Genomic DNA, 144,179 nt, shown 5'->3' with positions numbered 1-144,179 from the left:
ATCAGAGTGTGTTCAAATAGGTCAATTAGAAAACTGATGAAAGATCATTTGATTGGAGTATGATTTTTTTTTTTTTTTCATTAAGGTTGAAATGTGAAAGTGACCCTCAGCTGTCAGGTTTGACCACCTCAATTTCAACTTGGTTGCACACCTTAAAGTAGTAAGATTATGTTGTATTGGGATGGGACTATATCATATAGGAATCTACTGAATGATTGCTACATCGCACCTAAGATAATTATATTGATTGATGCCAGGTGTGAGCTGTAGTGAACATTTCTGTCTAAAAATATGGCAACTTTCTTCAGTGTTTCTTCATGTCTACTGCCAAAGGTTTTCACAACTGCTATTGTCATATTGTACAAACCTCACTCACAAAGGGACCAGAGAGCACTTAATGAGGGAAATACTGTATATATTTATTTGGATCAATAAGAAGTTTTCACATAAAACATAATCAGTACAATGGTACAGTCAAAGCAGGCTGTTGAAAGTGGTGCTCTCAGAAAACATTATAATCTTGTATAAAAAGAGTATTTTGACTTACTGAATGAACCTATTTTTACACAACAAAATCTAGGTAAAATAGTATTTAAAAAAAAATAAATAAATAAAAAGAATTTAGATCCTAGATATTTTGAAGTGCTTGATTATCATCGCCTGACATACCCACTAAGTGAAACCCTTAGTCAGACCGTGGATGGATCACAGAAAAGTTATGAAGTAAATTTAATGCCAAAAATCTTTCAGCAATTTATGATTTTTTTTCTTTTAATAAATGACTCATAGATTAAGATAAACTGAACCAAATCCTGGCCCATGGCACTATATCTTGTATATTTACAATAAAAAACAAAAAGCTTGCATGGATCTAAAGAGGCTTAATAAGTAAAAGTATTTGAAATTAATTTAGAATATATTTACAAAATATACCAGACAGGTTGAATGGTAAAATAATCTATGAACTTCAGAGCTTTAAATCATTGTCTCCAGTGCAGTGACATACAGACAATTAGAGATAATGGAGACAGGCAAGTATTTTATAGTATAAAGAGGGGGCAAAATAGGGATACTCCTATGGTGGAAACACCCCCACATATTAACATGAATTATAAGTTACATATGTTAAGTTAACATGCTTTTATTTCTTGGCTAAGTCATCATGCCTGTCCATCATGTTCTTTGCTGGAAAATAAAGAATGTATTTTACTAGGTGTAAACTATCCTTATAATATATGTATCAAATTATATATAATGATCATGCATAAACTAGAATACATACTTCTGCCAAGGTGAAACAAACCTACACATCATTAAACAATTCATACAACTGTATGAATTGTGTCACTGATATGGCACAACTGCTATTGTTACTGTGTAATTTTATTAGTTATATGTCGAATGAAATACTGATGTAAGCATTCCTAAATGCTGCTGGTGCCATATACACTGTTAAGATTAAAAATAAGCAGTGTGTAATATGGATACAGCATTTCCTTCCACAAGATCCAAATTATTAACTCCATCTGTGCCTAATTGTATAAATTCGTAGATCTCAATACCATAAATATGTCTGACTCTACATCAAGATCCGTACATGATATCCTGAGAAATTTATGAGAATGTCAAAAAATGACGCAATGTTAAGGAAAGTGATATGGATCTGGATCTTATCAGACCTGCACCAATATTTAATGCCCCATCCTTCCACCAAATGAGTGCAGTACTTTTTGCATAAACCCTACTGACAAATTCACAAATTAACAGACACGGGTGAAAACATAACTTTCTCGGTGGAGTTAAAAAATAATCATATCAGCATGCTAACTTTAGTATTTAAAAAAGCACCCTCACAGAGCTGCAAGTATGGTTCTAGATTTGAATTGCAGACAGACTTTGGAAGAAGAATATTTGGAAATGTAATTGGCATTTAATAGAAACTAGAGATCAGCTGTCAACATGTTGACGTTCCAAAACATGAGTGCTCAGTAGTTGTGACTCAGTACTCATGGGTTGGACCACAACTGTCTTCAAACTCAGTTTGATTTCAAGTAAACACCTGTAAAGTCATGACTTTCTCTTGCACAGTTGTGACGCTGTCGCAATGACAAAATCTCCACAGACATATTAACATGTGCCAAAGTACTCAAAACCGTACTACCACTATGGTAGGTGTCTCCAGGATCACATATTGCAATGATGATACACACACAGATTCACAAGGTGAAAATATTACCAACCCGATACCAGTATGCAGATGTAACATAAAAATACCAACAACAAAAAAAAGCTCCCTACGTCCAACTACTTTGGTGCAATTTTTTGCAATTTACAGGTGTAGTACTTTTAGTTTTTATCCCTTTATTTGACAGGGCAGTGTAAAGAGACTGGAAATTGAGGGACCGAGAAAAGGGGAATGACATGACATGCAGCAAAGACGGCTGACTGGGATTTGGACCGGGGAGTTGCTGCTCAGAGCATTACTCTTCATTTATACTCACAGCACCACCTTTCGGCAACAGGAAATATCATTTTTAATAATTTAGTGTACTTAAATACTTAAGACCTTGATGATTGTGATAATTGTGAGTTTTCATTTAAGCGTGTTGCTGTGGCGGCACACTTGTAACAAATATACATTGTCCAATCTGCTCCTAATTTCATGTTTGATAACAGTTCTACACATAAGTCATCTGCATACGAAAATTACATTATAGTCAGTATAGTAGCTCCACCTACTAAAAAAAAACAATGTTTTGAGTTACAGTCATCGTTTGATTTACATAAAATTTTCATGGTCTGCTCTACAGTTGACATACGGGAAGATGATGTCTGTTTGGTGCATGTTCTCTAGTGCCACATGGTGGACACAAATAGTAATACAAAACATGCATTACATTATGTCTGCTGCCATTCAAGCCCATGCAGGAAACAACATCTTACTTGTAAAGGTCAGTGTCCAGTGGTCGTGACGATGCATGGCTACGTTAACTACACCTCTGCCTCTGAGGTGTGTGACAGTGTTAGGGCCTGCTCATTGGTGCTTGCAGCTTTAATACATTGGATTATTATTTGACTTCATGATTAGACTGTATATAGTATGTATGTATTTGTAATATTTATTTAATTCTGAGCTCATTGGGTCTCCAAAGAAGCAAGGTACCTTTCTTTTCTCTTTATTTGAAAGGAAGATTTCTGTACCCCCCCCCTCTCGTCTCTTTTGTGGGAAACAGGTCTGACAGAAACCCTACTTTCCTCCGCCACTCTTCCTTCATTAACACTGGATACAGAGTTTGTACATATTTGATGCTGGGCAAGGAACAAACAGTTTGTGTTACCACTGTGTGAATTATATTCTGAGAAGTGTTTGTTGTCACACTGCAGTTTGGTTATCTAATGACACTGTAAATGTACAGTTATACAGTATAATATGTGGTACATCATGAATTGCTTACAAACAAGGTATTTGTTATGCAAGTTTCTATTGCCCCTCCCAAATCATCAATGAAATGCCACAGTTTGCCACATGCCATAGTTCTCTGTCACACTGAATTTCAAATAAACCTTACTAAATAGTACAGAGTGCATTTTCAGTTAACTACAGAACATGCTTACCTATTTTATTCCTAAATTTACCATGTCTCTTGAATATTACAGGACAATGTTGGTTAAAAAAAAAAAGGTAAAAAAATTTAAGTACACAAGACACATAAGGACTGCACAAGCTAATACCTATCTTTTGATCCTTCACTGTCAATGTTCAAGGACAGCAACATTTCCTAAACATTTATATTATTTATGTCGTTGGTTAAAGCATAGTAACTTTTTAATTAATTACGGATCAGCAAAACATCCAACAGTGTGCTCTTGTGTTGTAATACTGCACATGTTGCAATTGTTAAAGTTCAAACCAGATATGCACCATAAAAACCAACAAATCAACAAATTTAGGGCGTCAGCTTCATGAACACCTTTATTGCAGATTAAAAACTGTTAATTTCAACAATTGTATTAACTGTCAACAGTGGAAATATGTGTAAAAGAATGTATTGAATGAATTACATAATTACTTACAAAATAAAAAAAAATATGCTGTGGACCAAGGTAAGGGTGTGAAGTGTCACATTATAAGTTTGCAAAGTAAAAGGTAGTTGAATGTCCAGCAGACTAAACATAATGTTTAGTAACAAGTATAAGTATAAAACAAATTATTTTTTAAACATGTAAATAGCTACCTGTGACAGGACCTACATGTCATTTAAATGTGCTATGATTTTTTATGACAGTAGGTGTCACTGTAATACCAGGTGCGGTGGGGAGCACCTAGCTCAAGGTGCATTGGTCATGTCACTGCAGAGTAAACATGGTGCTTGAGCTGGACACACACTAAAAAAACTGTCTATGTCTTACTACTCACACGATTTAACATGGTAAGCTGTCAAAGAGTGAGTTTGTAGTTTTGTGCTGAGTGTATTTTTTAAGCAACCATTTATTGTTTACATTGCCTAGCTCTAAATGACTAGGATGCAACCAAGTGAAAAGATTTCTTACAGTGTGTTTTGCCCATATTCAGCAGATAACAAGATACAGTGTATTATTTCGTTGTATTAGGGAAGAGTATTGTTTTTGAGTTTACAAGTTCTGTGTTAAATTGTGGTGAATGTCTTGTAATTTTATGGTGCGATAGTTTGTGTGGAGATGGTCATCGGGTGATGTTTGTTTATGTGAACGGACTGAAGTGGTTCTAGAGAAAGAAAAATGCCTGTAGAGATGCTTTATTTTCATTTAATTGTTTTTTTAGTCATTTCCATGCCTTTGAAATTGCAGCTATACAATAGTACTCCACTTGAGTTTTATTATGCCAAGATGTGGGTAGTTGAAACAACTTCAGTCAAAAGAACAGTAACCCATACTGAGAAGTAAAAGACATAACTTGGAGAGGCACACACCAGTTTATATAAGGTCTCACAGCTGACAATGCATATTAAAGCAAAACCCAAGCCCTGAGGTGGACAGAATTGTGTCCATAGCAGGCACGTGCTCAGATACAGTAGACCTCAGTCACCTACTCATCAAATGGGTTGAATGCCTCCCTGCACCCAACGACACTGCCGTCATGAATGCAGTCTTGCTGCTGAACCATGTATTCAGCCACTGGGGATTACCCCTGTCTGCCGACTCAGATCGATTCCACATTTCACGTCACCTCCCCTAGTCGTCTGGTCAGGTTGAACTTGCCAACCGCATCTTTGTCCACATGCTCAAGAAGTACGTTAGAAGCAATGGAAAGGATTGGGATGTAAAACTCCCTCTGGTGTTGATGGCCATCAGGTCAACCCCACACCACTCCACGGGAGTCACACCCTTAGAAATGATGACGGAGAGGGAGATTACTCTTCCACTCCATCTTCTGTACCATCCTGAAGATGTCAGTGTCGCCACTGCGTATGCGGCTCACCAATATGTGACAGACTTGTGTGACCATCTTCGAGCCACATTTGCATGGGCCCAGAAAAACCTAGAATACAGTGTAAAAGGGTCTAAAGCCTACTATGACAGGAAAGCAGCTCACTGTGAGTATGTAGGCAACAAGATCTGGTAATTCAGGTTTACTCAACCAGCAGGAACGTCCAAAAAGTTCCTTCCTAGCTGGTCAGGCCCGTTTGAGATTGTGGGAAAATTCTCACCGGTAACCTACCGAATAAGAAACTCAAAACCAAGGCAAGAACCAGCCAGCAAGTGGATTCACACAAACTAAATCAAGCTTCACAAGCCGTTCTCACTCCTCAGAGGTGAAACTGTCTCCTCATCTGGATGGGAAGAGCAGCATCCTTCGCAACAAGAAGGGGACACACCATGGTTAATAGCTGCATGCTCCAACTCACCCACCAGCATGCACTAACTCCGACTGTGCATCCCTCTTCCCCAAAATAATAAAATTCTGGTCTGTTACAGTATGAAACTCCTACGATCAGAGACAAGCCTGATCTACTGTTATCTGCCATCTGAAATAGTAAAGGAAGGGTTACCATAGATAAACATAAACCCAAACTATTTTAAATGTGTGACTGCAACAAGCATACAAAACAAACAATTAATTAACCGCAGTACCACATAGGTAGTGTACCCATTCTGCCGAGGACACAGAGTGAGTGAACATAAATGCACCAATATAACTGCCAACAGAAATACAGATTTAGTTTATCCTATAACACCACTTTGCTGCACATCGGGGGGAATATAATGTATTGAGAAGTCCATCTAAAAGACTGCTGCAAATGGAAACCTATTGGATTTTCAAATTTGATGCTTTCGTATATCAGGATTTAAATAAAGAAATACATTATAAACTCTTTTTTTAAACAACCCAATGAATTGTACCTGTTGATGGGACTGCATCATACTGAGAGATATACATATGTATTTGTATCGTTTTAGGTTTTTTTTTATCCTGAGGATATTCAAATTTTAATATCACAGTGATAGTTGTTTTCACTGTAATGTTTATTTTTGTATGTTTATGTGTAGTGTCTTTTTTGAATGAACAGTCTCTTTTTACTCCCTTCACATTCACAGGATGGAAGTAATGTTGCATCCAACCTGACTAAATAAAAGTTTTGATTAGAACTTTTCTCTTTGCTCTGCATAAATTGGTCTGTGACCACTCAGTATATATTATATTAAATCGTACTGTCAACAAACCAGCTGCAGCAAAGGGATTAAAACAGATTCCCACACTCTCTAAAGTGATCAGGATATATATAATATTACCAAATTGATGAGTTTAAGCAGTAAGAGTGAACACTGAATCAAACAGAGATAGTTTAATCCAGCAACTCAACTATTTAACCTGTGTCATATAATTTCCTGCTAAACCTAATAGGGCAAAATATTGCACTTTCTTAAATATTAGGTTACATGCAGTATGATGGTAGAGGCCCATTTTTTGCATTCAGTAGCTTTTATGAGAATTTTTTTTTTCTTTTTCATTACTTTCAATGGTGACTCTGGTTTCCCAACATTAAAACACACAAAACGTGGTGTAGTGAAGTCACTACTAAGTAGAACAGTTTACTGTCCACTGTTTTTGTTACAATAGAGTAAATTCATTCATTTAGCTCATTCATTCATTCATTTCAACAAATCAATAAAAGAAGAGTGCAGAATTGTGGAGCCCTAGCTGTCTGGATGTGAGCTCGCAACCACCCACCCCCCACCCCGAACCACACTGTTTCCCTGTTGCACAATGGGCTACATTCACCATCATAGCCTGACTTCTTCTCTGTGCTTTCTATAATTGGCTCGGTTAGCCTAGTCTAGCTAATGAATTAAAAACTCCCCTGACCTGCTTTATCCTCCTATAGTACTTTGAGATTCACACCTTGTCACTGCAACATGTTCTGTACATGCTGAGAGCCTTAGAAAATGTGCAAGTGATACCCAGACTGCTGGCATCCTGAGTACAAAGAAAGAAGAGAAATAGGGAGCTCGAACAGAAACACAGAGATAGGAACGTGCTGTCACAGGACAAGCTATCATCAGGAAGAATAACAGAGACATGACAGGTGCGTCTGTGTTCTCATTTCAGTGTTCCTAAACAGGGTCGCAACTAAATTTTAGAGTTTACATTAAATTATTACATGTACATTTTGGCTGACTTGGTTCTCCTGTAGTTAGACCCACTATCTATAACATAAAATGCTTTATTTTTCAGGTCTGTGATCTGTGAAGTTTTTTTTGTTGAAGTTATAAGAGAAATATATTGCTCCATTTAACAAAAGTTGCAGAAGATATAATTGAAGAACAATTTATTATGTTGCTGTCTGTCGGATGGAGGTGGCGGGATGGTTGTTGGGGACACTCAGTATTTCTAAAAGCCTGTATAAAGCCTTGTTCTATCTGTACTTGTGTTGTGTGAAGCCAAACATTAGTCAAGAGGATCCCAAGGTTTCAAAAGATATGGAAACCCTTGGACGTTCACCTGTTGTATTATGTCTCACCATTAAAAAATCTATATTGAAAGACCAAATACATTGACTTCTTAGGGGAACCCTATTAATATTTATCTCACCATATCAAACTTGAAATTTATTTGAAACGATAGTCTATATTTTAAATTTTGACACTCTGTATGCCTGTCCTATTTTTGGTAATAAGGGTTGAAAATATGAATGTAATACATATTGAACATGAAAAGTTCAAGTTGTTTGGCACTAGAGTTTGTTTTTATTCTTACTCTACTACATATATCAATTACTTTGTACTTGGTTCAGTCACATCATGGAAAAACATGCGATCTGTACATCTATCATTCTAAAGAGCTAGTGCTTCTTTCTAAATATATCATTTGCATCTGCAACTAAACTGTTGTGTCTAAGAGAATTTTGTGTGCAATATTTCTATGATGAAAAAACATCTGATGGCTGTTTCATTGGAGCCAGGGGAACATGTCTACCTTTAGCAGCGTTTTGCATACATGTACAACCTTAAACATCTTAGCGCCCCCCTATGGTGATAACAGAGCACATTGGTTATTGGTTGCAGCAATACCTTGTTCTCTGGTTCAGAAGCACACACAATTTTCTTTTATACACCACAGCTTCTCCCCTGTAGTTTAAAACCATTGTCTGTTTCTTTTGAACATTTCTTTCCTCAAAAAAATAACTCACACGAGTGCTGAACACCTCTCTACACAAGATTTTCAACTTAACTACCTTGGGTGTAAATACTATTGCAGCCCATAACATTGAGACCTGGGTCTGCAGTCTCTTTCTGTCAGTACGCTATAAGTCCAAATGTTGAGGAGGGCGCACATTTCTCTTTGGCCGCTCTGTGCATCCTGAGCTTGGAAGGCTCTCCAGAGCTCCTTTAACCCCGTCTGAGCTCTGAGAGTCTGCTCACAGACAACTGTGACAGTTGTCCTTCACATCACCTCCAGGATCAATATGGTAATCCCAGACTCCTCCAGTGTTTGTTTCAGTGTGTTCTGGAACCACATTCTTTCTCAGCATCTGATTTACATATCTATTTACACATGTTCCATTCACATTCACCAAGTATGACCCAAAACATCAGTAATCACTATATCCAACCACTTCTCTCCTTTGGCGACCCTGACAGAACATTGTGTGTCATCTGATATTTGGAGTCTGGATAACGCATCAGATGGTTTGTACTGTATCTCATATGTATAGGCGGCCAAAATCAAGGACCAGTAGTATCTCAGCTTTAGAAGCAAAAGCTATAGGTTTTTCACTTCCATCTGGCATCTTGTGTGAAATCACTGCACCTACCCCTACTGGTGAAGCATCACATGCCAGTATGAGTGGCAGATCTGGTTTGTAATGCACACGAACTCTGCTAGATAGAAGATGTTTTTTAGCTCCCTCAAATGCTTCCTGGCATGCTGCTGACCACTCCCACTTAGCTTCTTTCTGCAGTAACCCTGTCATAGGTGCTATCAGGGTTGATAGGATGGGTATGAACTTTTCGTAGTAACTCAGAAGTGAGAGGAAAGACTTGAGTTCAGTGGTAGTGGTGGGAACAATTAGCAATAGCCTCACATTTCTCCTGCATTGGGTGAATTCCCACTGCGTCAATGGCATGTCCCAAATATGACACACTATGCTGAAAGAAAGCACATTTTTCTTTGTTAACCCTTAGATTGTGGCTTTTTAGTTTTTTCAGCACTTCTCCCAGATTTTTCATGTGTTTTTACTGTGTCCTGTCCTGTGATCAAAATGTCATCCAAATAGCAGATTACACCATCTATGCCTTGTAGAACTTGATCCATTAACTTTTGAAATATGGCAGGTGCTTTTTCCATGCCATAAGTCTGTTTACTTGAAACAGCCCCTTATGTGTGTTTATGGTCAAGTACTTTTTAGAGCTCTTCTAACTCTACATGTTGTGACAAATCAAGCTTAGAGAATTTCTCACTACCTGCTAGTTTTGTGAACAGGTCCTGTGGTATTGGTATGGGATACTCCAGCCATGGGTTAATAGACACTTTATAGTCCCCACATATTCTCACTGTCTGATCCACCTTTGGGATGTTTACAGTTGGTGCGGCCCATTCACTGTAATTTACAGATGTGATAACCCCATCAGCCTCCATTTTGCTTAACTGGGCTTCTACTGTCTCCTTAAGTGCATAAAGAACAGAACGTGGTTTGCAAAACTTAGGGGCAGCCCCTGGCACTACATGGAGTTTGGCTTTAATCCCTCTCACTTTCCCTGGGCTGAAACACCACTTGGTATATATCGCATAACTCCTCTACATTCTCAGTTGTTACACAATTTACAGCAGACCAATCCAGCTTTAACTTCTTGATCCAGTCTCTTCCCAGTAATGCTGGACCATCACCTTTGACCACAAGCAAGTTAAGTTGCCTTGAATCTTCCCTTTAACAGAAATGCTTCCTCTCAGTCTAAGTGACTGTTTGCTCTAGGTTCTCAACACACAATTGGTAGGCATCAGCTTTACATTTTTAAACCCTCCTTTTTCGGCGCTGCCACCTTTGAAATGGCGTTAGCCATGAAAGACTTGTGTGACAACTGTTGTGCATTCTGCTTTGTGACTTCGTATGCAAGTCCCATATCATAAGCTCCTGCCAGCGTCAAGTCTTTAGTTTGAGCTGCACTTAGCATTCGGTCAAGGAGTTCAGAATCACAATCAAATCTACTGTATCTCTGAGAGCATCGTCTAGAAATGTCCCAAACTTGCAAGTAGCTGCTAGTGTCCTCAAACTGGCCATGTACTCACTTATGGACTCATCCTCTCTTTGATGTCTGGAGCTGAACTTGTATCTCTCTGCAATGAAGTTTGTCTTTGGCACAAAATGTTTTAATGGTGCACACAGGTCCATGAGCAGGTTGTGGTTCTTTCTGCCCATGATAGTCAGGAACACCGCTTTTGACTTGTCATCTCCAAAAGTCAGCCCGTTTGCCACAAATAACTGTTCTAACCTTTCCTAATAGGCTTCAAATCCTTCTTCCTTTTTGTCGAAGTGAAAATCTTCACTTTTCCTGAATGCTATCGCCATCTTCGTTGTGCTTCTTCCCCATCTCAACGGAGTTCTACTTACAAAAAACTCTTTTCAACCTGAAGAAATCCCATCCTCGTCGTCAAAATCTGTTGTGTCTAACAGAATATTGTGTGGAATATGTCTCCTGACAGAGAGAGAAGCTAACTAACTCTGATGGCTGTTTTATTGGAGCCAGGGGACATGTCTGCCTTTAGCAGCACTTTGCGTACATGTCTGACCCTAAACTTCTTAGTGCCCCCTTATGGTGATAACAGAGCACACACAAAACAACCCCAAAACAGCATCAGTTGCAACAATACCTTGTTCTCTGGCTCAGCAGCACACACAATTTTTACACCACTTAAACAAGCAAAATAATCCATGGTTCACAATTTTTCATTCATATGGAGATATTGATTTTTTTTCATCAATTAACTGCTGATTTCCTGAAAGACATTCACACACCCACTAAATATGGTTTAAAATCTGTAACATCTGTAATTAATAAATGTATAGAACAAAATACATTTATGTATACATGGATACATGGATTCAATTAAAATTAATTAAACAGTATTGAATACTTTAGGTGGTAACTAAGGGGAGGAAAAACTCCCTTTTAACAGGAAGAAACCTCCAACAGAACCGGGCTCGGGGTGGGCGGCTGTCTGCCTCGACCGGTTGGGTTTAGGAGGAGATAAAAAAAAAAGGGGGGGGGGGGGGGGGGGGACCAGGAACAGCTGTGTAGGTAATGGTGTTATCAATAATAATGACAGATAACAGTGGTTAATAGTAATGATGAGTAGTGGTGGATCTGGATCCTGCTGTTCCAGAGGCAGAGATACCTGCAGAATGAGGACAGAGAGAGGGAGAGAGAGAGAACACAAACTATGGGGGAGAAAAAAAATACAAAGTTAATGGCATAAAGTAATCAAGAGAGAGAGAGAGAGAGCGTCCAGTGAATCATGGGAATCCCCCAGCAGTCTAGCTCTATAGCAGCATAACTAAGGGATGGGTCAGGACATACCCGAGCCAGCCCTAACTATAAGCTTTACTAAACAGGACAGTTTTAAGCCTGATCTTAAAGGTAGAGAGGGTGTCTGCCTCCCGAACCAACACTGGGAGCTGGTTCCACAGGAGAGGAGCCTGATAGCTGAAGGCTCTGCCCCCCATTCTACTCTTACAAACTCAAGTAGACCTACATTTAGAGAGCGAAGTGTCCTATTGGGAAAATAGGGAACTATAAGCTCTCCGAGGTACGATGGTGACTCACCATTAACCCTTACATGCAAAAATGACCCCACGGGTTGTTATTCTTCAATATCTTTAAAATGAAAAGTTGTAATATATTCATATTCCAGGTATTCCTCATAAAACATATTTGTGACATGAGGCCATTTGCATTTTTTATTTATTTTTCATTAATTTTAAGAAATTGCAGTTTTTGTATCACTACCCCACTCTTCCACAAGTGGGGTCAAAAATGACCCCAAGCAGTTCCTATGGAATCTTCTATGAACCTTTAATTCTTAGCAACTCTGACTGTCCCACTTACACATCTGATGTCATCTCTCATATCTGATGCAACTTTGACTGTCAATACTGTCCCACTTACATGTCAGCAGTCTCACCGCCCAGGAGGTCATTTTTACACAGCAACGTACATGTAAGTATTATCTCCGTTTATGAACTGAATTTGGGTTCAATGGCAGCATGACCATGATCAGCCATGTGAGAAAAAAGGGAAAGGCTGTTCTGCTGCTTAGCACAATGCACCACAGCAAGATGGTGGATGAAAACAGCCCAAAGAAAAAACCAGAAGTGATCCTCTTCTACAACCAGACCAAAGGAGGAGTAGATACTATGGACCAGATGGTTGGCAACTACACCTGCAAACGCCAGACGCAGAGGTGGCCCATGGTGCTTTGGTACAACATGATTGATGTCGCCGCTCTGAATGCCATTCATTTTTCAGGGCTCAGCACCCGGAATTTTACACAGGCATCACCGATGGACGACGACACTTCCTCACAGAGCTCTCAAAGGAGCTTGTGACACCTCACATGAAAAGTCGACTGGAAGGTACCCTGACCCTACCAACCGACATCACTGAAGCAATGGGAAGGTGTGGAGTGACAAAAACTGCTGTGATCCGGCCACAGGAAAGAAGCACACAGGGCCAGCAGAAGAAAAAGAGGTGCCAGTTGTGTCCAAGAAACAAGGATCGCAAAGCCACTGATTGCTGTTGGAAATGCAGTACCCCTGTGTGCAATGGTCACAGCCAGAAGCAAGTAGTTTGTGACAGCTGCACACGGTGAGAGGAGATAAGATGTTTGTGTGTGTACATATGCGTGGACAGTGTTATGGTCTCCGGACCTGTTGAATGCTCTCTGTTCGTCCTCCAGACATAGGGACACACAAACATGTTTTGACACCTGATTGACCTGATTGATTGATTGTTAAGTGCTAAAATGTGAATGAAAAGTAAAAAATGTACATGTCAAAAATGAAATTACTCTTTTGTATACTCAAAATATATCATCTTTAACCAAAATTAGAGAAATGTCTTTAGTTTATTGCAAAAATGCATTGATTTTAATAGGGGTCATTTTTGACCCCACTCGTGGAAGAGTGTAGGTATTGGTAGGTTGTGCATCCAATGGCTTTGTAGGTGAGGAGGAGGATTTTAAATTCTATCCTGGATTTTACAGGGAGCCAATGCAGAGAAGCTAACACAGGAGAGATGTGATCTTGTTTCCTAGTTCCTGTCAGTACTCGTGCTGCTGCATTTTGGATCAATTGGAGGACTTTTTACTTAAAAACAGACAATAAACAAAAACAAAACAGACAATAAGCTAGGGTATGCATTAGGGCATGGCTACCTTGTAATTGACAGACAGATTGCACTACACATGGTGACCTGCCTCACAATGAGGATAGAGTCAGATCCATCCCTCAGATTCACCCTTCCTCAGTTCCACCTTTTTGTCCAAATATGGTTTCTTCTGGTTTCAAAAACCTGAGATGGCAATAGCGAAATTGCTAATTCAAGGCTTCAAAAAGACAGTTCACAAACCAATGGGTGACGTCACGGTGGGTTGCCGCTTGGTCCTGATTCAAAGTTTTAAAGATACACTCCCTGCTATGTGCAATCCTTTGAAGCAACAAAGCATGGAAGATTTAAAAAGCCTAAACATAAAGAAATAAAATATAATTTGATGCATAGGGGTCTTCAGCCACAAGGGGGCCCCTGAAGTAAAAATGTGAACTCTTTCTGGGTTTAGGTCCCAATATAAATATTCAGATACACCACCTGATTCAGACACAATATTAATAATAAATAAAGGAAAATACACTACACACTGTAATGTGTATTTCCTTTTAACATATGCATTAACTGTGTCATAATGAAATGAAAAAAAACATGTTAAAAGGAAAATGAAGACTTTAATGAAGAATGGTGTTTTATTGTGACATGCATCTCCCTTGCCACAACACATATCACAGTATATGCTGTATTTCACTTTACTTCTTTGTTTGATTTATTTGATTTTTGGCACTTTAAATTTTCACTAAACAAGTAGGCTGTTGGGTTACACTGCAGATGAGATGAACAAAACAATGAAGCACCTGCTCTGTAAATGTATACTGTACAGAGTGCATTCAGAAGTATTCAGACCCCTTAACCCTTTTCACATTTTATTATGTTGCAGTGTAATGTTAAATCATTTAAATTCATATATTCAGTAATCAATCTACTATACTCAATACCCCATGATGGGTGCCACCCATATCATACACCTTGATTGGACTTGTAAATTCAATTAATTGGAAATGATTAGGACAGGCACACACCTGTCTGTATAAGGTCTCACAGCTGACAATGCTTATCAGAGCAAAAGCCAAGCCATGAGGTTGAAGAAACTGCCTGTAGAGTGCAGAGAAGAGATTCTATCACAGATCTGGAGAAGGCTACAAACATTTTTTGAAAGTTCCCAAGAGAATAATTATGCCAATGTGATATTTCATTTTTCATTTTTAATAAATTAGCAAACATTTCAAATAATTCTGTTTTTGCTTTGTCAATATGGGGTATTAGGTGTAGACTGATGGGGAAAAAAATAACTTAAGGATTTTAGGATAAGGGGTCGGAATCAGTTAAATTCTATATTTTTAAAGATATTTTGTTTAACTTTAAATAAAACATTTGTGAGAAAAAAATGAAATAACTTGTGCTTCAACAATTAACTCGTGTGTAAACATCCTCTATGTCTCTAAACGCTGTCGTCTTTCCTTATCTTTTAAGGCCACACTTAATGTTGAAACACCTACTTTTGGTTTCTTTTTCCCTGAAATTTTGTGACTATGTGGAAAGTGTCTCCAGCTGGGCCTTGGCAGGAATCACACAAGTTGTGTCCAGCATTTGGTGAGGGAGAGGGAGGAAGCAGAGTGGCCTCCCTGGAGAAATTTCCACAGAGCCAGTTGGCAGTCTTATTCTAACTTACTCTAAATTGCTCACACACATTGTGCAATGCTGTATATGTCAAGCAGACAGATTAAACATGTGATGTACTGTAGGCCTATTCTTCAGAAAAAATTACTGTCTTGAAAACACATGATTCTCCAAAAGGATAACCTGACTTGGGTATCATTAGTAAGTTATTAGTATGTAGATAAATGACTTATGAGAGAGTCCTTTATATCTATACTCATTATTGCACAACATTTACAGTAAAGCGTTGTATCTGTTGACAACATTGGATTTATATTTAAATGAGTCCACAGTGATGTTGCGGCACATTTTATCTATTCTCAAAAACTCATTGAATTAGAAAAGGAGCGAGATCACACCGAGATCTGTGAGCTGCACTCTGCAATAAGATATACTGCAGTGTGTCAGGGGAGTGACCTAAAACAGATTTGTTCTAGTTGATTTAGTTTGGTTGTAATATCCCGAAGACCTGTGTGATGTGTAAACACATTTAAGTGTGGCTTTAAATATGAAATATAGCTGAAGAAAGCAATAAGATAATAAGAACTTTGTGTCAGAAGATACAGTGAGCTCTCAGTATAGAAGTAATAATATCAAAAGAATCCATCTCACAGACTAGAAATCATCATCCTGAAATAAAATAATTGAACATAAAGATAATAAAGATGAATAGAACATAAAAACATAATAGAAATTAGCAAGCTTCCAGGCTCCAGTCTAGATATACACTATATTCATAGAGGACAAAGAGGAAATATTCATGTTTTATATCTTGGATGAGTTATACTGTATATAGAATTATTTTTCACACAGAGCGCTACATTATTCAGGTAAATGTAGCATGACTGCCATAATTCTAAGGTGACATGCATTAATGAGTCTTCTGTGTTCAAACTGGTTGTAAAACAGTATCTGCAGCTGTTTTTAAAGCTGCATTTGTTCATTTTTTGGCCACATGGAGGCAGCACAGCAAACCGTGACTAGATATGTTATAACCAATGTGTTAGCAAACAGTTGCTTATTTGTACATCCAGAGGACACAAAAGTAAAATCAGCATTAATTTTTAGTTGTGTTGCTAGTCCAAAGTCCAATATTACTCCAACATATCCAATATTATAACCCTCTTTTTAGCTCTGGTTTGCTGTCTGCTAACCTTTGATAAAGAGCGTTTAACTGCCATAAAATAGAATAATTAATTGTATTGGCCCTATGCAGGACCTTGGAACTAAGTTTGCAACAGCATTGCAAGGGGACACTTTAAGTTGTAACAGATTGCTTTATAGAAACACATGAAGTTGAAATAAAGTTTTTTGTACTCCACTGAAGTTTAAAATTGAAAGTGACAGACTGCTCATCTTTATGATTTATTTTTGGTCCATTCATTCCCTCTTGGTCATGTGCAGCCAGCGAGGTATGTTTATTTACATGTTTATGTGTTAGTCAGATTCAAACTATTACTGTTTTGTTGAAATTTCTGGAAACTATTAGCACAGTGTGCAGACCTTTTCCCTTACTTTCCCCTTTAATGTAATATTGGACCATTTCTTTTGTATTTCCTAAAATGTCAAACTATTCCTTTAAACACATTCAAAGGAATATAAATTTTCATTTAAATAGAGCATACAGTCATGACATATCTAAAAACCTACAATGCTTCAGTATAATCTGTTTGTCAACAGTTTTACTACTGTTTTGAAGTCCCACAGTTAGTTGTAAGATCTGTTAACCATTTGAAGGGGTAATATTTTCATTGACCTTGATTTGATTTAATTAAAAACTTACAGATGCTTACCACTCACAGGTCAGTAGATGATTGGGTATAAAAAGAGGCTCCCAGAGAGACTCTCTGTGCAATGAAGATTAGGAGAGGTTCACCTCTCTGTGAAAGACTACGTGGGCAAATAGAACAACAATTTAAGAATAATGTTCCTCAATGTCAATTTGCAAAGACTTTGGGAATTTCACCATCTACAGTACATAATATCATTAAAAGATTCAAAGAAACCAGGAGGGGGACCATCCAGCTTGTTATCATAGCACACTTCAAAACCCAGCATTTGTGATGGTATGGGGGTGCATTAGTGCTCATGGCTGCACATCTGGGAAGGCACCATTAATGCTGAACGATATATACAGATTTTAGAGCAACATAAGGTATTTTTCAGAGATGGCCCTGCATATTTCAGCAAGACAATGCAAAACCACATTCTGTGCTTATTACAACAGCATGGCTCCATAGTAGAAGAGTCCAAATGCTAAACTGACCCTCCTGCCTGTCACCCATTGAAAACCTTTGGCGCATCATGAAACAAAACAATACGACAAAGGACACCCTAAACTGTTGAGCAGTTGAAAAAATGGGACATTCTTGGGACAACATTTCACTTTCAAAACTCCAGCAACTGATCTCCTAGGTTCCCAAATGTTTACAGAGTGTTAAAAGAAGAGGCAATGCAACACAGTGGTAGGTAAACATGCTGCTGTACCAACTTTTTGAAATTTGTTGCTGGCACCAAATTCAAATTGAGCATAAAACAATAAAATTTCTCAATTTCAACATTTAATATGTTGTCTTTGTTCTATTTTCAACTGGGATTTGCATATCATTGGATTCTGTTTTTATTTACGTTTCACACAGTGTCCCAACTTTTTTGGAAATGGGGTTGTATGTTAAAATATGAATAAGCCATGATTTTCATGTCATTGGTGTTATTTTCTTGTTAGATTTTTCTTATCAGAGAGTCAAGTTATTTGTAAGCATCAAATCACTCAATGGCCTTTGTGGCCTTTGTGCCCTAAAAATATCTGTGACACTGAAAGCCAAATGGCCTTTCCCCTAAAATGACAAAATTCCTTGCTTGTTTACAGCATTAAATAATGGCCAGAGATGTTTTTGCAGAACATTATGATGTCTCGGTGTAGCTGACCTTTGACCTTTTGGATGTAAAATGACATGTAGACATTGGACTTAAAAGGTTTCATAATAAATTTATTGATTAATTATTGTATGAATATGAGGTATGGCATGTTTTGTGAGTGAGCATAAACTTTGACCACCAAAATGTATTCACTTAGATTTGCTGCTGTTTCACCTCTGTCATCAGGATTACAAGCTCAGAATCCAATAAACTTTAAAGACATGGACCAGGTTTTCACTTTCAGTTCTTTCCACAGGGAATCATGTTGGCTTCAATATAAAGTTAATAAAGAAGAGGCCTCAAGTAAATTAAGGTGTGACTTGAATTATATTCTGCCCTGTAGCTAGAACTTTTGTTTCATTCACTTTTATTTAATTCATTTGTATAGTGCCAAATCATAATATACATTATCTCAAGACACTTTACAGGGTATGGTCCAGACCTTACTTTATTATAGAAAAAACCAAACAGTTCCCACAAAGATACACTTGGCTACAGGGGGGAGGAAAAATTCCCTTTGAACAGAAAGAAACCTCCAACAGAACTGGGCTCAGGGTGTGCAGCCGTCTGTCTCGACCAGTTGGGTTAGGTTGGAACTGATAAAGTGGGCCATGTCATAGCCAATCATAATTACTGAATTCATCCAGTTAGCAGAAAATAAGATATGCTACTTGTCTGTCTGTGGACAGATGATCCCATGTGGGGAGTGAGTGAGAGGATGATGTTGCAGGAGTGATGGAATGGTATACCTAAAGCACCAGTAATAAAGGAAATCCAAAGTTTCCTTCAGGGATTTGTCTTACATAGTGAGTTTTGGGCAAGCGATACATACCCAACCAGTGGTTGGCTCACTCTCCCAGGGGTGGTGTCATTCTATGGGCTTACACCCTCTATGGGCACAATGTGCAGTAGAGGCCAGATGTCACATGTTAAATGATGTTACTTTTAAGACAAGTTCCTTAGTAATTGCAATTTGTGATTGAATAATTAAAATGAATTAAAATGTGGCATCTTGATGTTCAATTGATTTTAGAGAGAGTTGAATGAGAGGGAGGTGGACTTTAAGATATCTGGGGAAAGTATGCTAAGGTGGCTGTGAGTAAACATGTGCTAAGGCACACACACCAGTTCCTTCCTTGATCATGTCTATCAAACAGTGATACAGGACTGGTTTGCTGAGCTAATTGACTTGTATTAGCTAATTTTAGTGGTCCCATAAAAACAAACAAACAAAAAAAAATAGTGGCAGAAAGAAGGAGACTTACCTGCGGTTTGGGATTTCCGGGTGAAGTTGTGGAACCTATTGCCTATGCTGTCTGGTCAGCCTTCCGAATGTAAATAAATCATGCCCCCTCAAGGCCCCCCCTCAAAACTGTGACTCAAAAAAGTCAGACGTGAAGAAAAAATCTGAAGATTGACATCATAATGCAAAAAGTCAAATTCAAATGACATGAGAGTATATTTTTTGTTTTTTATTCTTTCATATTTTTGATTTTCGGTAGAATCTTTCTTCAGTGCCAATACTTTCAAACTTTCCAGTACAAGTTTTTCAATGCCAAAATTTAATGTCACCATTCTAGCCCCATAGACAACAATCAAGGTGTGGCAGCAGCCGCCTGTTCTTCTAAACATGCACCTAGTGCAGTGCTGCCATTTTAGTTGGTGGCATACAGACAACTTGCAACTCTACACTAGTGGGAGCAGCCAGCCAGCTCAGCAATGCACCATGGCTAGTGTTGCATCGCAAGATAACAAAGGACTTGCTTCAGGACAACTCTGTGAATGTCCTTGAGTGGCCCAGCCAGAGCCTAGACTTGAACCCGATTGAACATCTCTGGAGAGATCTGAAAATGGCTGTGCACCGACGCTCCCCATCCAACCTGATGGAGCTTGAGAGGTTCTGCAAAGAAGAATGGGATAATCTGCCCAAAAATAGGTGTGCCAAGCTTGTAGCATCATACTCAAAAAGACTTGAGGCTATAATTGCTGCCAAAGGTGCTTCAACAAAGTATTGAGCAAAGGCTGTGGATACTTATGTACATGTTATATTTTTGTTTTTTATTTTGAATAAATTTGCAAAAGTTTCAAGCAAACTTTTTGCACTTTGTCATTATGGGGTATTATGTGTAGAATTGTGAGGTAAGAATGAATTTAATCCATTTTGGAATATGGCTGTAACATAACAAAATGTGGAAAAAGTGAAGCGCTGTGAATACTTTCCGGATGCACTGTATGTACCTAGCTGTTCTGCGCTTCCTACCTGAGGGACCACCATGTGCTGGTAAGAATGGACAATACAGTGGCGGCAGCATATATAAACACGCAGGAGTGTTTAGGCTTCCCTTGCTGGTTCAAGTCCCTGAAATCAATGAATGGAGACTGCTTCTAGAGGTTGCATGAGAGATCTGGGACCCCTTTGGTACAGCCATAGCTGTCTACCCCAGACAAGACCAGAAGTGCATCACTTCTTTAAGGGTTCTCAGAAGTGAGATGTGTCACTTCCTTTTTTGCCACAAAAACAATGACAGTGTCTCCTGTGTAAAAATGCTGTAAATTAAATGGAAATTCAAGAAAGCCACACAAAGAGTGAAATGTTCAGGTGATAGATATATCTTTATAGTCTTTTATTTTAACTTTATGCTAACATTAAATGTTTTTTATCTAATGTTCTGCCAAAGATTTTCTTGTTGTATTTGGTGGTTCTGTGTGTGTCAATGAAATTACCATATCATTACCTTTTTATTATGAGCAGGAGGGCATTCAAGTACAATTCAAAACACACAATTCACTAAAAATCAAACTCTTTGTTACGGCACAAGAGAGACTTGTGTTTTCACTTTGATTCCAGAGAAGATGGTATCCACAGAAGGCCACAGAAGCCCCCCCCCCCCCCCCCCCCACCCCCCCACCACCCCCACCACCACCCACCCATGACGGCTCACTGTGTCATGGTTTGTGGTTGCCAGTAACTGCTAACAGATATGAGGAATGTTGAGGAACAGAGAGTGAAGAAATAGAAAGTTGCTCTTCTGTAAGTTTATTTTAGACAAACTTCACCCTTTCTTTCAATGATACAGTATAAAGTATTGTTCAGAACAAGAAACTAATGAAATCTAATCATAAAACCAGATTTTATTCTTCATTTATTGAGCAGAGACATTTTTTATTGCACAGTATAATGCACTATTGCAAAACCAAAGTGAAGTTCTGCTTCAAAACATCTTGCTTGATTGAACACCTAAACTTGGAATCATCACTTCTGGGCAGGAGATCATCTATCAGAGCCAGTATGATGCAACTGTACTCACTCTTGACGGATAACAGTTTATTCAGGGTTTGATTTGTCAGAACATGTATGTCTATCATAAAGTTTTAATCACCTTGGTAGTTCAGGCACTTTGTTTATGACTTACTCACTGTAACTAATCATGTCAGAAATCAATGTTTATCTTTTATCTTCCTTATCCTTCTGCTTGTGAATCAAGCACTGAACAATGTGTCTCCAGAGTGAGTGTGGAAAGTCCAGAGCATGATTTAGGTTTGGCTTGACGGGAAAAAGCTTGAAGTTGGGGAAAACCCACTCTGTGCTGCCTATAAAAGGGAAAAAGGTTTGCAGCACCCCTCATCTCTCCTCACTTCTAGAAACCTGCTTGAGCTCTTCCATTTCTCCTCCAAGGGATCTCTGGACCTCTTTGTCTCTCAACAAAAGAATGGCCATTTCACTAAACAGCTGTACTCTCCTGCTGGTTGTTATGGCAGCAGTTTGCATACAGCTCTATCGAGGTGAGTTAAAATAGTTTATAATGGTTACAGTGGTTTTCTAATTACAGGATGTATTGACACAGTAATGATGAAAAACAATGCAAAATAATTAAGAATTCGTTATATATTATTTTTATTGTATAACAGCGGTTTAATAGATGTTGTTTGTGTGGTAAAACTGTTTGTGATTAGTTGCACATCTAACTTTCTAAAAACTTTTCTCTGCAGCCCATGATTTTCTTGGACGTTGTTCATGTCCCAACACAATCAAGTTCATCAAAGGCAGTTTGTCAGATTTCCAAGTCCTTGAAAAATGGCCTGGCTGTGATAAAATTGAATTAGTGTAAGTTTAAAATAAAATTTTAATATCTGTAGCTTTAGAACATTCAGAACCTCAGTCATGTTGACCATGACTCTGATTTTTTTTGTTTTTCTCAGTGTAACCATGAATAGGCAAGACAACTCCACTGAGAAAATCTGTATGAACACTGAGGGAAAGATGGCCAAGGCTTTTTTGAGATGCTGGGAAAGGTAAGTTAAATGATGCAAATGATCCACACAAACAACAACCCTGCTTAGCTGTTACAAATATTGTATTATTGTATTACCTTTAGCTCAACTAACTTTGGTCCATTCTTTTTTAAAATCTTAACATCTTTGGTGAAGAAGTTAGTGTTGACTGCTCTTGTTTAGTTCTGATATGGTACATGGTACCATTTTAAAAGATACACATCAAATCCCATGCCAGACCATCTGAGATTAAATATTCAGAAAAACTGAGATGCAAATTAAAAAAAAAGTCATATATTGTATCTGACTGCAGTTACTGACTGAGTCTTCCAGCAGCAGTTGGATTTTGCACTGCCCCAACATAGAGACTTGGGGCAAAAACTCACACCACTAACAAATGTTTGATATGGCCCGAATATGTATCAACAGAATGGAATTTCGCTGAGCACTGGAAAAACTTTTTAGTTTACTCTGCTAAAAGCAGAGAAGACAGACAGAACAGACAAGACAGAAATCTCTCTGTAAATAAGATTGATTTTATTACAAATGCTTGGCTCAGCAAATTTCAACAACCAACTTGTTGCACAAACCTCCAGATGTTTTGTATTAGTTGTCTGGCCTAATCCTAGTTTTTTTCCTCACTCTTTTCAGGATAAACAAAGATGAGAGTCGTAAAATGGAGTGTATCGACAGAAAGAGAAAGGCAGTGTGAGAGTACAAGAGGGGGAGGCCAGCATGGGGAGGAAAGTTATCTGGACTAGAGAACAGAGCTTTCACTGAACTCCTGCAACTGGAGAGGTTTGGGAAATGTGAGATGGCAAGAGCAATGGGAGGGGAGATGATTAACAGCTGGAAGGTTTGAAGAGAAGAGAATGGAATAAAGAATAGAAGTTTTGGAAGTCAGAGATAGATAATGTAAATAAATGTATAGTACTATAGCAGCAGGATGTGCTGTCTTTGTAAGAAAGCCACTGTTGAAATGCACACACCTTTATTGTTTTTTGTTTGACGTGCAACTATTATTTATGTTGACTTATTTATTGTCCAAATTTTATTTCTTGACTTTTTTTAGTTAAAATAAATAAAAACTTTTTGATACAAACTAATGCTTTCTGGTTCTTTTTATCCTACTTTTCTGGCAAAACAATGAATGTATATTACCTAGAGAGGATGTAACTTGTTGGAATCCTTGATGGAAACAAACTTTTTCCAACTGCCATTTTGTAACAGTTCTCAACTTAATGAAACCTGTGGCTCACCACCAGCATTTCTGCAGCTGAGCAGTTGCACGGCATAAAATAAGAGCAAACGTTCATTATTCTGCAGTGAAGCTGGAACTTGAGGACACTGATGTGACTTTGTTGCAGGGAGCAACAAATTAATTGTTATCTTAGAAAAAAATGCACTGTCCTCTGGGAGAAGGGGCCTTAGCATGATAACAATTAAATGATGCCCATGAGAAAACCAGACCACAGCTGTTCACAGCAGCTGCAGGCCAGATGACAGAGGGGGACTGGATTCCTGAAGTATCTCATGACGCTGTCGACTGAGGCAAAAACTGATGAGTTATGACTGCTAAAGTTAAAGTCTTAAAGTTAAATTGAAATTTGTATTTTTGTCACTTTTGTGCAAGGTTATATAAATTATGATACTGAAGCTATTGTGCATATTTTCTACTTTTTATAAGCATAAAAACAGTTTTTGGACATATTTGTGAAAATAGTATCTTAGCTCCAAGCCTCTGGGTTTCCAGTGACTCACTGACTGGAGCATGCCATAATCCTGTGTAGGATGTGAACATTAAGACACAGTTTTTTTCCAGTTTTTGACATGCCCACACATTATCTACTTACTGTTCGACAGACAGCTATTTAAACTGGCTCTTTACTACATTAAACACAAGGCTGGGCGATATGGCCTTACAAGCCTACCAGATCTAGTGGCAACCCACCATGATGTCACCCACTGGTTTGTGAACTGCCGTTCTGAAGCCTCGAGTTTGCAAATTTGGCCATCGCTATCTTGGTTTTTTGCCTCCTCATGGTCATTGCCGAGAATGCAGGTTTAAGGTACTTCCACATTGGCTTCAATTTTCATACTACTAACTTTAGTAGGCTAACTAACTTTTTCAGTGTTGACATAACAGAACTGACTTGGGACTCTAGATGGTTACCACTGCTGCTGGTCCACAACAGTCATTAACTTATAACTTATTAACTTACTGCATTTTCAACCTTACTAGTTGGACAGCTCTGTTGTGTACAGGTAGGGGCAATTTGGTTATTGGTGTATAATATTAATGATTATCAGTGATAATCACCAATATATATATAGATGTTTACTACAAGTAGTAACCTTGGGGCACCACTCTGTCACCAGGGACCAATGACCAATTTGATGGCTCAAAATACAGTCTCAGAAGGTTAGTTGAAGGGTAAATTCGAGCATTGACTGTCCTAAATCCAGCTGTTATCACCAATATAGTCACAATAATCACAGACAACAATGAGTTAAATTATAACAGGATTTATTAATAAGAGTAATAATTATTCAAAATAACATTACTTGATATTAAACCAATTATAATTCAGCTATAACTAAAACAAACATTGGTTACTAACTAGATGATTTGTGTCAAAACACAATGTTACATATGTGTCAAAACACATATGTAACAATGTTACATATGTGTAACATGGTGAGGGAGGGAGAGAGAGAGAGAGAGAGAGAAGGTGGCGACGAAGTCACGTGAGTGATGTGTCAGTAGGAGCCAAGATGGCGGCAGCGTGACGCGTGCATGGATGTATTATAATACATGTCCCATCCTGGGCACCTGACTGGTCTGTGCCCCTGCAGGGGTGGTGGCCCTACCGCTTGGGCTGCCTGAAGGCATCTCTGGGCACCCCAGCTCGGCTCCCCGCTGGCTGGGCGGCGCAGGGATCATATTGGGGCCAGTCAGGGATCTGCCTCGCCTGCCCTTGTTGCTCCACTACACCACATTCCACATGACAGTAGGGCCTCTGAGGGGCAGTGCGGGGACGAGGCAGGTTGGTGGGCAGGACTGCCCACCAGCCCTGCTATTGTTGTTGTGCTGCTCCTCAATTTTAAATGCACATTAGATATCACATGACACTAGGGCCTTGGGGGGTGGGATGGGGCAGGTGAGACTCTGCCGTCTACCAGAGGTGGAGTACCCATGCCCCATCTGCTCCCTTAATTTTAATACACCTTAGTCATCCACACGACCCACAAGCCATATGACACTAGGGCTTTGGGGGTAGGGAAGGGCAGGGAGGACCCAACTGCCTGCTAGCGGTGGGGTGCCCATGCCCTGACTGCTCCCCCAATTTTAAGGCACTATAGTCACCCACACACCCAACTCACTCACGCACTCATACACACACCCACACATACACACTTTGCACCCACACCAGACGTAGGGTGGGGAGAGGATGGCCCCCCTGTCTATCTGTCCCTGGTGCCATGTGGACTGTGCGGGGAGCCTGCCATGTGGGGGAAGAAGATCCATTGCGGGGATGTCATGGGTGGCCCTGGTGGGGGTGGGCGGTCTCCTCTTGTGGGTGACGGGCTGGGTGGGGGCTGTGGCCATACTGCGGGGGTTCGGGGCTCCGGCGGGTAATCCGAGCATTTCTGGGATGCCCTGGGCCCCGCCGACGGATTTGGGGGATTGGGTTTGGGGCTGGGCAGGGGGGCCTGCTGTTCTCTATCCCCCCGGGCTTGGCTTCCCGGCGGGGGGGTGAGGACTCCGTCTGCCCTCCTTCCCCCATTTGTCCTGCAGGGTCACTGGGGCTGGAATACCAGGCCACCGCGGCTGGCTGGGGTCTTTCCCGCTGGGTGGGCGGGGGCTGGGGGGTTGGGGCCTCTCCGGTGTGTGGCGGGCTCTCCGCCGGGGGTGTGGGCGGGTCTTCAGTTGCCGGGGCCATTTGGCTCTGGCCCGGCTCGCGCTGGGGTTGGTGGTCACGGGCTGGCTCTGGGGCTTCCTGCCTGCTGTCCCTCTATGGGCCTCCTTGCGCTGGGGGCTGTTGCCTCTGTACTCCCTTGTGGGCTCCTCCTTGGGTCGGGCACGTGGCTGCCGGGGGAGCATGCTGCCACGGGTCCTTGGGCTCTGGGGGTGGCTGGGAGTCTCGGTGGCCTGGTTTCTGGCCACCTGTGCCTTTGGTCTGGGGGGGCGCTGTTACTGCAGCCCCCACATCAATTATCCACGACATCCAATGACAAATTGCTACACACTTGCATACACACATGAACACATACACATACATACACGCACAGATACCTACCCCTTCCCTCATACACACACACACAGACAGATTCACACACACACACACACACACACACACACACATATACACATATACACGAATACACATACGGAGCATCTAATGGTTAAGAACTATAGCGTGACCATAAATGTGGATATTATTAGCTATTGTTATTGTTACTGTGGTTGTTTTTCTGTTGTTGTTATTGTTTTTCCCCGTCTCCCCACTCCCATTTTCCTTTTCTCCATATATTCTGTCTGTTTTCCTCTTCCTGATGCGGTCCGGTTGTCTTAATAAAGTTAAAATATGCGATAGGAGGAGTATCCCACACTCCTCCTTCGCAGAGTAAATCTGCTCCAACAACACAAGGCATCCAGACCACTCATACTGCTTGCCAATGATATTGGGACAGGACAAAAAAAAAAAAATACATCCATGGACGCGAGTGAGGTCGTCACTAGAGCCAAGATGGCGGCTGGCCGCAGAGTGTGAATGGCGTGAACAAAGAGAACAAAGGAGGGGACCCTTGAGCTTTATGTGGATGACGCGATCACACTTGCAGCCTGAATGCAAGTGGCAACCCACCGTGATGTTACCCATTGGTTTGCAAATTGCCGTTTTGAAGCCTCGAGTTTGCAATTTGGCCGCCGCCATCTTGATTTTTTGAAACCAGAAAAAACCATATTTGGAGAAGAGGGTGGAGCTGAGGAGGAGCGAGGGGTGGAGCTGACCTAAGAGCCGAGGTCACTATGCCCGCCCACCTAAACTGTCGACCTGACAACGGCATCAATCTTTCGGCTACACAGCGCTGCTGAATCTGAAGTCATTTTCCATAAGTCGAGGTAAACTTTATTACGAAGTGTTAAAGTACTTTTAATAGTTAATAGTTAAAAGGGACTGCTCTTGATTGACAAGCCAAAATGTGTCAATCATACGTTATCCACGCCCCAATGCATACCCTACTTTATCGTCTATTTTAAATTAAATGGGACTATAATTTTAAAAATGAACATCATGTTGTATTGAAGAAGACTTGAAACTAGCAATTGAGACCATAAACTCGTTATGAAAACATTTACTGGGGTCATAAACCAAGTAAGAAGGAGGGTCATTTTCTCATAGACTTCCATACAATTGGACTTCTTTTTGCAACCAGTGGCGTCGCCCCCTGATGGTCATTCGATAGAATGCAGGTTTAAGGCACTTCCGCATTGGCTTCATTTTCCGGAGCCGGCGTCGACGTCCATTTTTATATACAGTCTATGCCTGAATGTGAGTGAAATGTGTGATTGGGAGAAAAGAGGGAGAATAAAGGTGAAGAGAGGAAAAAGTCCACAAGAGATCGTCACCACAGTTAATAATCGTCACAATATCACTACACAATAACGGAGCCAGCGAGTTCGTCTAGATATTGGTCTTTTAACTAGTGATATTTATCTTATTAAGCTGATCACAGTGAACAATCTAAAACAACAGGATATGCAGCACTTATAAGTCAAATTACAAATACAACACGCTACACTAATTGTGTCTCTGCCCAGACATCAGCCTCTTACTGTGAGCTGCTCCGATCCTTCGGAGTTAGACAAAGAAAGTCTGCTCTGATTCTCCACAGCTCGGTCCTTGGCTGGGAGCTTGGCGGATCGTGTCTTGCTCTCCTGGCGATGACAGTGTGATGAGTTCCTCGGCAGCAGCAGGAAGATGAGGGACGGTGTACTTTGTCTTGTCCTTAACAAAGTCGACGTGCTCGTCCTCACAGAACGTAAAATCAGCTGATTGCACAGCGATCTATGTCGGATCCGAAAGATGAAAAAACAAAAAGGAAACAAACAGCAGTCTATGCGCTCGGCCTGCGAGTTGAAGACTGTGACCTAGGCTTTCAGAAGTTGTGGAAAAAGGTCAAATGTTTGCAGATTGCTCCCTTTCAGCAGCCGAGTCGCGGAGAGAGCTTGGAGTAGCTCTCTACTGTAACTGGTGCACGGGAATAAGCAACGGCAGAGGGTCACGGTGCTGCTTTTATCACTTGAGTGACGTCGCCGGATATCCCTGCTGAGAGTGCCTGGCCTCGGTGAATGCCGATGCTGAGTTTACATTCAAACTCTGATTCGCACCTAGGTGTGAATCCTGGGGGGTGGGGGTGGGGGGCTCCGTTGTTCAAACGGTCGACCAACTCTGACTCAGGCTAATGGAGGGACATGTAAGCAACTCCTTTTCTTACGGAGTTGCACAATGTGCAATGCACAAATATGTAACAAGAACACATTTGACATGCAATTAAATAACATGCAATTAAATAAGGAGGACATAGTGCATGGCATAATTAGAAGAGAAGAGGCCACGAGACCACGCTGATCATTGGCACCATGATGATGACTGGCTTAATAACTGTTTCAGATTTCCTTGAGCAATCTTCTTGCAACTGTGTCCTGAGTTAGGTCTGGCTTTTTAGATGGACATGGTAAGGAGTCACGCATTGCCTGTTTCCAAGTACTTACCACACTGGGTTCATGGCAACAGAGGGATTGCAGAGGGAACTGGCAGACTGGTTGCGCCTGTGCCAGTCATCCTTAAGATGCACCTTGACAGCTGTATGGGACAGGATCTCCTTATGTCAATCAGGAATTAAGTTCCCATACAATGTGGTTGACCAGGAAAGTGAAATTTGCAGCCAGAGCCAGTTTCTCTGACACAATTAAAGCGTTGAACTAATCACACAAAGCATTTTCATTCCAGCAATGTCCAAATAATATGTGATACAAAAATGCAACTGACTAATATTGTGGCAAGGTGGTGCTTGATTCATTTATCGTAATAAACAGCATGGTTCAAACAGCAAGACACATGCCATTTTTACCATGTTTAACTATAGAAACAGTGCTTTCTAACAAGCCACTCACTATTTGTGTTAGTTATTTACTTTCATCAATAAAGAAATGCATAAAGTTGGAAAAGATTTGTTGGAAAAGAAGATACTTTTTGCATGGTGCATTGCTTCAGTTCATCTGCACGTGCATGACGGACATAAATAGTGTCTGAAATAAACCAAATGCTTCTGTAAACTAGTTCAGTAATTTCAAGAAAAAAAGTGCATAATGTAGCTACAACAAGAATACTTAATTCTGGTGCAAGGCCTGTCAGGACCCCACCACATTAACAGCCTCCAACACACTCTCCCATTTGTTTTCTGCTATTATTTAAGCCAGGGGACAGAGTGGCCCAGGTATACTTTTACTCATTAGCTACGTTTGAGTATGAATTTTATGCAAGACTTTGTACAGAAGGGCCTGTGGTGAGGAGGCTGACTTTTTGCCAGGGGTTAGCCTCATTCTTTTAGCATAATATCATGTATTGAGCCATCAGGTTTAGTATGGTTCTTGTTTTAAAGCTTAAAACATTCTAGTTGTCGGCTAGAATGTAATGTTTTATACCAGCTCATTGCGCTAATGTTAATTCATAGCTAGATAGCCAAAGGTCATAAAATCTACTAATGACAGTTCCCATTTCAGCTGACAAATACAAAGGTAGAAATGAGAAGCTTGCAATGCTCCAATGCTTCTGTCTGAAATCAAGGACCCATTTTTTTAGATCTGCCCCCATTATCCCTGAAAACTGCATACATGCAGTGCGTGAATGGAAAGTGTGACAGGACTGGCCAGGGCTTAGTCAGTTAGCCTATATATAGTTTGTTGTATCACCTGAGCTGACTATCATAGATATAGCATCAATCAAATTACCAGTACCAACACTGATCAATCAGATTACCAGTACCAACACTTTTTAAAAAAAATTTACAATTATTTCATTTATTTTTATTTCATTTTTGCCCCCAAACTGATTTTCATTTAAGTTTCAGTTTTCATAGAGACAAACAATATGACAGGTGACATAATTCATTTCTCAAGCTGATAAATGACTCCAGCATTTTGTGCTTATACCAAATAAAGGTAACACATTTATCCCCCACCTGTCTGTTGATGAATCCTAACATGGTAATGCTGAGTAGGTTATCAATTTGCCAGGGCCTGCTCTGCCTCTCAGCTAGCCAGCTTCCTCTAAGTGATCAGCTGAGCCAACACATCTAGATTTTTGACCATTACACTTTGTTGGAGATAAAGTTTGCTGGAGAATATCTGAGCTGCTGCAGCTTCACTCCAGGGAAATCAATGGTCTCAGTCATAGGATGAGAGTGTGGGAAAGAATAGATCCTTGATAACCCTACTCCTTCTCTAGGTCCTGAAGCTGTGTTTGCCCCATCTGGCTGTTCAAAGACACTCACACGCACATTCTCTCCCTCTCAGAGATACAAACACAATAAACATATGCTAAAATATAGGCTACATGGCACTAAATCATGAGGGATTTATAATAACATCCCCATTCATAAGATTTGTGTGCACCCGAAGATGAAGATGTTCCAGTAAGGAAATGTAAAGCTGAGGAGTCTGAGGAGTGATGATTCATTGTTTTCTGAAACCAGGCAGTTACCTTTTTCTGCCATTTGAAGGCGCCAAAGTGTTGAGTTGCCCAGTACAGCTCTTATGCTGATATTGGTGCACTTGAAAAGTGTACATCTCTATAACATGAAGCTGTGTGACACACATGTAACACTCTCTCTCTCTCTCTCTCTCACTCACACACACACACACACACACACACACATATACTTGTGCTTCTATCTTTATGAGGACACTCATTGACATAATGCATTCCCTAGCCCCTTACCCTAACCTTAACCATCACAACTGAGTGCCTGACCCTAACCCTGACCCTGACCTTAACCTAAACCTAATTCTAACTATAACTCTAAAACCAAGTCTTAACCCTCAAAATGTGATTTTAAGGTGTCTCAAAAAGTGAGGACCGGCCAAAATGTCCTCACTTTCCCAAAATGTCCTCACTCTGTTAGTAAAATACTTTTTTTGGTCCTTACTATGTAGCAAGTACAAGTACACACACACACACACACACACACACACCCCTACAATATGCAGTTTACCAAGTAAGATCAATTTTTAAATAATGTCTTGGAACAATGGCAATGCTATGCCAAGTAAGCGTGATGATTTTAAGCCTCCACTATTAGGACACATGGTTAATGTCTAACAGGACCACTAACTTTAACTTTCAGCTATCATTTTTTGCAACAGTGGGATTTATCACATATTCAGCAGAAACATACAGTATTCTGAACTAGTCTTGTGCACTGTTTTATGACTTTGATGATTTGATCACACTATATATATATATATATATATATATATATATACATATATACATATATTTGTGTTAGTGTGTGTGTGTGTACGTATGTATGTATATCAAGCACTTTTATACCAGCATTAACCTTTTCGCATCCCCTTGAGTACTGAGTCATGTGGAAACACATTCCTGCTTCATTGTAATTGCCATGTGGGCTTGGGCCTGTCTCTCTCCGGCTCAGAGCCTGTGCCTACTGTGTCTTGACAGTAAAATTCAAATTGCACCACAAGCCACAAACCAAAGGAAGTTTGCACGCCAAAAATAATCATCTTTGCTTCAGGCAAAGCCAAGGCTTGTGCATCTCTGACTAAAACTTCTTCCAAAGACACTGATCCTTAACATGTTGCAGGTCTGAGTGAACTGCTTATCAACTTTGGCTTTGACCTTAAGAACAGTGTTTTAAATCCTATTGTTGAACAGTCAGTTTAACCCTCCACATTTATCTGACTCTTTTCAAAGTCTCAGAAAGTGGTGCTCTTAAGAAGGTGTCGGTTCCTTTATCGAAGAACATGATGTATAAAAGCGCTGTCATCTTGTTGCTAGGTGTTTCAGCTGTTAAGGCACTTATTACATGGTTCGCCCTGGCTGTCAGACCAGTGGAAGCTCTGGGAAGTGATCTCTAGCTATCACTTCACAAATGTACCATCTCCACGCTGTTAAAAGCATCTGATCTGGGGAGGCATTTCATGTTCTCATGGTTGCTGCTAATAATTTGTAAAGCACTTTTGTAAGGCTGCCACAAGCATCTTTAAATTTTAAACATTCTGCGGCAAGCACCAGTCCTGAAAGGAAACTCTGCACTTTATTTCCATGATATTATGTGTCGTTCTCTGTTGCTTTGAAGTTTATATATAGCTTTGTGATGAAAAAAAGACCAGTGCTGCTGTCTCCAGTGGAATAAAATGCACTCTTGTAAGCTAGAACAGATCAAACCAAAAAAATGTGAAAGCTGTCACGTGCATCTCTGTAGCCCAACACATTCATGTTGTGCATCAGACAGAAAGAAACTTAAAAAAAACTGCACACATCATGCCTCCTGATATTTTATTTATGTGAATGGATACTTGTTGATGGAGCTGTCAGACTAAGGAAAAGGTGTAAACTGACCATACATTTTTGTGTGGTGCAGTATTTATTGGACAATGGTAAGTAAACAGAAAAAATGAAAAACAAAAAAATGTAAGCAATGTGTGACAGAGCGGGGCAAGACTTTAGAAGATGAAGATGTGTCAGGATGTTACTTAAGAAATATGCAAGTCTAGTCAATTTTGCTGTCGGTTTCACAATCAGTCCTCTCTTTTTTTAAGGATGTATGTATGTCAATGAGGGTCTGACTCAGGTCTACATGTCACAGTTGTCATATCAAAGTCTTGTATCACCAAATATGATTATTTACAGCTTTTGCTTTGTTATCATTTACTTGCTTGTCTAAAAGTTGGCAAAATTCTCTTCTTTTCCAGATGAAGTCAGAAAGTATGTCAAGCACAGAGCAATACTGACAATGTGACATTTTTGAGATAGGAGGTTTTCACCCGAAGATGCTGATGTTTGTGGGGGTGTATGCTTGTGACAGTGTCCTGGCTGTGAGACAGCCTGAGGCTTTTTGGAGGTGGGGGTTGTTGGAGATGGACCTCTCTGCTATCCCAGGTTGTCAGTCATGGCTGCTTCCAGCTCCATAAATAAAGCATGTTGCATCTACCTCCATTGCTCCTTCACTCGGTCTCCCTTTATCAGTGTTGATTGGATACTTTCCTGCTCAGAGTCACAGGGCAGCATACATGCTGCTTGTCATCTTAAGTGCAGAAGGGGGTAACTGCACAGGGAGTATAGAAATACAAAGCTGGTCCCTGCGTTGATTCCATAGACTTCATTACTACTGAGTAAACAGAAAGCTGCTGGCCCATGACTCTGAATGCTGAACCGTAGACCCTGTCACAAAATGAATGACAAGCCTCATGGGATGCAGAGCGAACCTATGTTTCCAAAGGATTTTTTCTGACAGTGTCACACATGGCTAAATTTATCAGACGCCAATCACAGGAATAATGTGGTTTTCTCTCCGCTGTCTTTCCATGAGAATGGATTTGGAATGATTGTTTTAATAATAGTTGTAATAGCCACTGTGTACACTATGCATATAATATATCAGTCAAATAGATTGGATTTTCTTCCACCTGATGGCCTACTCTAGAGCTGTGCGCTGTGCTGCATATGGCTTTGATTTACAAGGAGGGAGGGGGGAGGGATGGATAGCAGGATCTGGGGAGGGAAAGCAGAAACACACAGCCTGGGGATTGTTTCTGGTCACTGGTTCAGGTCCCCTGGTGCTGACGCCTTCTGTCAAGTTGTTGAGATGCAGTGTGAGTGAGATGCAGCTCAGATACTGAGACAGAGGAATACACAGACACACACAAATCCTCACTCACTCACTCAGTAACCCTCACTCATTCACATTTGTGCATAAAGAAACATAGTGGTAAATTGAATCGTCCCCTTCCCCCTGCCTTTACATTTCCCTTTATCTTCTCCTGCTTGGTGAATTTGCATGTGCTGCTGCTTACTGAGAAGATTACTGGGCGGAGGGAGAAGTGTGATCTTACAATGCAGTAGTGTTCACTCTGCCTGCTTTCTAATTCTACCTGAATGCTACCACAAAAATACATAATGTTCAGTGCTTATCAGAGGTATCAGAAGCCAAATGTAATGTCTTGAAATGACAGTCCAAAAGTCCAAAGGGATTCTATAATTTTGATCTGAAATGGGTAAAAGCAGTATCTGAGAAGCTAGAATTTGCATATTTCTGTTGTTTTCACTTGTAAAAATACTTGCAATATTCATTAATATGAATAACAAACTACAAAAATCTTAGATGATTAGATTTCTGTTGGCATGGTAAAATGTTATTTTCTGATCTTTTTGTCATCCAAAAAAAACCAAAAAAACCCCACCAGGAATTCTAGAGAGATCATCTCATTAAAGACAAATGAATGCTAAATGAAATCCCAGCCTCCCTTACACTGGCCGCTTGCACACTGGCACCTGCTGATCTCCACCTTCAGGGGGCAGTGACACTCTCCCGTACTTCTTTGCCTTCATCAGTATGCTGCTGAAGCCCTGTGCATCTGCCACCTCTCACTGTGCCCACTGTAAGGCAGGTCATGGCATACCGTGTTGAATTCATTAACCTTTTCACCACTCCCACTGAAGGCACATTGCACCCATTGAAAACAACCCCTTAACTCTTTAAACAGTTTATTGAGAGGGCTGTGGCTGAACAAAAAGGGGGGAAAACCTCATTATTTCTTATCTAAAAAAATGTCATGTCACATCAGCTAGTTAGTTATTCAGCAACGCAAGGTTTATGGGTGTGATGTACAATTATAGCTATCCGATGGTTGACATGGTATACTATCAGACAGGCGGCAAATTTTGGAGAGAACCTGTAATTGTCTCACTTGAGACTTTCTGATGGGCTTTCTGCGCTTGTGAAGGAGCTTTCAGTAGCTGTTTGTGTCAGTGAGACCAGTGTAGTATAGCATCAGAAGGAACACTCAACTAGAGGGAGAGTGATAGAGCAGGTCACATTCACAGGACTAACTTCCTGGTAAAAAGTGAAAACAAGTCTTTGTTAAAATTAAACTTAAATCTGAGATTTTTATTACTAAATAATTTTCTCACAGTGCATTGTAACATGGAGAACAATCTGTTAAAATTCACTGGACTATGCATGTGCACATAGAAATTGCAATCTTCACTCTGTTAGTGAAGACAACTCTATAACAAAATATGTAGCAACATTTCTCTCAGGGTCACTACACTGAATCTTTAACAGAACAATGCACATCTATTCTTTGTCCTCACTTTTGGCATCATAAACCTTTGATTACCTCTATGAAGGTATCTCATTCCAGAGTTTGTCATGTAAACCAACACAAGAAGAAATCAAACATTTTCTTGACTTCTATATCTAAAGGTTTAATATGTAAAGTCAGCAAATATGAGTTTAAAATGTAATTATGTGGACACTTAATTTAGTTTTTTTATGCTATTCTTTTGAAATAATATGCTGCATTGTCAAAATCCCATTACTATTTTGTTACAGACTACATCATTAGGTGCCCAGAGGCTGATATAAAGATCAGAGGTTTACATGAAAAAGGAAGATGCTCTGCAGTACAAATATTGTATTACAAAATCCAAAAAGCTGAAAGAATTCAGCTTCAGTGTGAAACGACATTTGTGTGAATTGGTCCTACAGGCACTGAGGGCTGCCAGAGAATGCGAAGGAGACAACCCCAAGATCAAGAATAATTAAAACTGGTAGAGGAGGATGTGTGACTCTCTTGTGAAAGAAGGGTAATGCAGGGAGAAACAAGGATAAAAAAATTAAGTGAAACGGCGGGAGAAAGGAAAAAGTTACAGAGGTCAGTGTGAGAACTAATGGGGAGGAACCAGTGCAATGGAACAGGTTTTAATGAGCAAGAATGAGAAGAGAGAGTGACGAAGATGAAGACAAAGGTGGAAAGGGCAACCAGTCAGCATCTATGAATGGATGGTATTTTAAGTCCAAGAAAAATGTTTAAGGAAGCAACTCCTTACGAACTGTTTGGATCTAAACTATCATGCCATTTTCAGAATATATGTTGCATTATGGATGAGTAATAAACTAGATAGATTAATAGTTTGTAGAAGAAAAAAAAGTGTAATTCTTGCAACTACCTGAAAAAGCTACAAAACATGGCTGCCAGATTCAGCATACAGACATGAAGGTTGTATAGCAATTTTCTAAATCAAGCGATGTCGAGCTAAGCTTTTAAATATGAAGAGACAGCCAGCAGTTGGTTAGCTTAGGTTAGCATAAGAAATGTTGGAGTCTCCACTGGTCACTTCACTGTGATTACAAGACTCCAGGAGGTCCCTGTCCAAGAAACAGTCTAACTAGTAACACCCTATAAAACAACAAATTGTAGCTTTTACGCTTTGGTTTTGTACAAATTAAGGACAGGAAACACATAATTTTATTTAGTGACCTCTAGAATTGCTAGTAGTTGGATTTCTTAAAACCTTTGGACATAGCCTGTGTCTGGTCTTCATGCCATGTGATTTTAGTCCTCTGTTTTAAAATTAAATTAATTTAAATTTAACCAGCATAAGAACCAAGTTAATGGGTTTTATTTGTGTATAAGTGTTAAATCAGAGTTATAGTCTGAGCAACAGACACAGTACAGCACACACCTCCTCTATCCTTTCACCCTTGAATCAAATTAACATGAAAGCAAGCCAAACCCAATTCAAAAATGCCAAAAAATTTAAAAAAATCACCATCTACCATTTAAAGGACGTGTGTTATGTTAACCGGAGCAATATTATTTTACCACTTAGTGTAGAAAAGGTGGACTTCCAGAGGCCAGAGATCATCTTCTTTTTCAAAAATAACTTTATTGGACAACAGCAGCTATTTAAAGCATACTTCTTGATTGATAGGTCAACCACACCTTTAATTGGTGGAGAACTCCCTGGTGCCCAATTTGTGCAACTCCTGCTCCCTGGACTTTCCACCACCGTTGTGTACATCAGGTGAGAGTCTTGTCAAGGAGATACTGGTCTCTCTTCAGCATTCTGCTCTGAGTCAATCACACATACATACATACATTACTACTGTAAGACACTAATGTTGTACAAAGAAAAAAAAATTGTGATGGTGAGCAGCAGTGACTATCTGACTCTGGATTGGTGCTCTGATATTTTCTTAAGCCCATCAATTCACACCAAGTGTATGTCACTCCAACATAAACTGTTTCATTAAAAGGTGAACTAAACTGAACTACCACAACTGTATTAACACGGTCCTGCATAGTTAAGATATAAGAGACTTTAACAAGATGGTCATCAGCAATGAGCATTTGATTAATGCTGTTCTCTCAGGACTCACATGCTGAAGTACGATTATGGACTATGCTAAAACTCATTTGGGAGGCAGCTAGCGTAGCCACTAATCATCCCCACAGCTGCAGCATGTGTGCACGTGTGTGAGAGTATTCATGTGTGTGTGCAATCACAAGCACACTGAGATATGGTGGGCATTAAGTAGTAAGACATTCCATATTAATTGCGTTCCTGGAAAGAAGTGTTACCTAAGCTGCAGCCAGGTAGACAGAAAGCACAGTTAATGTGATACACAGTGTCAGGTTCTTGTCTGCATTCCGTTTCCTCTCAATCAGCCGACTGACACATTATCTTTCCCGTGTTCAGTAATCTAATCAGCTGGGTGATTGCTCTTTCTCCCTGTTCGGCTCCAGTGAGTGATATTTAAACACTTGGCTGCATTGGCCAACCCCAAGTCAAATTGTGCCCTCAAAGAAGTTCTATCATTATCTTGATATGCAGGATGTATGCTGAGGGCATGCTACTCATGCAGCATATGACACACTAAGTATATGTATTGGAATAATTTGTAGTATACAGGCATGTGCTTAACAATACAAAAATGTATTGGTTTTTAATGCTTCATTGGTGTCAGTACCACTCAGCGACTTCACTAGTTTGAAATTGCAGCCGATGAAAATCGGCCAAATGATGAATATCATTTGGCTTGAAATAGGCCTGCTGTATTTCACAGACAATTAGCTGTGTAGCCACCAAACCGGACTTTCTCCAATCTCACACTGAGTCAAAGAGTCACACAGACCGTGTTTGGCCTGAACAAATTAAATCTTCTTGTAGCTATGCAACTGTGAAATTAATACTAAGAAGACCCTCTTGAAAAGTCTATTAAAGTATCCACAGCAATACTGCACAGAGTTCACTCACTGAAAGAAATGGGTTAAAGAGGCGTCTGCTTTGCCACCAGCTGCACTACTTGGTGCTACTGGTGAATACTTGGGAGAATACTTATCTACTCAGTCATTTTTGTCAAAACACCAGTTGTTGTTTTTGTTGTCCACACAATGATGTGACTGTAACTCACTTACCTTATATTTGCCACTCATAAAAATCGGACTAAAACGTGTACAGTAATAAAGTCCCACTGAAATTAAATGGCATGCTTCTTTTATTTTTTCTCATAACATACAGATATCTGTGAATTATGTGACCAAAAGGGAGAAATTCACTTATTCATAAATCTTTTGCTGTTCATTTTCTTCCAAAACCATCTTTTCATATTAGAAATCTACATTAATTTATACAACTTATAATTATTTATATAACTGTATTTGAATAAATTAGTAACTATCCTTGATATCGGCATGAACCTGCAACGACCGGACAATAACTGAAGACACAAGCTTTCTAACTTATGTCATGTCTCATCCCTTAACCCAGTTAAGTTAGCTATTAGCTAACTATAAAATACCAACTCAATGTTTGGATGACCTTTGGATGACCTTCAATCAGCCTCTAAAACTTTAACACCTCCTGTGACATCACTGACTGAGATGTGGCCACAAATGCAACCCAAAGCAACTATGTGTAGAAACTATGATTTGTTATATGTGATTTAATGCTGAATTAACCTTTAAATTAACCCTTAAACCCTAAAATATATGAAAACATGTCAGACTCCACTTAAAGTTGTTAGTAGAGATGGAGACCAATGAATATTTACCTTGATGTTATTCCTCAAACTTCCTTTCTGTAGCTTTTGTAGGAAAATACTTTCAGATCCACCAGGAACAAAATCCTCATTGACATCCCCTTGTGGAATATCAGTGTTTCTTTTGTTAATGGACTACTGAAAGCAGACCATTGCACCTGCTCCTGCCTCCATCTAAAAGGAAGACTCATTTATGAAAAAAATAGCATTAAATCATTCTTGTTGCTCTGAGAACATGATGCTTTCAGTCATTAATTTTCGTGAAGGAGCCAAACAGAATAAAGCTAAAAAGGGATATTGCATCTGGGGACAGCCAGGTGGATGAATGGGAGATACTTGCTCCTTCAACTGCTGTGGCAAAATGCAGAGGGAAGATTCAATTGTTAAGAGGGGAATGAGAAATGGAACAACAATAGTACTGCACAACATTTGCTGGGGTGCCAGCTTGGTGGACCCTGTTTAGCCACAGAGTTACACACATACTTTAGACAATTACCAGCACTGCTATTCTGCCTGCAACCATCTACTACCACACTCCCCTCACACACACACATGCACACACAATAGTGCAAAACATTCTTGCTTGAAGTAGGAAAAAGAAAAAGAAAGAAAAACAGTCAAGATATCAAGCTATCAACAAGTGTTGCAATAATGAACCATTTTGCAACATGCCTAAGCTGATGATGACAGTTTGTTGTGAGGAGATATTATTCTAATCTCTTTTATATCTCTGAGAGATTTTTGTTTCTCTCCAATGAAAAACCTATGTCTGGAAAGTCAGCATTTTAGTAAGTGATCATTGATGCTTAAAATTCAGGGGTTTAATTGATCTCACTTTCACACAAAATCACGTAAATTAAATTCTAATGAAAACTACTGACATTTGAGTTATTATATTTTTTTGGAACATGAGTGCAAATTTTTCTCTTGAGTTTCCATAGAGGATTATCATTAAACCCTAATACAATATACATGATGGCAACACATCACCGAAGCTCATTCATTCACAGTTACAAAGTTCCCAAACATTTCTATCTATCTGTAGCAAACTTGAGCTAAAGCGATTAATGTTGAGAAGGAATCTGTTGGCAGCTTTTCAGAAGCATCTATCAGGTAATATTTTGATTTGATATCTACAATCTGAATTTAAAGACAGAAGTGGATGAAAAGACTCTCAACTATCTGAACTCACAAACATAGCATAGATGTAATACCTCAATAAAAGACAACCATAAAGCATTTTTTGTGACTGACAATTTACTGTTTTGAGACCTTCCAAATACTATGCTACCTAAGACTGATGCCAATCTGTCTGTGGCTGAGATGATGTAATATTTGTTAACTTAAATATTTTACCTGAATATTGATTACAGACATTCTGCAAACTGCAAATCACACAACTTGTCAGTATTAGTTTTCTTTGATGTAGGTTCTGGAAATTTCTTGCTGCCTTGTTTATCTGGGTTGTGGTTACAGATATTTTCTTTTCTTGGTCAGTTTTTGTCAAGAAAACTTTTCAATGTGTGTTAACTGCTGTAAATCCATGAATTTGAAGAAAAAGAACAAAACTGGTCAACACCTGGAATATGGCTGGAGTGCATCATATTTGCATTTTTGCCTTAAGCTGTAACTATGCTTGTGTGGATATACACAATTCCTCCCGTTACTTCAATCAAAAAAGCATCAAACATGTGAATGTACAATTTTCTATTTATCCATGATACCTGGGTTGTTCTCACATAGAGGCAGATGTATCCAGGGAGGTGTGTTTCCTCTGCAGCATCTATGGTTTAACTCTGAAGGCTTGTGCAGCACATAGCAGGTCAGCTAGCTGATCATCACATCGCAATGCATTGACAAGGGAAGGCTGTTTCTTTTTTCTTTTCTATATTGAGTGTCATAAAGGCTACAATAAAAGGTCTGGAGCCAAGGGACTCACAATTCAGCAGTAAGTTCCCTTCTTTCACCACTGCTGTTGGCTCTTTGCCTACAGAGACTAGCATTGACTGCTGCATCACAAACCCACACCATGCAAGCCTGCATTGCCATTACTTTGTTTCTTATGGAAAATTTGAATGATGGGCCGACAGAGCAGGTCCTCATACCTCAAACCTTTTTGTTGTGTATTAGTGTGTTTTTGTTGGTTAGCGTCTTGATTCTATGCTGTTGTTTGATCTGACGATGGAGAAAATAGTGTACACAAAGGAGGACCTCCTTGCTTTACAACATACCAGCATACCAACAACATTAGACATTAAACATCCCATATTGGCTGAGTTGAAGGTGTGGTACCAAGGATGCAGACCCAGAACTAGGCTAAAGGCTAAGCTAAAGGCTAGAAGATGGAGATATTAGACTTTTCTACTATCGATCCTCAAGGGGAATGTCAACTCCTGGGCTACCCAGGTCGAAAAGAAGTGCTCTTAAATGTACTAAAAAGGTGTTAGAAATCCAAATAGTATGTTTGCAATACATTTGTATTTTTTTAGTACATACCTTTACTGCACTTAAGTATGGAATTAGAAAGTACACTGTAAGTAGAGTGTAATTAAAATATATTTTATTATGCCTTTAAAAAATATGCTAAAAAGTAAGTATACTTACAGCTACATTTCATCATATTTATTGAAACCTATTTATTCCACACTTACTTGAAGTTGTACTTAATTTCATTTTTCAAAAGTATACTTTTCAGTGTACTGCAATAAATGTATTTTATATGTGTATAGGCTAACTTTTTAGGCATACTTTTATCATCATTTTAGTGTATTCATTATTATTTAGTAACATTTATTCAGCACTTCTCTAGTATACCACCTAATGTCACAAAGTCAAAGCATTCTTTGAATATTTTCCTATATGTTTTCCATAGAAAAACACCACATTTCTGGCTACATGTGAATTTATTTATTCTCAACATACTACTGTACATACAGTTACAATGGTATACTTTAAAAGGAATTTCAAAAGGATACAAAGCAAAAAGTCACTTAATTACAACATACATTCAGTTATGAATCTGATATCAAAAAAGGTACTACATATAGCTCAATATAATGTGGCCAAATTTCATCAAGTTACAAACATTTTCAATAAGTAATTCCTCTACTGCATTGCACTTCATCAATGCAGTTGCAAATACTTACATTAGTCCCTTTCAATATTATTTGGCAGGGCAATTACATATGTATTCTGTTTGACATTAATCATGACACATTTCCTTTTCAAAGACTGTGGATGCACTGCATAAATAGTGTTGGACTCTGTCACTTCATTCACAAACCTAGAGGAAATCTTAAGGTCTGCATCCCTATGCATTTGACTTCCAGACCTGCAAAGCTCCTTGACCAAAACACAACTCTGTTGTGCATTAGAACCTGCAGTGTGAAATGCCACAATTCTTAGGATCTTGCATAATGTGCCATCAGCTAATTGTACAACTGAGTTGTTTCTTTTCTGAAGCCTTGTATAAGTTTCCGAGTGATAGAGAACACTGTCAACGAGAAAACGATCATAATACAGGCACTGCTGTACCCTGACACCAAAAAGTTCCTCAATAGCAAGCATGTGCCGTACTGGAACATTCACTGGATTAGAATTACCAAATACTCTAACATTCTCTGATAGTTGTGATGATTTAGCTGTCTCTTGCTTGTTGTTTTGCATGTCATAGTGTTCTTTCACAGTGTCATTGGCATTGTTCATGTGCTGGTTTCCTTTGTTTGAAAGATCTCTCCATTTGAGGAATCTCTTGACAATCTGATCTTGTACATATGTGGTTCCATTAAAGAATTTCAGTAAGGTGCCATTAAAACTCTCAAATGAAAATGTGGATGTGGCCCACAGGGGTCCCCAGTTTCTGACACTTGCAGAAATGTGTGTCATCAAGTGCACATTAAAAGTCATGTTTTCCCGTCCGTACAACTTCTCAAACTCCTTAACAAATTTTTTCAATGCCTTCTCTGCATTATCAATATCAACTATTTGGATCTTTTCCTGAAGCAGAGTATAAATACCAAAAACAAGGAGGAAAAGATGGTTCAAATGCTTCTTTGAAAGAATACCAGAAAGCACAGGTAAAGCATAGAACAAAAGAAAAGATCTCCATTCTGAGGCTTTCCAATATTTCCGTTCCTTTACTGAACGTGGGACTCTAGTTAACTCTTAACTGGAGGCTTGATGGCTAGCAACTGCTTATCAATCATGACAGATTTAGTGCCGATGTACCATGACTTCGCATTATTTTTTGAATCTAGCCATAATGTCATTAGCTGCCGTGTTACTCTAAGGCAAACACTGTGCTGGTATTCTGGCACAAATCCATTTACCATCTGAAACTTTGAAAGCCTCATCAGAGGAGAGGGACCTTTCACTCCCATTACAGGTTGCTGAGGAGTTGCAGCCATTGCATGTCCAAAATGTTCAGATTCAGATCTGAGAGAAGGTTCAGGACTTATATGTGAGTATGGACCACCTTTATGGTAGCAAAAGTCACAGCCATATTCTTCATTGAACTGTTTTGTGTTACGAATTTGAGCACGAGCCACTGAATCTGAACTACAGATCAGGGCATGCACTTTAGATAAGTGCTGTCGGTTCTGTGTGTCTGTCCATTTTATTCCATTTTCCTCCAATTCTTGTAGCTGATCAACAAATGCAGTTAACAGAGTTGTCATGTTGGGTTTCACCTCACCACACCAAATACATGGTATGCAAACATTACTTTTCCGATCTTTTGGCTTCAGTTCAATAATCTGACATTGAATGGGCCATAGTTGACACTTGGAACTCTTGAAAACAGGGATTCCATCACAGTTCCACAATAGACTTACGTCATCTTCACTAGTTTCACCATTCCTGATTAGCTTCTCATACTGTGTTCCTGAATGTATATCATTAAAAACACCACTGGGTGATACATTTCTTGCTAAAGCTGTCTGGGGATTTTCAAGAATGTCCTTAATTTGGGAGGATAAATTCAAAACAAGAAAATATGATCCATTTTTCAGATTAGTGTCTGCATCAAATGGCATGTTACATATGTGTACAACTGTGTCTGATCAGCAGTACCCTTACCTATGTAGCTTGTGCATCCAGAACAGTAAAAATGTGATTCACATTGTCCATACTGTCCATAGGCCTTATGGAACAGGTAAGAAGTTGCAGGCATTAATCCTGGGAAATGTTCATTGAACATTTTGAGAAGATGTTCAAGAGCTGTCCCTGTCAGGTTGTGTCTCAAGATGTAGGTCATCAAAAGAAGCAGACTCTGTCCTTTGGAGAGCGGTGCCCCTGGGTAGAGGAGCTCATCCCCTTCGGAGTCCTAGAAAGGAACATATCAGTAATTAGAGCCAGCATTTAATATCCAGCTATACTACATTTGTAACCAAAGTGTAACTAAATTGTCCAAAGTATACTGTGCTCACAGTTTATGCATTCTGTCATTCAGTCAATCAGTATAATTACAGTGCTTTTACATTAAGCGAGATATCTGTGAACATGACTTTGAAGATGATATAGTGTACACATCCCTTACAATGCCACATTGTGTATGTTTCATTAAAGTACCTGTGATGCATTATAGTTTGGACTTTGAGCTGGTTGAGGTACATCAGGTACTGGTTGCAAATTGGCAGTATGCTCCTGGTGTACTCCGGTTTCCATTTGGTCTTTGTAAATCTATGGAATATATAGTATATCTGTGTAATAAATTACTATGAGTGTTTCAACAACAACATTCGCATGAAAGAATACATGTTCCAAACAATTTGGACCTGTAACAATTTGTAATGACCTGGTTTCTCTTTGCTTCATTGTAACCTTCCTCAGCAGTTACAAGTGACTCTGTCTGGTGAGGCAGTGCCCTGAAATCACTGTCTGATCCATCTGCAACAGACTAAATATTTATTTTGAGCAATTATTTAGCATTGTGACATATGGCAGATATAAACTGAATTTTCAGAAAAACACATTACTGTCAGAAAGCACTACAGAGGTGTAAGTGAAATGCAACATATATGAATAATGGACCACTCAATATTTGAAAGGATTTAATAAAGACAAAATCTTAACATAAATATCATATACCTACCCAGACAGACACATCTTGTATTTGACTTTCAGTTCTGGGTCTTTTAGCAGGTCCTGGGCAATGGGAATTTTGTTCACTGGCATCCTCATCGTCATTGGCGTGAACAGGGAACTTGAACTGCGATATAAAATTATGTCAAGGAATTTTAAAAGGAAGGAATTTTTAGGAAGAAAGTTCACATACTAAGGGATGTTCACATCATGTCATAACTTAGTGTTGTATAGACTTCTTAGCAGCATTAAATGTGTTGTTTACTTCTTATTAGTTTTGCAAGTTTTAGACTGTTTATGACGCTGACTGTATTTAGCTCAATAACGGAAAATCTCTATATAGCTGAATTTTGTGTACACTGATACTTGACCACAACAACCACAGTACAAGATACAGCATATATGCTGAATAGATATATCTATTATAACCATGTAACACAGAAAATTTATTTTACAGTGTATTCCTTTTCCAGTATGCACTTGTTCTTGGGATATCTGACTCACTGGTAGAAACAAACTTTTTATAAACTACTCGGGCATAGTTCTGCAAAGAGATTGAGAAAAGGACATGCTAGGTGTCTCAGATGTTGCAGGATGACAAGAATAGCATACCATCAGGAGGAAATTAATTGAATTTCTGGCAAATTGACATTGTATGGAGAGTGTCACCTGTCTCTTTGAGAAACAAAATAATTTTTAAAAATAAGTGAATTCAATGTTACCTCTTTATCTTTACCATGTCTCAATCGCCTGTGAGCTGTGGTTCTTGGAATGTTGTTTTCAGATTCCCGCAGATAGGATTAGTATTTCTTCATTTTGGTCACTTGCAAGTGACCAAGTGCGGCCTGTACAGGCCTAACAACAAAGAAAAAAGACTTGTTTTCGTGTAATTATGACCCTATCTTCACATGCTAATGTAAAACACACTGTCACCCTACCATACTTGCACTAACTGTTAACGCTCCAGAATAGGTTGCGCCTATAGCCTATAGCAAATAATTTATAACAACTAGGTAATCTAGTTAATGCAATATTCATGCCACAATATTCTACAACAACGAAGTTTTGCTGAAAAATACCAGATATAGCCTACCTTAAATGCAAGTAATTATTCAGGTGAATTTCCTCTTCGGAGACCGCCAACGGAGTGTAATGCCGTTTAACCAATCAGAGTCAAGCTTTGCCGTATTCAAAATCGACATATCTTCCGGTGATGGGGAAACGTTAGGCTACTGAGTTCTTCTTGTGTAGTCTGTTGTAGTTGAGAGGAAGATAAAAACAATGGTATTTCCCAAATTTGGGCTGTTTTATTTCCCCGATACTAATTTGGTGAAAGTGGACAGCACGGACATAATTAGATGCGAGCACAGGAGGGAAGAAAACAGGGTAACCTCTCGACAGCAACTTGATAGTGAAGACGGCTATGTTGAAGTGTGTTTGCCTAGTCGCAGCAGAAATGGACAAGCTAAGACACTAGTGGCAAAATACTCTTTCTTGGAGGTAAGTTCACTATAGCCAATACAATACAATAACAGTGTTTAACTTGAAGTTTTTTTTTTACTTCTAAGGTGATAATGAGAATTTTAGTTAGCAGCGTAGCATAATGCTGTTGTTAGCACGATTCTGTTATATGTTAATGTGCTAATGTTTAATTGTGTATAAAAGAACTGAGTTATCATTTCATGTGGTTCATAGTGGTGAGGTGTGTCCTGACCCATCTTTAGCAAGGAGAGGGCTCTGTCTGGAATGCCTGATACCACTTGGACCTTTTGGAGATATTGGGTGCCTAATTTAATGAAACACTGATAAAGAAAAAAAAACAATGAAATGATCAGCTTGTTTATTGCTGTAGTTGTTATGGATTTTTGGTTAGGCTGTCATATTGTATTTAGCTGTTGAGGACTTAGATGGTGTATCCTGTACTGTGGAGAAAGGATGTTATGTTCCTAGGGGACAACATGTAACATTCCAACAGTTACCAACCATTTGTGTATTGTAGTGATAGTAAAAGGAACTGGGGGGTGTTCCAATTAGGTGGTTAAGTGATAAACCTAGATAAATTAAGCTGGAGAAAGTGGTAAACCTCGTAAGAGAGTAGCCTGTGTGTTCTGTTTAGTTTAGAGAATAACTTCCAGGCTCTTCTATTACCAGGTTTACCACTACCTCCATCTTAACTTACCCAGGTTTACCACCAACTCACCTACTTGAAATACCCCCTGGTCTCTGTGAATTCTGCAACAAAAGGAAAAATACAAGAAATTGTATTCTTTTGTGTAACAACATAAATGAATAAATTGTAACTTTAATTTATAGGACCCCTGCTTTAGGCAACAGGGAATGGAGAGTGGCCAGATGAATCAGGCACTAGAAAACATAGACAGGCACCAGGATGTGATGGATGCATTAAAAGGTATCTATAATGAAAAAGAAATGTTTTATATATTTGTGTATATAAAATTTAGATGACATGATTTATGCATTTGGTAATTAGAAGTTATCGATGGCTGATGTCTTTATTTATTTATTTATTTTACTTTAATGCAGAAATACCCACCCTTGTCAAGTGTGTTAAGGAACTAACGACCACTATGCAGCGATTGCTACCTTCCTTTGACAGTGATACAAGTTCAGGGTCCTCCAGTCCTGCTCCAGAAATGGTGTGTTGTGCTGTGCTTCCCTTTCTAAAAGAATGACTTATTTTTACTATAGACTATCTTGTGTCATAAAATGAGCCTGCGATTTCCAAACAAGATGATACTCAATTATGCTTTCTGGGCAAATATCTGCAACCTGGGCACAATGATGGAAGTGACTGATGCTTCTATGTGGCTTTTCAGGTGCTGCGTGAAGTCACTACGCTTAGATATTAGTTCTTCACCAAGACAATCATCTGCTTTGAAAATTGCTGTTTCATTTTATATTGTTATTTCTTAATTAATGTGAGTATTTAATTTTCTGATCACAGATTTCCTTGGGCAACTCGGCAGTTGTGGTGAACCGAAAATGTTTCAAAAGATTGAACAGATCAAGGATGTCCCTTTTTGCCCAGGATTTAGCTGTTCTGGTCTTTGGTCGTGACATTCTAGCTTCCTCAAGCCTTACAGGCAATGGAAATCAAAAGGATCCATTAGATCCAGAAAAGCTGAATGCTCTTGTTGGTGTGTACAGAATAAATCTTATATTTTATTATTATTATCTATGGTTTTTATGTCTGTATTGTGACAGACTTTCAAGGATTGTGAGTGTGTAAAGGGACTAGAGTTAAAATATTGCATTAATTTAAAACAATACATTTGCCTGTGCTTATGTCTATGTAAATGGCATACCTTACAAATGTGTGTATTGTTTTTCCCTACAGATACAGTGTCTGAGTTCCCAGGAACAAGTACATCTGATGTGAGAGCTGTTATAAGACGAAAGTGCAACAATGAACATTTTTTTTTCAAAGAAGAAGGTGTAAGACACACACACACATGTGTCAGACCAGTGTGCACCAGTGTTTACATGTTCTATTGTTATCTCTTACTTTAGGCTGTATGTTTACATAAAAAATGTTATATACTTTACACATTTTACTACCTCACAATTAAATGTGGCTCTCGGTTGTTTGAAATTCTTTGCCAATGAAAGCTGGAAAAATCTTTATATATTTTTGAAAATATATATTTTTGTTTGCCCATTCTTTTTTTCAACTAATGGGCCTTGTCTACTTTTCACTTTTGTAATTTATTGTTTTTCTTTACTCAGTAGAGGTGTGTAAGAGCATTGTGATTGCGCTCAAGAAAAATACACTCAAGTAAGAGTTTAAGAACATTTTAACGAATCTAAAAGTTCTTCTGTGCACCGTGTTAAATGCACTTTAAACGTACTGTTTTGATATGTACTTAGTTTGCCATTAAGTGCTAATAAAAACATGTTGAAATACAACGAGGAGTGTATTGTAGCAATATTTTGAGACACTATTAAAATACACTATAATGTACTACATTTATGCTAATTTTCATGGCATTTTAAATGTATTTAAAGTAAAATGTGATGAAGGCCACATTTTAGTATAATAAATGTACTTTTAGTTGTTCCATTTTAGCACAAAATAGTGCATTTAATTTTAAATTAAGTTGTGTTTAAGACTGTCTTGAAGTGCACTTAATAAACTAATAGCTGTTCCAAAATAGCACATTTAAGTATGTACTTCTATAGCATGCTAGAAGTTCAATAAGTGCATGGCAAGAAAATACTACTTAAGTATATTTCTTTTCCACCTGGGTAATAATAAGTGTGATGAACAGGAGGCACGTGTGAAGAACCAGCAAGCATATTGTGAGTGTAGTTTCATATGTTTCAAGAACCTGATCAAACAACAACACTCCCAACCATTGTGTGGATGTACCTGGCTTCAGAGCCGAGTGGAAAAAAGGAGGTGGAGGACTAGATGGTGCAACCCCAGTCATATCACAATTAAGAAGAAGATCTGCTGTCAAGCTGGAGTGGTCTCTGAACACGGTTGCCGGGTCAGAGCCAGCTTTTTCCTGAGGAAGCTCTTTTCATTTCTGCTGTGAAATGCTGCACATTTTATCAGTCACTGGTGGTGAGTGTCTGTGATCAGCAGGAGTCTGGAGTCACTCAGGACAGTTGTAGAGAGACACATGCACTGTAAGATGGAGGCCATCTTGAACAATATCAACCACCCTCTCCACAACATCCTTGCAGGCCAGGGAAGCAGCTATAGCAGCAGCCAATGTCTCATCTCACTGCGCTGGCAGACTGAATGATTCAGGAAATTCTTTGTTCCCACTGCCATCAGACTGTTCAACATTAGTGAGCGTTTGGAGTACCATTTTGAATTTTCCCAAGGGATCAATAAAGTATTCATCTATATATCGAAATAAACCCAGTGAAATATGACAACCTTGGATAAAGTTATCATGTATATCTGAGAGTGTAGTCTAGCTCAGAGGAAGAACAGTGTTTTCCCTACTGAATGAGAAATCAATTCTCAATTGTCTGCCTTATTTGTTGCTGCTGGCAAACTCCTGTGGAGCCTAGAAATCCTATTTAATAATCAAGCATGAAAAGCCATTGATAATAGTCTATTATGAGATGCAATTAAAAAAGGGAAGATAAGCTTATAGTGCAACTATCATTCACTTCACATATACTAAAAGGACCACAGTGAAAGGATGTGTTATTCACACAGAGACCAAATCTCATCTCTGTATCGATGTCATGGGCAGACAATAAATGACTTGCTGGACTACAATACTGGAACTATGATACATTCTTTATTTAACAGATTAATTTATCCCCTGTACAGACTAGTCCCACATTACAGATAACTGCCACCAACATTTTAAAAATATCCCAAGGACAGCAGACTTTGCTAACAAAAGCCAGTGTTATCAAGAGCATACCGACATTGTTGAATACTGAAAAGTTTGAAAAAGCAACTAGATGAAAAGTTATAAAATGTGTTATAGAGAGGGGATATTAAAAGGTCAATTTTAGCCAGTTTCTCACTTACCACCAGCCAATGCACATATTTGTGGTTTTATATGTCCATATTTTGAGATATCTGTTGGTGATAACAAATATTTACTTGTATTTACTAGGGATCTGAAATGACTATGTGGAACGTTAAAGGGGGTCAATCATATTGATGAAGCCACAGGAAATATCTTTCAACCCTGTAGCTCCCCTTAGCTTCAGAGAGAATTTTAGCCTGTTTTAGCTCATTGATTAATTTCCTCTCTCTCTCTCTCTCCCTTGCTCTCTCTGAGAGCTCTCTGTTTTCATCAGCCGTATTTCCAGCTACAGCAGGAAGCTGTTTCCAGCTAGAAAAGCTACTGCCTGCCCAATACAATACAGAGAAAGTTAGTAACTAGCTTGTGACTAGTAACCAGTAACTAGCTTGTTGTGCCCAGTACAGTGTTGTTGATAATGGAATTTACCTTGTTCATAGCATATAAGTGCTGTCTTGTGGTGCTCAGGAGTATAGTTTATTTGCTCCTACCTGTGGTTCTTTGTAAAACCTGAAATAGATGCACTGACCCTCATTTTCAATGATGCGGAGATTACAAAAGCAAAAAAAAAAACAAAAAAAAAAAACAAAGCAGACAAACAGAATACAAATCAGTTTCTAATAAAAACAATTACATTCAGAAACATTACGATGAAAAGATTTAAAAGCATATTTCTAAACCGTCCCAATGTTTTCAGGGAATAGATATTTAGAGTACATTGTACATTATTCCATGAATCTGGAGTACAAAAGCTAAAAGCTGTCTTTCCAAGGTTGGAGTTGACCTGAGGAACATGCATTGTGATCCAGTCCTGAGAGCTGGTTTGATGAGTTCCTACACTGAGGTCTATTAGTGATGTTGTATAATTTGGTAATTTATTTAAAAGTGCTTTATAAATTAATACATACCAGTGTTGATCACGTTGCATAGCGAGAGAGGACAGAGGAAAGAGTGCAATGATGGGTATTGTAGGTATCCCAGTAATAAATCTGATAGCAGAGTGGTATACAGCATCTAAGGGCTTAAGGGTGGTGACAGCGGCATGTCTATATATTACATTACAGTTGTCCAAGGCAGAAAGAAATAGAGCTTGAACAATTCTTTTTCTACTGCACATGGGAAAGTAGGTTCTATTCTATACAAAAAAACAAATTTCATCCACAACTTTTTTTTTACAAGATTGTCCACATGGACTTTAAAAGTAAATTTATCATCTATCCAGGTGCCAAAATATTAATAATGTGAGACTCTTTCAATTTCTGTGCCAAGTAAGTGCTGATCCAAATTTTGCTTAGATCAAATTTCTTAGCTTTTGAAAACAGCATATATTTTGTTTTCTCATGGTTTAACACAAGTTTAAGTTCAATCAGTGCCTCTTGAAAAGCATTAAAAGAAAGTTGTTGATTCTCAACAGCCAATTTTATGGAATCTGCCCAGTAATTAGAATCGTGTCATCTGCATACAAATTAACATTACAATTAATTAATGATTGAACAATATCATTGATATAGATTGTAAACAGGACTGGCCCTAAAACTGAACCCTCCGATCAAATATTACCTGCTTTCACACATTGCTGTCTGTCAGATATGTAGTTTTGGAACCATCTATAAGTAATCAGGTCACAATCAATATTCAATGGTTTCTGTAGAAGCATGGCATGGTTAACTGCATCAAAAGCTTTTGACTAGTCAATGAACAAGGCAAGCACAATGCTTCTTTTCATCCACCACAGTCACGATATCATTATAAATTAAAGATGTTGCGGAGATGGTGCTATGGTTGGCCCTGAATCCAGACTGAAAAGGCCTTAACACAGAATATTTAGTTAGAAATGAAGTTCAAATCATTAAAAAATTTTAAATTTCTCCTTAAAACAACTTGTGACTGCACTTTCTGTAGTCGAACATCTCTAATGCAGGCTATGGGGCAGTGGTCACTTATTCCCAGGTAAAAGACACCAGAAGTAACAATTTTGTCACACTAGTCAACCAGTTTAGATTAAAATCACCTAAGATCATCTCTGAGTTACTATAGTGAGAGATTAGATCGGCCATCTTATCTATGGAATCAGATTCAGCAGAGGGAGGTCTCCAAATCACAATCACAATGACTAGGCCCTAAATTGACCTTCAGAGCAATAAATTCAAATCCTTTCTGTATAGTAACAGCATTATGGACTATAACTTAAAAATGTGATTTAGTAAAAACAGCTACACCCCCTCGTCTTGCATTTCTGTCTATTCCAAATGAGTTGTATCCTTGTAATGAGACCTCAGAATAACTGACATTTTGTCCTTGGCCAAGTCTCAGTCAGCACCAATATATCTGGGTCTGTCTGAGAAATTAGAATCTTGAGATGATCGAATTTTTGATACTGAAGCATACTTCTAATGTTTAAATGGATTAGACCCAGCCCTTTTCTGGTTTTGAAGGTATGAGGATTAAATAGGGCTAATAAGTCTAAGACTAACACAATGAGGAGGTAGCGATAAGGGGTACCTTAATTAGATTTGAAATAGTTACAGTTAGGTTTGAATTATGTATATAAGGTCACAGTGGACCTAATAGGAATGATTGATTGAATATCTTGTTCAGAATTAGAAGGAGTAGAGGTGGATAAAGAGGGTGGCTTGGATACTCATAACAATCCAAGCCTGGACTTGGTAATAATTGTAGGAAGCTGTGCAGTGATTGTAGTTAGTTTAGAATGAGTAGCAGTACAATTTGAATAAAGAGTAGGATATCTAGCACTAATAGTAAATAGGATAATGGTGACATCTATAAGTTATTTTCCCAGAGGTGTTGGAAATTGTTTGTCCAAGTCCAAAAGAGAGGTGGTTATTGAATGTGGAACCAAAAGAAGGACTGGTGCCTGGTGAGCATTATTCATTGACAGACTAGTCATTTCTGGTCAAGAAAGCTGCTGGATGGCATGGTTGGGGATTATGATGAGCACCTGAGTGGAGGACTTCAAAGGATATATTAGCAGACAACATCCAAATGCCAGCACTGTTCAGATGAAGGCCTTCTGGACTAAAAAGTTCCCCTCGGTTCCAGAAGATATTGAAGTTGTCAATAAAGTTCACACCATATGCTACACAGGCAGAGGACAGTGAGCTGTTTAATCTGAGCAGCCTGGAGAAACGCTTCACTCCACAGCCAAATGTTGAAATTGGCCCCAAAATATGCACTGAGCCAATGTAACATTTGAGAGTGCTGAACAGGTGGGCAAAGACATGTTTTAAAAGTTCAGACTGGTGTTTGGGAATGTCGTTTGTGCCAACAAGGATCATAATGCTGGTCACTTCTGGGTGGGATTTTAGAATGTGCAAGACTCTGCTATGTCCAGAACTTTGGCACAAGGGAGACAAAGAGTATTTGCATTTATCAGACTAGTTTCAGATTACATCCATGTTTGTCCAGAGTTATATAAAGTAATTACCATCTGTGTTAAATTTTGTCATAATTGCTGTGTGAAGTCTTGAGTAATGGCTGAAAAGTGTTATGTGAGATCACACTGATCTTGACCTTTGACTTTTGACTACTAAAATCTAATCAGTTCATCAAAATATTTTATTTAAAGATGTCAGCTTGGGCCATAGGAGATCTTTTTCAAATTCCTCCATTATCAATATCTGGCGATGAGCTATTGGATTCAAACTCTGAACCTTTGTGATGTTAGGCTACAAGTTGTTTTTAGGAGTTGTGGCAGAAACTCCACAACAAACTGTATTGTACTGCCCTTTTCAGCCTTTTCTGGTAAGCTCACGATTTTGATGTTCGAGCATCTTGATCAACTTTCAAGGTCAGTTAGGTTACGCCTTATTGTGTTTTTGATATCCATCAGCTCCTCACAGCGTTTTTCTAGGTTGGTGATGTGTGTTGCATGGTCGGTGAGGGAGGTTTGGACAAGTTGTGCTTTTGAGTCCAGGGTGTTAAATCTAATTACCATATCCTTCTCCAATTTCCCCATAGCTGCTAGGATGTTAGCCAATGTGGGCTGTGGGCTTGGTGGTTTTGGTATTCCCAGTGGTGCTGCTTACTAGCTCAGTTTGACCTCTAGCATTGTCATTGTTTACACCTGTAAAAGCAACCATCTTTCTTCGTAGCCAATTTTGGGTTTTTAGGTTTCCCCTTAGCAATATTTCTTCCAGAGTTGCTCATAATTGCACATTTGTCATGTAAGTGTGGGTTATAAATGTAATTTTAGTGTATATGCAACAGAGCCTCCAAGGAAAATGTCAAATCAATACAGTGCTCACTAGTGCCCCCCACCAGTGCAACATTTAACTTGATCTCTATTGACTATTTTGACATAGCAAAGCAAAAGATAATTTTGCCTTGCTTTGCTTTGGGTGAACTCTTCATGCACTATGGGCAGATGTACTGAATGAGCTGAAATGATATTCCAGGATTTTACCCCTTATTTTGGATACCTGGAGAAACTTCATCATGATCAACGATGTGAGTTTGAGAATAACCAAAGAGTACAACAACTGGTGGGGACTGCTCATTTGCACACAACCCTCTATCATCCACAGAGCAATTCAGTGGAAAGACCAAATCGCACACAGGATTGAGAGATGTTACTCTTCAGCCAGGTGACAGGGTACTGGTCAAAATCTGAGAGGAGAGAGGAGGACCACGAAAACTGCGTCTGAACTGAGACAAAGTATTGCAGACCGTAGTAGAAAGACTGGAGGAGAGCTTGCAAACCCCTTCATGTGCTTCACTGAAACTTGTTGCTGCCAGTAAATTACATAACTATTGAAGAAGAACTCCCTGTCTATGGAAAGGCAAGACAGCAAAGACAGAGACAAGCTGAAAAAGACAGTAACTGATAGCTCTGATGAGGAAGAGTATACTTACCATCATGACCTCTAGAGCAGGATCCCATGCTATAGACATAAAGCTTAGGCCACAGCAGAATCCTAAAAATCAGGCAAAGCTGCATGCAACAGCCAGAGAATTCTGTCCTCCTATCAGACAAGAAATTGAGAGAGGCACAGGACAGGCAGGAGGCTCGGGATGGGCCAGAGTTAGTTGAGGAAAGGCCTGATCAAGTGGAAGAGATAGATGATGGAAACATAAGAAAAAGAAAGAGGTGAGAAGATCCCAGTGGAGGGGGAGATATATACAGAAAGATTCACATATGAGACTCTGGGTCAGCCATCTTGCTGGCATTGGAGTGTAAAGGTGAACACCCTCTTATCCAACCAGTGACTCAAAGCTTTGTTCCTTTTTCCCTATCCCCATCCAATTTCAGCCATACTGGTACAATTGCTACACTCTTGTATACTAAGAGAGTTACACAGAAAGGTAGTAAATGTCAGGAGACATTCTTTTAAGTGGGGGAGGGTTGAAAACATCTAACTTTCGAAATAAGTTAGTAGAAGAATAAGTAAAATGGAAATAAATCAGAGAAACACAGACATTCCTCAGTATAATTGTTTTATTATAAGTAATAGTATTTTTTATTTTTGTATTTTTTTTACATCACTCATAATTTCTTTGCAACTTCTATTTCACATCCAGGCTGCTAGATGGCACATTACATTTGGGTAGTATAGAATAGGATTCTGGCATAGACACAGGAGGAATAAATCCTCTGCTGCGAAGTTAACACCAGCTCAACATGTGTGTCTCTCCTATTCTTATCACTGGCATGGTTGAGGACCTGCTGATTCTCTTACATAAGGAGGGAACAAATGACAAGGGCCAGTTATAGGAGGTTTTCTGGTCTTAAAAACATCTGCACATGCCTTCTTAATATCTTTAGACTCTGGATCTTAACAACTTTCTCCAGTAGCTTCACTTTTGTAACAGTTTTTGTTATTCTCCATGGCAGTTATTTTATTCCCTCTGACTTTCTTTTGATTACCATGAATTTATCTCTGAACAAAGTTCACTCAACAATCAGCTGCACAGTCTCAGCTCACAAAGTTGTCACTCTTATTGCCTGGAAATGCTCTCCAGGAAAAAAGTACAAAATGTGCTATTCCTGACTTGAACTGGAGTTAATTTTCTCAGATAGTTTGGTGCAGCTCACACTGTATTTGCAACACCACCAAACTACAAGATAAGATGAGCTATAAAAATCTGTCTAAAATATGTTGTTTCATTACAGAAAAAGTTTAAACAATGCCATTCTGTAGAGCTGGCAAATTGGTTCCCAAGACATTTCCGCTTTGAATAGATAGTCTCTTCGAAGGAAGAGGAAGAGGAAATGTCTTGGCTGCTCATTTTTAGGTCAGACATGCTAAAACAGCAAAATAAAGCAAAAATATTAATCTTGAAAACAATGTCAAGTGTAGCGATGAGACTTGTTTGAATTGTAAATAGATGCATTGTTGGCTTTTGTCCTATCACTGTATTAGCTTTGATGGTGAATTAAGGACTACTGTATGTGAACAAGGAGCTGATGTTTAGGATGGGTAAAAGAGGAGAAACAGCTGGTTCATTATTCACTCGAACAGAGAGAGACAGAAATAGAGAATTAAAGATGGAGAGAGTGCGAAAGGGGGAGGAGGAATGGAGAGAGAATGTTTTGAGACATTAGCCTTGGAAGTGTTTTCATGTAATGTCACAAGCTATCGTCTTCATAGTGCCCAAATCCCATTACCACAAGTAATGGTATGCATTAGTGAAGACTACACGCTGGCCATGATGAAAAAGGTTAAATTAAGACAGAGTCCAGGTCCACTCAGCGAGCAGGATATAAGGCTAAGCAATACCATGCTATTCTATAACATATAGAGATAGAATAGGTTGTTCTCTTACATCAATATACAGAAGACTGCTAGACATTTGGAACTGCTCAAACTGTTACTCAAAACACAATCTGCGTCATTTTTATTTCTCTGTGTTTGGCTATCAGAGGCAAAACAGCACAGGACCAGTAATGAGTTATTCGGTAATGAATCACTGTAATATTATTACTTTCCCTAGTAACGAGTAGTCTAAGGGTTTACAATTTCGAAAACAGTAATAATATTACCATTACTCAGTTAGCATTGCATTACCAGACCGTAGTTTGTTTTTTGTCCTAGGTAGGCTATCTTATGATAACGTCCTGGATAGCAAAGATGCTCTTCTTGTAGCTGCTAGTTCTTCAAACTGAAAGACAAGAGATGAGGGCAGGAGCGAGCTTGTGAGGGAGATTCTGACACAGAAACTGGCCTCTGTGTCCATTATGTCAGTCAGCCATGACGAAATGGACCTAAATGCATTTGAGGACTATTTGAGGTGTAGGGGATCTGAGGTTGAGACTCTTAGGCGGTTTGGTGCTCACCCCGACCAGGAACAGACTGTCTGACAATGGGTTTGAGATGCTGCTGTGAGATATAATTATTATTTCACTTTTGAATATTGGGACCTTGTTTAATATGTCGGGGCTGAAATAACAAAAGAGGAAGTTATGGTATCACCCTAATTGTGCAAGTAATAAGTAAAATAATATTATTACTTTTAAAAGGAGTAATAAGTAAAAAAGTAACTAGTTACTCTTTGTAAGTAATTGGCCCAACGCTGCCAGATATATAAAGTTACATAAAAAACATTCAAGGTGCCACCTTCTTATTTTTAGTGAGCACTGGCCATTGTTTTGCTGGTTAAAATGGTTAACTCTGGTGGCAACAGACTATACCGGCTGGAGATAATTAACGTTAATTCTGTAACTGAAATAGTTCAGGTTATTTGACATGGGGATGTGTGAGGTACTTATCTATAGTCAGTGTATTACGTGCCATGGACTCAGATTAGTGAGTTGCCTTGTTCTTCCGCCAATTCAATTTCACTCTCACTGTTTTGTCTAATGATGAACAAACTATTACGACCATGTGATGCAGATAAAACAATTGAAGTACTGTTTATGCTGTCAAAGCAGAGAGGAGAGAAAGAAAAGAAGAAAAGTAGTTCATGTCTGATGTGTGACTGAAATTTTCACTTATAATCATAGAAATATTTAACAGTGTGTGGATATTTTTTCTAAGGTTTCAGTTTTTATTTCAAATTATCATCAGAGTCTCCTCGTTATTCTGAGCTGAGCTGAGTAAAGGCATCAATACTGTCAGGAATCTAGTTGGATTAAAGAATCTTTGTTCAGTTCAAATCTTTGTTAAGTTCAAATGAAACTATAACAGTTATTATGTTTCTTAGAAACTCTATTTTACAACCTGAACGGACACATGCAGTGTCTGTAACAGCAAAAAGATTCCACAGATTTACAAAAATATGTACTGCTCCTTATTGTAAACTCTTTTGTTCCCATGGGGATCCTGTAGGAATGATGACTCAGTTTTCCCAGTAATCTGATTTTGATCTGATCTCTGAAGTAACCCTGCTCCAGAGCAGGCTAGAAGTACAGCATAAACTAGTGGGGATATTTGGGGAATAATTGACTGATATGGCCTTTTGTCTCCAAAACCTATTTGATGTTGAGTCATATTTTGTCAGCACTGTTGAGTTTTATGACTTAATTTACATATTTATGCATCTTGAATTAATATTCAATATGTGCATGCATACAAAACATGCATCATGATAATTTTTTTTGTCACTCTGTATCACTGGGCTTCCAAGACAATTTTCCCTGCATATATTTTATCTCATCCTCTTTCCCTTGGTATATTTAGCTGAGAAAGTTTTATCACCCTCCACCAGCAAATGACTGTGGTCATTTGTACAATATTTCACAATTCAAATCAGTGAGGCACATAGGCTCAAATGACAGCCATGGTTTTTGCACTCCTCAATCACTGCAGAATAGCACACAAAAATAATCACATTAGCATAGTAATCTGAAGGAGAAGTAATGGTAATGACTTGCTTTGAATTACTTACAACTGAATAGTTTTTTGTACACATTATATCAGATGTGCAATCAAACATTTATGGGCACTGAAAAAACAATCGCTATCAATTCATTATTTGGCTCTGTGCGAGAAATTATATTAAGAATTTATACTTTATATAATTTACATATATATATATATATATATATATATATATATATATATACACACACACACACACACACACATATATATATATATATATATATATATATATGTGTGTACAGTTTCAAGATGGCGCCGTCCTAGTGGCAGCCTGTTGTAGTAGCTCCGGATATTTCTGTCGGTTTTTTGTATTTTTATTGCGTTTGTTGTTTGTTTTTTATCTTTATCTTTACACTGTCCTGTGCATCTTCGCAACGCACAACGGCGAGATGCTTTTCCAATGGATTGGACACTTTTTACTCCTCTTACTCCTCTTCATTGCACTTGGGTCTCTTAGGATCACTGGGAGCCATGCCTGCAACATCGCCTGCATTGTTTACACCCGCGACCAGCTGACGGCCCTGAGGTACCCAACTCTCTTGGCCGGAGAGAGACCCACCATACCCGAGGAGCTAAAGAGGAGACGGCGGGGCTGCAGAGCGGGGCTTAAACTGAGGATGAAGATGAGGAAGTTTAAGCCCTACATCCCTGCAGTCATCACTGGAAACGTGAGGTCACTGGCAAATAAAGTGGACGAACTGGAAGCGCTCACCAGGACACAGAGGGAGTACAGAGAGTCCAGTCTCATGTGTTTCACGGAAACGTGGCTGCACGAGCAGATACCGGACTCCAACACCTCCATTCCCGGCTTCCAGACGGTTTGAGCCGACAGAGACACCACCGCGACCGGCAAAAAGAAAGGAGGGGGCTTCGCCGTGTTCATGAACAACAGGTGGTGTCACCCCGGGCACGTCTCTGTCAAAGAGCGGGTCTGCAGCCCGGACATCGAGCTCGTCGCCATCGGACTTCGTCCATATTATTTGCCGAGGGAGTTCACCAGTGTCATCGCCATCACTGTTTACATTCCTCCATCTGGAAACACAGAAGCAGCGTGTGATGCCATCCATACTGTGACTGCTAGATTACAGACAAAACACCCCGGGGCCTTCATCATCATCACAGGTGACTTTAACCATGTTTCCCTCTCATCCACACTCCCAACCTTCCACCAGTTTGTTAAATGCACCACCCGTGAAAATAAGACTTTGGATCTGCTGTATGCAAATTTTAAGGATGCGTATAGCTCCACTGCCCTGCCACCACTGGGCAGGTCAGACCACAACCTAGTCCTACTCTCACCGTCATACAAGCATGTGGTTCAGCAGCACCCAGCCATAGTGAGGACAGTGAGGAAATGGTCTCCTGAGGCCATGGAAACACTGCGTGGAGCGCTGGAGGCCACAGACTGGGATGCTCTGTATGAGCCACATGGTGAGGACATTGATGGCCTGACTGACTGTGTCTCTGAGTACATTGGGTTCTGCATTGACAACACCATCCCCACTAAAAAGGTCCGCTGCTACCCAAACAACAAACCATGGGTAACCAGCGACCTGAAGGCCCTTATCAAGGAGAAGAAGAGGGCCTTTAGATCAGGGGACCGAGTAGAACTCAAGCAGGTACAAAGGGAGCTCAAGCGCAGCATCAGGGAGAGCAAGGACAACTACAGAAGGAAACTGGAGCACAAACTGGAGGACAACAACACCAGGGACGTCTGGAGTGGGATGAGAGAGATCACCGGCTTCCAGAGGAGAGATGGGGGTGCAGCTGAGGGGGACGAACGATGTGCGAATGAGTTGAACATGTTTTTCAATTGGTTCAACTCCAACCCCTCCACCCCCGGCAGCCCTTCTACTGCTTCCCCAAGCAATAATCCCCCACCTCCTGCCCCACACCACCCCCGTCATCCCCACCCCCTCACAGCCCCCCACCGTCTTCTACAGCAGACACCTCTCTGCTCCACCCTCGTCACCCCCACCCCCCAACCCAATGCTGACATCCACCTCAGGCCCTGCCTTATCCCCCTTTGACTTCTCCAGCGCCTTTAACACCATCCAGCCCAGACTGCTGAAGGCCAAACTGGAGAACATGCGGGTGGGTGCTCCCCTCATCACTTGGGTTGATGACTATCTGACGGGCAGGCCGCAGTTTGTGAGATTTCAGAACTGTGTGTCTGGTCGTCTGATCAGTAACATCGGGGTCCCCCAGGGAACTGTGCTGTCTCCCTTCCTCTTCACCACATACACGTCAGACTTTAAGTACTGCACTGAGTCGTGTCATCTGCAGAAATTCTCTGATGACACGGCCATTGTGGGGTGTGTGGAGGGAGGGAGGCTGAGTACAGGGACCTGGTTGTGCGCTTTGTGAAGTGGTGTGGGGAGAACCACCTGCAGCTGAACATGGCAAAGACGAAGGAGATGGTGGTGGACTTCAGGACGAACAAGCCCCTGCCCTCTCCTGTCTGCATCAGTGGGACGGATGTGGATTTAGTGGCCTCATACAAGTACCTGGGTGTAACACTGGACAATAAACTGGACTGGTCCACCAATACAGAGGCCATCTACAAGAAGGGTCAGAGCCGGCTTTACTTCCTGAGGAGGCTCAGGTTTTTTCATGTCTGCAACAAGATGCTGCAGATGTTCTATCAGTCTGTTGTGGCGAGCACCATCTTCTTTGCTGCGGTGTCCTGGGGTGCGGGCATCAAGGCAAAGGACGCCAACAGACTGAACAAACTCATCAAGAAGGCAGAGTCTGTTGTTGGCTCTAAACTTGTCACCCTGGAGGAGGTGGTGGAGGAAAGGATGCTGGCAAAACTGCTGGTAATCATGGACAATCCCTCTCACCCCCTCCACAAAACACTGGACAAGCTGAAGAGCAGCTTCAGCAACAGACTCATCCAACCCCGCTGCTCTAAGGAACGATACAGGAAATCGTTCCTAACTACTGTTATCAGACTGTACAACTCATCTACCTCTGTCAGAGCCAAGATGACACAAGATGACTTGTCACACTTTGCACTCTGAATCACCACAACACTCCACTCCAAATACTAACCGTATTGATATTATATATCATATCATACAATATTTGTATCCTTCTTTTTGCACTTTCTATTTACATATGCATATTCACAGTATATTATTATTTATGGTATTTATATCTTGACATTCTGTATTTTTATTTCTATTCTGTCTACCTCAGTATTCCATTTTATTGTATTTTTGTATTCTAATACACCGGACTGCTGTAACAACCTAATTTCCCTTCGGGGATGAATAAAGTCATCTATCTATCTATCTATCTATCTATCTATCTATCTATCTATATATATATATATATATATATATATATGAAATAAGTGGCTTTGGGCAGGCTTTGAGTATGCTGTGTGTCAGTCAGGCATTCGAGCATAATTGATATTTCCACAAGTCTGAGACTATTGTACTTATGGGTTTGGGGCTGTACTGACAGCTAAATAAAGTAAAGCCTTTTGTCAATATTAAATGTACAAAAACAGCACCGGTCTCTCTTGGAGATTTTATGCTTTCCTGTATTTCTCCATGGAAAGAAGAGATGTTAAGTATCCTGCTCTATATCAAACCAGTTGATCCAGTTATCATTAGATTCCTGCTCACTACACAGCATAACACCCCACTAGAGGTAATATTTACCTTTGCTTTCAGCTGTTCCCATCTCACAGTCCTCCACTGTCTCTGCAGTTTTATAAGAATTGGTTGTTGTCCTTTGAATGTGTAAAGCCACAGTGGCAGAAATTAATAAACACAAACTATATGTCTACTATCATACCTACATGAAAACGATTTTCATCCTCAACAACTTCCCCATTGGGTTTAATGTTGTGGAAGGGTGAATGCTGAAGCTGCTCCTGTTGTTCAGTTTTGACAGTTGTGCAGTGATCAGACTGACAAATTGATTTAGCTGTTTACCTGCCCCGTCCTTTTGTTCAGCTATGGCAAGGAACAGTACACTCCAAGAAACATTCTGCTTTTAAGAAAGGTATTGAAATTATGCTACAATGGACAGTGGAAAGTATGAATTCAGAGGATGAGTTTTTTTTTCAGATTTACAGATTTGTATGCAGGAAAATTTTCAAAGTCATTTAAAGTTTCTGAATCTACACACCAGCCAGATACTATTCACCTTCATTGTGTGTGTAGATATCAGGAGTGATCCAAATCCTTAAAGCTGCCCCAATCAAGTCTTTTTTTTAATGTGTAATGTGAAAGGGGTCATTCAAAGCCACAAACCCACAGAGAATTATAACCTGAAGTTCACCTCAGTTTTGTCTCTTTTAGTCCACGTATTCTTCCTTCCTTGTCAAAAAAGATTTTCTTTGTAGTAGATATACTTTGATGTTTAGGGTTATTATATCATGCTGTATCACCTAACCTCTACTGAGCTTCAGCGGGTGGACAACCACCCTGACATTATCCTGATCTTATCTTGATAAACGTGGGGATTTATTTTCCCATTGATAATGGCAAGCCCCAGATCATGATGATCCCTCCACCATACTTCACCTTTGAGATGACATTTTCATGTTAATAGGCAGTGACCTTTTTACAGCATACATAGTGCTGGAACATTTTCCCAGTAATGGTGTGCAGTGTCAAGGTGCTCTTTGGCAAACTTAAGGGACGCAGCAATGTTTTTTTTTTTGGAGAGCAGTGGCATCCTCTGTAGTGTCCATGGCAGAACAAATGACATCACTTGCGGCAATTATCAGATTTTGTATACCTCGGAAATGAACTGAAAATTCAGAGTGGTACACTGTTTGTGATATCTATCAATCATCTATCCCATATTGTCCTGCTATACACAGTGGTAATGTAGTGCATGACTTAGCTAAAATTTTCTTTTGGCATGCAAAGTCATGCAAAGCAGGTTATTCTTAGTCTGCTGTTTGGTACTTTCACAACACATTTAAGCTTTTATAGACGTCTTTGAGTGCCTTTCCAGCCATACACATCAGGTCACAGAAAATATCTTTAAACAGATTATACTGAAATGTTACAATAAATTAAATTACAATATGTCTCTAGCTGCACACCTGAATGCCATTCTGACTGGGGTTTGGAGCAGAAAATAATCACTCAGAAACTTATGAGAAGAAAGGTTTTCAGAATAGTCTTAGAAATATGAATGCTGCCAAGAGGTCACTTGACAGCAACTTAAATGATACATCACCTGTCAGACAGCTGGAATTACTCGAAACAGTTGTGCCTGAAATGTTGGTTTGCAGAGGCTCTCTTCCAAAGGGACCAACTCGACTTACTCTTTCTGTCACATTTTTTCCATCCATTTGCTAAAAATATAAGTTTAAAAACAATGTATCTAAGCTAAGATTCATTGAATTACTTTAAAGTACAAACTGAGCTATGGAGAAAGGGTAAATGAACAGATAAAGGTTGACAGCATTTTAGGAACACGACAGTGGCATTGTTTTGTCAAATTGTAAGAGACACAAACAAAACCATTTATTTTGCTGTCATTTCTAAGATCCATTTCCTGTAATCTTCAGCAATCTATAGTATTTCAATTATTTTTTTTAGCTTTTGGCACTCCTAAATCATGTTAATCTGTTTGAGTTTCAGTATTGATCTAGGCACTTTGCTACGATTTGTGATGTATAAAAGTCATCTTTCAAGAAAAAGTGTGTTTTATTATTAGTGTTATTTCACTTGGACGTTTCACTCTCACTATTTTAGGGTCCAAATTCTAGTTTGACAACTGAAAAAACTGTTACACTGCCAGATGCATGGTTGCATTAATCATAGGTGTGTTAAAATGCAACAAACCAATCAGTGTGCCATCTCCCATTCCCTCTGAAAGCCAGATGTGCTTGGACCTTTGTGGATTGCTATTTATTATTATTATTTATTTTGGTGGATTTTCCAGGTGGTAAGAAATAAGATATGTATCTGTTTATAGCCTGAAGCCCCCCTCCCCCCACTCCATTGTTGGTTGCCTCACATACATTTGTCTGTCTATGATCTCTGTCTGTGATCTCATCCAGTCCAGTTGCTTGTGTGTGCCTGTGTGTATACTAGTGTGTGTGTGTGTGTGTGTGTGTGTGTGTATGTGTATGTGTGTGTAGTTTAGCACATTGTGCACCTGCCTAGGTGAATCTTACAGTTGAATACTGCCAACACTGCGCCTGACCATGCCTCAATTTAAGGCCAGAATACCTATGGGGACTCTCAGATAGGCACAAATGCATTTGCTATTTTAACAACTTGGCCGATGGATGGGAATGAAATGACAACTGCGTTGATCTGAAATTAGCGAAGACACTCGCATCATGCTTTGCCCAACTTTGTGCCGGGCCTAAGATAAGGCCCAGGATGATTGTTGTCAACTTAGTGAGGTGATACAGGACAGTTCTCTTTTTTGGTTGATTTGGCTGGGTTATTTGTGATAACAGAAAGTTTGGTCTAACACTTTCCTTAGCAGCTATTTTGTCAGAAACACAACTGAGGAACAGCTCTTGTATCCGTTTATAGTGTGACCAAACATTTGCACTGTTTAAATAAATAAGTCAATCAAAAATAATTGTGACCTGACTGTACACATTTGAGTAGTCTTCTACACAATAGGACAAAGCAAAGTTTGTTACCTTGCTCAGGAGTTGAAGATGCACAGTCTCTGACTTGCAGCTCTTCTTCTAACAACTCACTGCTCCTTCTTGTTTCATTACTCCCTGCAATACTTGAAATTTATGCTCTGCCAAAAAGGTAGAGCACTAACCTCAGTGACAAATGGTTAATGGACTGCATGTAAATAGCACTTCTCTAGTCTAATCGACCACTCAAAGCGCTTTCCAATTGAAGTCACATTCATCCATTCACATTCATCCATACATCACTTTTTTCCTACACATAGCGGATTTATACCACATACGTGCATTCACATACTGATGATGCATCTGGGGCAATTTGGGGTTCAATGACTGCCCAAGGGCACTTTGAAATGTGGACTGGAGGAACCCGATAAGTAAAGCAATTTGAGTCTAGGTCTCTGATACTAACAAGACAAAATAGCATATAGAGAGAGAAGTGGACAAGGTAGAGAGAAACAAGGCTAGGGTTCACAGGGGTGCAGCCCAAGGTCCGGATAGACAAGCGGGGCAACTTGGGAGGATGGCCTTGTGGCCATGTTACAGGGGGGACAGCCTGGAGGCCGGGTAAACAAACAGCAATTCTGGATAGGATAGGACCTCTTCAGAGGCCGAGCAGAAGACCGATGGGGAAGACCAAGTCTCTGGAGGTCCAGCAGGAGGCTGATGGCAAAGACCGGGTCTCTCTAGAGGTCAACGGTGAAAACTGGGTCCCTCTGGAGGTTGAACTGGAGGGCAATGGCGAAGATCGGCTTTCTCTTGAGGTTGAAAATAGTTCCCCTCAGCAAACAGAGCAGAAGGGTGATAGCGGGTCCCCACAGGAGGCTGAGCAGGGGGACATAACCACAAACAGAGCCCTTCTGGAGGGCAAGTAGCAGACAGTGTTGCAGGTAGAACCCATCTGAAGGGCAAGCAGGAGGCTGGACCACCATCAGGAGAGCAGGGACAGGAGATGGCCAGATGGATGACTGGAAATGAGGAACTGGAGTCGGCTAGATGGATAACTGAAAATCAGGGACTGGAGTCAACTGGATCATCAACTGGAAACCAGGCGCTGGAGTTGACCGGGCCGTTGAATGGAAACCAGGAGCTGGAGTCAACTGCACCGCTGAGTGGGGATCAGGAGCTGATGTCAACCAGACTGCTGACTGCAAATGAAGAGCAGGTGTCAGATGGACTACTTTTTTTTTTTGACTTTATTTATGCAATAAAGTGATGACAAGTGTAATGATAAAATAATATAGAAAAACATACAGGACAAGCTATTGTAACACTGACTACTGTACAGGACTAAAGTGACTGTCATGTACTTTCAATTTAGGCCAAATCAGAAGATATAGTTTCGCTCAAGGAGGATATATGTGACACGGACAACAGTTGTAAATAGTGACAAAAAAAAAAATTCTTTATTGGCAGGAAGCCACTCTTCGATTTCACCAAACTAAAAATAGTTCAGCTAACGACTGAATTTATATAATCTCTATCAAAACACCAAAAATCAACTTACTTAACAACCTCAGTTGTAATCAACAAACCAACAAATTCACATTATGTAAAAAGGAAGCAATACTGTTCAAAGTGCAAATAAAATAGGAAGAGATGGGCCCAAAATAATAAACCAAACAAGGTCCAGTAAAGTCAACCGTCCAAATTAGTCAGTGTCCTCAGTACATCCATATTCAATGTGATTGTGTGTAATCATCCTTCAATATATGGTTGTGTAATTGTCCATCTATTTGTTCATCTACCCGGGTAGTGTGATTTTGTTTCTCATCTGCATGCTGTGATAGATGTGCTTTCTCCAGATGCACGATGAAGCTGCCTCGACGTCACACCCTCCACGCATGTAAGCCGGTGTCCTGCTCCACGTCCCTCAGGTCCGGGCTCTGGCTCGCCATCATAATCGACTCATACAAAAAAACCAACCTGCATAGAGCAGCAGTTTTTTTCATGTTGTTAATCTTTTTATCTCTCTTTATACATTTATCTAAATCAACTGTACAGTATTTATTCTCTTTTTACTCTTAAATCAACGAATGTGAACCATTCACATTGACAATGTATCATATGCAGCTATAAAATGAATTTTTAAACAGCCAACACAGAAAATGGTGTGTATATGAATTATTTCAAATGTTTTTGTTTTTTTTTAGCTTTTGCCACCACATAGTGCACAAATCATGAACCAAATCACATTTCAATCATGCCTGAGAATGACCAATTGAATTACTGTCCCTCAATAACTCAAAAATGTGTTTTAGCTCATATCAGCTCATGTAACTATATAGCATTTACTAGCATATAGCAATAACCCTGTTGCTGCACATAGCAATAGTTGGATTAGCACAGACAATTTTCCACAGAAATACCTTGAGATACATCCTTAATTCACACATATACATTCATCTATCTCCGGTTGGTTTTAAGCATGCTCTCCAAAGCATAACAATACATAACAAAGATATTTTTTCATAAAATGAGTGAGCAATTAGCCATGGTCGGCAGCCGCTAGCATACTATGCTAAGCGCTAAAGGTTAATCACCGGAGTTTTTCTTCTCAAACAACATGATAACACAGCGATGTCCGGCACCCACTGGAACAAAATAACTCAAAACGAAATAAAGTTTTAATCACTTTCATCTAGTCATCAACATTGACAATGCTCTCTCTCTCTCTTGGCTGTAGTGCGTCTGCTCTCATCGGCATTGGTGCAGAAAAAAAATCAAGGGAACTAAGAGCATGGGTAGCACTTGTGTGAGTGAATACCCACCCTGCTGGTGAAAACAAGGAACTACAACAGCTACAAACTCATTCAGACTGTATAGCTCAACATAGTTAAACTGGAAATATTGGGGATTACACTGCGTGTGTAACTAAAGGGCGTTACACTAAAAAAATACATAATAAAATAAGAAGAGAGAGAAAAAGAGGAGAAAAAGAGAGAAAGAAGTAGTTAATAGTTGTAATAATACATAATAATACACAAATGATGAGAGGGATTACGGAAGATGTCTAGTGTTGAGATGTGACAATGATGGTGTGTGTGTGTCTCATCCATGTCTTTATGGACCTTGCTTTGTGCACTGGTGCACAGTCATGTTGGAAGAGGAAGGGGTCATCTCCAATATTGTTGTTGTATATTGGTGGGATCTGATGTTTTGGTGGGCAACCCTGATCCAGAGGAAGAGAGTCTGCCCACCCTACAGACCACCTTGTCAGATGGACTGCTGACTGGGAACCAGGAGCAGGAGTCAGCCGGGCCGCTGATGAAATATGAGGAGCAGGTGCTGGCCGGACCGCATCTCTGTGATCTTTTCTTTGTTCTAGGGCTTCAAACCCTAGAAGTCTGCCAGGAAAGTCAAGGCGAATTCTCCAGAAAGGAAACAGCTCAGGGTCCTCTGGGTCTTAATCTGATAATGGGTCAGCTAATGTGCAGAGAGACCTGGAGATTATGGACTCACTGCTAGCTAGTTGACCAGGAAACTGACTTGGTTAAAAGGTTAATAAAGGCTGGCTTAAGGCAAAGAGACTGGGGTTCAGGCTGAAAGCTGTGTGAGTGGGAAGCTTGCTGTAAGCTAGCAGACCAGATGCACACTGGGGAACAGTGGTGTTAATAAAGTTCTTAAGCTAGACAGGTAAAGAATCCAGGCTTCTTTGGCAACCCCAACATGTGCTACCCTCAGAGGAGCCCCTCTTTCCTCTCTTTCTTGTCCACTCCAAACCCAATAGAGCCAAACGAGGGAGTCCATTAAATGAAAAAATTCCAGGTCTGAAGGAATGTCTCCTGGCTCCATCGTTTGGTCACTCTGTACTGTAACATTTGGTAAACTGGACCCAAATGCAGACTACCATGTCAGAGTTAGTGCAATAAAAAACATATTTACTAAATAATATCAACAAAAAGACTTACTGAACGTGGAAAAACATGAATCCAAACCAGGGAGGAGAGGCAAAAAAAGTCCATGAAACAAAAGTCTAACACAGGTAAATCCAGGAGGGAAACACGAGGAGTAACTGAAACAAAAGCACTAGGGAACACTGAGAAAACCAAATGGCATGCAAGGAAATAAGCAATGCTGAACTGAACTACAGGACAAAAGAACAGAAGTACAACAGGACGGACTGACAAATACCAAGGGGAAGACAGAGACTTGTATTTAAGTCTCTGTCTTCCCCTTTGTCAGGAAGGGGAAGAACATAGGACATAGGAACATAGGAAAGAACATAGCCAGACCCAAGGCATCGCTGTTGCTCTCGAGCGAGATCAACTCGCCGTAGATCGTCTTGAGCCCTATCCGTAGCCAGAGCAGATTGTACAAAAGAATTGATGATGTTACAGTGAAGTTCACCTTTTGTCAACAACCATTTGCATATATAATGTCATAATTTCATCACTTTATCCTATCAGACATTTGTCTTAAATTGTGTCATAATTACTGTATGAATTAGTGAGTTAAGGTGAAATTGTATTTTTGAGGTCAAAGTGACCTTGACCTCCAATCAACACTTTCTTATCAGTTAATTTTTGTTAACGTTTGTGCCAGATGTAATAAAATTCCATATCGATATTCCTGATATATTGCATTCAGAAGAATGTGAGGTCACCATGACCTTGAACCTTTGACCACCAAAATGTGTGTGTGTGTGTGTGTGTGTGTGTGTGTGTGTGGGGGGGGGGGGGGACTTCTGGTTAGACTAAGCCCCCCTCTCTCTCTGCTTGAGACAGAGAGATGAAAGAGTCCAGGTCTGCAGGGCAATCCAGTGCCACAAGTTGATCCTTGATGCCTTCAGACAACCTATGGTAGGAAGTGTCAAGCAGAGAGTGTTCCAGCCACTGTCCACTGCCAGAGTGTGGAACTCAACGGCATAATCAGCAACTGACCGCGACCCTTGCTGGAGGTTCATCAGCACCTCAGGACTAGGATAGAAATGATCAAAAATCTTGCTCAAAGAGTAGGTGGAAAGTTCCAGGGAATGGCAGATAGGAGAGTTGCATAGTTTATGTACACTAACTTAGCTAGGTCAGGGGGAATAGCGACCATCTGCATCTCTAAGTGGAACCCACACTGCACCAGGAAAGCTCAACAGTTGTCTTTGTCAGAAAAGCATTCTGGTCTGGATAGATGCAGTACAGGGGTAGGAAGCACAGTATGTAACTTCTACTGCTATTGGTCTCTCAATTGAAACAACAACAAAGACAGCGTTTGGTGACATCATGAATTTGCGTGGGATCATTGGAGTTGTTGTCTTCAACATCCTTGCCGTCTGCTTCTCCTGGTTTGAATTGCCTCTGTCAGTCCTTCAGGAATTTTTACAGGGAGCAGAGTTCAATCTGACTCAAACTAGCTTGTCTAGTGAAATGTTGGTACTTAGACTGTTCAATGCTTCAACAGAATCTGAGTATACAACCTGCCGTTATTTCATTTATAGTAGGTTTTGTGCCTGCATTTCCCATAACCAGCTGTGGTCTATAGCTCATCTCAAGCTTAAATTTTCCCAAAAAAATAATAATTAAAAAAGAGGAAAGAGTTAGAGAGGGATTATTGGTATAAATGGTTGGGGAGAGTAACAATCACGCCAATCACTATTTGTGCACACTGTGTTTTTAATTAAACCCCTGTTACTAATGATTATTATTGTAATATTTCAATGCATTTTTATCAGGATCAATATAAATGTTTTGATAGACTCTTCTGTTCGGCATAAAAAGCTGCTAAGATATTGCCATAAGGATGAGGAATCAGAATGTTTATTTCCTTGTTAGTCGACAATGGGTCCTCAAAAGCCACCCCTTCATCTGTCCCACTCACACCTGTTAATAATACCAATTACCTTGTTACACTTGGGACCTGGCATTATCAAGTAAGTGTGTGTTTGTGTGTGTGTGTGTGTATTATTGCAGATGCTGTGAAGAACTTTTCAAAAAGTCAAGTAGGCTGACAATTATGTAGTAATTCTGTGGTAATGGGAAAAAATCGCCAATAAATAACAGCCATGTAAAATTGGTAAAATGACAAGTTGTATAGTATAATTACCAGGAATTACTGTACAATATTGGGAGTGAAATTGAATCAGAATAAAGAGGGTTGGTTGGCAATTATATGGGAATTAATTGTCATGGTAAGTAATATAGCCCACTTACAGGGTAAGACAAGAGGATCCTTTATCTATAGACTACCATTAATATCTATAGCATTAATATCCCCTATTAAACCAAGTCTCATATATTACCTGTTAGGAGTCTTAGCTTTCAAAAAGCCAAGAGGAGTTGTAACCACTGCAACAGTGTTCTTTGGCAGAAGTGAACTGTAGATGTCACGATTGCTGGAATGTCACCGTAATTACCTTTCCACTGCCTGTATATTGTAGTGTCCATTGTTTCCTAGAAATATTTAGGTAGTTATCAAGAGCTTTCCCTGTAGTAACTTGTCAATAGCCTGTAAAGTGTAATGTGAACGTACAGATACATACATGGTGGTAACATTTAATAACTTGGTCAAAATAATGATGTATTTGTAGAAACCTATGAAAGTCTTGCATTTCCAAAGCAAATTTTTCTGTCAAGTTAGGAAATTTTTCAATTGTCCCTAATCTGTTATTGAGTAAAATGTTATTCCTTTGTTAATCCAATTTTTGAATCTAGGGTTTAAAATCTTTAAAATCTCTAGGTTTAAAACTGGGGTCAAGGGCAAATGTGTGTAATTATTCTTTGCTTCACTTCTCAATTATATTCCTCCCTAACCGAGTTCCAGATTTTAAGTTGTAATTTTATCTATGGATTCTGCACAATATTTGTAAATTTTTCCAAGTCCTTATTAAAGTTTTAAACCGTACTGCAGGTTTTTTCCCTTGCCAGACAAAGTCTTGGGAGAATATTCATTTTTACAGATTCAATTCTCTGTATGAAACTCATGAAGGGATTGAAGTTCCACCTTTGTATGCCTGATCTTATCTTGGTCAAGGGAGGGTCATAATTAATGTAGAAACTTCTTTGGGTAGCAGTACACCTAAATATTTCAACATAGTTTGGTCCCATTTCAAATGAAATATATCTTGCAGTTGATTTGGAGGAGTATAGTTTAACGTCAAAACATGGGTTTTCTGAACAGTTTAATAGTTTATATCTTACATTTTTGCCAATTGTGTCTAAAAGCTAAACAGTTCTGAAACAAATTGGACGGTTCATTTAAATATATCAAAACATCATCTGCATACAAGGCTAATTTGTGTTGTTCCCCATTCATAGAAATACGTTTAATGCTGCCAGTGTGTCTTATCCATTGAGTAAGGGGTTCTATATAGAGTGCAAAAAGTAGTGCTGACATTCCACACCCTTGTCTTGTGCCTCTTTCTAATTTAATAGTGTCCCATAGGCAACAGTTTATTTTTATCAAAGCAGTTGGATTGTTGTATAGTGCTCTAATTCCATTAATAAACTCTTCATGAATCCAGATCTCTCAAGTACCTTATACAAAAACCTCCAACTTATGGAATCAAAGGCCCTCTCTACATCTACACTTAGAAGTAAGGCAAAATAAAACCTGTCTGGTCTGTGTGAATAAGCTGGGGAAGGACCTTTTTAACTCACTTGGAAAGAATTGATGTGTATAGCTTGTTGTCAGTATTAAGAATCGAGATTGGTCTGAATGACCTGCAATCTAGTCTATCTTTTCCTCCCTTAGGGACAACAAATATACTAGCCTCCCTACATGTTGGTGGGATTTTCCCATCTTTTAAAACTGCATTGAATGTCTGGAAAAGAGTTGGTATTCATTCAGACCGGAAAGTCTTGCACCATTCGGAAGAAAACCCATCCGGACTTGGTGATTAATTTGCTTTAAGCCTGGAAATTAAACTGACAGGGTAGGTAAATTCAGGTATTCTAAGAATTGTCCAATTTATTGTTCATCTTTTAAAATATAGCTATGTATATAATAGTTTATAATAATTTTGGAAAGTCTTTTGTATTTCATTTTGCTTACATAAAAGAGTTTTAAAATCTTGGTCTCTGATTTTGTAAATTGTACTATCTGCTTGGTGCTTTTGTAGTTACCTTGCTAGAAGCTTTGCAAATTTTGAACCAGATTTATACTATTTTTGTTTGAATAATAATCTTTTTTTCTATGTCTTGTGAGAATAAAATATTTATTTCATTCCTAATATCCTTTAGTTTCCCATTAAGGTTTGGGTTTGGCTCCTTTTTGTGTTTTGTCTTAAGCTCTTTTCATTACTTTTATTTGCACAGTAAGATAGGATTTGGACAGAGTGCTTGGTGAGCTCTGCAGCTGTCTGACCAAGGGTGCAGTGGCTGGGTCTTGTGGCACCCGTTCCCTTTGCTCAATGTGTGCCTTGACAAGGGAACTTCCTAGCTCCTCAAGAAACATTCTCCGCTTGTTTTTTTTGGTTGAGTTCCACCCTTGGTGAATGTGGGTCCACAACACAAATGCACTGTATGCAGACACATCGAGGATGTTGTAAAACACAACCATTGGCCATCTCCTGATCATTCGCTGGCAAGTGTAGGTGGCAGTCAGCTTGTCCAGGTTGTCCACTCCTCCTTTGTTTTTGTTATAGTCCAGGATGATTATGGGCTTTTTGTCACTTCCTGATGACACAGCTGCATCTTTGTGAAGAGTGGACATTCCAGTATGACATTCCATCGTTTTTTGGACAGTATGAAACAGCAGCAGTGGCGTCTGTAAAAACAAACTTTGAGGAAAGTGGAGCCCTGTCCTTCACCTGCAACATTTCAGCAGGTAGCTCAGGTTTATTTTTTTTACTGTGCCCACCATGGTGAGTTTCCTCCTGAGAAGTTCTTGTCCAAGGTCATAGCTGGTAAAAAAAATTGTCACGAGTGATGTTGTGACCCTGGAGTCCAGTAGTCATATCAAGGACTACACGTTTTCTTGGTTTTTTTCAGGGATGCTGCTTGCAGATTTCCCTGTGTAAATCTGTAGATTCCATGCATAGCTGGTTTTTGCATCACAGGCTGCCCAGATTATTATGCCGTATTTGCCTGGCTTCTGGGCATGTATTGCCGGAAGGGGCATTTTCCACGGAAAGGGAGAAAACGTTCATCTACTGTCACCTCTGGCCCTGGGTTGAACATCAGTGGAAGGAGCTGCACCCATCTCTCCCAGACATCCCTGATGGGTGCAAACTTGTCAGATTTTGCTCTGGTGTCTCTGTTGTGAAATCTGAGGACTCTTGATATCATTCGAAAGGTCTGAAGTGACATTGTTGCCCGGAAAATATTCCTGCCTGTCGACGCGTCCCAGAGACTATCAGTTGCCTCATTGCTGGATCTGTACACTCCAGCAAGAAGAAGAACACCAATGTAGGCATCCAGGTATCCCTCATCAATGTCATTCCACATGTTGCTGTGGACTTTTATTCCTTCAAGGTTTGTCATAGCAATGATGACTTTTTTTTAGTGACAATGGCATAAATAGATCAATACATGTCTTGATGTCACTTACTCTCGTCACAGCAAACCTTGTGATCCCAGGGGTCATTTTGATGACATTTGCAGCAGTTGCCCTGCCATGAACGTCAGGAGGTACTGAGCTTCAACAGATGTTGCCACTTTTGGATTTGAATGTTTCAGCAGGAGTGGGAGCAGCCTCAGCACCGGTGACCTCCTCATCAGACTGATCAGATGTGTCTGTGTCTTCCGCTTGATACTCCACATCATCTTCCTCCTCAGAAACCTGCTCCATATCGCTATGCTGCTGTGTATCCTCTGCCTCATTGTCAGCTAAGATATGATCCAGAGCTTGGCTTACATAAAATCTTCTTCTTATCGTTGCATGCTGTAAACTGGAGATGTGTACAAATCACCAACTCTAAACTAAATTGGCCTTTCTGACTGGACATGTCCGTCTTTGTTTGTTTTGTCAAACTGGCAAAGAGAGAAGCCCCTAACTGAAGCTCAAGTGGTTGGAGGAAGAGCTGGCTGTGGGCTGTTGGCTGATAGTGTGTTTATGATTTCAGTTTTGGCACTTATTATTGTTTTATAATCTTATATTATAACTGGGTCGAAACTGAACCTAACAAAACAAATGTCATAATTTTCACCAGAGCATTTTATAATTTAGTAAAATTGATTTTTTTGATTTTATTTTGTTTAAATAGAAGTTCCTGACAAAGTCAAAAAGTCATGATGCAATAAACAAATTTATGTAGTACTTTTATGCATTTAAAACCTAAAAACGGGTCGGTGCCAGCCCTAACACTAGAGGAAGGTTAATATTTTCTTCACTTATGCAGTGTGCCTCTTAAGAATTGTAGGTGGGTAGTCATGATCTATACAGAAGTGCTTACTGTTGTAGTTTAGAATAATTTCTCTGTGCACTCACTTCAGCCTCCATACTGACCTGTTGCTGTGAAAGTCATTTGAGAAATGTTGCCTGTAATCCTGTTTCTGCTTCATTGATTCATGCGCCATTCAAATTGTGATGGACCATTTTGCTGAAGTTTGACTTTTCTCTGTCCATCTCTTTGGTGTGAAGAACTGTAATGTTACAATTCTGTGTATGGACACATGACAAATCTGTAAGGAGAAACAGACTATTGGATCTGTCAAGGTAACTTTTAGTGGGCGGCCGGGTAGTCAAGGGGTTAGGGCGCGTACCATGTTGAGTGCAAGACGCTCTTAGCAGGCAGTCACTGGTTCGACTCCTGACCGGTCTGACTCTTTCCTGCATGTCATTCCCCTCCCTCTCTACCCCCTTTCCTGTCAGTCTCCTCTTATCTATAATAAAGGCATAAAAAGGGCAAAAAGGCAAAAAGGTAACTGTTAGTGTGATTAACATGAGTCAGTTTCAGTTGATTTATTTATTTATGTAATAGGGATGATGGAGTTTACCATAGTTCCAATACAAAGCATGAAACTGATGTGCTGCACAGAGAATTTATAGCTATTGCTAATTTTCAACTCAGTCAGTATATTGTTTCTATACAAGTGCCATGAATTATTATTAAACTATTATTTCTACCAGACATTGAAGCATTGAGTAAACAAAAGTTGTTTTTTTTTTTAATAGAAGCAGTTTGTGTTGTGCAATAAGGGATCCATTGTTATATCTTACGTTGAGTTAAAATTATATTCTGTTTATTAAATTTCCTTTTAAGTCGACATCAGAAAATAATCATGAATATCATGTAGGCCTGGATATTATTAATAAAATGCTTGTTTTTGGAGCCTGCTGTCTCTGATTTGTTCTATATTATTAATGCGATATAATCATGAAGTAATGAGAGACAACTCACTTACAACTCAGTTTGATGACGGATTTCACTTTAGTTTACAGTACAGTTGTGTTTCAATTTATCACAAAATCTTAATAGATTATGTTGAAACAATCATACTGTACACTTGACATCCAAGGTAAAGGTAATTAACTTGATGCTGCCATGTCGTTCTCTATCATAAGAAAATTATCTATATTTTCACATTACACTTTACAGGCCATGGAATGGTAATTACAGCTATGGTTCTTGTTAACTACCAATATATTTCCAAGAAACAACGCATACCACACTTAACAAGCAGTGGAAAGGTATTTATGGGTTAACTACAGTGACATTTCCAGCAGTTGCAACATCTACAGTTCATTTCTAGCCAACAAGAGTGTTGCAGTGGCTCCAACTCCTCTTGGCTTATTGAAAGGTAAGACAGCTAACAGGTAATATATGAGACTTGGTTTTACCTAACAGCCTGTCTGGACAATGCAATAAGGGATATAATGCTATAGACATTAATGGAAGCCTATGGAGAAAGGACCCTCTTGTCTTACCCTGAGTGTGTGCTATACTACTTACCGTGACATTTCCCATGTAATTGACTACCAACCCTCTTTATTCTGCTTCAATTTCACTCTGTAATCACCCTATATTGTATAAGAATTGTCAGCCTACTTGACTGTTATTTCTTGGTAATTTCTTTACATACCCTATTACCATTTGTTGTTGGTTACTCTTTTAGATTTCATTGGACAATGACTTGAAAATCCGAATGAATGATCTGACATGCATGAAGTTTAGCAATTTCTTACTTTAATTAACTAGCCAGGCCAGTGTTAAGCATTGGCCTGGGTAGTTTGAAGTAACACAGAGTACACACCTTTGCACTAATATAGAGTTTCTAACTATAAAATTTACATTTATTTTGCTAAACTGTCCAACTGCTGTGCATGGTATTGACATAGTTGAAATACTGCTCCAGTGACCTTACTTTCTTGTATACAGTATATAACAAAAGAGAAAAAAACCCTCTATTTTTTTAAAATTAGAATACGATTTTATTACAGACACTAGAGCATATGGTCGGCATTAAAGGAACCGCACTAAGCTGGTTTAAGTCATATTTGTCAGATGGTCTCCAGTTTGTTCATGTTAATAATGACTCTTCTATCATTACAAAAGTCAATCATGGAGTTCCACAAGGTTCTGTGCTAGGACCAATACTTTTCAGTCTATATATGCTTCCTCTAGGAAACATTATTAGAAGGCACCAGATAAATTTCCATTGTTATGCAGATGACACCCAGCTGTACTTATCCATGAAGCCAGGTGAGACTAACCAGGTAGCCAAGCTTCAGGTGTGTCTTAAGGACATAAAAACCTGGATGACCAGTAATTTCTTACTCTTAAATTCAGACAAAACTGAAGTTATTGTAATTGGCCCAAAACACCTCAGAGATACACTATGTGATAATATGCTGACTCTGGATGACATTACCTTGGCCTCCAGTGCTACAGTCAGAAACCTTGGTGTCATTTTTGACCTGGACTTGTCCTTTACTTCACATATAAAGCAAGTCTCTAGGACAGCCTTCTTCCACCTGCGCAATATTGCAAAAATCAGACCCATTCTGTGTCTAAAGGATGCTGAAAAACTAGTTCATGCATTTGTTACCGCAAGACTGGACTACTGTAATTCTTTATTGTCAGGATGTCCCAAAAATTCAGTAAAAAGGCTCCAATTGATCCAAAATGCGGCAGCACGAGTACTGACAGGAACTAGGAAACGAGATCACATCTCTCCTGTGTTAGCTTCTCTGCATTGGCTCCCTGTAAAATCCAGGATAGAATTTAAAATCCTCCTCCTCACCTACAAAGCCATTAATGGTCAGGCACCATCATACCTTGAAGAGCTTATAGTCCCCTATTTTCCCAATAGGACACTTCGCTCTCTAAATGCAGGTCTACTTGTGGTTCCCAGAGGTTGTAAGAGCAGAATGGGGGGCAGAGCCTTCAGCTATCAGGCTCCTCTCCTGTGGAACCAGCTCCCAGTGTGGGTTCGGGAAGCAGACACCCTCTCTACCTTTAAGATCAGGCTTAAAACTGTCCTGTTTAGTAAAGCTTATAGTTAGGGCTGGCTCGGGTATGTCCTGACCCATCCCTTAGTTATGCTGCTATAGAGCTAGACTGCTGGGGGATTCCCATGATTCACTGGGTGCTCCCTCTCTCTCTCTCGCTCTCTCTCTCTCTCTCTCGATTACTTTATGCCATTAACTTTGTATTTTTTTTCTCTCCCGTAGTTTGTGCTTCTCCTCTCTCTCCCTCTCTCTCTGTCCTCATTCTGCAGGTATCTCTGCCTCTGGAGCAGCAGGATCCAGATCCACCACTACTCATCATTACTATTAACCACTGTTATCTGTCATTATTACCTACACAGCTGTTCCTGGTCTCTCTCTCTCTTTTCTCCTCTCTCCTCCCCCCACCCCCCCTTTTTTATCTCCTCCTAAACCCAACCGGTCGAGGCAGACGGCCGCCCACCCTGAGCCCAGTTCTGTTGGAGGTTTCTGCCTGTTAAAAGGGAGTTCTTCCTCCCCCCTGTCGCCAAGCGCTTGCTTTTTGTGGGAACTGTTGGGTTTTTCTCTGGAGAGAGTGGTCTGGAGCTCATCTCTGACTACTAGGTAAGTATTGTTTAAAAGCAGGGTTGGATCGGTCTGGTGTACAAGCTTAAATTGAGTTGATTTTATGTGAACCGACTGAACAGGCATTTTTCAGGTGGAGGTGGAGAGAGCTAGCAGCATGCAGCTAGTTAGCAGGAGCCCAGCACCACAGAGTGATTGTTGGAATTATTATACATAAAAGTTATCTTACATTTGCTTACACTGTTTAAGAGTTATACATATGCCTGTGTGTGTGTGACTATGTAGAATGTTGTGCAAGCTGTCTTTCAGATTCATCAGGAGGACTCACATGCAGAGTCAAGGACGGGGCACAGAGTGAAACCACACTGAAGAGATAAACATGAAACTCCTTTAATTAGAGCAGAGGGATGTACTGAGAAACTATGCAACTGATAGAATAGCACGGTCTTAGACCTTGAACACACCTGCTAGAATAGAAAGCATTCTCATAACGTTTTTCAGATAAGGAGTGCAGCCTGTGTTTTCCCCATCCTTTAGAGGCTGCATCTCTCATGTAACTAGGGACCACCCTAAGGAAATAAAAAAGAGGAGACGGCAAGATGTACTCAGAGCGGGTTGGAGAGTGTAACTGAGTACATCTCTGTCCGTTCTCCTCGCGAGTAAAAAGAGCTCTAACTCTGTGTCTTCTCTCTTTGTATTTTAATAATGTTTTGGGATGTTTAAACCTGACAGTGATGCCTCTCTGTTTTGTGTTTTGTTGTTTTGTTTGCTCCACTGAAACCCTTTATTTTTGAATTAGGCTTTTATTGTGGAAAACTCACTGACAGGAAAGGTTCCCATACAGCACTTGAAATGTACAAGTCATTATCTGAATTAAATCACATAACTTCTTTTTTATTTATTTTTATATTTTCTCAACAAATGAGAAAGTTTGTCTTAATTACTGTGTTTGTATGTCAAAGGGAACAGCAGAGACCAGTGTGCATGAGGACCTGATAATGCACAATATGAGGATCTATGTTTGCCGTGATCCAGAAGCGGTGGGCATCATCCTCAAGGGAATCCCAGTGCTTACTGATTTTACCAATCTGGCCAGAACATGCAGCCTACTCCTTGGGGTGACATATGCACTTAATCTCCAGTATCCGTCCAAACTTTCCAAAACTTTTGAGGTCTTTCAAAGGCTTTTTGTGGGACTCAATACACTGTGCCCAAAACCAGGCCCCAGGTTCATTACTCTCAAAAACAAGTTTCTAGCCTAGGCAGTCAAACATGACTGTCAGCCCTGCACTTATGAACAGCTGTTTTGTTGTGTCTGTTCAAGAATGTTATACATTTGTCAAAGCCTGATGAGTGAAATTCTTGGATGTTGGATCTTCAGGATGTTGTAATGGCTTGACCTGTGAAGGTTTTATACTAAGCTACAGGTCATAATTTCTGCTGTGTACATTGTTTGAAAGTTTTATACACACTAAATTGTACAACTATGAAGCTGCACTTTAAAATCTGAGGTCAGAAGTTCTGGAATTGTTAAAGTTAAGATGTTTCAATATTTACGCACTAAAAGACACTACTGAGGGTGTTCTGCTAAGCTGCACTTTATTAGCTGAGGTCAGATGTTCATGTATGTGAATTTTTACAATGTTAAAAATGTTTTCAAGGGAAAATCATCCTTACCTCTATCAGAGTTAGAAACTAGGCATTAAAAAATGCCTGCAGTTTTTGCTGATATTCTGTCCCTGGGGCACATCTGTTCTTCTGTCATCAGTGGCGTCAAATGACACGTTAGTTGACTGATAGGGGTTATATTGAAAATTCTACCAAGCTGCATTTTATAAGATGAGGTCAAAAGTGCCTGTAATTTTAACGTTGAAATGTTTTAATATTATGTACACAGTAAAAAACTGTACTGTGAAGGGGTTCTACTAAGCAGCACTTTATAAGCTGAGGTCATGCGTTCTTCTATGTACTGAATACAGATATTCTTGAATGTCCAACTACTATTCAGCTCATTGCAACTGCTTGTATGTGGTATTGATTCATAAATATTGGAAATGGATACCCAAAGAAAGGGAGAATTGGCCAAAATCAATAAAATAGAGTACATCACTCTAAAAATGAAAACTTAAAGTTGTTGTCCTAACCATATATTTAAGGTTGAGTTGTGTTGTAAACTAATCAACCTATGTATTCCAACTGTCTTTTTCAAGTTTCTTGGCTAAAGTTGGTCTCACTTAATAATTTGTGTTAGCAAACCTCAAAACTGTGCATTTGAGGTCAGGGCAAATTCTAGAAAACTAGAGAACAAGAACTGGGGGTCTCCAATGCATATCTGCAGGGGTTCCATCACAACCACCCTGTGTCCATGTGCTGCCGACATCTCTTCGAGATTTTTTACTCTCAAGGTGAGTATTATGCTCAATATGGTACTAAAAGTCGGGGTTCACGCATGTAGATTATACTTTATTATATATATTATATTATTAATATACCTTATTTTATTATATATTTATTGGCCTTTTAACATGTTTTTTAACATACACGTTGTGTATGTCGTGTTAGCAAGGTAGACTGTTAACAACTCAAAATGTGTTACCAAGTTAAAATTAAACAGCCAGAGTCATGAAGATATAACACTGGACCGGACCGGAGTTGTTCCGATTCCAATACCGGTATCAGATATGCCTCCCATTCTGCCAAAAATGTCCGTCTGTTTACCAGTTAGCTACGTTAACTTTGTTAGCTCTGTTAGCTCTGTTGGCTCCGTTAGTGCGGCTACAGTCGAACTGGAGCTCATTTATTAAACAAAATAAGCAGTGCTACAAATAACCAGTATACTGCACACGTATGTCTTTGATGTTAAAGTTTAGTGTTACTTTAGAGACTCGTTTTTAGAATTGGGAGTCATGTAAACATGACATACTGCTCATCTTGTTCCGGTCGGTCGTCATGGAAACATGACGCTCTGTCAGTGACTTGGACCAGAGTGAAAAGTGTAGGAGATGAAAAATGAAACCATGTATCTAATCAGTTTACACCACCAGTATGTATAACAACACATACTATACATACTATGAAACAGCACCAACAGAGAAACAATCTAAATATTAAATTAAATGATAAATTGGTGGACTGACAAGTTTGTGTACGGAGGGTCTTTTATGCTGAACATTTTTTGAGTGTATATTTTGTTATTTATTTGTTTATTTTATCAAGTAACTGGACTTTTATTTCTTGTTGCAGTTGTCCTATGAAGTCCAAATTTTGTGATTTTGCATGCACAAACCAAGAGGGTCTCTTCAAGCACTATCGTCTGAGGCACGGAGGAGGAGCTAACTGGCCCTGTATTTACAGCGACTGTGTGTGCACTTTCCGGACCCACGGGGCACTGAAAACACATCTTACAAGATCACATTGCAGGACAAGGAGAAGGGAGGAGACATGCACTTTTTTTTGTGAGTCTTGTGAATTCAGAGAATTGGAGATTATTGTCTCTACTAATATATCAGAGGAAATACTGTGTTATCTGGAGACTAAAATATATGACCATCGCAAGCTGCTTCTTGACACTTTTCCTGACTTCAAGTGTTTGCCAAAACATCATTATATTGAACACTATGTACACCTTATACATTGCTTTGGACCTCTAGTGGACTTGTGGACCATGTGCTTTGAGTCCAAGCACAACTTCTTTAAAAAAGTTGTGCATGATGTTCTCAATTTCAAGAACATCCTTCTTACGCTCTCTACTAAACATCAACAAATGATGGCATATTACCTTTATGGCAAAAGTCTGTTTAAATCAAAACTGTACACAGCCAGTGTTGACAGGGTTAACACAGCATCATTGGAGGAAAAACTCAGGATGGCAATTCAAAACAAGTTTCCACAGCAAGATACTGTATCCCTTACCAAAGATGTTCATTTACATGGAACCCACTATGCAAAAGGCATGATCATTTCTGCTGGGCAATGCAGTGGACTGCCTGAGTTTTACAAACTTCTGAACATTGTCATCAACTTTAAGAAAGTGTTTTTTGGAACAACAAAGCTCTCCTCCTGGTTTATGGAACAACAGGTCTTACGAAGTTATTGACACTATCTGTGTGGATGTCGAAATCCTGGATCCTGAGGACTTGAACGACTACCAGCCCCTAACTGTATACCAAGTCGCTGGAAAGTTGATGGTAACCCCAAGGGCGTGTCTACTGCATTGAATATAATGGTATGTACTATAGATGTGTATGATCCAAGAATTATTGTTTGACCATGTTTGTGTATAAAATGTTTTTCTTTGTCTTCACAGGCTTTGTTGCTACATGTAAACATCAACCCCAAACTCATTAGGAAAGTTCAGCTGACTAAACACCCTGAATCTGTGGAGCAACTACTTGATGAGCTACGGGAAAAACTTGAACTAGAAGGTGATTTCTCTGTACAATATGAGGATCCAGACTTTGAGAATGCACTCTGCAACTTAATGGACATGGTAGAGTTGCCTGCAGAAAAGGCTGTCTTGCACATTGTTTGAAATAGTGGTGAGTCAAGCGTCCATCTCTTCTCTTGATACAGCCAGTATCAGTTCGTCTAACTCTTCCCACAGCATATCCTCCATTATTCAGACCATCTTGTGAAGTGCTTCAGAGTGGCCTTCTCCTTTTTCAGATCCTTCATTTGCATATGATGTAGAGTTAAAGCTGCGTAAGGGAAATGAGACATTTCAAGAAACTGGAAAAGGTCTGAGTCTAACAAGAGATGTAAAAATGGAAATTCTAGACAAGCTGGCACAAGAAATGTTTGCTCTGAAAGCTTATCCTGATAAAAGTCAAATTGAATCAGTTGCTTCTGAACTTGTCTGCAAACATCCATGCCTCAAGGAGCCTGGTAGCGGAACAGGATATGATGGCTGGACAACAAGCATCAAGTACAAGCTTGGGAATTACCGAGCAAAGCTCCGACAGGCTGGTTGTCATGAGGTCAGTGTAAACAGGAGAAGAGGGCGGTCTGAAGATCCTGATGAAGGTGGCTTTTCCTTGAAAAAACCAAAGCGAGGCGAAGTCAATCATTTGCCTGATCATCCAGAAAACTTTGATGATGACACTCTAGAAGATGAAAGATGTGTTCAGGTGGATGAAACCAAAAAGAAGTGGAAAGACATGGAACTTATCAGTCAGAAGATGGAACTCACATTTTCCCTCAGGAGAAAGGAGATTATTGAGGTGCAGCCCATGGTCATGGAAATCCAGGAGAGATGGCCTGCCCTGTTTCTTAAGGAACAGGTAAGTAAATGTGTGTGTGAAAAAGTTGCTAACTATTTGATATCACAAAACTATTGCTTGGTTTGGTTGCTTATGTGTGCTGTTTTTTTCTGTGTGTTTTTTTTTTGTTTCTTTCATGCTCCACAGATTTGTAGCGAGTTCTACCATGTAACTACCAAGGACCTGTTGGGGACATTTAGAGCAGCCCTAGACACCTATTGTCCTTGACTACTCAAACTATATCGTGCCAGGAAAGGGGCCTTAGGACAAGACATGGAGAGCCTCTTGGATGTTCTTGATGAACAGGTGAATTCATGTAATAAACATAATTTATTTTTGATTATGGTTCAGGGTTACCTGAGCCAGCCCTTATGAAAAGCTCATAGAGGAAGGTTTTGAGCCGGTTCTGAAAAGTGGAGAGAGTGTTTTTCGGCCCAGGGTGAGAGCTGGTTCCAAAAGAGAGGGGAGGGGATTATTAGAGTTAGGCTTGAACCTAATTATTGATTACACTTTAGTGGTTGAGGTTTCTTTAGCTAATTTAATGAAAGCTTAACAGAGTGATGTTGAATCATTTTATTAACATGTCATTGTTCTATGTAATTGTAACAGAACCTGATTTAAGTGTGAACTTTGATTTTCATATTTGGGGATTTTTATTATTTATATTTTGTTATTATAAGACATGTTAAACTAGTGTCAGATAAATCTTAGCTGCACTGTTTTTAACCAAATGTCCTATGTCTTTCCTTTGTCCAATTTCCAGACATCTGACATCACAATGCATCAAAGCAGAGCATGTCTAGAAGGTCTACCTCTTTTTCTCCGTGACACTTAAGAAAAGCTTTTCCTGGTGAGTACAGAATGTCTGTTTTTGTTTTTGGTCAGTGCACATTAATTATCATGCACATATTGTGTATAATTCTCTATGCCATATTGCTTTAGAAAATTGAAAAGATGAAATATCTACACCCTGGATTGTAGCTCCCAAAAAACTGTATTCATCAACAACGTTGCATGTATTTTAGCCATTAAGCTGAGTAACATGGCCCAGTAGCACCATCCTGCTCTGAGCAGTTCTCACCTGAATGGCAGTGGTGCTGCTGACCATCATCTGAACAGTAGCAGAACTCAAACTGTACTTGATTAACAGTGTTATGTAGCAATGTCCCTTATAAATCTATAAATGCTGAAATAAAGTAGTACTCTAAGTGAATGAAGGTCACAGTCTGTTGATGAATAAAGGGCTAGCCCAGTCGCTTCTCCTCTGTGTTGCTTACCCTCCTCTCCTCCATGTGCATTTGTTTTCAACAAAGCCGGCAAGAAATCAATCCATGGAGCGGTGGATAACGTTATTTATCATTGATGTGTTACGATGTTACAGCCCACCTTGAGTTTACCAAAGGCACCTGAAGGACTCTCAGACCAAGAGAAGCAAAATTCTCTGGTCTGATGAAACAAAGATTGAACTCTTTGGCCTGAATGCCAAGCGTCATGTCTGGAGGAAACCAGGCACCGCTCATCACCTGGCCAATACCATTCCTACAGTGAAGCATGGTGGTGGCAGCATCATGCTGTGGGGATGTTTTTCAGCAGCAGGAACTAGGAGACTAGTCAGGGTTGAGGGAAAGATGAATGCAGCAATGTACAGAAACATCCTGATGATAACCTGCTCCAGAGCGCTCTGGACCTCGGACTGGGGCAAAGGTTCATCTTCCAACAGGACAACAACCCTAAGCACACAGCCAAGATAACAAAGGAGTGGCTTCGGGACAACTCTGTGAATGTCCTTGAGTGGCCCAGCCAGAGCCCAGACTTGAACCCAACTGAACATCTCTGGAGAGATCTGAAAATGGCTGTGCACCAACACTCCCCATTCAACCTGATGGAGCTTGAGAGGTTCTGCAAAGAAGAATGGGGGAAACTGCCCAAAAATAGGTGTTCCAAGCTTGTAGCATCATACTCAAAAAGACTTGAGGCTGTAATTGCTGCCAAAGGTGCTTCAACAAAGTACTGAGCAAAGGCTGTGAATACTTATGTACATGTGATTTTTTAATTTTTTAATTTTTAATATATTTGCAAAAATTTGCAAACATTTTTCACTTTTTCATTATGGGGTATTGTGTGTAGAATTTTGAGGTAAAAAATGAATTTAATCCATTTTGGAATATGGCTGTAACATAACAAAATGTGGACAAAGTTAAGGGCTGTGAATACTTTCTGGATGCACTATATAAAATAGTCACACATGCATATCAGTAAATTTGAGGTCACAGAAAAAAATTCGTACTAATGTACAGTATGTCTGGATTGATTGCTCCATTTGTGGTGACATTTGATCTGGCTGCCATAGCTGGCTGGTCGGAGACACAATGATATAATAACAACAATAATAATATAATATTATTAGTGTAATAATAGTGAAATGTAACACTACATGAAGTGCAGTCCAGTCCTCTGCACATTGCAGAAAGTTGCCTGGTCCAACATGGCGGTGACATTGATCCAGTAGCCAATGCCGCTGTATGTATGAGGTGGGCATGGCTTGGGGTGCCACAAGTGCAAATGACTTTTGCTCCACATTTGTCAGACACATTTGGCGCAAATGTCATCTGCGGAAAATTCAAGTAGTTGTAGTTATTGACTTGTGTTTGTGCTATAAAAATATCCCAGAAAAAAAAGCCTTTGTGAAAAAAAATTACAGATGTGTGATTGCATGAAATTTTTATTTTCAGATGTGTTAATGTTGTCCATGACCTCACATTATTTGATATGGGTGTGTGAATGTGTTTTGCACCACTTTCACTGTAGCAAAAATGTGAGCGTATGAGTTTCTTAATCTGTGATTTGTAAAACAGGATTTGTGTACCTGCAATGAGAAATTTGAGAAGGTGTAACTGTTGTGTTGTATTGGTGGGAGAGAGAAAAAAATTACAAGCACAATTTTTTTCTCTGTGACCTCAAATCTACTGGTATACATGTGTGACTTTTGATTTTTTAAAGACAGCATAGTACCCTATTATCCCAATAGAACACTTTGCTCTCAAATGCAGGCTTAGTTATGGTTTCTGGAGTTTCCAAGAATGGGAGGCACAGCTTGAGCCATCCCTTAGTTGTACTGGTATAGGCCAATGCCGCTGGTGGAACTCCTTTAATGCACTGAGCATTTCTGATCTCTTTTATATCACAATATTGCATGTTATTAACTCTGTGTCTTCTCTCTTCCACAGTGGTGTGATATGTGGTCTAATAGTGGCTCTACTGCTCTGCCACCTTTTGCTCTGGTGCAGAGTGAGGTCAGCCAAACAAACCTCTGCTTACCTTGAGATGCAAATGGCTTCTTCTCAAAGAATGAATACAAGTAATGTAGTCATCATCAGTAATGGAAAGAGTGGAACATTGTTCTGCAATGCATTTGTTTGCCGTTATGCCACAAGCACATAGAGGTTTGTTCTGATACTGTTAAGAATTACTCATTTGTCCTTCAGTGTGAATCCCAACTCGATGACACAGCAAATTAACCTCCAAAAGGGCACTGCTCAAGAGGTTTGTGAGGGAGATGTCCCCTAAGCTGATTTTAGACCTATGTTCTCACTTGGCAAAGTGCCCCACAGCCCTTGATTGAATGCCACTTGACATATTTTCAATAGGTTTGTCACCTCTCCTGTACTCCTGAATATAGATCAGAGCAGCTGGTTTCTCATGAGAGGTGTCAATCCTTCCTTTTCTTTTTTAGCTCTGATACTTTTTTTAGGATACCTCCTTGACTGTGTATGTGTGTGATACACAGTTACTGAAATCATAACTGGAGGGTTTATGAATTATATTACATAAAAAATTATAAATTATATAAATCAGGAACTCTCAATGCAAGTGACTGTTAACGAATGGAGTGACGATTGATATTAAAGGGTGCAATTCTTCAGCAATGACATGACAATTACAAGAACCTGCACATGTATAGCAAGGTACAGAGAGAAGCTGACTTGGTATCAGTGTGCCAGTGACCATTGACAAAACATGTTTAGGGACGATACAGCTGGCAAATTAGGTCTTGTTAAGGAAATTACTCACCTTAAAGCTACTAACAACCTGCACATGTGCCTAAGGAAGTTGATAATTGATTTAAAAAAAAGCAGTGTTCCAGTTGTTTATTTACACAGTAAATCACTTAAAGGTCCCTCCAAAGAATTAAACACATTAAATATCACAGTTGAATACTGAGAATGCTTTCTAAGGCATATGCCTTCCTGAAAACAAATTGCACAGTGGCAAGTGACACATTTTCCCCATCCAATGTAAACATTTCACAGAAGTAAACTAAAACTACAGCAAAATGAAGTACATCAGCACATGGGCAGGGACAACAAACCCTTTGAAAAAACAGAGATCCTTTTCCCCACAGTCCTACAGGGGAACCACAGGGAATGCAGTTATCAAAGCATAATGTTACCTGCAGTTGTAGGACCACCACAATAGGAGGCATGCTCTTCTTCCAGCTGTCAAAATATGTGTAAGTAACAGAAAGTTAAAAGTATCTGCAAAACACAAACATTATGTAGTTTACATAAGCAGTCCTAGTACCTGTCAGAGGACCTTATGTGTGTAGAAATATATTCTGAAATCAAAACAAATTTACTTAAAATATACAATCAGTGCATTTTAACATCATTTTAGTGCAATCAAAGTCAATCAAATTGCAATGGAAATATGGAAAAAGATTACTAAGGTATATTTTCTAAAAACAATCAAGTATACTATTATGTGCTGAAAGACTAAGTGAGACTAAGTGTAATAAAGGTTGCAGTTTAGATATATCTTAATATATTGAAATTATATTTATTGTATATTTTTAGGTACTTCACACTACAGTAATAGCACACTATCCTATAAGTACACTTTAAGTTATAGAAGTGTACTTTAAGTATCACATGTGCACGTGTACTTTACTAGTAAAACATTCAAAAATGAACAGATTTTAAAACTATTTCAAAATACAGAACACAGAATTGAATCAACAAAGCAATTATTTATTTGAAAAAAAGACTAAAGTGAAAAAGTGTTGTTTTACAAATAAAAATGTGAAATCACAAAGTTTTTTTCAAAAAGGGGTGCCAGCCAGGTCTCCTTCTTGGCATTTAGAATAGTAGGCCGTAGTAGGTCTTTGTCAATAGTCAGTGTGTTTTTAGTTATTTCATTTCAACCCAACCTCACAAAGGATGTACTCTGCACATACACCCTTCACATTGAATGATCCTCAGCTGAAAACATACTGAAGAAATAAATAAAGTGATACATTTACAAGATTTTCATTGTTTCATTTAAAGTGGAGTTGGACGTCTAATTTCAAATAAATGATGCACACCACCAATAGGGTCATGATTTCACCTTTGAAAGAGGTGGAGAAAACAACAAATTGTGCTGTTGGTCTGGGATTCAGAATCCTAACTATACATTGTATTAGTAAGTAAAATTAAAACATACAGCAATAGCACAATGAATCTTTACTAGATGTTGCAGTGCAAGTTAACACATAGCCAACAATCCTCCTCCAAATTGCCAGTAATCAGCTGGATCCTTGGTGCATCTGTGGAGAAAAAAAAGAAAAAGAAAAATAGGACACACTAAGATTGACTGAAATGATTGACTGCCACAAAGAGGAAAAATTTATATTCTTTGTTGAATGACGGATTTATTTTGGTGTAACACTCCAAGAAAAAAGAAGCTGAAGAAGAAGTGTTTTGTTGCAAGGTGGACTCATTCCCTCAGGGGTGCAGCCAGCGAGGTACTTTATTTTTCTTATGCTATGTTGTGTATGTGTCTTTATATGTGTGAAACATGTTTTAGTTATGCATTGTATGTTAGCAGTTTGACGGTGGTGGAAATAAAATCATCTGTAACCAAGAGCTGCGGTCCGTGCCTACCTGACGGGAGTGATAGTCGAACTCGAGTCTGCTTCGACGGACCTGCTGGTGCCCAACAAGGGGGCGCAGGCGGCTCATCACGACGGAAAAGCAGATAAGCCGCTGTTTAATGTTGAAGACACATGTTCAACAGTTTTTCATGAAATGTCCATAAGTCAGACACTGAAGTCTGTGTTCTGAGAAGGGACATAAGATCTGGAAAACAACAAGGGACTGTGTAGCCTAAGAACAATAACAGTGGTCATAAGATTAAGGAGCAATTGATATCATTCACTATTGACGTTTTGTTTGCATTTGTCATCCGTTAAAAAGGGTAATTCGTACACTTTGAAGAGTTTGAAATAATTTATGTGCATTTAAGTAAGATGAAAAATAAGATGATATTTTGAGTGATATTTTTGTTTGAGGTTCAATATTTTCTATGCAAGTCCATTTAAGTTTTGACTTGAGGACATTTGTTTACTGTAATCAATGCTAATATTTCAAGCCTTTTTGATGCTTGCTTTCCCTAAGGGTTCATTTGAAGCAAAGTAATCTTAGATAGTTAAGTTTATTAACCTGAGTGTCTCAAGAACATGTTTGGTGCTAAACTGTTTATGTCAGACAAGCTTATGACATACAGTTAATTTCTGAATAATTCATTTGTCAGAAGTGAAAGGTGTCACTCTGAAGCAGTTTTCAAATGGCAGAGCCAGAGCAGATAGATGAGCTTGATGGTGTACAACAAGCAGTCCAGTCTGAACAGGTTCGTAGAAGTGAAAGAGCCCGCACATTAACAGAAAAGGGAAAAGAATTTCAAAAAGAAAGGACTAAAGGCCTACTTCTGCATTTTGACAGCATTTATGACCGCTGGAAAGCTCTTACCAAGGTTGCTAAAAAGTCTAATAAAACAGGATCCCATCAACATTCTAGAAGAACATATCAGTAGTATTGAAAAGGAGTTGTCTGAGCTGAATATTGTTTATGATGAATATCGGAGGATTGACAGCCCAGATCATGAAATGCGCCGCAAGCTGGATGACTGTATATCTGTCACAGGGATTGTGGTTCAGAATGCTCAATCTCAAATTCAAGGAACAGTGGAGGAGATTATTTGGCCTGATGCTGATTCTGTATTTGCATCCTCAGTTTCCAGTGTCTCATCTCCAGCCTCTAAATACTCTAAGGCTAATTCTATTCTCTCTAATGTATCCTCAGTCAAAAGACAAGAAGCTGCAGCAGAATATGCCGCCACACAAGATGTATTGAAGATTATGGCTGAGCAAGAGTTTCACCAAGAGAAACTGCAAAGACTTGAGGCCGAGGATAAGCTGATAGCTGCAGACCAAGAAGCAGCTGCAGTATCTCGCCGTCTACAAGCAGAAAAGGAAGAGACTGAACGCAAGATAGAAAGAGAGAGAAAAGAGGCCGCGCTTTTAAAGCAACAGCAAGAAGAAAGTACAGTAAGAAAAAGGTCAGTAAAAGACTTAAAAAGAGAACTTGAGTATTTGGAGGAGCTGAAAAGACTGAACTCAGCCAGAGCAAAGCTTCAAGTTTATGATGAAGGTGAGTTTCTACAGAACACAGAACTGTCTACAGCCATGCAAGCAACCAATCAGATGAGCCCTGTGTATCAACACACATTAAAAGATGCAGCTTCAAGACATGTTGTTCAAGGTGATACAGGAGAGCTTGTCAAAGTTTTGGCTGAGGCTATATCAGCAAATAGGCTACCTATTCCAGAGCCTACCATCTTTAGTGGTGATCCACTCAAGTTTAACCACTGGAAGTCATCCTTTCATACACTGAGAAGAAAAATATTCCAGCTACAGAAAAAATCTTCTTCCTTCAGAAATATGTAGGAGGAGCAGCTAAAGAAGCTTTAGAAGGATATTTTCTGACTGATTCGGAAGATTCATATCATGCAGCATGGGACTTGCTTAATGAACGATATGGTGAGCCCTTTGTAATTGCCAAAGCCTTCTGAGACAAACTTCATGCTTGGCCAAAAATAGGCTCAAGACAGAGTGCTGAACTGAGAAAGTTTGTGGACTTTTTACGTAGCTGTAAATCTGCCATGGCTCATAATGAGAGTTTAAATGTTCTTAATGATGGAATTGAGAATCAGAAATTCACTGCCAAGCTACCTGGAACCGAAAAGCCACTCAGTATCAGCTGGAACACACAAGGTTCCCAAGCTTTGATTATTTTGTGACATTCCTAAACATGGAAGCTAGTATCACATGTAATCCCATTATCTCGTACCATGCTTTACAGCAGAGTGAATCTGATAGACCAAAAGTCAAGAACCAAACCACAGGGGTTTTCAAGAATAGAACTGTGGGTGCTAAGATCCTCACAACTAACACTAGTGAGAGAAGCATAGTCACCTGTGTCAGAAAACAGGACACAGTTGAAAAGCCAGTTGCTGACAGAGTAAAATTTATTGAAGTTGAGAAACTGTGCTTTGGCTGCTTAAGCCCTGGCCATCAATCCAAAAATTGCAATAAGCGAATGGTGTGTGACACCTGCTCAAAACATCACCCCACATGTCTTCATGAAGATCACCTAAAACAAGAATTAAAAGGAACATTCTGAAGACACAAGTAACACTATGGAAAGAAAACCACAGTTAACAGAACCACAAAACATAACCAAAGAAATCACATCTAACAGAGTTGTGCAAGACAGCAATAACACCCAGACTTCAACAATTATGCCTGTTTATGTATCAGCACCAAGTGATTCAAGCAAGGAAGTTCTCGTCTAGCACCAGATGAGCAGATCTAGCAGAGCACATCGCTCCACAAATGGAATGTGAGATTGGCTTACTCATCGGTTAAAAGCTCTAATGCCCAGAGAAGTTGTAATTGGGGAGGAGAACCAACCCTTTGGTCAGAAAACTGATCTAGGTTGGAGCATAGTGAGTTATGGTGAACCAAGACAGAAGCTGATGCAATTACACTATAAAAAATATCTGCTTAGTTTACTTAAAAAAGTAAGGCAACCTATTATAAGGGCTTTTTTGAGTAAACTCAACAAGAGGGCAGAACTTGCATAATCAAGTTGAACTAAAAAAATCTTTTACTTGAAAAAGCTTTTTCTACCAACTACTCTAAAGACTTCAAAACATGAGTAAAGTTACTAGCTGACACAACTTAGGATAAAAAGTAAAGAAAACCCAAATCAACAATTAATGTAATCCAACAAGTGCTTTATTGCAAAAAACAGTTTAGAAGCACCATGCACATCAGAAGTAGTCTCAAAACTGTATGAAACACTGCCTAAATGTACCTTGACATACACAAATTACAGAGATACATAAATTAAAAGATATACAAATTCTTCAAAAACATTTTTGGCCTCCGGGTTTTCACCTCTAATCAGTGTGCTTTGAGCTGCAATCAATCAAAACTTCAATAAAGACAAATTTTAAAAAAAGCAATAGGTACACCTTATATCACTTAATGGTATTATAGTGTCAATATCCCGAGTGCTAACAATAGGCCTCTGGTAATACTCACAAGCCATAACAAGGGAACTCGGATGTAAGTGTATGAAAAAGACATAATACGGGATCAAATGGCATATAAAAGAAATAATTTTGTTTTCAAGAATGAAGAGTAAAATGCAATTTCCTTTGCCCCTTTAGTTGCAAACAATCAAAACGTATATAAAAATATATAAAATTAAATGCCAAATCTAATTCAAAAGGTGTGACAGTATACAAAGTCCAATCAATCAAATAAAACTCCAACAATGTGGTTTGAGTGTCACATGTAAACAAATTAACACAGACACACCACCTTTTTACTTCTTATAGACTGTATTCGTGCAGAACAGCTACTACCTCCAAGGTCCAGGAAAATCTTCTGTATGACCTCAAATGTATATTTGAGGTTCTTTGGATACTCCATGTTGATGGCATACAGGAGGCCAAACAGGTAAGCAAATGCAGATGGGCATAATATCCTGGAGAACAACAGTCTCTTCCAAAATGACAGCTGTGTTGATGACAGTAGAAAGAGACTTGACTGCTGCAACATCATCTTCTATCACTGTGAGGATTCTAATTTTCACACCTTTGGTGTAGTCGTCTTCAGCATCTTTATCCTGAGTCCAAACACAGAACACATCACTGATTGTAGGAGTGAAACATAACTAACTCCTGACCCATCACCCCTACACACGTTTGCCCCATTCCTGCCACACACACACACAGCACTGTCCCCCACACACAGCCCATACACACACACACACACACACATTCAGTTCTTGCCCACCTTGTTCATACCATTTCATCACCTTTACTTTTTCTGTCCCCCCTCCATCCTCTAACACAGCTACCACCCAATCCTCCCTCCCAATCTCCCTACAATTGCACTTTATCTCACCACCCACCATCATCTTTTCCACCCCTGCACTCAGACAGCCGTCCCCCAACTGCATTCTATGCACTTTACTCCCCCTCTCCATGCACAGTATAGGCTGTCAAACAGCAATTGCATGTCTTTATCAGTATCTTTATGCATGTGACAGTAAAATATCCTTGTATCCTTGTAAAAGGAATGCTGTATAGATTAATCAATTTGTCACTCACAATCACTATACTTAACTTTAGTATCCTTTACTTTAGAAAGTCATAAATACAGTACTTGGTTTATGTACTATGATATTGCGGATGCAACTGTATATGATGTACTATAGTAACAATAAACATTAGTTTTCACATTACAATACAATTTGTCATTCAATATCTAGGGAGAGGGAAGAGGAAGAGAGGGAGGCTCTCTTCATGTCTGACAAGTTGGTAAGAAGACACAAGGACAGTGGGGAGAGGAAAAAAGACGAGAGGCAAGAGAAGAGAGGGAAGTCAAGAAGTAGAGGAAGAGACATGTGTGTCAAGAGAAGACAACATGCACAGAGAATAAGATTGTTGATTATTACCAGGCATTTCTTGAAAAGACTTGCTGAATCTTCCTTGAGGTAGAGGGGCAATCCTTCCAAGGCTATTCTTTTCCGGTGTTCTGCAATCCACATCACCCGAGTACACATAGAGATACAGAAATTATTTATTTAGTGACAACGGCTGGCATTTCCCACTTCAAAATTTCCAAATTTTCATAATTCGGGGGGGGGGGGGGGGGGTGTCGGTCCTTGACTCTACTGTCCTGCTCCATGACGCACCAAGGCTTGAGCGCAAAAGTGAACTCTTCTTTCTACAACTTGCAAGGGCATCAAGGCCATCAACTACATAAAGTTTTGATTATTCAATTGAATGGATGTTTTTAGGCAACAATGTGGTGGCTGCACTTTGATTGGGTGTGAAGCAACAGTTCTAATTGTACATGCTGTATTAATCTGTTACATTAAGTAGGATAGGAGAAAAACTCACATAGGGCACCAAGGCCACATTGGCCTGAGAACATATGATTTTTAAAGGGGCATCATGGCTATGGCCTTTGTGGCCTCTGTGAAATTCCAGCTCTGAACTGAAATTTGATCAATCAGCGAACAGTAATTGAAGGCAGAACCAATAAGTTTAAAGTTAAACAAAGTAGCCACCCACAGTGAAGTAAACGTATGCCTATCAAGAGTGTTCAGACTCTTTGCTAAAGTGGAGCAAAGTGAGAGTTTGGTAACCAGGCTAGCTTGCATTAGCCAGGTACAGTAATTGGACAAAGTAAAGAAGCAAAATTTTATTATACCATCATATGACCTCTATGTGCAAATGACCCATTCATCTAGAGGATCAAGGAGTGCCCTGAACTCAGACTCCTTCTTACTTCGGTAAAGCTTCAGCAGCGCTGGGGTGTACTTCTCCAATGCTGACTGGAATTTGCCCATCAGATAGATTTTTGTGATACGATGAAACTCACTGCAAATCTGTACAAACAGTGGAAAAATTGTGATTAAAAATCATCTTAAATACACAACCAGCACACGAGTCTTCATATGTACCACTAATGTATGTCATACAACACCAACCTCATCTGTCAGAAACAATGCTGGCCATCGTTCTTTCATCTCCTTGACAAAAGGCTGAACCTCAACTACTTCTCTACGGTGCAGAGAAAATGTAGAGTGCATCTTTTGTCGGATGAGAGTAGCGTCAAAGTTTTTCTTTGTAGTTTCTTCAATCATTTCCAATCTGTCTTCCTCAAGTGTTTCATCTGTTTGGCCCTCTGGGTGGTCAGGGAGGAAGTTGACCTCTGCTCTTCTAGGTTTCTTCAGGCTGAATTTTACCTGACCATCTTCAGCATGCCTTTTTCGATTGATAGTCACCTCAGACATCCCAGCTTGACGCAACTTGAAACAGTAGTTACCAACCTTAAACCAAAGACCTGCGAGCCAAGCATCCCAGCCTGAATTAGGTTCATCTTCTGTGAGGCATGGGTGCTTCTGGACAAGGGCAATGGCAACAGACTGAACCTCACATCTTGTGGGATAGGACTTAACCTCAAACATTGTCTGTACAAGCTTGCTCAAAATTTCAGACTTAACATCTCTTGGTACTTCAAGGGGGATTTTGGTCTGATGATAGGTCTCGTTAGCCTTTTTGAGTCGCAGTTCAACATCAAGTGAAAATTTTGGTATCTCAAATGAGGAGGGCGAGTCTACAGCATTTCTTAATGGCGTGGTCGGGGAGCTCATGGTGAAACTTGAAGCGCTGGATACACTTGCTGCGTGAAAAGACGACACAGAACTGGCATCAGATGTATCAGTTGCTGGTGGTTGATTAATCTCCCAGGTGACATCATCCCAAACGAGGACTGCTTTTTCGGCTGGCAACTTGTCTATGTTGTGCAAATTACAAAGTGAATTCCCAAATTCAGGGTCTTCAAATTGTAGAGAAAACCCATCTTTCAGTTCCAGCTTACTTTGGAGTATACTCTTTAAATGGTCCATGGACAATGGACTCTGGGACACTGGGAAGGTTGATAGGTTGGTAGAAACACACACTCGCAGCAGCATTATCTAAAAGAATGCGTGAACATTTTCACTTCAATCTCTGTTTACTGTACTGAAGGAAATGTCAACTAATTTTAATAGCACACTTTTCCTTTCTGTGCTCCCTGTAAAAAGAAAAATAATAACTTATTAAAAATGTTCATCCGTCAATAGCAAATATTGTTTGTAATAGCTATTATTTCCACTTGTTTCACTTTTTAAAGCAGTGCTCACAACTGTACAATATTATAAGGATACATCTTTCTCAAAGCATCCTCAAATCCTTCTTTTCAAATGTGCCTAAACCTTTCACAGAAGAGAAAGAATGCACTTACCAAAGATGCTTAATGTAACAGAAATGACTTTGGAGTTACAAGAACACGACCCCCAACTTTGTATGCAACCAATGGATGGAAATCATTCAACATCTTAAGGTCAATGACACAAATATCATCATAGTTGCTCTCTTCAATTATGTAAGACCTCAAATGTTCTGTATACCAGGATGTGACTTTCTTGCAAAGATATGAAACCTCTTTCTCAACGACTACACATTTCAAAATCTTGTAGAATTCAGGCAAGCCACCACAATACCCTGCAGAAATCATCATATCCGATGTGTACCGGACTCCATGCAAACAAACATCACTGGAGAGAGACACTGAATCTCTGTTTGGGTATTTCTGTTCAATGGCTGACCTAAGGGATGCTTCCAAAGGACACTTTAAGAATTGTTCAGCCCCTCTATATGTAAATAGACTGCTTAAAAAGGTCACCATGATCTAGATAGAGAGCCATCATTTCCTGATGCTTCATTGCAAGAGTAAGGAGTAAGTAAGTAAGTAAGTCATCAGTGGAAGCAAACGCAGCAGAGCCCAATTTTCATGTGCATTCCCACCTATTGAACCCTTTGCAAAGCATGACTTTGCCATGACTTTTGGTTTGTTACTTTTGTCTGAGTCTTTGTATGGAAAATTCTTGATGCACCTGTTAAGCTCCTCATGTGTAATAAAGCCTTTCGCAATTAAAGCCTGCAAACACACAGCTAATTCTACTGGTACAATGCCTTCAAATAAATCATGGAGCACATCAGGTGGAAATCCAGTGACTGGATGGAAGTAGGACAAACGCTTGCTCAGAGCGCATTCCCTCTTCACACCACTGACATTTTGCTTGCTGCTACAACTTTGTAATTCTTCCACAAATGCATTGTGTCCTTCAATTGTTCTCAACAAGAAATCCCTGCTCTTTGTGCTTTTGATTTCATTCCTGCTAATCAAACAGAACCTGCAAAATTTCTCGGCATTAAAGCTTTCCTGAAGTCCTGCCAGACTATTTGCGCCAAGATTATCTGCACAAACACAAAAAATTGTCCCTTTCAAGTACTGAGCAAGGGCAGGGACAAAAACCCTTGTCTGCTCCAAATTGTTTATGTCTCTTGTTAAAGGACTGAGAAATTTGTCATTACCAAATGTGCCTACATCAACACTCTTTCACAATGCAACAAGCTGAATAGAATTAAGGCTGGAACGATACTTGGATGGCAAGTTCAATGGTACCCAGTACACAGCAACAATTTTGTGAACTTTCCTGGACATACCTAAGAGGTTGCAAACCTCAAATTCATCTATGTACAAACCCAGTGAAATTTTGAAATCTCCCTCACTCAGAAGTCCATTGCCTTTGTAATAATGACCATCTTGAAAAGACTCCAGTTGTCCAGGAGCTGAGTTGTGATTGAACACTATTCTATCCAAAAGGTCTGTATTAATATATGTATTACCAGATCTCACAAACAGCCTGGTGGGTGTTCTTTGCAGATTCCGTAAGGGCCCTGTTGCTGTTATGTGTGATGTGGAATGTATGTTTCATCAGTTCCATGTAAGGCCTGAGCACCAAGACTACTTGAGGTTCTTATGGTGGGAGAATGGTGGTCTTGAGTCTCCGCCATCAATTTTTCGGATGAGAGCTCATCTCTTTGGGGCAGCCTCCTCACCTGGTTGTGCCAATTTTGGTCTCAAACATATAGCTGTTGAAGGTCAAGACCAGGTTAGCCAAGACACTGTGAAATTTTTACAGCAGAATTTTTATGTGGATGATGGTCTTGTTAGTGTAATGTCTGACACTGAGGCAATCCAGCTTGTCAAGGAAGCCAGAAAGCTCTGCAGTGTAGGCAAGTTGAGGCTACATAAGATCATCTCCTATAGCAACAAAGTATTGAAATCAATACCCAAGGAAGAGTGTGCAGAAAGTGTGAAAGACCTGAATATGGCTTTGGGAGAGCCACTGATGGAAGGTGCACTTGGCGTGCGGTGGTGTGTGGTCTCTGGTGACTTTCAGTTCAGAGTTACTGTTAAGGAACGCCCACTAACCAGAAGAGGAGTATTATTGCTCGCTAGTAATGGGAAAAGCACGTGTTGCACCCACCAAGGTAACCACAACACCACACCTTGAGTTGTCTGCAGCAGTGGTAGCAGCAAGGACGAGTGTCATGTTCAGAAATGAGCTTGAGATAGACGGTCTTCAAGGATATTTTTGGACAGACTCTAAGGTCATTCTTGCATATATAAACAATGATGCCAAACGGTTTCATGTATTTGTAGCAAACAGAATCCAAAGAATTAAGTCCACCACAGATCCTGAGGAATGGCAGCATGTGCAATCTGAAGATAACCCTGCGGATCATGCTTCAAGAGGCCTGATGGCACATCAGCTTGTCAGTTCAAATTGGCTCACTGGCCCAGATTTTCTATGGGAACAGGACCTACCTGCAGGAAATGTCAAGGTGGGAGAAATCAGTGATGATGATCCAGAACTACATAAAGCTCAGGTGCTTAACACCAAAGTAAATGAAAAGAGGACTTTGCTAGATCGCCTGTCCAAGTTCTCTGACTGGAAAAGAGCTGTCAAAGCCATTGCTTGTCTTAAGCGCCATGTAAAGCAAAAAAAATGGTCTCAAATCTAAAACAAGTGAAACCACAAGTTTTGAGGAAAGACAGGAAGCAGAGCTTTTCATCATCAAACTGGTCCAAGAGGAAGCATTCAGCTGTGAGATCAAAAGTATAAAGCAATGCAAGGAAGTAAGACCTAAAGGTAAAACAAACAAGCTACACAAAGTAAGTCCATTCATAGATGAGTATGGTGTGCTTAGGGTTGGAGGATGTTTGACAAGGTCTAGTCTTCACCCACATGTCAAGCATCCTGTCATTCTGCCCAAGACAAGTCATGTGTCTTCTTTAATTATCAAGCACTAACATATAGAAATGTTAGATGATCTCAGCACAGATGCTTTCATCAATGTATTGCGCACATTCATTGCAATCAGTGGAAATTGGCAAGAGTGACAGAAGTGTATCCCAGTACTGATGGAAAAATTATAAAGGTGAAACTGTTAGTTAGTGACTCAACCTTAGACAAACAAAGGAAATGTACTACTAGGCCAGTGTATCTTGACCGGCCTGTGCAAAAGAATGTTCTACTGCTTGAAGCACAATAAGTGTAATAGTACACTTCATAGATGTTAAGTTCAGTATGTAAGGTTGAAACAAAGATGTAAAATGAAAGTGTGTATTGAAATCACAACAACTGTGATTTGGTGGGAGTTTAACTGCCACCATGGCAACTTCTGTTGCCATGGCGCCGCGGATGGCTGCCTCGGTGTTTTGGTGCGCATTTTTTTGCCTTATTTTCTTTATAAATCCAGTTTTCTGCTTTGGTTTCCGGAGCTCTTTCACCAGAGAAGAGCTCATTAATATCAGAGAAACAACTCCAGTGGATTTTTTTCCGACTTTTCTCGACTCATCTGTGGGATTATTGGACATTTTGGTCAGAGGTGCACTGACCGTTGCTCTCGCAGTGAAACGCCGGAGGAGAGGAAAACGTGCTGGTGCGCTTGCGCGTCTCCGCCGGCGCGCACTCCGCACACCTCTCCCAGGTATCTTTCTCTCCAACGTGCGTTCACTGCCCAACAAACTGGATGAACTTCAGCTACTGGTGCAGAAGAACAGAGACTTTTCTTCATCTGCCGTCCTGTGCTTCACGGAGACGTGGCTGTGTGGATCGATTCCGAACTCTGCGCTGGAGCTGGCCGGCTTCCAGCTCTTCAGAGCGGATTGCGACACAGAGCTGTCCGGCAAAACGAAAGGTGGAGGAATCTGCTTTTATGCTAACAGTGGCTGGTGCAAAGACGTGACAGTGATCCTGCAGCACTGTTCTCCTGACCTGGAGACTTTCATCATAAACTGCAGGCCCTTCTACTCCCCCCGTGAGTTCACCTCAATCATCCTGGTCGGTGTTTACATCCCACCACAGGCCAACGTGCAGGAGGCACAGCGGGCGCTCGCCGATCAGATACTGTGTGTGGAGCAGACCTACCCGGACTCCGTAGTTATTGTCCTTGGTGACTTTAACAAAGGGAACCTCAGTCATGAACTGCCCAAATACAGACAGTTTGTTAATTGCCCGACCAGAGAGGGGAACACTCTGGACCACTGTTACACCACAATCAGTGGTGCTTATCACGCCGTCCCCCGGGCTGCACTGGGCCACTCTGACCATGTCATGGTCCACCTGATTCCCACATACAGGCAGAAACTAAAACTGTGTAAACCTGTTGCGAGGACATCGAGGCAGTGGAGCAGTGAAGCCATAGAGGATCTGCGGGCATGTTTGGACTGCACTGACTGGGAAGTGTTCAGGACTGCTTCCAACACTCTGGATGAGTTCACAGAGGCTGTGACGTCATACATCAGCTTCTGTGAGGACTGCTGTATCCCATCATGCACCAGGGTGAGTTATAACAATGACAAACCCTGGTTCACAGCTAAGCTCAGTCAGCTCAGGAGGCAAAAGGAGGAAGCTTTCAGGAGTGGGGACAGGGACAAGTTTAAAAGAGTCCAAGTACAGGTTTAGCAAAGCGGTGAGAGAAGCTAAACGACTGTACTCTGAGAAACTTCAGCTCCAGTTCTCAGCCAATGACTCTGCTTCTGTCTGGAAAGGGCTCAGAAAGATCACAAACTACAAACCTAAACCCCCCCACTCCATTAATGACTTCCGTCTGGCCAACGATCTGAATGAGTTCTACTGCCACTTTGAAAGACAATGGGACAAGCCTGACACTAACCTCCACATCAGAGCCACATCAGAACCCCCCTCCTCCCCTACCAAAGGAACGTCTCTCTCTATCCTGGAGAGAGATGTCAACAGGCTTTTTAAGAAGCAGAACCCCCGCAAAGCAGCCGGTCCTGACTCTGTCTCTCCATCATCCCTGAAGCACTGTGCTGATCAGCTGTCTCCAGTGTTCACAGACATCTTCAACACCTCACTGGAGACCTGCCACGTGCCTGCCTGCTTCAAATCCTCCACCATCATCCCTGTCCCCAAAAAAACCAAGGCCCACAGGACTAAATGACTATAGACCCATTGCCCTGACCTCTGTGGTCATGAAATCATTTGAGCGCCTTGTCCTGTCCCATCTCAAATCCATCACTGACCCACTCCTGGACCCCCTGCAGTTCGCCTACAGAGCCAACAGGTCTGTAGACGACGCTGTCAACATGGCTCTCCACTTCATCCTCCAGCACCTGGACTCCTCAGGGACCTATGCCAGGATCCTGTTTGTGGACTTCAGCTCTGCCTTCAACACCATCATCCCGGCTCTGCTGCAGGACAAGCTCTCCCAGCTGAGCGTGCCTGACTCCACCTGCAGGTGGATCACCGACTTCCTGTCTGACAGGAGGCAGCACGTGAAGCTAGGAAAGCACGTGTCTGACTCCCAGACCATCAGCACTGGATCCCCGCAAGGCTGCGTTCTTTCTCCTCTGCTCTTCTCCCTGTACACCAACACCTGCACCTCCAGCCATCAGTCTGTCAAGCTCCTGAAGTTTGCAGACGACACCACTCTCATTGGACTCATCTCTGATGGCGATGAGTCTGCCTACAGGTGGGAGACTGAGCGTCTGGTGACCTGGTGCAGGCAGAACAACCTAGAGCTAAACGCTCTGAAGACAGTGGAAATGATAGTGGACTTCAGGAAGAGCCCAGCCCCACCCACCCCCATCACCCTGTGTGACTCCCCCGTGGCTACCGTGGAGCATTTTCGCTTCTTGGGAACCACCATCACACAGGATCTCAAATGGGAGCTAAACATCAGCTCCCTCATCAAAAAAGCTCAGCAGAGGATGTATTTCCTGAGGCAATTGAAGAAGTTCAACCTGCCAAGGACTATGATGGTGAACTTCTACACCTCCATCATTGAGTCCATCCTCACCTCCTCCATCACCATCTGGTACGCTGCTGCCACGGAGAGGGACAATAATAGACTGCAGCGTATCATCCACTCTGCTGAGAAGGTGATTGGCTGCAATCTTCCGTCCCTCCAGGACCTGTACGCCTCAAGGACTCTGAGGCGTGCAGGGAAGATTGTAGCTGACTCCTCCCACCCTGGACACAAACTCTTTGAGACACTCCCCTCTGGCAGGAGGCTGCGGTCCTTCAGGACCAAAACCTCTCGCCACAAAAATAGCTTCTTCCCATCTGCTATTAGCCTCATCAACAAGGCTAGAGAGCCCCACTGTTGCTGATCAATTGCACCAATCACCAGAAAAAATTCCTTGTATGTGAAAACATACTTGGCAATAAAACTGATTCTGATTCTGATAAATATTATTTATGTTGTCATTTTATGTTTACATAATATTTTATTTAACACTGTTTATTTTTATGCACATTTAATTTCTTTATACAACACCTCAGCCTAAGAGGAAAAATTTATTTATTTTACATAATTTATTTAAATTTTGGTTTAACACTCCAAGAAAAAAGAAGCTGAAGAAGTGTTTTGTTGCAAGGTGGACTCATTTCCTCAGGGGTGCAGCCAGCGAGCTACTTTATTTTTCTTATGCTATGTTGTGTATGTGTCTTTATATGTGTGAAACATGTTTTAGTTGTGCATTGTATGTTAACAGTTGATGGTGGTGGAAATAAAATCATCTGTAACCAAGAGCTGCCGTACGTGCCTGACTGACGGGAGTGATAAATACAGTAAAGAACTGCACATGTATTTCCAGTGATTTACTGTAATTCTACAATACAGTAAGAAACTAAAAAATACCCTATGGGCAAGCTGCTAACAGTAAATTACTGTAAATTTACACTAAAAAGTCTTACAGTGCAGGTGACCGAATAATGTAAACCCATATTTATTTGAAAACAGAACAAAGCCAACATATCAAATGTTGAAATGCTGAAATGTTATTGTTTTATGGTAAATATATGCTCAATTTGAATTTGATGCTAGCAACACGTTTCAAAAAAGTTGGGACAGAGGCATGTGTACCCAAATGAAATATAAATATATTTTTCTATACTTAAAATATAGAACTTACTTTTATAGTGTAAGTCTGAAAAACTTTACTGTCAATTAATTTAGCTATGCTTTAGCATACTAACTTAAAGTACACTAATAATTTGTTCCTGGATGTGATTAAATATTAATGAATTAATGTCCGCATTAAAGTGAATGACAATGTTTTTACAGTAATTTTTATTGTTTCTTATATACAGAACTCTGTAAAATTACAGCTATTATGTATTATGCCAAGGATACCAATTTCTTTCATTTTCTGTGGGTTTCTTAACAGAAAAAAAAAAAAAAAAAAAAATTTCTCATTACATACAAATGTAAATAAAATGACGATTATTTACAATTACATTTGTAGCCTAAAGAAAACAGAGCTAACCAGCAGCTAACTAACCAACTCAGAGGTGTTTGTAGCAAAGTGAAGAGGATAAGAACTGAAGGATGACTGTGTTGATATGTGCAGGCTGGGCCTCACATACACAATCGCAGGTCATCTTCCTTAAAAGGTGTGAATAGAAGCATCTTCAATCAGGCTGCGTGGGGGAGTGATATCCCAAACTTAATGTGTTCTACCAATAGACTGTATATAAAAATGTCCAGGCCTGAGAACTCAAACTAGTGCTGAAGTGCCTTAAACCTGCATTCTATCTAACAACCATCAGAGGGCAACTCCACTGGTTGTAAAAAAAAAAAAAAAGTCTGATTGTATTGAACTCTATATCTCATTTGATTTATTACCTCAGTACAAGTTTTCCTGACGAGTTCATGTTCTCAATCTCTAGTTTCAAGTCTTCTTCAATACAATATCATTTTTAAAATAATGGTCCATTGAGAGGAAAATAGACCATAAAACATGATAATCAGGATAGAGTACTGAGCAGATCAGATCCACCCCTCACTCCTCGTCAGCTCCACCTTCTCCTCCAAATATTGTTAGTTCTGAAGATGATGATGATGATGATGATGATGATGATGATGATGATGATGATGATGATGATGATGATGATGATGATGATGATGATGATGACCAAATGACAAACTTGAGGGTTCAGAAAGGCAGTTCACAAACCAATAGGTGACATAATGATGGACTGCCACTTGGTTGTACCTGTTATATCAACTGAAAGGGTACTGTCTGGCATCTTGCACCTCTAGTCACACCCAATCAATGATGTCAGAGTGAGTAAAAGCACAAAGCCTACACGCCAATGAATCTGACAAAGTAAACTGAGAAAAGCCAACATATTAATGCCTTGCAATAGTACAGACAGGAAGTAGTAGAAGCAAGAATGATAAGCTTTAAGATAAGTAAGATTGTGTGTTAGGTAATTGCTCTAAAATACAGGTGATCACTAGAGTTTTCATGAGTAGGTGATAGGGTGTTTATAATGCAATTGCCAAGGTGTCAACATTTGGTGATTGCTGTTTCTAGGAGATTGTTACTATGTTTATTTGTAGTTGTCAAGATGAACAATATAGGGTGTGAAAGACCCAACAAAACAGCCAATAATATTAAGCCCAATGTCCACAGCAACCACAGTACATCCCACCTACATAGGAATGGAATGACAAACTGTCACCCTGTGGCCCTTAAAAACCTACCATGTGTGGAAATGTATGTACTGTAGTCTTAAATCGAGCGTTTATTTAATAATACGAGAGCAGCGATACAAATCAAAGTCCAAAACCAGTCTACAGCACAGTTCAGTGTTCAAGATCAGAACAAACTTAAATATGGCAAAATCACTGATAATCAACAGTTCAGTCACTTCACCACAGAGTGCTTTCCAATGTTGAGCAGTCTGAGAGCAAATACAACTTGATATCACAAAGCCAAATCCAAAATCCAAGACCAGTGAGTATAATCCAAAAGTGCAGACAAAACCAGGCGATCCAAACAGGAAGGGTAAATAATCCAAAAGCAGGCTGGAAAGTCTTGCATACACAAAAAACAATCTGGCAACAAGTCAGTGAAACAGGGCAGTTTAAATAGTGGCCTAATACTGAGTAGCAACACCTGTGACAAACACGTGAATGGAGTTGGTCTGATGAGGGGGTGTGGTGACAGGCAAAGAGTCCAAGGTAAAATCCGGAGTGAACCTGGACTAAATTATGACAGTGTGTGTGTGTAAGCCTATAGGTATTAATAAAACTTTATCATGCATTATTATTATTCATCTGAAAACAGCATTTGACCAATTAATTAAATTAAATAGCCAAAAAAACTAAATACTGAATATTTATTTTCTTTCTTTTAAAACAAGTTGTCTTTCTCTATAGTCACTATAAGAAAACACTGAAACAACTGCTATTGGCTGTCTCACTGTGTTGCTTGTAGCATGATTGACTGTCATCCAGGAAAAATCGCTGAATGTGCAGTCATTGCAGTCAAATGCAATGACTGATAAAACTGATTCTGATTCTGATTGGTCAAGTTTGAAAATACATCTGTTTGAGTGAGTGTGGTGCTGGTGGGTGGTGGGTATCTAGTCTGCCACTTGGTCAGTCCATTAGTGTCTGTTACCTGGATTATTACCTTGATTATTTTATGTCTGCCAGCCATATTATTTTGATCAATTTTGAGTTTTGGATGATAACAGAGAACAAAAAACAGTAATATGATCACAGAAGATCACAGAAGAAGGGTCTGACAGGATCTGTTCAGTCGCCTAAAGTAAAGTTAACTTAACTTGTATCCTGCAAAAATGATATCCGGTAAAAAAAAAACATTTTCCCTTTTACTATTTAATTTATTTAGCCTGTCTGAAAATATTATATTTTAGACAAATATGTACAAACAAATACTGATGAATAGATCATTTAAAATGTTTTAAAAGTATTGCATTAAAATTTGAGTGTATACCCACGCTTAAAAAACCCACTCATACCCACTAATTTTAGTGGAAAAAGGGTATTTGATTAGAGGATGAAGTGTAACTATCCTCCTGGCTGTGGTATGCTAAGTGCGTCACCAGTGCCCCATTTAGGGCCTGCCCAAAAAAATGCTCAACACAAAAATTATGAAATACAGTTTAACGGTATAACTGTACAATTCAGTACCACACAAGTTTCACATTTCACACGTTTTCAGAAGTAGTTCTCCAACATATATACTGTTTTTGTAAACAAATCTGTGAATTTGCTTTACAGGATCTTTAAGTTGACAGGGTCGGGATCATATTGTACATATTGTAACATGTCGGGGGTAGAGTTCATGTTCGTATGGCCAGTAATGTGTTAGTTGTTCTTATTGCACTGTGTTTTCCAAAGGTTCCTGAATCACCCTCTAGCATCACTGGAAGGTGAGTTGTTTTGGTTCCAGAGTAATGTAAGCGCAGGGATACGAGAGATAGAAAGTGCTGGTTAAGCTCTGTCTTGCAGTAGCCTACCTCTGTTTTTGTTTTGGTGTCTGCCACGGCCCACAGTTCTAAGCTGCAATTAATTCCTGAAGTCTTGATAACTTTGTCAGCTGTGTTGTATACACACAAACAGGCCACTCTGCGACAATATTGTGATCCACCATTCAGGCCAGACCCGGCAGACATTCACACAGTACGCATCTCTAAATCTTACACAAAATATTACTAGACATTTCAGTGCATCTTAGTGTGCCTATTTTTCTGTTTTCTCCACAGATGCACCAAGGATCCAGCTGATTACTGGGAGTTTGGAGGAGGATTGTTCTTTAGGCTATGTGTTAAGTTGCACTGTAACATCTAGTACAGATTCATGAAACTATTGCTATATGTTTTCATTTTACTTACTAATACACTGTATAGTTAGGATTCTGAATCCCAGATCAACAGCACAATTTGTTGTTTCTCCTCCTCTTTCAAATGTGAAATCAGGACCTTATTAGTGGTGTGCATTGTTATTAGGTTTCCAACACCACTTTACTTGAAACAGTGAAAATTGTGAGAATTTGAAAAAAAATTTCTGCTGTTAATAAGTACAGTAGTTTTGATATTAGATGTTTCATTTAAAGGTTTGTACTGTAATGATACAAAAACTGGACCATTGAATATATTATTCAGATTGTATTTCTGCACATTTTTTTTTTGTCCTGTCCCAATATCATTGGCAAGCAGTATAAGTGGTCTGGATGCCTTGTGTTGTTGGGACAGATTTACTCTGTGATGGAGGAGTGTGGGATACTCCTCCTATCGCATATTTTAACTTTATTAAGACAACCAGACTGCATCAGGAATGAGAGTGGACAGGAAGAGGAAAACAGAGGGAACATGGGGAAAAGGAAAATGGGAGTGGGGAGACGGGGAAAAACAACAACAACAACACAACAACAGAAAAACAACCACAGTAACAATAACAATAGCTAACAATATCCACATTTATGGTCACTCTATAGTCCTTAACCATGCTCCGTATGTGTATTTGTGTATATGTGTATGTGTGTGTGTGTGTGTGTGTGTGAATCTGTCTGTCTGTGTGTGTGTGTGTATGAGGGAAAGGATAGGTGTGTGTGTATGCAAGTGTGTAGCGATTTGTCATTGGATGTGGTGGGTAATTGATGTGGGGGCTGCAGTAACAGCGCCCCCCCAGACCAAAGGCACAGGTGGCCAGAAACCAGGCCACTGAGACTCCAAGCCACCCCCAGAGCCCAAGGACCCGCGGCAACATACCCCTCGGCAGCCACGTGCCCGACCCAAGGAGGAGCCCGCAAGGGAGTACAGAGGCAACAGCCCCCAGCGCAAGGAGGCCCGCAGAGGGATAGCGGGCAGGAAGCCCCAGAGCCAGTCCGCGACCACCAACCCCAGCGTGAGCCGGACCCAGAGCCAAATGGCCCTGGCAACTGAAGGCCTGCCCACACCCCAGCCCCCGCCCACCCAGCGGGAAAGACCCCAGCCCGCCGCCGCAGCCCGGTATTCCGGCCCCAGTGACCCTGCAGGACAAATGGGGGAAGGAGGGCAGTCCCTACCCCCCCTAGCCCGGGGGGATAGAGAACAGCAGGCCCCTCCGCCCAACCCCAAACCCAATCCCCCAAATTTGTCAGCAGGGCCCAGAGCATCCCGGAAATGCCCGGGTTACCCACCGGAGCCCCGAACTCCCGCAGCATGGCCACAGCCCCCACCCAGCCCGCCACCCACAAGAGGAGGCCGCCCACCCCCACCAGGGCCACCCACGACATCCCCGCAATGGATCTTCTTCCCCCACATGGCAGGCTCCCCGCACAGTCCACACAGCACCAGGGACAGATAGACTGGGGGGCCCATCAAGCCATCCTCTCCCCACCCTACGTCTGGTGTGGGTGCAAAGTGTGTATGTGTGGGTATGCGTATGAGTGCGTGAGTGAGTTGGGTGTGTGGGTGACTATAGCGCCTTAAAATTGAGGGAGCAGATGGGGCATGGGTACTCCACCGCTGGTAGATGGCAGAGTCTCACCTGCCCCATCCCACCCCCCAAGGCCCTAGTGTCATGTGATATCTAATGTGCATTTAAAATTGAGGAGCAGCACAACAACAATAGCAGGGCCGGTCGGCAGTCCTGCCCACCAACCTGCCTCGTCCCCACACCACCCCTCAGAGGCCCTACTGGCATGTGGAATGTGGTACAGTGGAGCAACAAGGGCAGGTGAGGCATGCACCCCCCCACTGGGGCCAGATCCCTGACTGGCCCCAATACATTCTCCATCCCTGCGCCGCCCAGCCAGCAGGAAGCCGAACCAGGGTGCCCAGAGATGCATTCAGGTGGCCAAAGCGGTAGGGCCACCACCCCTGCAGGCACAAACTGGAGGGGCACAGACCCGCCGTGCATGGCGAGACCCCAGTCAGGTGCCCAGGATGAGACATCCAGATCCGCTGACGAACAGGGAGCTGGTACAGCCAAGCAGGTCGACCCGCACACCCCCTGTATCCTCCCCAGGCGGAGAGGCAGAAATTCCCACCGGGCCATCAGTGATGTGCTGATATTGATGCTCTTAAAGCAGGGATATTGTTTGATGATGGGGCTAATAAATGGCAGGTCTTGGATTTGGATGGTGTTGCAGAAAGTTTGTTCAATGTCCAGCCAAGTATGGTCAATTTGACTTTGTGTAGTCCATTTTAAGCTGTATTGTAGTCTATTGGCAAGAAAGTAATTATAGAAATTTGGAAGCTTCAGATCACCTCGAATTTTGGGTTTTTGTAGGGTTTTAAGGCTTATTCGTGGTGGCTTAGATTTCCATAAAAATTTGGATATATGGAGTCCAGTGATTTGAACCAAGCCTTGGGAGGATGGGTCGGGACCATTGAGAAAATGAAGTTGATTTTTGGCAAGATCATCATTTTGATTGTTGCTACTCTTCCCATAAGTGATATGGGCAGAGTACTCCACCGAGTGAGGTTATCCTCTATTTTTTTAGGTAGGGGAATGTGATTTAACCATGTCAGGTCTGATAGCTTGATGGAAATGTTGATGCCCAGGTATCTGATGTTTGCACCAGGTTGTAGTGGAATAGTTTGGTTGAACTGGAGTACAAAAGCTATGGGAAGGACAGTCGATTTGTTCCAATTAATAGAGTAGTCTGGGATGGATGAGAAGTTATCTATGATTGTTATAGTCTCAGAAAGAGAGGCATGTGCGTCTTGAAGAAAAAGTAATACATCGTCAGCGTAAAGGCTGATTTTATGGATCAAATTTGCTGTTTGAATCCCTTTAATATTATTGTTTTGCCGAATTGCAGCTGCCAGTGGTTCTATAAATATGGCAAACAAAGAGGGAGAGAGTGGACAACCTTGTCTGCTACCTCTTTCGAGATTGAAGCGTGGAGAAGTTTGATCATTTGTTTTGAAGGAAGCGCTAGGTGAGCTGTATAATGTTTTGATCCAAGATAAGAACTTATCACCAAATCCAAATTTCTGTAAGGTTGCGAAAAGAAATTTCCAGTTCACCCTGTTGAAAGCCTTTTCTGCATCCAGTGAGACAATTATAGCTTTCTTATTCTGGATGTTGCAGAAGTCTGTTAGGTCAATTAGTCTCCGTGTGTTGTCAGTGGACCAACGGCCTTTAATAAACCCATTTTGATCTGAGTCTATTATGTAAGGTGTTACTTTTTCAATTCTACGAGCTAGCGCCTTGCTGATGATTTTAAGATCTGCATTTATGAGTGATATTGGACGATAACTAGATGGAAGTGCAGGGTCTTTGTCTGGTTTAAGGAGGAGATTAATATTTGCACAGTTCATGTTTGGAGGAAGTCTGGTGGTTTCATTCATTTCTGTAACCATTCTATGAAATACTGATGCCAGCGTAGGCCAGAATGTTTTGTAGAATTCTGCCGGAAAGCCATCTGAACCTGGGGCTTTTCTGTTAGGCATATGTTGGAGGGCATTGTGGAGTTCTGCAATTGAGAGAGGTGACTCCCGAGCCATAATTTGCTCTTTGTTTAGTTTTGGCAGATCGATATTGCTCAAAAACCCCTCTATTTCAGAGTTTGATGGGTTAATGTTGGATGAATATAAATTTTTATAGAAATCCCTAAACGTTTTATTTATCTCCTCTGGGACCTGAGTTGTTTTCCCAGTGGAGTCCGTAACTGAGGAGATTGTTACTTTTTCTTTGTTCTGTTTTAGTTGGTTTGCTAAAAACTTGCTTGATTTATTACAATGTTCAAAGTTCTCTAGGCGCAATCTCTGTAGCTGAAATTGGGTTTTTATATCTCTTAATTCTTTTAGTTTCATTTTAGATTTTCTCAACTCATTCAACAGGTGTTCCTCTTGAGAGGTGGCATGAGCTGCTTCCAAGGTTTTAATTTTCTGATCTAGTTCTATCTGAAGTGCTTTATCCAGTTTTTTCTTGTGTGATGAATATGAAATTATTATGCCTCGTATTACAGCCTTAGCCGTCTCCCAGAGAACACAAGGAGAGATGCCGGGCAGGTCATTTGTTTCAGAAAAAGTTGTCCACTCTTTTTGGAAGAAATCAATAAACTCCACGTCCATAAGTAATGATGTGTTCAATCTCCAGTGTCTAATTGGAGGTGTGCATATTTTCCCGATGACTGTCATAGTGACTGGTGCATGGTCGCTGATTGTGATAGGGTGAATTTGTGTATCAGATATATCCTTCATGAAAGAGTTGCTGGTTAGGAAAAATTCTAAACAGGAGTAAGAGTGGTGAACTGGTGAGAAGAAGGTGTATTCTTTGAGCATGGGGTGACAAGAGCGCCAAGCATCGCACAGACCAAAATCGTTCATATATTGTTTTATTGTTTCAGATGATTGGCAGTTACGGTAACTAGCTGCTCTACTAAGTCGGTCAAATTCTTGATTAAGTACCTCCCACGATAAGTGCTGTGTCTGAGTGTGCTGAAATTGCAGTGAAGAAGCGGTGAAAGAAGGATGGGTCATTGCCATTTGGACCATATATATTGGCAATACATATCTCTTTGTTATTTATTGATATGTTGATAATTATGAATCTTCCCTCTGGGTCTGTGATGGTATCCTTACATGTGAAATGTATTCTTTTATTAATTAAAGTTGCTACTCCTCTTTGTTTTGAATTATAGTTAGCTAAGTATACATGAGGAAACTGTGATGAACTAAGTGTATGATGTCCTATTTTGGATAAGTGTGTTTCCTGCAGTAAGACAATGTCTGCTTGTAATGTTGTTAGATGTTCAAAAACTTTAAGTCTTTTTGCTTGTGAGCTAATTCCACGCACATTCCAAGTGACAAAGCGTAATGAATTCATGCTAAACTAACTTGTGGCTATTGAACATAATCTAAAATTTGAATGGAGAGATGTGTGTGTGTGTGTGTGCATGTATGCCTACGTGTGTGCGTGTTGAATGTGTTGGGCAGCTTACATGTAGAGTATTCTTAAGCATCGGTGTGGATATGTTACAACAACAACAGTAACAACAACAACAATGATGACAACAGTAAAACTTAAGACATATGAGATGGGAGGTAGTAAGGGGAAACAGGTATTCCAACATTAGCAGTCTGTAAACAAAACTACATCAATGTGGGATGTGCGCTAGTAGCCTGTATTAAATGCCCATACCTTTAGTTTTGTTTATTATGCTACATTGTATTACCTTAGTCGGGGATTGCCTTTTAAGAAGAGGTGACTTCAGTTGAGCCCAGGAGTGATTTCCTGGTCGCGAAACAATTGGCCATTCATGTAAAGTTTATTGACTGTGATGACGGGAAACAGGGATTTGCGGCGCTCCAGGATTTCCTTCGGTGATGCTGAAGTCTGTTCCTTTCAGCTCCCTGCCTCGGCTCTTCACCAGCTCTTTTTGCTTGTAGTGCTCGAACTTAGAGACGACAGGTCTTGGGCGCCGACCTTTTTGCCTCGTCCCTCCTATACGGTGGACCCGGTGAAAAGTGATGTTTTCCATGGCGTGCGGCGGGAGCTTATGTTGTTGCTGGAGAAAGCTTTTGATGGTGGTTTCAGGATCTTTCTCTGCGTGCTCTGGGATTCCGGAGAAAACAAGGTTGTCCCGCATACTACGCATTTGGATATCCAGGATGGATTCTTTCATTCGTTTATTCTCTTTGGAGAGTTTCGTCATACCTTCATTAAGGGATTTGATGGAGTCTCTGAGAAACTTGTTGTCTGCAGTGAGCGATTCAACCTGTTGTTGGCTAAACTCCAGAGATTCACGCAGCGCTTGGAATTCCTTGTGGAGGACTTTGACCAGTGCCAGTCGGGTGTTAAAGCTGGTTAGTTTGTTATTGATGGACTCTAAGACTCTAAGATATCCCCATATTCCCTGTCAGGTGAGGGAGGTGTATTGAAAGAACACTCCGAGTGGGTTCTCTTCGAGGAGGGAGTTGTCTGTTTTTTCCCCATGACGAGCCGGTGGTAACACTCGTCCACGTAATCCTGTAAGCTTTCCAAGGTTTCTTCGTCCAGGATGAAGAAACCGTTGGTTTGATGGAGGTATCAAACTATCAGAGGAGTGTATATCGGTAAGTTTGTTTGTTGGGCTTTAGTTAAGCTGGCTATCAAAGCTAGTTGTGTTGATTTCGTTGAGATGGAAGCCGCCATGTTGGGTTACGCACGGATCTCGCAACATCTCACGGCAGCAGCATTTCCAGCATTTCTGCACATTTTTAACATCACTACTTTACGAAATCAAACATTGAATCTAAGTCAGCAACTGCTGGAAGTTAAAGTTTGAGATGATTTGAGTTGCTGACCATTTTTTTTTCTTTTTAATTTATGCTATTTTTATTTTAACAGTGATTGAGATTGTTGTGATATTGTGATTTGACATTATTTGTAAAACAACACTTTCCCACTTTAGTCTTTGTTCATATAAATGCTTTGCTGATGGAATTCTGTGTTCTCTACTTCATGTAAATGTTGAAATTGTTTTAAAATCAATTAATTTTTTTATGTTTTGCCAGTAAAGAATACGTGTATATTATATAAGTGTACTTATTTTCAGTACATCAAAGCATACTGGAATGTTTTTAGAAAATATACTCTAGTAATCATTTTCCATATTTCCAGTGCACTTTAATTATACTTTGATTGCACTAAAATGATGTTAAAATGCACTGATAGTATATTCTAAGTAAATTTGTTTTGATTTCAGAACATATTTGTAGTATCCTATAAATTCAATGTCAGTATAATTTTTTAGCATTTGGAAAATTATACCTCAGATGTACTAAGTATATTTTAACACTAGTGTGCTTTTTTGGTAGGTGAAAGTACCCCAAAATACAGGAAAAGTATGCATTTAATGTATTTAAGAATGCCTTCACTAATACACAAACTAAACTGGCTTCATTACGGGAAGACACACCTTGAAAAACACTCAAAGATTATTTTACTTAATTAACTTCTACAAGAACAACACCTCCACAAACAATCCACCTTTCATCATAGCAACCCTTGATGCTGAAAGGGCTTTTGACAAGGTAGGCTGGTCCTTTCTCTTCACCTCCTTAAAAAACTGAATTAAAACACTTTACAAATCAATTTTATAGGTTGGTACATACACAAAACTTACTTTTTCAAACTCCTCCTGGAGTTTAAGCCTGATCTGCCTGAACATTTGCACAAAACATCTCCACACGTGCCTGATTAAAAGTTATCAAAATAATTTTTACACTCTAAAAAATTCCTAAGTTATGAGCAAACTACTTGTTTTTGTACCTAAAAAAAAAATATTGTTGCATATCTTTGTCAAAAAAAATGCTATCAACATGAAATTTTACAAACTCCTTTGGAAGGTGATTCACAGTCTTTCTTCCAAATTTGGCACAGATCGGACAATAGGGGGCGCCAAAGATCACGAAAGTTTACATGTCATAACAGTTGCTCGGATTTGTACAAAAATTGGTATGTACAATGTAGGGCGATTCTTCAGTGCAGGCATAAAGTTTGGTTATGATTGGTCAAAGGGAGTTATTCCAACAAACACAATTCATGCCACAATTGGCCATTACCACTTACATTTGTATTGTAACAGGTAAAGGCTTACCTGTTACCAAACTCTGAAAATAATGGACACCGTTTCCTCTGGGCTAAAGAGCAGAGGGACCATCTAGCTTGTTATCAGCGCACAGTTCAAAAGCCAGCATCTGTGATGGTATGGAATTACATTAGTGCCCATGTCTTGGGTAGCTTGCAGATCTGGGAGGGCACCATTAATGCTGAAGGGTATATACAGGTTTTGGAGCAACATATACTGCCATCCAGACAACGTCTTTTTCAGAGAAGTCCTTGCATATTTCAGCAAGACAATGCCAAACCACATTCTGTATATATTACAACAGCATGGCCCCATAGTAGAAGAGTCCGAACACTAAACTGGCCTGCCTGCAGTCCAGACCTGTCACCCATTGAAAACATTTGGCACATCATGAAATGAAAAATATGACAAAAGAGACCCCGAACTGTTGAGCAGTTGAAATTCTATATCAGGCAAGAATGGGACAAAGAAGAGGGGATGCAACACAGTGGTTAACATGCCCCTGTCCCAACTTTTTTGAAATGTGTTGCTGGCATTAAATTCAAATTGAGCATATATTTTTCACAAAACAAACTTATCAGTTTTAAACATTTGATATGATGCTTTGTTGTATTTTCCATTAAATATGGGTTTACATGATTTGCACATCATTGGATTCTGCTTCTATTTACATTTTACACAGTGTCTCAACTTTTTTGGAAACAGGGTTGTATAAAACAGCCTGGGTCATGGTGAATTGGTTATTTTATTAGTGGATATCATGGGATTAGCAGCTAAGCTAACACACTTCCCTTTTTTCTGTCAACATGGTAGTAGGTTGGTCCAGTGTAGTAGTTGCTCTGTTACCTTATATGCTAGTTTTGAAGTTTGTACAAATGGCAAACATCAATTCAGTTCAACAATATCTCACAACAAATACCCAAACATAATTCACAACAATGATGAACCAATGCTTATGGGATTCATCTGTATGAAGAAACGAACAAGATCCACAGTATATTTAGGTATGGAAGAATAAAAGGCAAAAACAGTGTGCAAATGACAAATCAATTAGGCTGCGATAATTATGATCTGCTTACTTCTGTTAGGGGATATTCACCAGTGTCCTTGCACCATTCCACCTGTGGCTCTACTCAGGTATGTATCCTCATGCTCCAAAAGAAGAAAGTGAACTACTTTGTGTACCCTGTACTCTCCCTGAGCTCCGTGGAGACCCAGCAATTATCCAACAGCATCTTAACACCAACCTGACACAGCCCAAAGTGGTTGGGGGGGGGGGGTACAGTGTGGGATTCGAGGAAAAAAAAAAACCTCGGCAACATAAGCATGTATAAATACATTTTACAACACAATGGAAGCGGCGAAGGCGGGTGATGGGGTTGGGGGTTGGGGTGAGTTGCATATGTACTTGTGAGAAGTCTCCGTGAATGTGTGTGTGTGTGCATAAGCCTGGAGAGTCGCTTCGTCTAGTTCACAATCAGTGCCTCAGTTCGCAGGGTGTCATCACGATAACACAGCAAGTTGCCATGGAGACATCCTTGATCGGGTCCCGGACGGAGTCAACAATCGACAGGTGTCCGTGGAGGAAGGGAGGGAGGGCTAGGAGTAGAAGCGTCTCACTGCAGCGATCTCGTGGGGGAGTTGTTCCAGCACCAGCCTTGGCCAAGGCTGGCTGCTGCGGGGGCTGGAACGCAGATTAGATTATGATTGTTTGGGTTAGGGCAAGCAGTCGAATTTCAATAGACACGGCTGGTGCTGCGGGGGCTGGAACGCAGATTAGATTATGATTGTTTGGGTTAGGGCAAGCAGTCGTATTTCAATAGACACGGCTTACTCTGTTAGTCCATTCTGGTCATCTTCATCCATTTTCCTTTGCAAAGCTGAAACCTTCTCCAAGATGTGGCCCATATTGCGATTTATGACCACAGTCTGAGCATTAATAGCTCCTTCCAAGGTGGTTCCCAAGTTGCGGTTCACAATCACAGTCTGAGTGCTTTCAGCTTTACTCACTCCATCAATTTTGTCTGGCAGCGTGGGGATTTGGACTGCTGTCACCGTCTTCCGAATTTTCCGATACACCAGGGCAATGCCTAATCCAATCAGCAGAAAGCCTGATATCACAGTTCCGAATATATAGAGATCTTCAATGTCCTCAACGGAAAGAATCGCCAGGCACACGACCCTCCACCGCTCCCAGGAGTCCCTCATGTAGCCAGCGGCGTACGTTCCGCCAGGGCAGACAGGTTCCCCCAAACCCGGGCTTCTCGTTGAGAAGATCCTGTCAATTTCGTTGAGAGACCAGTTGACCAATTCCATGATTTTATATTTAGAGAGCAGTGCAGAGAGAGGCTTCCAAGGTTTAGACAAGACAGGATGAGACGTGAGAAGCAAAGCAGGGAAAAAAGGGAGAGGAGAGAGGGGGAAGATGCGTCCGCCTTCGTTGAGAGCCGGAAGAGAAAGATTTAGATTTGGCTCCACAATAATTCTCCATCCACAGCTCTAAAAGTTCCAGGTTATGGTATTTAGAAAAGGGGTGCGGTTATGATTTATATGAAAGACATTATGTCTTTTGACATATATCTTTTGATATTATGAGATTCGATTTCAAAATTGAAATGACCTAGAATATGTAGGCTTAAATACAATTCTATCACCTCAGATTTCCTTTACATTCATTTATCAACCACATTCTTCAAATATTAGCTTTTTTAAATTAGCTTTTAGTCTCTACTCCTAACTAGTCAAAATTAATTACTATAAATCTACCCCTATGTCTATGGCTGATATATGTCCCACATACCGGCCCAGTCCTGTTCAGTATACATTAATGATTTGCCTTCTGTATGTAGACTATCTTGTATCTTCTCTTGTGTGTAAAAGATATCTTCTGATATCTATATGCTGATGATAGTTATTTTATGGTAAAACTGCAGAAGTTGTATGTAAGTTGTATAAAACAGTTTGTATGTTGTTTTTCTCCATAGCTTACAGTGTAGATGGAGAGCAAGACATTCTCATCTCAGGAGAGTAACTGTTGTCTCAAACTAGAAATATTTAGTACAACTTAAGATCTACAGAAAACAAAGATACTAGAGTAGCCTCCCTCAGAGCATCACAGCAATGGAATTCAGTACAGCAATCAATCATCCTATTAATCACTTATCTTATATATAATTATAATTTTAAGAAATGGCTTATTGAGAACCAACAATGTTTTTATCTAGCTTTGATTTGCACATGTATCATCTGTAACTGTTCATGTAACTGTTTTACATATGCTGTTTTTAATTGTACATGCTTTTTACTTGTATTGCATATGTTAACACAATGTAGTATCTAACTATTGTACATACTGTATTATTGTTATTATTATTGGATGCTTAACATCAGGCAAAGGGACTACGAATGAAAATTTGCATATTGGCCAACTCACAAATTTACATTTATTTGAATTTATTTTTATTATTATTTGAATAAATAAACTGAAATTAAAACATACTTAAGCTAGGTTCCTAACCCAAGCTTTTATCCTCTTCACACGGCAAAAAAACTCCTGTTTCTGTATTGCAGGTGTACAAGACAGTGTGTGGAAGTTTTTTGCTCAGCGTTAGTCTTCTCTAGATTTTGACAATTTTTCAGGAGTCCTGTGGGTCATGGGAATCGTGTTCGACTCCTGTTGGGAGTCAATTTCACTATTATTCACATGACTAGGATTGGATCGGAAAAACAGAAACATAACAACAACAGTACAATTACGTAAAGAAAAGAATGTTTTTTCTTCTTTTTCAACATAATGCCAGTTGTTCTGTCATCTTTTTTTAGTTTTTTTAATCCTCTCCGGTCTGTTCTTGTGGCTGGCTGCTGGTTGGCTGCAAGCCGCGACTTGACCGGTGCATATTATGTATGGATTTACAGCTGGTGCAGAGAGGCTGCTCACTGCAGAGCCCATAAATCTTACATTAGAACTCTTTCACTCTTTTCAAACTACACGCATTTTGGCCACACACCTGTCTGAGCTGCTGTGTTGCAGTAACTAAGTGGAGACTAGAGGCTCCTCTGTGTGCTGCATCTACCAATTGCCTGCATGCAAGGTGTTTGTGAGGTCACCCTCTCATTCAAAGGTTTGTGAAAATTCTGCTTTTAATCTTTTTTACTATTATTGCTTTTTTAACGTGTTACTGTGAGATTAAATTATAGACAGATTGTAGCTGTCAGGCAATACTAACCAAACCATACCCACAGTGTTTGAATGAAGGAGATTATCTTCACATTGAATTTGACTTAATTTATAACTTTGCAAATTTTTTCCCCCAACTTCCATTTTGAATGTTGATTACCTAGTCAGAAATATTAATGTTATACACAAAAACTAAAATTTGAAACCAGGTTTTCAGGTGCTTCAAGTCTCAGCATTGTGTTGGCTACAGGACATTTACACCACCAGGGTCATCAGGAGGGCCTACAACATCATCAAGGACAAAACACATCCACAAGATGGTCTCTTCCCACTTCTGCTGTCAGGGAGATGCTACAGGAGTGTGAAATCAAGGACAAAGAGACTCACAAACAGCTACTGCCCACAGGCCATCAGACCCCTGAACACTACATCAAACACTGTAACCCCACACTTCAACACACTCACTGATTGTTAACTGTTAATCTGTTGCACTAAAGCAAAGAGCACTTTACATTTAAACTCAGATGTCTCCAAACTCAGGTTTCTTCTATTCTTACAATTCTTACTCATTAGCTTCATTTTTATTTTTATTTTTTTTTTTATTTATTTTATTCTTTGTGTGTCATGTGTATTGTTGGGTATAAGAACAGCAAAATAAAAATTTTATTTGCATTGTCTGAACCGCTGTGTTTTTTTTACAATGCATATGACAATAAACCTCTTGAATCTTGAATCTTGGGTCCAATTACCTACTCACATGGCTTCTCCTGTCACTGCTACGCTGACGACACCCAGCTATACCTGGCTATAAGCTGTTCCCACCAGACAACCCCACGGTCTCTGTGTGGATCTCAGCTTGTCTCTCTGACATATCTGCATGGATGAAGGAATTCCACCTTCAACTAAACCTCTCAAAGATTGAACTCATAGTCTTCCCAGCCAATCAGTCTCTTCATCATGATATTGATATCAAAATTTCCTCTTCATCTCTTACTTCAAAAAACTAAAAAGTGGCAGGAAGTTAACTAGCATGCAATTTGCATGGCTTGCTAATCGTAGCATGATTAGCAGGGAGCAGGGACAGTAGTAGTTTCAATTCGTGAAAATCCTTTCGTTCAAACAAAACAAGGGTGATGTCATACAAGAAGGTTGTAGAACTTTTGCCATACTGGGGTGACCCTACTTTATTTTCATTTTTTTCAGGTTGGTGGTAGACATTACTTCAGCAAATACTGAACCTACAAGCACAAATTTCAATACCAGCAAGATTTCGCACAGCTGACTGCACCAAGCTGATAGAAAAGTTCTCAACAGACAGAAAATATGCAGTGTCCCTGCAAACGTACATATTCATGCTGAGCACTTGAGTGAACCTCACAGTATAAACCATCCTCCAGCAGTCTGTGAGGGCCCAGTCAGTGACTTTTGGATTTAATAAAACATAACCCCTCCAAGGCAAGAGCAAGCCACCATGATGCAACAAGCAAATGTTACCAATTACAACAGATGCTTCTGGGTCATTTAAAGTTGAGCAGATTTGGTAATGTTGCACCCATGCTGAGGTGAATAACTTGCCCCCAAGTTATCATACACCAAACTTTACTAATAATGTACCATATTTTACGTTAACTCAGGCAGATAGGTTTCATATATAATTGCCAAATTCTAGTGTATTCCATTGCAGTGTATCTGCCTGCTGGTGTATGTGTCAGATAAAGCATTGTACAATTAGGAGGTTTTGATCCCTCTTTCCTCTCACTGTAAGTACGTAAGTATGTGTGTGTGTGTGCGTGTGTGTGCATGAACAACCATCCTTTTTAAAAACAAAACATTATTTTTTATGACTAAATCCCAAAAGAGCAGCATAAAACTACCCACTTTCTTCTGCTCCTTTTTTGTATTAATGAATAATTAAAGCAGCTCCGAATCTATATGTTCACTTGAAGAGAGAATGAATTCTACGTAAACCACAATATTTACACTGTTGAAATCCAGTGGTAAATTGAGTTGTTATGAACAAACGTATCCATCCCCAGCTATGTGAGTTGTGATTTGCATTTTCTCATATTTTCTCATTTTTATCATGTCTCTGTGCTGGCAACAGTCAGTCCCAGATACATTTGTCAGTTGTTCATCCATCCAATTCTCATGAATGCGATAGCTCAGTATTACCATGAGGGAATTTCTTAGAAAAACTGCAAAGACACCTGCGCTGAGCTTTGCCCTGCTTTGCACTGGGTGTAAGATAGGGCTGAATGTCTCCAAAACATCAGTGGGGAGTACGGCTACAAATGTCTTTGTAGCCGTATTCTGATTGGTTGGTTTTAAGCAGTATTCTGATTGGCTATTTGTTTTGTAGCTGGATTCTGATTCTTGATTTGTAACCCTATTCAAATTGGTTTATTTGTTTGTAGCTCTACTCTGATTGGTTAGTTGATTTGCAGCTCTATTGTGATTGGTTGATTCGTACCCATGTTCTAATATCTTCATCATTTATAATTTGAATTAATTTATAATGGATAATTTAATAGGTTTCTTTAGCCATATTTTGATTGTAGCTCTATTCAAATTAATTGATTTTTACACTGTAAAACAAGGATTTGAGGTCAGCTCAACTAAAATGTTGGGTGTACTTGAAATATCCAGTTCAAATGTGTCCAACTAATCAGTTCAATCATAATAGTTCAGGTAACATACATTTTTTTGTTTACTCAACTTTTGCGGACCCTGCAAAAATGCTAACCCCCACACAGCAAACAAGGGCTGCTTGTATTTATTAAAATGCTTGTCAAATAAAGTATTGAACAGGTAAACTGGACAAATGTTACACAGGGTTGTCAAAGTAAACCTTTCAGCAGCAGTTTTTAGTAACTTAAAAAGCCTAACTTCCCAACGCCTCCCGTCATTGAACGGCCACATTGCTCTCCTGCCACAAGTCATCATGATTCTAGAGTCGCAACAAGGCCAATGTTGGTAAAATTCTTAAATTTCCAGTATAAGATGAAGATTCTCTGACTTGCCTAGATGAAAAAGGAGGTACTCTTCCAAGGTGGACTACAGTGCCTACTACAAATGCCGGCTGTTTGATCCCATTAAGAGAAACAGCATAAAATACTCTCCACAGTATCCTGCAACACTGAGGGTTATCATGGATGGTAAACCTACTCTACTTCGCTCTCCTGAGGATGCAGAAGCATTGTGATATTCCCAAGGGATCTCCATAACCCCTTGATAACCCCTTTTGTACTTCTTGAGTTTATTCTCTAACTTTGACATGATTAGCTGCTGCTCTTTCAGTTGTAGTCTGATGTGACTCCTTGTTTGCCGTAAATTGCATTATGATGTTGTGATCTGTTGTAAAGACGAGACGGTATTCTCTCTTTTAAGCTGTTGATTCTCCTATGCACATTTCTTTCTATTTTTCTTTTTATGATGCCAATCTCTGTTTTTGAACTGCTGGGATTTATATTTGACAGCTGAGAACTTTGTTACTATGATAGCAGCATACTACTAAGCAAACTGTGCAATTATTATCATCTTTATTTTCCTTGCAAAAAAAAGTTTCTGTTGGGAAACTATTGATTTCAATTTTATTTTTTATTTTTTATTTTTTCCCTTTCTTCTGCTATCATTCTTTCCCATGATAAACTGCAGGCTGCGCTTTGCTTTTGTTATTATGTTTTGTTTAGCTTATGTGAGTGTGTGCGTGTGTGTATTGCTCTTCTTCCATCTACCCTTCACTGCCATCCCCTATATTATAGTCACATATCTAAAACTATACTATAATATTCTCCTATGGATATCGTATAATATGCTTAGCTTATATTTATTTAGCTTATATTGTTTATTAATTGCCTACTCATGAACCATGAATTTGGTTAAAGGTATGTACATCTCAATATTAGGAGCCTACTTCCTAAAATTGATCTTCTAAGAGCATGGCTTACTTATAATAAACCTAGTGTAATCACTCTATCTGAGACTTGGCTTAATAGCAATATATCTGATAAAGATTTTAAACTTGACAACTATGTTTTATATAGCGCTGATAGGGGTTCTAGAGGGGGAGGAATTACATATGTTTCCTCAAGTTTGACCTCAGAGCTTGTCATACCAAAAGAGAATCCTCTGCATTTTGAATGTTTATTTGTTAATATAATTCTTCATAAGAATAAACAATTGACTATAGGAAATATTTATAGACCTCCAAATGCTCCTTCAGAGTCTACCAAGTGTATATTATCATCCATTTACTCATTAGATTTCCCCACCGAAAAGATTATTTTAAGTGATTTTAATTAACTGGTTATATCGTTCATCTAGCAATGATCACAATTCATTCGGCAGTATAAATTTAACTCAGCTAATATCTGAACCTACTAGAGTTAATTCAGTGTCTGCATCCCTCCTAGGACTGGATTCTTGTCACACATCCTGACAGAATATTACCAGATTCCTTAAGTGACCACTCTATTATATACTGTGTTTGAAAAATAAAAATACCCCGTCTTCCACCAAAACTTATTGAAGTTAGTCAATCTAAAAATTTGAATCCTGATCTTTTTATTTAAGAAATAGTTAATATAAATTGGTATACATTTCAGTTAATTCTGTTAGTTGAAGATGCATGGAATTATTTTTACACTGAAGTTGTTAAAGTTATTGATGAGCATGCCCCCTGGACAGTAATTACAGTTAAGGGTAGACATTTGCCTTGGATCAATGGTGGTCTAATGAAACAAAGAGATAAGGCTTGGGAGAAATATCGCTTATCAAGGGATTCCTCTGACTGGGAAGCTTATAAATACCTGGGAAATGTACAACTAGCACAAGAAATACTAAATGAAATTTTTACAAAGATTGTTTAACAACTAATTTTGATAATCCCAAACAATTTTGGAACAGAATCAACAGTTTAACTAATAAATTAAATAAATATAATATTGTGATAAAATCACAATATTTACATTAGAATCAATAATGAAGCTGTTAATGATTCATCTAAAATTGCCAATGCATTTAGTCAATGTCTCCACAATTTGTAGCTCCAAGTTTTGCAATTCCTCACATTCCAATTTATCTCTGAATGTTTCCAATTACAGTCATGACAGCTCCTTCTCCTTTAAAAATATTAACCCAACTGAGGTTCAGAGGGTCATTGACGGTCAAAGCTCTGGGAGTGGTTCTGGCCTAGATGGTTTGGAGATTAAGTTGATAAAATTTGCATCTCATATTTTAGCATATCCTCAGACTGACTTATGTAATCTATCATTATCTACATGTGAATTCCCAATATCTTGGAAATGTGCAAGGGTTGAGCGTGTGATTGCTTTTTGAGTGGACAGGTGTCATTCAATGAACTCCGAGTACAGTGATGCAGACTTGAGACAAATTTTGTACAAAGGGGTAGCGGCTTTCTTTTAACAAACTTTTGTTGAATAAGAACAAGTCTCATGAAATGTTGTTTTGCACAAGACCAAATTCTCTACATTCAACCAATGACTGTTCTATCAGTTTTCTTGAAGGACATACCAATCGTTAAAGTTGATGGATTTAAATATCTGGGTCCCTGGTTTGACTCCCAACTGACCTGCAAGCCACATATTAATTCAGTTATAAAGAAAATTAATCATCATCTTAAAATACTCTATCAATCTGTCAACTTCTTCACATTACAGATCAGAAAAAGAATCGTTACACAACTAATACTACCAATTATGGAATAATAGTCTACTAGAACACAATTGTTAACTCTAATAAAAATTTTTGCCCGCTCAGTGTAGTCTATGCAGATTTGTCTTAAGATGTCCTCATAAAACTCATCACTGTCTAATGTTCGAGTCATTGAAATGGTTAACCCCCTCATCAAGAAGACACTTCCACTGGCTTCAATTTATTTTCAAATGCCATTTCTTAAATTATCCTCCTTATTTAAAACAATTCCTAATTCAATTTACATCCTCATATAATCTGAGACATTCAGAGCAGTTAATTTTCATAGTTCCCAAAATATGTGAGGAAATTGGTCGTTGTTCATCCAACTTTAAAGCTCCAACTGACTGGAACAATCTGCCTATCTCAATCGGATCCCACTCCTCTTTTCATCTTTTTAAGTCATCTTTATCTAATTATCTACAAACCTCCTGCTCCTGTTTCTAAATACATCTTGTATGTTATTTACGCTTTCTGTTTTTATACCTGTACATTTTATATAATTGCAAGTATTCCAATTATTCAAATGTGGTTGTTTGCACACCTTCTGAATGTACACATTGTACATTCACTCCTACACTCCTATTGTACATTTTGGGGAATTGGTTAATGGGGGTTGGTGAGGCCTGGGAGTGCTGCATGTGTGTGTTTGTAGTTCGTATTGTAATGTGTATGTTTTGTGTTTGTTTTTTTGTTTTTTTATTATATTGTCTGTATTTTGCCCGGACCCCCTTGAAAACTAGATGGCTACAGTTCAAGGGGTTATCCTTAGAATAAATAAATAAATGTTGCTGTGGAGGAGCATGTTATTCTGCACAAGCTAAGAGATTTTGCTAATGACTCTACAACACTGATGGGTCTTTTTAACATAGGCTATCCCAAAGAACGGGTGTATTGAGCTAATAGAAAAACTTCTCAGTAGCATTAGTAGTTGCTATTGTTCAGCCAAAGTTCATGGGTTCCAAATAGCTATCACTGCTTTAGTTGGTCTGCTCAAATTTTACAGTTCAGCCAACTTTTGTTTTCATGTTTGTACAACTGAAGACAGCAATATAATTCTGTTGGTTTTATTAGACATTCGGTGTTGTCTTATTCTTTTTTACAGTGTAACTGTGTTTTGACTGGTTAGATGATTAATTGCCATATTCTGATTGGTTTGGTTTTAGTCATATTGTCACAACTTCAGCCAGGCTTTAGTTTTTCATTTGTCTGTTTCCTGTTTTGACACACTAACTCTCACGTGATTTCAGACTCTGCCACTCCCTCCTGCTCTGCATTACCTGCTGATTTCATTCACCTGGCCTGCCCCGCCCCCTCACTCACCTGCTCCTCATCAGCTAATCAGCCCTTAGTATATGTACCGGTCCATTTCCCTCAGTTCTTTGCCAGATTGTCTAGTGTGTTTACCTAGCTCTCCAGCATCTTCTGATTCTGATTCTGATTCTGATTCTGATTCTGATTCTGATTCTGATTCTGATTCTGCCTGTTCGTGTCTTGACCTGCCTTTTTGGACTTCGGACCTTCCCTTTTGCCTGCTCCTACTGGATTTTTTTGCTACGCGGATTGACTACCTGGTTTGACCTCGGCTTGTTATTAAACACTGTTCCTTCACCTGTTTCTGTGTCATGCTATTGGGTTCTTGCCTGCCACTTTGTGGGACCTGACACATATTCTGGTTGCTTGGTTGGTTTGTTTTTAGCAGTATTCTTATTAAAAGGTTTGATAGATACTTTACTGATCCCTTTAGAAAGTTCAAAATAGTACTCCAACAGATCACTAACGTATTCAGTTAAGATTTTAGTTTGTCATAAGCCATAGCAGCAAGATGAGACTTAAGCTCTTGCTGTAGTGTTGAAAACTTGTAATTTGAAGAACAGACTCAGACTCCCAAACACAACAGGAGAGAGGCAGTATTCAGTGTTTTGCTTCTCTGGCCTGCAAGAATGTTGTGGAGAGGGTGGTTGGTATTGAGTATGAGTCTCTCCCCAACAGTCCTCAGTGAGTCCAGACTTCTTCCAAGCACAGACCCAGCTTTTTTTAACTAGCTTGTTCCAGTCTCCTTGTGTTCTTGTCTAAGATGCTGCTACCCTCAGCAGACCACAGCATAAAAGAACATACTTGCCGCCACCATCACTGAATGATAGAAGTGCAGACATAACATCACCTGTTCTAGCTCTGACCACTTCAGCTGCAGCTTCTCCTACAGCATCTCCTTCACACTGCTGTAACCCTGACACTGCAGCTGTAACTTTCTCCACACTGGGATCAAATCTCCTGTCCTTTACAGTGGATGGGGTGAGGGTGTAGCTCGAGAGGCCAGTTAAGCTGCAGCTGAAGTGGTCAGAGCTAGAACGGGTGATATGTCAAACTATTTGTCTGTACTTATATGCTTTTGTATGTTTTTTGCCATTAACCTGTCAGGGACTGACAGGCTAAAGCAATGGTTGATGAACATGAAGAAAAAGAACTGGATCCCATATAATGCCGGGAACACACTGCCTTGTGTTGTTTATGATCGGCAGCTGCTGTCACTGACTGGCTGCAGAGAAGCATGGTGTGTTCACACGGGCTGCGTGTCTGCTGCGTTGCTGATACTGCCTGCTGTTGCTGCTACTGCCTGCTGCTACGTCTTTCCACATAGAGTTTGCAGGTTGCCAGAATGTTGGAATTTTTTTCTTTTTTTTTTTTTTTTGACAGAAAATGCCACTATCTCCACATGCAGCTAAAATGGCTAAACAATGTATTGATATTTTTTCATGTGACATATTCAGAGTCAGCCTAAATGTAGACAACTATAGTGAAAGACATCAGTTTTATGTAATGTGGCTGGTAAGATGTCAATATGACTATCAACAAGTTGTTTCTCTGTCAATTAAAAAAAAAAAAAAGATAAAATTGGCAAGATGCCAAATCTCTACATCATGTGATGCACCCACGAGGCATGAGATGCAGCGCCACGCAGGCAATGTGTCCGCTCTAACCAATTACCATGGGCACCAAAATGAAAATTCAGATGTTCCACACACATGCTATATGTATGTGATTAACTGTGATCCACCATGTCTCAACTAAAGTGTATGTCAAAGGAATCCACACTGTGAAAACAGAATGACCAGTACCAAAAGAAGGAGGACCTTGGAGTAGTGGTGTATTTGTTTCCATTCATCTGGTTGTGGAGAAAGCAAAGTGCAATGACATCCTTAGTTCTCAAATGGGTTGGGCGTGGTAAGTGTCCTCAGGGACACAAGTCAGATCCACCCTTCACTCCTCCCCAGCTGCACCCTCTTGTCCAAAGTCAAGGCTTCAAAACAGCAGCTCATGAACCAATAGAAGACGTCATGGAGGGTTGCCACTTGTGTAGAAAAAATGTTTCCACATTCTCAAATGTTGTGGTGATGATGCCAGAAAACTTTCAGTTCAGTTTCCTCTGATGAAAGGACAGACATACTCTCTAGAAATGTATTTATTATTCTCTGTAGTATTCACAGATTCAGGTTCCTGCTTTTGACTTTGATAGTAGTAGTAGTAGTAGTAGTAGTAGTAGTAGTAGTAGTAGTAGTAGTAGTAGTAGTAGTAGTAGTAGTAACATTTTTACAAACAGAATTTATATATATTAAAGTGTGATTAAGTGATGGATCAACTGTCCAGATGGCGGTCCAGACATGCACCAGGTTCTGACCTAGTCTTGTTGTATTATACATATCTGAGGATTAACTGGAGGATAGAGAATTCCACAATAATTACAGGCACAGGCAAATGTACATGAATGTATGGTATGCCTGAGGATTGTTATAGGACCTGAGACCATATATCTGAGGTTGAAAGTTTAAATATTCAATATATCATCTTGTCTAAAGCTTCAGTAATGCAAAACTACTTGCTAGATACTCTTTGATAAGTTTGTATGCTTGTTTTCCCCACAGTAGGCACTTCAGCAGACACCGTCTTTCAACATACAAACACTGTTAACACACCTGTCACCTGCCCAGCTCAGTGCTGTTACTCCAGAAATATGGCGGCTACAGTGTGCTTGGGGATGAAAGAGTGAGGTCAGCCCCGAAATAAGTTTTCAAAACCCACAATCAAAGATTGAAGCGTCTCACATAGAGCGTGACACTGAGGCTATATCCACACTACCTCGTTTTCGTTTTCAAAATGAAAACAATGTCCGTCCAGACCAGCGTTTTAGCTGATCAGAAACGATCTGCGTCCATACTAACACAACTGAAAAAGCATACATGTGTGACCATTCATGGACACAGGGCATGCACGAGCCGGTGTAAACAGGAAACACATTGTCTACTCTCATGTGTACTCAGCTGATTAGTTACGGAAAATACAAATACAAACAGGGAAAGCAAAGGCAGTTGTAGCATAACATGCAGAATTTAACTGAACAACAGTTGCTAGCAAAGACAGTAAAGTCAGTAACACTTGTAATTCATTAATCATCTTGCTTTCACCACTGGTAGCCGAGGCCAATAAGACACAATCAGGGAACAACCCAGTGTGTCTATGTCATTTTTTCCAAAGATCTCTGTTTTTGCCTGTCCAGACTACAATGAAGCCCTGGAGTTTTCAGCAGCGTTTCTAAAACACTACATTTTCAAGACTTGAAAACTCCAGAGTAGCATGGATGGAAGTGAAAATGTACTTAAAAGACACGTATAAAAAAGACATACTTTTTAAAATGAAAATGTAGCCGTGTGGATGTAGCCTGATAGAAGCACCACCCTAGGATTTAGACACAAGAGATCCGTATTACCAGTCTGCACAGAAGGTAGCAGCTCGCAGCTCGCCCTTTCTCCCCTGCGTGTGTGCTTTCTATGTGTATGTGATGATATTTCTACCTGCAGGTGTGTGTCCAAAGGCAAAGCTCTAACTAAAACCACAATCAAAAGTGATGACCAAATTAATACTATTGAGATGATAGACATATTTCCATATATGGAGCGAGTACATACCTGATCAAAAACCTCTCTAGTGTAATGTCCAAGGATGCCAGGAATTGCAGTTAGAGTGGATGTAATTCTCAGAAATTCATCATTGAACTTTAAAACACACATGTACATGTTACAATGGCTGACAACATGAGTGAGGGGAGTGATATTGGAGCAGATTACAGCAGTCACCTGGATGAAAACAAGTGGAAAAACTTTGAAAATTTGGTGGGCCAGCATCACTAGACGTAAAGATTCACCTGATGCAAAGCTGTCACTAAAACCTTTATTTCTCAGCTTCTAAAGCAGATTGTCCAGGAAAGAAAAACCATTTGAGACCTTATAAATTTGATGTGTATTGTAATTCATTGCCTTTACCCTAATGTTCAACATAAATAAATAAATAAATAAATAAATATATATCTCAAACTTCAAAAAACGTTGAACTGAACTAAGAATGTTAACAAATGCTTATTTATCCAGTCATTTCCAAATTCAAAGGTAAGGCATAAAGTTTACAATACAAGTCAAAGGTTTAGGGTCTCAGATGGTTTTAGAACGCTTTTTTTAGAAGGGCCCCTTAGGTCCTAATGGTTTGAAATGAATTACATTAATTAATTAACTTTTGCAAATTAATTCAGTATTTTGACATTATTTAATTCTTACTACAGCTACCATTATTTGTCTTCATAAAACTGTTGAATTAATCACACCATCCTGAGTATATACACATACTAAGCAAAAAAAAAAAACCTAGACTGAGACAAAAAAACCAAAATAACTGCAATCATGACTGCGTGACTGCGCTCACCATATATGGCTTAGCTCGTTAACTAGCAAATTAACCAGTGGATAAGTCTTGGGTTAGCCTTTAAGCAAGATGCCTGGATGCCCAGCTGTGATAACGATCCTAACAAGTTTCTTGGTCTGTAGGACGATTTTTGATCTTTTGAAAGTGCTAAATGGTGCACTGAATGTATGTTTCTTTATTATTAAAGAATGAGAGAGAGTAGTCTGATGTCTTATTTGAAATAGTTATAGTCTACTTATTATTTCCCTTCTCTGAACGTATTAAGCTTTTGTACAAAGTATCGGTATTGTATTGATATCATTGATAATAGCTTGGGTATAATTTGGTATCAGATCGGAAAGGAAATCAGTGGTATCGCACACCACTACTCAAAGCTTACATGCAGTAAATAGACAGTGAGCTGTGGCTGTGTAAACACATCAGCTGTGGATGAGAGACACACCAGGTGAACAAGTGTATTTCAGTCATCAATGCGATAAAATGTCCTCACAAAGATTAACTTTCTGTTCGTTTGTGTGTGTATGTGTGAGCTGGGGGGGGCAGCTCCGCCCTCAGCAAAACATGTCTTGACAAACAGCTGTACAAGCCCTTTCCATGTTAATTCAAGCACTAAAGTAAAAGGAGCCTTGTCATACTTAGCAACAACATTTACTTTGCTTTAGCCAAATGGAGGTGATGAAAGCATCACAGTTTGGCTAGCTTAATTAACACATGCGAATATTGCAGAGATAGCTTGGACAGTAGTTGACCATTCTGTCACCTATCATAAATGTGCATAGAAAACACACATTCTCCTAAAAACAGCAAAATTTCGAGCTCTTACCTTGTTTTAAAGATTTTTCTTTGACAACGGACAGTCTTCGCTTTTGAAGTGAGGTAATGGCAGACAGCAAAATTCGAAGGAGTATGATCCAATGTGATGTCATGTGGTCAGTGACATGAAAACTTCTGGTTTTGAAGTGAAAATACCATTTAAATGTGTTCCATTTAGTTTGATCTGAGGTCAGTTGTAACTCTTCTCAGTAACTACAGCAGATCGGTGCCACAGATCCTGGGAAAGGGGTGTTTATGCAGTGCATCCGGAAAGTATTCACAGCACTTCACTCTTTCCACATTTTTTTTATGTTACAGCCTCATTCCAAAATGAATTAAATTCAATTAATTTACCTCAAAATTCTACACACAATACCCCATAATGACAAAGTGAAAAAAGTTTGCTTGAATTTTTTGCAAATATATTAAAAATAAAAAACAAAAAATCACATGTACATAAGTATTCACACCCTTTACCATGACACACAAAATTGAGCTCCGGTGCATCCTGTTTCCACTGATCATCCTTCAGATGTTTATACAACTTAATTGGAGTCCATCTGTGGTAAATTCAGTTGATTGGACATGATTTGGAAAGGCACACACCTGTCTATATAAGGTGTCCCATAGTTGACAGTGCATGTCAGAGCACAAACCAAGCCATGAAGTCCAAGGAATTGTCTGTAGACCTCCGAGACAGGATTGTATTGAGGCACAGATCTGGGGAAGGGTAAAGAAAAATTTCTGCAGCATTGAAGGTCCCAATGAGCACAGTGGCCTCCATCATCCGTAAATGGAAGAAGTTCGGAACCACCAGGACACTTCCTAGAGCTGGCCGTCCGGCCAATCTGAGCGATCAGGGCAGAAGGGCCTCAGTCAGGGAGGTGACCAAGAACCCTATGGTCATTCTGACAGCGCTCCAGCATTGCTCTGTGGAGAGAGGAGAACCTTCCAGAAGGACAACCATTTCTGCAGCACTCCACCAATCAGGCCTGTATGGTAGGGTGGCCAGACGGAAGCCACTCCTCAGTAAAAGGCACATGACAGCCCACCTGGAGTTTGCCACAAGGCACCTAAAGGATTCTCAGACCATGAGAAACAAAATTCTCTGCTCTGATGAAACAAAGATTGAACTTTTTGGCCTGAATGCCAAGCGTCATGTCTAGAGGAAACCAGGCACTGCTCATCACCTGGCCAATACCATCCCTACAGTGAAGCATGGTGGTGGCAGCATCATGCTGTGGGGATGTTTTTCGGCTGCAGGAACTGGGAGACTAGTCAGGGTCGAGGGAAAGATGAATGCAGCAATGTACAGAGACATCCTTGATGATAACCTGCTCCAGAGCGCTCTGGACCTCGGACTGGGGTGAAGGTTCATCTTCTAAAAGGACAACGACCCTAAGCACACAGCTAAGATAGCAAAGGAGTGGCTTCAGGACAACTCTGTGAATGTCCTTGAGTGGCCCAGCCAGAGCCCAGACTTGAACCTGATTGAACATCTCTGGAGAGATCTGAAAATGGCTGTGCACCGATGCTCCTCATCCAACCTGATGGAGCTTGAGAGGTTCTGCAAAGAAGAATGGGATAAACTGCCCAAAAATAGGTGTTCCAAGCTTGTAGCATCATACTCAAAAAGACTTGAGACTGTAATTGCTGCCAAAGGTGTGTTGGGATCTCAAGCCATGGGTTCTGAGAAGAACAATGGAGAGGACTACATGTCCCTCCCAAAGCCTGAGTCTGAGCCTCCAAGCAACGTAGCCAAAACCACCCCCACGATTCACACCTATGTGTGAATTAGAGTTTGAAGGGAAACTCAGCACTGGCATTGGCTGAGGCCAGGCATTCCCAGCAGGGATCCCCGGTGACGTCACTCAGGTAATAAAAGCGGCGCTGTGACCCTCCTCCTGCGCTTAATTCCCATGCACCAGTTACAGTAGAGAGCTACTCCAGCTTTTTCCACCACTTCTTAAAGTCCAGGTCACAGTCTTCAACTCGCGGGCCGAGCTCATAGACTGCTTTGTTTGTTTCCTTTTTCGGATCTGACGTAGATCGCTGTGCAATCAGCCGATTTCACGTTCCCTGAGGACGAGCACCGACTTTGTTAAGGACAAAACAAAGTTCATCGTCCCTCATCTGTGATCTTCCCGCTGCCGCCAAGGAACTCATCACTGTCATTGCCAGAAGAGCGAGACACAACCTGCCGAGCTCCCAGCCAAGGACCGAGCTGTGGAGAACCAGAGCAGACTTTCTTTTCTAACTCCGAAGGACCGGAGCAACTCACAGTAAGAGGCTGATGTCTGGGCAGAGACACAATTAGTGTAGCGTGTTTTATTTTGCTATTTGACTTAAGTGCTGCATATCCTGTTGTGTTAAATCGTTCACTGTGATCATCTTACTAAGCCAAATATCACTAGTTAAAGGACCAATATCCGACCAGACGAACTCCAGTTCACTGGCTCCGTTATTGTGTAGTGATATTGTGGTGATTATTAACTGTGGTGGCGATCTCTTGTGGACTCTTTCCTCTCTCCACTTTTGTTCTCCCTCTTTTCTCCCAATCACGCACCTCATCTACATCTCACTCACATTCAGGCTGCCCTAGAGTGTGATCGCGTCATACACGTAAAGCTAAAGGCCCCTCCCTTTGTTCTCGTTGTTCACGCCATTCACACTCTGTGGCCAGCTGCCATCTTGGCTCTAGCAAGTACCTCACGCTGCCATCTTGGTTCCTACTGACACGTCACTCACGTGACTTCGTCACCATTCTCTCTCTCTCTCTCTCTCTCTCTCTCTCTCTCTCTCTCTCTCTCTCTCTCTCTCTCTCACTCACACACACACACACACACACACACACACACACACACGGTTGTTACATATGTGTTTTGCCTGTAATTAACTAGTTAGTAACCAATGTTTGTTTTAGTTATAGTTTAATTATAATCGGTTTAATATTAAGTAATGTTATTTTGAATAATTATTACTCTTATTAATAAATCCTGTTATAACTTAACTCGTCGTTGTCTGTGATTATTGTGATTATATTTGTGATAACAGCTGGATTCAGGACAGTCAGTCAGACAGCCAGAATATGAAGTGAAATTAGCTTAATCAAACTCTGCTGAACCAGGTGAGTATCGATATGTAATGAAGAAAATTATCTCCTTTAATGGTTTGATTTCAGTTGTCCTTATTCCTCCTTGTCTTTTGTTGTCCTTTTCGATTTGTTTATTGTCATTCAGGTTCCTCCAAGAAATCAGTTTTTTTCCTTCGACAGTCTTTAACAAAAAAAATTGCAATACTGAGATCTCAGAAAAGAAAGTGCAACTAAAATGGGTTTCTCCTCAGGAAAAACGACCCAGGTGTCTTGTGTCCTACCACACTAATGTCCATGCAGCAGGTCCTGATGAACCAAGGGCCCCCATGAAGCGGTGGGATGTCCACCGTGTCACCTGACAGGATGTACATGATTGTCGATCTCATGGCTGTGAACTCTGGACCGTCTCGTTCAAGTACCTGTTCATAGAGTCTGAGTAGCACATTGGTACTGATTAGCAGGGGAATCCTGCTGTTGAACTGACACTCTTGCACTACAAGTGCTAACACAACTAGCTCCTCTGCCCTGCCAGTGATGGAATGGGGAAAAGTGACATGAGTTTCTATGTTGCCAAGGTTGGGAACATGCTGTCCACCAGCTCCCTCAATTTCAAAAAGGGCATGAATTGGACGTACAGGTAAGTGAGATAGGTGGTTCTTATAGAAGCACTCAGACACTGTTGTGACTTGTGGCCCGGTGTCCATGATGGACTTACATGGTACACCCTCAAGGAAGACAGAAGCTGCACAATGAGGGCCTATAAGTCCTGGGGGTATGGATCACTCTGTGCTACTGTCAGTCTCAGTCATTGTCTGTGTCATCAGAATCAGAAGTTTTATTGCCAAGTATGTTTCCATATACAAGGAATTTGTTTTGGTGATTGGTGCAATTGGAGGTTCTTGGAGGTTCTTGTAAACAACAGGTTTACACAGTTTTAGTTTCTGCCTGTATGTGGGAATCAGGTGGACCATGACATGGTCAGAGTGGCCCAGTGCAGCCCGGGGGACGGCGTGATAAGCATCACTGATTGTGGTGTAACAGTGGTCCAGAGTGTTCCCCTCTCTGGTCGGGCAATTAACAAACTGTATTTGGGCGGTTCGTGGCTGAGGTTACCTTTGTTAAAGTCACCAAGGACAATAACTAAGGAGTCTGAGTTGGTCCGCTCCACACACAGTATCTGCTGTGGCCTGTGGTGGGATGTAAACACCGACCAGGATGAATGAAGTGAACTCACGGGGGGAGTAGAAGGGCCTGCAGTTTATGATGGAAGTTTCCAGGTCAGGAGAACAGTGCTGCAGGATCACTGTCAAGTCTTTGCACCAGCCACTGTTAGCATAAAAACAGATTCCTCCACCTTTCGTTTTGCCGGACAGCTCTGTGTCGCGATCCGCTCTGAAGAGTTGGAAGCCGGCCAGCTCCAGCGCAGAGTTCGGAATCGATCCACACAGCCACGTCTCCGTGAAGCACAGAACGGAAGATGAAGAAAAGTCTCTGTTCTTCTTCATATATATATATATATATATATATATATATATATATATATATATCTATCATTTTGTTTTGGTTTTGGCAATGGGAGAGGATTACTATCATGAGTGTGGTTCTGTGGCTTTTTGCTTAGTTTTTCCACCTGTTTAGTTAGCTCATTCAGTTTCTTTTCAAGCTTTGATGCGTCATTTTGCTTTGTGTTGGGCGATGAGACAGGCTTACAGTCATAGGAGGGCATTTCAAAAACATGGTGGGCATACATGGTAGCTTTTGTGGCATCTAAATGTTTTTTCATTCTGTCTAGCTCTGCTGAACGGTAGTCTTCCTTAGTTCTCAACATGAGGAGGAATTCAGGGTATATTGGCGGATTCCTCTTTTTGCACTCTAACTGTAGGCCTGTGATGATGCTCTGATCCCAACAGCCCCTGCAAAACTGTTTGAGTAACTGATCATTGGAATTTTCAGCTGAGGCTCCCCCCCTAGAAATCACCCTTGTGAGGAGGCTGTGGAGCCTGTTCAAGTATGCTGACAGCTTCTCTCCATTGTTTTGATTAGAGCTGAGAAACACAGCAAATAACTCCTTTCCATCCTCCACGAGGCCAAAAGCAGAATCAAGCTGAGTGACATAAACACTTGGCGGTGAGGAGATGCCAAGAGGCTTCACAACATCAGCAGCGTGACTCAGCAAGCTTTCAAGGATCCTTCTCACCTTGTGAGCATCATTCAGGGAAAGATTGAAGGAGATCGACTTGGGTGCACCAAGTATCATAATCCACCTCACCATTGGGCCTTGGCATCCGTCCAGAGAAGGTGCACATCCTTATTTGTGGGGATGATGAAGTGGTTGACTCACTCCGGATGACATGCTCCACGATCACTTTCTGGATCTGAGGAGGATTCTCACCAATGTGAACTGGTCTCACTGGTTGACTAGCAGGGGCACTATGAACATGAGTGGGCTCTACAGGTTCACTTTGGTTATTGTTGGGCGTGTCACTATCTTGAGTTGCATGTGGCTGTGTATCACTACTCTGTACTTGGTGTGTAGTATCTTAGCTTCCCTGCAACTCTATGCACCTGCAACCTATCTCCCTGCCCATCTCTTCCTGACAGACATCCCTAATGGTCCTCATGGACCACAACACACCAGGGTCTTTGGGATATTGCTAATTGAGCTAACTCACCAGAATAGTTTTGAAAGTTCTAGGAAGCACTCCGGCTGAGTTTCTCCTGTGACCAACTCCATTTCCACAAGATAGATATTTCTTCACTTTTCACTTCTAACAACAGTTCTGTCATAACGTTCACAAAAAATTATCGTATTGTGTGCTAAACAGGGACAATGTGCTCCGTGGCAGCATGAGACTTCTCTGTCTCCTGTCGCTCACTTATACATTTTCAATTGTATAGGTGAGACTTTACCAAACAGGTGTGGTAGCAATTCATCTCTTAAGTCAGGCTAATGAAAATGGAGATTTGTGAGGGCCATAAAACTTATGATATGAAATGCAGTTTATGTAGGTGTGCATGGATCAGTCAAAGTAAATAAATACTGTTGAGGTGGCATAAAAATATCAATAGCCTATCTGCCGACATCAAGATAAAACTAAATGTAAGACACTTTTCAGAGAACCTTTGTGTCATTCTTTCAAAATAACCACTGTCTGTGTGGTGCATTATATTACTGTTCTGTCATTCAGAATTTACAATGTCATTTGTGCCTGCCTGTCTTAAATTATACAGATGTAAACAGTGAAAGTAGGACTTTTTAAAGGAATAAAAATAAAAAGTGAGAAAGTAAGAAAAATTGCAAGACCAGACAGTGCTTTTTATTAAAAAAAAAATCCACATCTAGAGGCGGGAATTGCAAACAATTTGAATTGCAAAGTCTTGATTTATTGTTTAATTTTCAAACAGCATGAAAGAACTGAAATTGTTAAATCAGGAAAAATTCTGCAGCCAATCAACGTTGCTGTTCCTGCAAAAACGGGGAAGAAAACAGACGTTAGGAGACAGGCCATTGGATGTTGCAACACTTGAAGTGACGCTAAATGTGTGAACTATCCAATCATTTTGAACAACAATGACAGTGTTATGTGGGTGGGATTATTTGTAGAAAGCGCCATGGAGGGATAGAGACGGCACGTTTATGAGAGACAGCAGTGGAGTTAGTGTTAATTCTTGTTATATTTGGAAGAGAACTGGAGCCGTTTATTAGATTAACAGTAACTGGAGCGAAATCCGGGTGAACCCAGGTGGAATGGTAATAAGGTGGACAAATGGACATTACAAGAGCCAGCAATGTGAATTATGTTTACTTTTGGTTAAGGTCAGTGGATGTGGGAACGCTCTAAAATTGTCTTGATAAAACAACGGTTAATTTCGAGGGTGGAGGAAAGAACCGTCCACCCAACCTACATGCAGCTGCAAGGCAAGTATACCACACTCAAGCATTAGTTTGCAAATTATTTACCACTATGATTTTGACTTTACATGAGCTTGGCAAAGGTACGGAATCTCTATCACCGCTCACATTAAATTAACTTAAATGTCAGCTAACTGTCAAAAGTATTGTGCCATAGTTTAAGATGTTCAAAGATTACATTTGTCATATCTGTGGTGTTTCTGTGAAAACCCTAAAAGGTTACGTACATCATCAAGGGCTCCATAAAAACAAGGCACATTATCAGTATGCATGTTGTATAGCAGGTTGCAAGTCTCACTTAAAAAATTACAGTGCTTCTAAGTTTCATTTTTTACCATCATCATCGGCAGTCATCTGCTGTGTCACAGTGTCCAACTTTGCAGGGACATAATTATATGTGAACTTCCTCACTGTCAGAAACAATTAATTAATCTGAAAGATCTTTTGTGATCACCTAAAATCTCATGTTTCAAAAAGAGAGGAAGTGCATTGCCCATTCAAAAAATGTGATAGCACTTTTTCTGTGAAATCATCTTTAATGTCCCACCTAAAAAGCAAACAGTCTACAGCTCTGCATGTCTCTGGTTCATGCTATGGTTCCTTCAGTTTCTAGCAAGTCTCGGTTCTTTGGTGCTGAAAGCCAGTCAGATGAACGGTCAGTTGATGATGGGTCACTGAGGAGGGTACACTGGCCCCTGCACAAATGTTTATATATGAGGAATCTGTGCAGGTTTTACATAAAATTGCAGGCAAAACACCTTATCTACTCCTCGACAATACAGTTGATCGTAGAAGAAATTAATAGTCTTAGTGGAGTGTGCCAGCAGAATACAAAGAATCTTCTTAAAGTATCTCTTCATGCAAAAACTAACGTGTGAGACAGAAATTGAAGACGTGTTGAAGGTGCTAGATAACATAGATATTCATGCATCACGCAGCTCTTCCCTTTCCATGAAGTACAAGAGAAAACGGTATTCTGTGGAGAATTTTCCATATATGCACCCACAGTCCATTTTGGGGTGTTTGATGAAAACAGAAAGGAGCAATATGCTCAATATATATCCATAAAACAAATATTAACAGCCCTGCTGAAAGATCCTGCTGTGTGGATGATGATATGTGTGACGGATTTGTATTCAAATCCAATTCTTTGTTCTATAAGACAGGTCTTACTTTAAAGATGATACTGTATCAAGATGCTATTGAAGTGGTCAATCCCCTTGGCTTGGCAAAGAAAAAACACAAGATGCTTGGAGTCTACTTCACTCTAGCAAATTTTGATCCTTTTCATCAATCCACCGTTGACAACTTGCAGCTTTTGCTTTTGTGCTGAGAAGCTGATTTCAAACGTTTTGACCATGAGAAAGTGTTCTCTCAAGCGATATCAAATCTTAGAGAACTGGAGACAACTGGACTGAATATATATGGAAACATTGTTAAGGCAATTTGGGGTCATATAATATCAGTGGCTTCACAGAAAATGTCAGTACATCTCACAATTTCTGCTGATATTGTCACATAACTAGAAGTGAGCTAGTTAATTTGGAACACCATTCTCCCATCCGTACAGTACGAGAGTACAATGCCACTGTTCAAGAGCTGCAAAATGCTGATGCAAGTGAAGTCATAAGTTTGAAATTTGACTCTGTCTTTAATTCTCTGGCATTTTTTCATGTTTGCCAGCCAGGCCTTCCACCGTGTATTGGGCATGATCTGTTTGAGGGTGTAGTGGCATCTGACCTTGCCATTTACGTTAACTTTTTTGTCAAGGTGGAGAAATTCTTCAAATATTTGCAACTTACCTGTAGGATCAGGAAGTTTCTGAAAAGGCAGTAAAATTAGGTGGCCAGACTACTGAAATCTGGTCTTTGCTGAGGCTTCTCTCTGTCATAATCGGTGAAAAGATCACAGATACGTAGAATCCTTTATGGCAACTGACTGTCCAACTGAAAGAGCTAGTGGAATTGATTTGTGCCCCTAGAATAGGAGTACCTCAGGTTGCTTTGCTAAATGTTCAAATCTGTGACTATCTAGAGGCAAGGAAAGCGATGTTACCTGCACACAAACTGGATTATTATCCATTACCTGCATACAAGCTTTTTGGGACAACCGTGATTTCACTGAAACATAGCATTATTGACACAAAGTAAAGATAATGGGAAAAAATTTAAAGATGAAACCAGACTATACATGAATGTGTCAGAATACTACTGCTATAGCATACATTTTTCATTTTAAACAAAACCACACTGTATTAAATATACCTGGAGCCACTGAGATTGCACAAAGTTCTGTCCTTTTTTCAGTCTGTCTCATCTCTCCCATATAGTCATGGACAGGGGGAGTGCTCTTGCTGCTTTCATTAAATCAAGTCTTCCAAAACTAAGGGAAGTAAGGAATTAGGAATCCAGGAGCTTGAGGACTTGAGCTACATACAGGAAAGTGACCTTCTTCATGTCCTAAAGCCAGTGGAAGTGAGGAAACTTCTTTTACTATTCAAAACCACAAGTGTTTTGATTTGTACATAATGCAACTTTCATATCAAGAAAATATGCATAGTAAGAGATATCCACTTCATTAGGTACACCAGTTAACTGTAATGCAGTCCAATAAAACAGCACTGCCATAAATTCTACTTATGTGAACATTTTGAAATGTACCTAATGAAGTGGCTGGTGACTGTATACTGTAAGTATATCATTTTCCATGGTTTATTATTATATTATTTATTATTATCCCCAAATAAAGCTGTGCGGTGTTATTGAGGCAAAATATAAGACATAATTCCAGTATTGTGTGTCTTTTATTGAGACCAAAGAGATGTGTTGGAGAGTCCTCCAAGCAACCAACAGTCCTCAAACAGAACCAGTGAAAGTCCTCAAACACAGCCCCACGAGATGTTCTCTACTGGTGAGTACATGCCTCTGTTGCAGAGAATGTATCTTTTTTGGTGTTTGTAATGATTCTTCTTCTTCTTTCAAACATGAACTAATTGTATTGAGTCCA

At 39.9% G+C, this 144,179-nt stretch overlaps 2 protein-coding genes, 2 long non-coding RNA genes and 1 pseudogene across 9 annotated transcripts in view; 3 read left to right on the top strand and 2 right to left on the bottom strand.

Moving 5' to 3' along the window:
• LOC139635929 (ribosomal protein S6 kinase beta-2-like) overlaps positions 1-260 on the top strand; it is a 10,476-nt gene extending 10,216 nt beyond the window's left edge. For all 3 annotated transcript variants that reach the window (XM_071503508.1, XM_071503507.1, XM_071503509.1), the window contains one exon: positions 1-260. This exon is cut by the window's left edge and continues 771 nt beyond it. The gene's annotated coding sequence lies outside the window, so the exon portion shown is untranslated.
• Positions 261-44,255: 43,995 nt separating this feature from the next.
• On the bottom strand, positions 44,256-46,782 carry LOC139636972 (uncharacterized). 3 transcript variants are annotated; one of them, XR_011694502.1, is made up of 3 exons: positions 46,650-46,782; positions 45,415-46,054; positions 44,256-45,169 (listed from the first exon to the last, which is right to left on the bottom strand). It is a non-coding gene; the product is annotated as an uncharacterized lncRNA (long non-coding RNA). The 3 variants fall into 3 exon arrangements; XR_011694501.1 differs by having other exon boundaries at positions 44,256-45,525; positions 45,641-46,054; XR_011694500.1 differs by having other exon boundaries at positions 44,256-46,054.
• Positions 46,783-48,036: 1,254 nt separating this feature from the next.
• On the top strand, positions 48,037-52,450 carry LOC139636971 (uncharacterized). Of its 2 annotated transcripts, XR_011694499.1 has the most exons (4): positions 48,037-48,337; positions 48,472-48,584; positions 48,893-49,085; positions 49,286-52,450. It is a non-coding gene; the product is annotated as an uncharacterized lncRNA (long non-coding RNA). The 2 variants fall into 2 exon arrangements; XR_011694498.1 differs by lacking the exon at positions 49,286-52,450 and having other exon boundaries at positions 48,893-49,279.
• An 8,089-nt stretch (positions 52,451-60,539) lies between these two features.
• LOC139636029 (uncharacterized) lies at positions 60,540-112,795 on the top strand. Its single transcript, XM_071503689.1, has 2 exons — positions 60,540-62,071; positions 112,716-112,795. Exons 1-2 carry the CDS (start codon positions 61,168-61,170, stop codon positions 112,793-112,795), a joined length of 984 nt encoding a protein of 327 aa, XP_071359790.1. The 5' UTR covers positions 60,540-61,167.
• Positions 71,128-76,693, bottom strand: LOC139636928 (piggyBac transposable element-derived protein 4-like; annotated as a pseudogene).
• Positions 112,796-144,179: the final 31,384 nt, after the last annotated feature.

Source organism: Trachinotus anak, unplaced genomic scaffold, assembly GCF_046630095.1.
Source record: "Trachinotus anak isolate AG129_WGS33_773 ecotype Australia unplaced genomic scaffold, CSIRO_AGI_Tana_v1 ptg000019l, whole genome shotgun sequence".
In the NCBI taxonomy this organism is placed as follows: domain Eukaryota; kingdom Metazoa; phylum Chordata; class Actinopteri; order Carangiformes; family Carangidae; genus Trachinotus; species Trachinotus anak.
Note: the sequence above shows the minus strand (reverse complement) of the source record. Positions and strands in the feature narration are given on the sequence as shown.

Excerpts from the sequence above, each read along its gene's own strand:
- LOC139636029 (XM_071503689.1), top strand. The coding sequence starts at position 61,168 with ATGAACAACAGGTGGTGTCACCCCGGGCACGTCTCTGTCAAAGAGCGG. Across the intron at positions 62,072-112,715 it reads AGCTGAGGGGGACGAACGAT|GTTGTAGTGGAATAGTTTGG; the intron begins GTGCGAATGAGT and ends TGTTTGCACCAG.